This window comes from Scyliorhinus canicula, chromosome 6 (assembly GCF_902713615.1).
Source record: "Scyliorhinus canicula chromosome 6, sScyCan1.1, whole genome shotgun sequence".
NCBI lineage: Eukaryota > Metazoa > Chordata > Chondrichthyes > Carcharhiniformes > Scyliorhinidae > Scyliorhinus > Scyliorhinus canicula.
Window position 1 is genome coordinate 65,512,787 of NC_052151.1, and position 121,896 is coordinate 65,634,682.

General features: G+C 47.1%; 1 protein-coding gene across 8 annotated transcripts; it reads left to right on the forward strand.

Moving 5' to 3' along the window:
- Nucleotides 1–67,320: 67,320 nt before the first annotated feature.
- On the forward strand, nt 67,321–120,346 carry myb (v-myb avian myeloblastosis viral oncogene homolog). Of its 8 annotated transcripts, XM_038799403.1 has the most exons (17): nt 73,022–73,203; nt 77,438–77,555; nt 77,717–77,788; nt 78,620–78,712; nt 80,195–80,415; nt 90,062–90,293; nt 90,751–90,831; nt 91,162–91,266; nt 92,614–92,868; nt 93,659–94,021; nt 96,783–96,943; nt 98,855–98,969; nt 99,069–99,188; nt 101,065–101,172; nt 116,610–116,726; nt 118,607–118,686; nt 119,020–120,346. In XM_038799403.1, the coding sequence occupies exons 1-16, from the start codon at nt 73,181–73,183 to the stop codon at nt 118,652–118,654; spliced, it is 2,232 nt and encodes a 743-aa protein (XP_038655331.1). In that variant the 5' UTR covers nt 73,022–73,180; the 3' UTR covers nt 118,655–118,686; nt 119,020–120,346. The 8 variants fall into 8 exon arrangements, with proteins under 8 accessions (XP_038655329.1, XP_038655331.1, XP_038655328.1 ...); XM_038799401.1 differs by lacking the exons at nt 73,022–73,203; nt 118,607–118,686 and adding an exon at nt 67,321–67,409; XM_038799400.1 differs by lacking the exon at nt 118,607–118,686.
- The last annotated feature ends 1,550 nt before the right edge of the window (nt 120,347–121,896 follow it).

A 121,896-nucleotide genomic window follows, 5' to 3' on the forward strand; every position in this document is an offset into this window, starting at 1 on the left:
CTCGCATCCGATTTACACTGGACACCGGCGCATCTGCGAACCTCATCTCACAATCCGATCTTGACACCATCCAGACCCGACCAAGCATTCTTCCACTGGCCTGTCAGCTCCTTGACTGCAATGGAAATGCCATAGTTGCCAGTGGCTTGTGTCAACTAGGGGTATCCAACAAGGCGATCAAGGCAACATTACGGTTTGAAATCGCCAGGCCTGACAGGGCGCCCCTGCTCGGTGCTCGGGCCTGCAAGCTCCTGAACCTGGTTCAGCGAGTCCACACCATGTCATTGTCACCGGCGACAGCCTCGTCCAATGGAAATTTGCAAGCCGACATAGACGACATTATCACGCAGTACCACAGCGTATTCAATGGAATGGGCACGCTCCCGTGCCGATATAAAATCCTACTCAAGTCGAACGCCACCCCTGTAATTCATGCACCACGCCGGGTGTCGACACCCCTCAAGGATTGTCTGAAAAAGCAACTACAGGACCTCCAAGACCGGGGCATCATCTCGAAGGTCACAGAGCCAACAGACTGGGTCAGCTCCATGGTCTGCATAAAGCAGCCATCAGGGGAGCTCCACATTTGCATTGATCCTAAGGATCTAAACTGCAACATCATGCGGGAGCATTACCCGATACCAAAACATGAAGAGTTGACCAGTGAGATGGCTCATGCCAAATTCTTCACTAAGCTGGACGCCTCCCGGGCTTTTGGCAAACACAGCTGGACGCATCCAGTCGCAAGCTGTGCATGTTCAACACCCCATTCGGTCGCTACTGCTACAACCGGATGCCTTTCGGCATCATATCTGCCTCAGAAGTGTTTCACCGCATCATGGATCAGATGATGGAGGGCATCGAGGGGGTGCAAGTGTACGTTGACGATGTCATTATCTGGTCCACAACACCCCAGGGACACATCGCTCCCCTCAAGCAGGTCTTCCAGCGAATTCATGAACATGGTCTCCAGCTCAACAGGGCCAAGTGCTCATTTGGTCAATTGGATATTAAGTTTCTAGGTGACCACATCTCGCAGCAGGGTGTGCGGCCAGACGCCGACAAGGTCTTGGCGATCAACGCCATGAAGACCCCGGAGGACAAGAAGGTGGTCCCCCGCTTCCTCGGGATGGTCAACTTTCTCGGGAAATTCATTCCCAATATGGCATCCCACACCACGGCCCTCCACCATCTTGTCAAGAAGTCGACGGAATTCCAGTGGCTGCCCACACATGAAGAGAAATGGCGTGAGCTGAAGACAAAGCTCACCACAGCCCCAGTTCTAGCGTTCTTCGACCCAACCAAGGAAACCAAGATATCAACTGATGCAAGCCAGGACGGCATTGGGGCGGTGCTCCTCCAGCGAGATGACTCCTCGTCCAGGGCTCCAGTGGCATATGCCTCCAGGGCCATGACGCCCACTGAGCAATGGTATGCCCAGATCGAAAAGGAGTGTTTGGGTCTCCTGACAGGAATAGTCAAGTTTCATGACTACGTTTACGGCCTGCCGAAATTCACGGTGGAAACCGACCACAGGCCTCTAATCCACGTAATCCAGAAGGATTTAAATGACATGACACCTCGGTTACAGCGAATTCTTCTTCGACTCCGCCGCTATGACTTCGAACTTGTCTACATGCCAGGCAAAGAGCTGATCATTGCAGATGCCCTATCCAGGTCCATTACCACACCGTGTGAACAAAGTGACTTCATCTGCCACATAGAAGCGCAAGTGCAATTGTGTGCCACCAACCTCCCAGCCTCTGACGAATGGGTGGTCCAAATTCGTGAGGAAACGGCCAAGGATCCTCTTCTGCAGCGTGTGATGCAGCACCTTACCCATGGCTGGCAGAAGGGACAATGTCCCCAATTCTTTAACGTGAAAGACGAGCTGACGGTTGTGGAGGAAATCCTTCTGAAACTCGACAGGATCGTTATTCCTCAGAGCATGCAGGCTATGGTGCTGGGTCAACTCCATGAGGGTCACATTGGAGTCGAGAAATGCCGATGCAGAGCTCGGGAGGAGGTTTATTGGCCAGGCATTAACCAGGACATTGCCAACACGGTCCTCAACTGTCCCACCTGTCAGAAGTTTCAACCGGCTCAACCCAAGGAAACACTGCAACAGCACAAGAATGTGACTTTTCCGTGGTCCAAAGTCGGTGTCGACCTTTTCCACGCCAAGGGGCGTGACTACGTACTCCTGGTCGACTACTTCTCCAGTTACCCAGAAGTGGTGAAACTGTCTGACCTCACATCAAAAGCGGTCATCAAAGCCTGCAAAGAAACGTTCACCAGGCACGGGATACCGCTCACAATAATGAGGGACAACGGTCCTTGCTTTTACAGCCAAGAATGGTCTGATTTTGCACAGTCCTCCAACTTCCGTCACATTACCTACAGTCCCCACTAACCGCAATCAAACGGGAAGGCCGAGAAAGAGATCCATATTGTAATGCGGTTGCTGTGCAAAGCTGCAGACTCAGGCTCCAACTTCAACCTGGCAATGCTGGCATACAGGGCAACCCAGGGCCGGCTCAAGGCACCGGCAACTCGGGCAGTCGCCCGGGGCGCCATGTGCTCGGGGGCGCCAGAGACTCGGGTCCCGCGCATGCGCAGTTGGGCCGGTGCCAACCAGCGCATGCGCGGTGGCCGCCCGCCCCCAGGGCGGCCCCCCGGCTCGGTCCGCCCCCCCGCTCAGTCCCCCCCCCGCCCCCCCTCGGTCCGCTCCCCCGCCCCGCCCTCGGGTCCGCCCCCCCTTCGGGTCCGCCCCCCCCTCGGGTCCGCCCCCCCCCCTCGCCCCCCCCCCCCGCCCCCCCCCCCCTCGGCCCCGCCCCCCCCTCCCAAGGGCGCCGAAGTTCAGCTTGCCCGGGGCGCCAGCAACCCTAAAGCCGGCGCTGGGGCAACCCCACTGTCCACTGGGTTGTCTCCAGCACAGATGCTCATGAATCGCACTCTGAGGACCACAGTTCCAGCCATCCATGTTCCAGATCTTGGCCACCTCATAGTTTTACAAAAAATGCAGCAGTCAACACACTCCCGCTCTCCCTCGCGGGGAGAGTTCAGACGATCAAAATGAACGTACTGCCCAGGTTCCTCTTCCTGTTTAGATCCATTCCGATCTACATCCCCAAGGCCTTTTTCAAAGCGCTGGACAAACTCATAATGGCGTTCGTATGGGGGGGTAAAAATGCTAGGATCCCAAAGAAGGTCTTACAAAAAACAAAAACCAGGGGAGGGTTAGCCCTCCCGAATCTACAATTCTACCACTGGGCAGCAACAGCCGAGCGAGTAAGGGGATGGATCCAGGAGCCAGAAGCTGAGTGGGTGCGTGCGGAGGAGGCCTCCTGCATGGGAACCTCCCTTCGGGCCCTCGCCACGGCAGCACTCCCATCCCCACCCAAAAAACACTCCAGCAGCCCATGTGGTGACAGCCACCCTCCAATCCTGGAACCAACTGCGGCAGCAACTTGGCCTGACCAAAATGTCGAACAGGGCTCCCATCTGCAACAACCATAGGTTCAAACCAGCACTGACTGACGCCACCTTCAAAAGGTGGAGGCAGGACGGGGGGACACTGACAGTCAGGGACCTATACACGGACGACAGGATCGCAACACTGGACGAACTGACAGAGAAATTTCAGCTAGCTGGGGGGGAACGAGCTACGGTACCTGCAGCTCAAAAACTTCCTACGAAAGGAGACAAGGACGTACCCACAACCGCCACGACAGACACTACTGGAAGACCTACTGGACGCAAGTATCCTAGAGAAAGGGAACTGTAGTGACATGTATGACCGACTGGTAGATAGGGACGACACCGTACTGGACGCAACAAGGAGGAAATGGGAGGACGACCTGGGGATGGAGATCGGGTGGGGACTCTGGAGCGAAGCACTGCATAGGGTCAACTCCACCTCCACGTGCGCAAGGCTCAGCCTGACGCAACTAAAAGTGGTACATAGAGCCCACTTAACAAGAACCCGTATGAGTAGGTTCTTCCCGGAGGTGGAAGACAGATGTGAACGGTGCCAAAGAGGCCCGGCCAACCACGCCCACATGTTCTGGTCTTGCCCCAGACTCGTGGAGTACTGGACAGCCTTCTTCGAGGTTATGTCCAAAGTGGTGGGAGTGAGGGTGGAGCCATGCCCGATAGTGGCGGTCTTCGGGGTTTCAGAACAGCCAGATCTATTCCTGGGGAGGAGGGCAGACGCCCTTGCCTTTGCCTCCCTGATCGCCCGCCGTAGAATCCTGTTTGGCTGGCGGTCAGCAGCACCGCCCAGAGCTGCGGACTGGCTGTCCGACCTCTCGGAATCTCTCCAAATGGAGAAAATCAAATTTGCCATCCGAGGGTCGGACGACGGCTTCCACAGAACGTGGGAGCCATTCATGCAACTGTTCCGGGACCTATTTGTGGCCAATGTACAAGAGGAAGAATAGTCGGGGGAAGGTAGCGGGGGGGGGGGGGGGCTACAGGTTCGTTACGGGGGTTCGATGGCTAGCTAAGGCCCAAAACCAAACTAAATAAACATGTTGAGGGGGGGGGGGGGGGGGGGGGGCGCAGTTACTACTACGAAGATGCTTACCTGTAAATATGTATGTTAATTTATGCGAGTTTGTTTTTTTTCTTTTTTCTTTCTCCTAACAATTTGTAATTTGTTCAATATAAAATATGAAAACTGAATAAAAACATTTATTAAAAAAAAATGCAGCAGTCACGGGCCCAACAGAAGGCCACATATGATGCTCATGCCACGGATCTACCCGAGCTGGCTCCATCCGATCATGTTCGTGTCCAGTTGCCTGAGGGCGGCTGGTCAGCCACAGATGTTGTTGTCAAACAAGTTGCCCCAAGGTCTTTCCTTGTCCGCATGGCTGATGGCTCCCTGCTACGCCGCAACAGACGGGCATTGCGAAGAGTTCCACGCCCACCACCTGACTGCAGTGCTCTGCCGGCCATCATACTTCCTCCGGACATACCCTGCCACGAGGCCACCGATTTGCCAGCGATCCTGCCGGCCCCCCTGACCACCGCGATGGCAGCGATCCCATCTATCCACGTGCAGGCAGCTCCTGATCCACCTCTGCGGCGATCGACAAGAATTCATCACCCACCACAAAGACTGAATCTGTAGACTGAACTTTTGTAAATTTTGTGACTGAATTCATCGATTTAACCTTTGTAAATATTGCTTTGTTTGCCATGTATCTGCACTATCGACACCTTCCCATGTATATACGTTTGTTCAAGCATCGTTTGTATATAGTCAGGCATATGTATATATATATATATATATACGTATACATACCTCAGTATTTATTTAACTAAAGAAAACAAAGGGGGGAGATGTCATAATATCCACTCATGTATATAATGAGATGCAGACAGGCAGTGATTGACACATAGGATGACCAGTAAGAATACAACACAGTACAGCCAATCACCAGACAGGACACTACCACTATAAAGCCAGAGGGCACTAGGTTTCCCGCTCTCTCGAGACCCAGCTACTGAGACAGTCAGAGTCCACGAGCTAGCAAGTGCAAACACCATGCAGTAGCTAGTAAGTCTGGTCAGGCTACTACAAGGTCACCAGTCAGATCAGTATAGTGTCGACCCACAGCTGAATATGTATAGCAGTTCTGTAGTTGAATAACACAGTGTTGGATCTTCTCCAGTGTTAGACGTCTGTTTCTAACTTCCCTGCATCGAGTGCAGTCCACGTCGAACCAACCTGCCTAACACATCAAGGGCTTCAGCTCATTCTGGGTGAAAGCTGGGTGTGTTGCTCAGACTGTCACTGTGTCTACGAAATGAGGAATAAGTACAGCAGCAATTGGGAGGAGGGAAGGGAACTGCAATTGGTGACAGAAGGAGGCCGCCCACCTTGCAGGTCTTCCGCAATGGAATATCCTACCTCCAATAAAGTAAGAAGAATTAATCCTTGGCGTCTGCTTCACAATGGAGGTTGTTATAGAGCTAAGTCGCCTTTTGCATTATTCACATAACATGACTCAGTGTGCCTCAGTCTTTATGCCTCTGAGAATTCCAGGCAGCAACATGTGACATAAGCAACATCAGTCAATATGTTGCATGTGCACTGCCGTTTCGGTTTGGTCACGGATACCAACTTCAAAGCGTGCAACCAAATTATCACCTTTCCAATAGGTGCAACTAAACAACAGAAAACAGCTCTCCACTTTGCCAGACTTGTGAGCTTCCCATACCACAGCCATCATTGATTTTACGTACATTTCTGCAAATGTTTCGTCTGAAGCCCCAGAGTATTCATCAACAGAATGGGCCTCCATTCTACAGCAACCACATGAATGGATCATGCAGGCTGCATTCCCAGCAGTACCGAAGATGTGTTTCTCTTGTGCCAGTCATAATATCTCCTTCTCTTCCATTATGTCTCAGGGAGACAGACTGAGAACAAAAGTCACATCTCTGATAAAGCAACCAATTAGCCTTCTGAAGGATATACCTGGAGGTATCCTTCAGTACTGTCCAACAAGGGTGTGCAGATTTGTCACACAACATTTTCTAAAACTTCACCATGCAAAGGGAACATCGATTGGATCCACCACAAGAGGAAGAGATGGAGCGGCAAAGAGGATGAAGATGAAGCAAAAGATGGACAGGAAATGCAAGGAACAGCAATACAACTGACAGATCAATATGACAGCAAATCATCAATGAACATTACCATTGATTGCATACCCCACAAACACCCTATCAATTCATCAATAATCCCTGCCATTGCCACATCAACTCTGAACACCGAGCTGATGTATGCCTCTCTATTGTACACCAGTACCAATGCAAAATAAGAACTGATGAACAACAATGAACTGGCTAATAATAATTTATGTAAAATTGATTACAATCATCTTTGGTTCCTCATTGTCTTTTTCTATTCTTAACTATGTTATGATCTTGACCCAGTGAGGCTGGATGGGGGGGTTTCGGAGATGGCAGAGAGCAGGGATTGAGAGGCTGGGTGATCTATTTAGTGATGGTAGCTTTCCATGTTTAGAGGATTTGGGGGAGGAGTTCGAATTGCTGGGAGGGAATGGGTTTCGATATCTGCAGATAAGGGATTTTGTGCGAAGGCAGGTTGTGACCTTTCCGCTTCTACCGCCACAGGGGATACAGGATAAGGCAGTTTCTAAAATGGGGGTGGGGGAGGAGAAGATTTTGGATATCTATAAAGAACTCATGGAGTGGGAGCAAACTCAGATAGGTGAGCTAGAGCGTAAATGGGAAGATGAGCTGGGAGGAAAGATTGAGGCGGGAACTATGGAAGGAATCTCTGAGTAGAGTCAACATGTCCTCATCATGTGCCAGGCTCAGCCGGATACAATTCAAGGTGGTTCACCGGGCACACATGACGGTGGCCCGGATGAGCAAGTTTTTTGGGATAGAGGACAGGTGTGTGAGGTGTGCAGGAGGGCCAGCAAACCAGGTCCATACGTTTTGGGCATGTCCAAAGCTTAGGGGATACTGGCAGGGATTTGCGGATGTTATGTACACGGTACTAAAAACAATGGTGGCGCCAAGTCCAGAGGTGGCCATTTTCGGAGTGTCGGAAGATCTGGGAGTCCAGGGGGCGAGAGAGGCTGACGTTTTGGCCTTTGCCTCCTTGGTAGCCTGGAGACGGATCTTATTAGTGTGGAGGGATTCGAAGCCCCCGAAATCGGGGTATGGGTTAGTGACATGGCTAGGCTTCTCAGACTTGAGAAAATTAAGTTCACCCTGAGAGGGTCAACATTAGGGTTTGTCCGAAGGTGGCAGCCGTTTATCGACTTCTTCAAAGAAAACTAAACTGTCAGCAGATTTGATAAGGGGGGGGGGTTAGGGGGTAGGGGGGAGTTAGGCTAATTTGTGTTTAGAGTAGGCGGGAACAAAGGGAGATGGGGGGATGTGTTACGCACTGAACTACGTGTACATTTGTATTTGTATTGTTTATTGTTAGAAAATCATAACTGCCTTAATAAAATGTTTTGTTAAAAAAAACTATGTTATGATCAATATTTCCCAATTGTTCTCCTAATCTCACATCCATTTTTTACCCCAATTAATCTACCATAATTAAATAAAGCAATGCATCTTATTAGACCATAATCATGCTGATTGAGGAAGTTGGCTATTATGCATTCTAGAACACAGCCCCCATGTGTACAGGTGTAATCTTTAAAACAAGTTATTGTGGAATAGTAAAAATCACCATTTTTATTGTCCTTTGGTTCATATAGATCTTTCTGAACTGATCTCCTCCATCTCACTCCTATAGTTTCGTAGCCTATAAAGTCCAGCATGTAATGTACAATTTCCATTCATTGATCTGAACTGTATGCGTGTGGATTTGATCTTAACTCAACTCAATAGGAAATGTTTGCATTCTAGCACTGATAAACCCTTCTCTAATGCACACCCGTTTTCTTTAAGCTCTCCTGAAAATGCTACAGCTAAAAATATATCACAAACCTGTCCAAACTCAGCCCAAAATTAAACTTAATTTATGCAATAGTCCAAATGCGGCAAGAGATAAAGCTAATAAAGGGCAGCAGATCACACTTCCTATGTAATTAAATTACCTAATTCCTAAAGACCCAGGTTTGGGACCCAGGTTTGTTTCAGGCCTTGGGTAACTCTCTGTGTGGAGTTTGCACATTCTTCCCATGTCTGCATGGGTTTCTTCTGGATTCTCCGATTTCTTCCCACATTCCAAAGGTGTGCAGGTTAGGTGGATTGACCATGCTAAATTGCCCCTTAGGGCTCAAGGATGTACAGGTTAGCTGGATTGGCCATGATCAATGCGCAGGGTTACGGGGATAGGTCCGGGGAGTGGGCCCAGCTACAGTGCTCTTTCAGTGCAGACAAGATGGGCTGAATTGCCTCCTTCTGCACTGTTGAGATTTTATGGATTGTATGAATACCCATGTGTCAACCATGGCACCGATGTAGCACTCTCACCTCTGGAGGTTCTGGGTTCTATGTTCCACTCCAGGATATGAGCACAAAAATCAAGGCTGATTCTCAAGTACAGTACCGAGGGGGTGCTGCACAGTTGGAGATGTCATTCTTCAGATGAGACATTAAACTGAGGCCAATTTCTGTCCTCTCAGGCGGATATAAAGGTTCCACGGCACTAATTTAAAGAACAGCAGAAGAGTTACTCCTGGTGTCTTGATCAATATTTATCCCTCATCCAACATCAAAAAAACTGATTTGTAATTATTAGCATTGCTATTTGTAGGAGCTTGCTTTGCACAGATTAGTTGTTGTATTTCCTACATTACAAACAATGACTAAACTTCAGAAGTACTTAATTCAATGTAAACTGTTTTGATAGCCCAATGGTTGTAAAGGGTGCTATATCAATGCAAGGTGTTCCCTTCTTCCAAGCAAGCTCCTCGTAAATAATAATCTTTATTAGTGTCACAAGTAGGCTTACATTTACACTGCAATGAAGTTACTGTAAAAATCCCCTCGTCGCCACACTCCGGCGCCTGTTCGGGTACACTGAGGGAGAATTCAGAATGTCCAATTCACCTAACAAGCAGGTCTTTTGGGACTTGTGGGAGGAAACCGGAGCCCCCGGAGAAAACCCACGCAGACACAGGGAGAATGTGCAGACTCCGCACAGACAGTTACCCAAGCCGGGAATTAAACCTGGGACCCTAGCACTGTGAAGCAACAGTGCTAACCACTGTGCTTCCGTGAATGATTTTGTACGGTAGCCAAGGCGAAGTGAGGTAAATCTAAACAGATTTAAACTTAAAATACAGTGAAATATATAAATGATAATGTCAATACCTGAGGTAGAGATAATGGGCGTGATTCTATGGCCACGCTGTGCTCGAAAAGCAGCTCTCTGCGGCGCATCATGGCTGCTGAAAGCTGGGAGACTCCGCTCGCAACGCCTTGCGAAATTCAATGCAATCTCGCGCGATATTGCGATGTGAATCCTGCCTACAAGGCAGGGCCACTTTTTAGCAAATCTGCATATTGGAATGAGGCAGTTAGCCTCACTCTAATGTGCAGATTCCCGAGGTACATGAGGCTTTGGTATTCAACCACTGATGGAACCATCAATTCTACGGACACGTGCTTGTAGGATTAGAATAGCGGTTTTAATATACTTACAACAGAGCCAGCCTGTTAGCCGTTGAACTTTTGGTGAACTGGCTGGCTGACTCTGTGGCACGGATCTTAATACAGCAGCTCCAGGGGGAGGAGTTCTGGGCGGAGCCAAGGGGGGAGCCCAGTAGAAACTCTCGAGTACTCCCAGAGCTACTCCCCTGGTGGTCAGGTAGTGCAACTGCACTTACAATATCGGTACATATATATAATGGGAACAGAGTGACATTGGTAACTTATAACACCGTGTGAATCTCATTCACCGCATTCACCCCCTGTGAAAAAAATCAAGTCCGGCGGGGGTGGTGGCTCACAGAGTTAGTCTGTCCAGTGGACGAATTGTTCGTTGCGATCTGCGGAGCACCGGGGTTGCAGCCTCTTGTGGTGGCTGTGTGGGTGTTGAGAGCTGGGGTACGATGGCAGACTCCGGGGCGGGTCTCATCCAAACTTCATACACCTCTGGCTCAACCGGAGACTGGGGGCGCTGGGGGCGGGCTGGTGCTGGCGCGTGGAACCGGTGGGGCGCGAGGGGGCGGCAGCATAGGGAACGGGGTAAGGGGTTCCACAGTGGGAGTAGGGGGGGGCTGGATCCAGCGGGTGCCAGGTCCCGAAAGGATACTGTGTCCTGGCGACCGTCCGGGAACTCCACGAATGCGTACTGGGGGTTGGAATGGAGGAGGCGCACCTTTTCAACAAGGGGGTCAGTTTTGTGCGCCCTGACGTGCTTCCTCAGGAGAACCGGGCCTGGTGTCCTCAGCCACGCCGGAAGTGAGACCCCCGTGGTAGTGCCCCTAGAAAAAATGAAGAGCCGCTCGTGAGGGGTTTGATTTGTCGCTGTACAGAGGAGGGATCTAATTGCGTGGAGCGTGTCTGGGAGGACTTCTTGCCATTGGGAGACTTGGAGTTTTCTAGACCGTCGCGTTCTCCCTCTCCACCTGCCCGTTCCCCCTGGGGTTGTAGCTGGTAGTCCTGCTCGAGGCGATGCCCTTGTCGAGCAGGTACTGACGCAGCTCGTCGCTCATAAAGGACGAACCCGGTCGCTGTGCATGTAGCTGGGGAAACCGAACAGGGTGAAGACACTACGCAGGGCCCTAATGACTGTGTGGGAGGTCATGTCGGGGCACGGAATGGCAAAAGGGAATCGGGAGAACTCATCTATGATGTTGAGGAAATAAATGTTCTTGTTCGTGGAGGGGAGTGGCCCTTTGAAATCGATCGCAAGGCGTTCAAAGGGCCTAGAAGCCTTGACCAGGTGGGCCCTGTCTGGTCTATAGAAGTGCGGTTTGCACTCTGCACAGATCGGGCAGTCCCTGGTGACTGCTTTTACCTCCTCGTTGGAGAAAAGCAGGTTTCGGGCTCTGATGTAGTGGGCGAGCCGGGTGACCCCTGGATGGCAGAGGTCAACGTGGATGACTTTCAGACGGCTGATCTGTGCGCTGGCGCATGTCCCGCGGGATAGGGCATCAGAGGGCTTGTTGAGTTTCCCCGGTCGATATTTAATATCGTAACTATAGGTGGAGAGTTCGATCCTCCACCAAAGGATTTAATCGTTTTTTATTTTGCCCCTTTGCGAGTTGTCAAACATAAAGGCAACCGATTGTTGGTCGGTGATGAGGGTGAACTTCCTACCTGCGAGGTAGTGCCTCCAGTGACGAACAGCCTCCACGATGGCTTGTGCTTCCTTCTCGACTGAGGAGTGTCGGAGTTCTGAAGCGGAGAGGGTACGGGAGAAAAATGCAACGGGCCTCCCTGCCTGATTTAAAGTGTCTGCTAGAGCTACCTCTGAGGCGTCGCTCTCAACCTGAAAGGGAGTGGATTCATCCACTGCCCGCATGGCTGCTTTGGTGATGTCCTCCTTGATGCAGCTGAAGGCCTGGCGCGCCTCAGCTGACAGGGGAAATTGTGTGGCCTTAAAGAGTGGGCGGGCTTTGTCCGCATATTGAGGGACCCACTGGGCGTAGTAGGAGAAGAAGCCCAAGCACCGTTTGAGGGCCTTGGGGCAATGGGGGAGGGGGAGTTCTAAGAGGGGGCGCATGCGGTCCGGGTCTGGGCCCAGGACTCCGTTCTCCACGACATAGCCGAGGATGGCAAGTCTGTTTGTGCGGAAAACGCATTTCTCCTTGTTATAAGTGAGGTTTAATTTCTGTGCCGTCTGGAGAAAACGGTGGAGGTTGGCGTCATGGTCCTGCTGGTCATAGCTGCAGATGGTAACATTGTCCAGATACGGAAACGTGGCCCGCAGCCCGTACTGGTCTACCATTCGGTCCATTGCTCGTTGGAACACCAAAACCCAGTTAGTGACGCCGAAGGGAACCCGGAGGAAATGGAAGAGGCGGCCATCGGCCTCAAATGCCGTGTAGTGGCGGTCCTCCGGGCGGATTGGGAGCTGGTGGTATGCAGACTTCAGGTCCACCGTGGAAAATAGCCGATATTGGGAGATCTGGTTAACCACGTCTGCAATTCTGGGGAGGGTATACGCGTCTAGGAGCGTAAAGCAGTTTATGGTCTGACTATAGTCGACGACCATGCAAAATATTTCCCCGGTCTTGACGACCACCACCTGAGCTCTCCAGGGACTATTACTGGCCTCTATGATCCCCTCACTGAGCAGCCGTCAGACCTCCGATCGGATAAAGACCCTATCCTGCAGGCTGAATCGCCTGCTGCGAGTAGCTACTGGTTTGCAATCTGGAGTGAGATTGGCGAAGAGAGGAGGGGGGAGATGCGCAGCGTGGCTAGGCTGCAGATAGTGAGTGGGGGCAGGGGCCCGCCGAAGCTGAGGGTGAGGCTCTTGAGGTTGCACTGGAAATCGCGGATCGGGCTGGGCAGTGCTGCCGCGGGTGCTGGCTTTAGCCACAGAAATGGCAGGCTGGGGCAGCTGAGTAGCTGGCTGGAGCAGCTGAGTAGCTGGCTGGGGAAGCAGTGTAACTGGCTTTGGCAGCGCGGTAGCTGGGGGGCCGTGCGGCACAGGCCTGGGGGGGATTGTTCGTCGGGGGTCCACGATGAGGTTGCGGGGTCCGCGGGAAATGAGGTGAGGCTGCGGAAGGAGACTTCCATAGTGGTAGCAACCTCCACAGTAGTATCTAAGTCCTGGGCCCCCTTTTCTAGCAGTTTTTGGCGCACATAGTTCGATCTAAGGCCCGCTACGAAAACGTCCCGCACAGCAAGCTCCCTATGTACAGCCGCGGTAACGGCTTGATAATTACAGTCATTAGAGAGATTGTTCAGTTCCCGTACAAATTCGGCTAGCGTTTCTGTAGGCCACTGACGGCGAGTCGTAAACACGTGGCGTGCATAAACCTCGTTAATGGGCCTAACGTACATTTTGTCCAATATCGCCAGCGCTGCGGTGTAAGAACCGGCCGGATTCAGCTGTGTGGAGATTCTGTGGCTTACCCTCGCATGCAGTAGGCTGAGTTTTTGTTCCTCCGTTGTTCCAGCGGTGCTGGCTTCTGCCAGGTAGGCCTTAAAACATCTCAACCAGAGGGAAAAAATTTCTTTAGCCTCTGCATCCTGCGGGTCGAGTTCTAGGCGTCCGGGCTTGAGGGCTGCTTCCATGATTTACTTTGACTGTTTCGTAAGTATATTAAATTGATGGAACCATCAATTCTACGGACACGTGATTGTAGGATTAGAATAGTGGTTTTAATATACTTACAACAGAGCCAGCCTGTTAGCCGTTGAACATTTGGTGAACTGGCTGGCTGACTCTGTGGCACGGATCTTTATACAGCAGCTCCAGGGGGAGGAGTTCTGGGCGGAGCCAAGGAGGGAGCCCAGTACAAACTCTCAAGTACTCCCAGAGCTACTCCCCCTGGTGGTCAGGTAGTGAAACTGCACTTACAATATCGGTACATATATATACTGGGAACAGAGTGACATTGGTAACTTATAATACCGTGTGAATCTCATTCACCACAACCACTTTGCCTCAGAGACCTTATGCTGATCAGCACATGTCCCCACAAACAGGGACCAGATGGAATGGCAGTTCTAGGGGTCTCCTAGGCTATCGGAGGCCCAAGCTGCATGCCCTATGGGCAGGGTGCTGCCAGGCACTGCTGGTGCCACCTGGGTACCTTGGCAATGCCAGCCTGGTGCCTTGGCAGTGTGAACCTGGCAGTGACCAGGTGGCACTGTCAGTTGGCATAGGCACAGCCAGGGTTGTGTGATTGGGTTGGGGTTGCCTGGTGCGGGTTTTTGGAGGGGCAGGAACCCACCCACAGTGCATTCAAGCTGGGGAGGGAGGTCAGGGATTGTGTCAGGGGCCTCTGAGATCGTGACACCATTCACAAATGGCGTCCTGATCTCTCACTACAATGGGAGTTCTGGCAAGCGGAGCTCCCCACTGTCCAAAACAGGGCCTCAGCCGTGCATTTCCCATTCAGGCCCCTTATTCAACACGAATCGCGTTGAATAGCTATGTGTTTCTTGACACTGCGAGTGCAGGAAACACGCGGCTAAGTACCTCGCATGGGGTCTTTGTACCCTTTTGGGAGATTTGTGCCCAATATGTGCACCAATTTAGTTGTGGGACAGCCTGCACCTAAAATCCCACAGGGTTCCACTGCCAAATATGTTAGGTCCCTTAAATATGTAAACAGGCCTAATGCCTGTTGAGGAATCCATTCATAAATTTGTATCTGATGAGCAGGACAGGCTGTGGGCCGAGATGATTTTCAACTCCCTCCTGTACGGCTCATTCTCACTCATTCCTTCTATCGTGCTCACTGCCTCGATACTGTACTGGAGAATCAGCCTTGATTTTGTGCTCAAATCCTGGAGTGAAACTTGGAACCCAGAACCTCGCTCTGACTGAGGTTAAACTACCTTCTGTTAGCTCTTGTTGGAAACTTATTTGAAAATTAATTGTTATGATATGGGCGTCATTGACAAGGCTGACATTTATTGCCCTGATGAGATGGTGTTGGTTAGCCTGAGTCAGCTCCAGGAGATGGTACACTGGAGGATCTGGGAGTTCCCCCTCTATTTTTTCTCTTTCTTCTCCCCCTGTGGATCTTCACCTGGCACGTCCCTCAGAAATTCAGGCGTGTGAATTACCAGACCAGCTTGCTGTACTGTTGCTTGTAGGAGCTTCAATCTGATTAAATCTAGTTACGGCATGAATAATACACCATTTATAGATGTGCTTGGGGAATCCTGTGGTGAATCATACACTGTAATTTGTCAGGCCCAAGAGTTTTTAGAAGTGCAACAAAAACCTGCTGGAAACTCCAGTTAAGGTTTATCACATTGGTAAAAGCTCCCCATGTTGAAGTACCTGTGCTTAATTGAGCTGATTTAGACTTTTATTTAGCAGCTTGTACAAGTATTTTTAAGCTTCCAGTACTGGTGCTAGGGATTCTATAACACGCTCTGTGAAGTGTATCAAAACAAGCACGCCATTATCAATGCTGCTAATTCAAATTTATTAAATTTTTGATTAGCTTATATACTTTAGAGGGGACTGATTTTGCAACTGTCCACTCAGTATATTGATATTTCATTCCACCAAACTGACTCAAGCTTAACTAAAAAGCTCCCGGTGAAATTAATAATGCATTTGCAAATTACTCTACCTCTCTCTACTGCTCAGCTGCAAGCCACATAATGGGAAGCGAAATGCGACTAAAGCAGCTCTTTCACTCCTCCGCATATCAAAAGAGAGCGCACATCAACCATATAATCTAATTTTGGCTAACAAATTTCAAAATGCAGTTAGTGACTTGTAGTTAGGCAAAGGTTTGGGTTCAAAGACCCTCCGTTTAATCAATTAACTACCTGCAAGGCACAGTATTCCCAAAACGCACTACCTCGCCAAGCTTTTCTCCAAGCAGATATAAAGTGAATGCCTCAGTTCTGACATAATCAGAACACACACTATACCAAACATGTGAGCAAGAAATCTCTGGTACACCAGTTAAGTGTTAAAATTTGACACAGACTGCACCTGGAGCCAGAAAATGCCAAGAGAATGAGCTTTCTCCCTGTTTGACCACCTCTCCATCATTCCAAGCCTACATCCAAAGGGATGACCTCTGCTGACCCACAAAATGACAGACCCCCAATGGCATCCACACAAATCTCACACTCCCCAAGTTCCAGAGATGGCACCATATCAGATTCCTTGACACTTTCTGCCTTCCTCCCATAACTTGTGTTTGCTGGTGCAGGAACAACATCAGATTGGACAACCGTAACCCTGATCCAGAATGAAGAATTGCGTAATAGTGCACGGACCTCAGTTTATGCATCTGTAGATTCCGTGCTACTCACGCAGCAAGAATTCTGGTTCTCTGTGAACACATGGGGCTCAATTCTCTAGCCTTGCTGCACTCTTGCTCGAGCGAATCGAGGCCAGTGAATAGCGGGAGAGGCTAAAAAGAAGAACTATGCCAGGCGCCAAACAGTTTGCGAGACAACCGGCCCGCTCCCGTAAGCGAAATCAGGATCAAGCTGTGGTGTGGCAAAAAAACAATTATCACCACTTAAGTCCTATTTCCATACAAATAACGGGAGCCACCCCATATCTAGCACCCTACCGTCATTCACTGGCCAACCCAGCAAGTTATCACTCTGGCGCTGATTTGTATTAGATTTATTGTCACATGCATTAGTATACAGTGAAAAGTATTGTTTCTTGCATGCTGTACAAACAATGCATACCGTACATAGGGAAGGAAGGAGAGACTGTAGACTATAATGTTACAGTTATAACAAGTTTTAGAGAAAAGATCAATTTAATACGAGGTAGGTCCATTCAAAAGTCTGATGGCAGGAGGGAAGAAGCTGTTCTTGAGTCGGTTGGTACGTGACCTCAAACTTTGGTATCTTTTTCCTGACGGAAGAAGGTGGAAGAGAGTATGTCCGGAGTGCGTGGGGTCTTTAATTATGCTGGCTCCCTTTCTGAGGCAGCGGGAATTATAAATAGAGTCAATGGATGGGAGGCTGGTTTGCATGACGGACTGGGCTACATTCACGACCTTTTGTAGTTTCCTGCAGTCTTGGGAAGAGCAGGCTCCATACCAAGTTGTGATACAACCAGAAAGAATGCTTTCTATGGTGCATCTGTAGAAGTTGGTGAGAGTCGTAGGTGATATGCCAAATTTCCTTAGTTTTCTGAGAAAGTAGAGTCGTTGGCTTTCTTAACTATAGTGTCGGCATGGGGGGACCAGGACAGGTTGCTGGTGATCTGGACACCTAAAAACTTGAAGCTCCCGACCCTTTCTACTTCATTCCCATTGATGTAGACAAGGGCATGTTCTCCACTACGCTTCCTGAAGTCGATGACAATCACCTTTGTTTTGTTGACATTGAGGGAAAGATTATTGTCATCGCACCAGTTCACCAGATTCTCTATCTCATTCCTATACTCTGTCTCGTCATTGTTTGAAATCCGACCCACTACTGTGGTGTCATCAGCAAATTTGAAAATCGAGTTGGAGGGGAATTTGGCCACAGTCATAGGTGTATAAAAGCATAGTAGGGGGCTGAGGACACAACCTTGTTGGGCACCGGTGTGGAGGATGATCGTGGAGGAGGTTTTGTTGCCTATCCTTACTGATTGTGGCCTGTGGGTTAGAAAGTTCAGGATCCAGTCGCAGAGGGAGGAGACGAGGCCAAGGCCACGGAGTTTGAAGATGAGTTTTGTAGGAATGATGGTGTTGAAGGCTGAGCTGTAGTCGATAAATAGGAGTCTGAGATAGGTGTCTTTGTTATCTAGGTGTTCCAGGGTAGAGTGCAGGGCCATGGAGATGGCATCTGCTGTGGACCTGTTGCAGCGGTAGGCGAACTGTATTGGATCAAGGCAATCCAGGAGGCTGAAGTTAATTCGTGCCATGGTCAACCTTGCAAAGCACTTCATGATGATGGATGTCAGAGCCACTGGACGATAGTCATTAAGGAACGCTGCTTGGCTTTTTTTTGGTACAGGGATGATGGTCATCTTCTTGGAGCAGATAGGGGCCTCAGATTGTTGTAAAGAGAGGTTGAAGATGTCTGCGAATACCCCCGCCAGCTGATCCACGCAAGACCTGAGTGCCTATCCGGGTACCCCATCCCAGGGTTGACCCTCGAGAAGGCTGTTCTGACGTCTGCAATGGTGACCTCAGATACAAGTTCATCCAAGGCTTCTGGGTGGAGGGCTCGCTCTCGCTGACCTCTTGTTCAAAGCGTATTTGTGGCTGACTCTGCAGGACCATTGGGGGAACAGGACATCCCGCCTGGGCTCCACTGCATCTAGGAGCCTGGCCAGGTCAGCACCCCCGAATCTTGGGGCCGGTCTGCTGGGTGCCATTGTTGTGAGCTGGCTGGGGTTGGCTGCACAAGTGCAGTTTAAGTGCTGCTCGACCTTGTTAGCAGGGTGCTGGTGAGCGCGGTGCTGGCGGATTGGCTGGCGAACCTTCATTTGCGGCGCGAAGCCCATGATCCTCATTAAGTGGACCAATTAACATTGAATAGCGTTGCCGGCCTCGCTGGACTGAGCACCAGGAAGCTCGCAGCAGTTCCCACTCGCTACCACTCTGACAAATCTTTCTGCAGAATCCCATCCATGAGAAAATCTGCTAACATTTTTATGTTAATACTGAAAAGGACAACAACCTTTATCATTTGAGCTTTGTGAGATCATTTATTTACAGTGGCTTAGATTAATTAATACACTTCAAGCACATAAAACCCTACCCTACAGTATAAAGCATATACTTAATTTTTTCCAAACCTTCCAACGTCTGTTGGCAAACCTTAATTGGCAGTTCTGCAGAATGCCGAAGTTAGATTTAACAGACTGTTGGAAAAATACCATGAAACTGCCAGAGTTTTAACATGAGCTGCAGCATGCAAATGATCGTGTTTTCTAAATTCCCCCATGAATAGCAGCACATTCATTTCTGCACGATTAACGATGGAGCGAGGATGAGCAAATACTCAAAGAGACACTACTGAACGTGTTAAAGTTATTTGGCAAGTTTCCTCCTTAGAATATCTTCATGGGTTTCCAACACCACAAATCATGCATTGATAGGAATGACAGGCACATTACTTCATCACAAGTCACTTCAAATTCTACTTTCAGCTATCAGCTGGAGCTACATGGAGCAGACTAGGAGAGTTCTTTCTGGCTTTCCTTCTCTCCACGTTCTGGAGAAGGATCTGGCCTGCTTCACAACAGCATGACTAAAGGCAAAAATTGAATGTTAATTTTAAACCAATAGAACTTTGTTTTCAATTGATTATTCTAAATTTTTAATGAATATGAAACATAAAAAACAGAGCATTTAAACATAAAAAACAGTACAATCACCAGTAAATAAGATCATGGTGAATTCCGTCTCATAAGATGGTGGATTGCGCCGCAGTGATCAACTCTGCTAACCATCTCTCGATGTGGCTCAGTGCCCCACTCTGGCATGGCAGCCTCTCTCTGCCCCATTTCCTGCAGAGTAAGACAGAGATTCGCTGACATTCTTCTTGGCCAAAAGGTGTTGGTGTCAGAACACAACACTGTTTGACCTAACTGTGGATCTCAAAGGCCATGTCAGAGCTAACTGTAAAAACTTGGAAGGAGTTTTTACAGTTGATGCAGCAGAGGGCAGTAGAGCGGAGCTGCTGATTGGCTGTTGCGGGGAAAATTTGCATCATTGCATTGTGGTCACTGTATCTTGAAGGTGGTTTGTGGAGGAGCTGTTGTCAAGTGACAGTAAAACCCCAAACACTTCTTCAGTGTTTCCCTCCCTACCGCCTCCTCTAACCAAAAACAAACAATCACTGTAAGGATCTCAGCCGAGTAAAGATAAAGAGGGAGACTCGAGGGCAGGTAGAAGTAGAATTAAGTTGAACCGTGACGTCACAGCCTGCAGGTAAGTGATTGGCTGGTGCCTGGTAAGTAGTTTTTCTTTTCTCTGAGGTGTTATCGTGCGGAGCGCAGTGGTGGCTGAGTGAGTGCTTGCTGAGAAGAGGAGTAAAATTTTTTAAAACTTACTGTTGGGAGTTTCCAGCTGAATCCGGTTGGAGTGAGGACAGAGTGACAGCTGGGTAAGAGTAAAGATTTAAATTGTTTGCGTAGGCCCATAACAGCTGATTGCTGTTCTCATGTGGGGTGCAGTGGTTGTTGGTTAAGTGTTTTATTTTTACCTGTATTTAAGTTGGGCAGTTCCCAAACCCTAGACACTACACTTGCAGTGTCCCCCACCCTTCCACCTCATTTAACCTAAGGGGCAGAGTGAATAACAGGTAAGCTCTTTCTTTCTTTTTCTTTTTTTATCTAGAAGGGATGGCAGGGAAGGCAGTGCAATGTTCCTCCTGCAGAATGTTTGAGGTGAGGGACGCCGTCAGTGTCCCTGCTGATTTCACCTGTGGGAAGTGCACCCATCTCCAGCTCCTCAGAAACTGCATTAGGCAACTGGAGCTGGAGCTGGATGAACTTCAGATCATTCGGGAGACAGAGGTAGTCATAGATAGTAGCTTCAGGGATGTAGTTACTCCGAAGAATCAAGATAGATGGGTGACGGTGAGAGGGGCTGGGAGGAAGCAATCAGTGCAGGGATCCACTGTAGTTGTTCCCCTCAGTAACAAGTATACCGTTTTGGATACTGTTGAGGGGGACGACCTACCAGGGGTAAGCCACGGTCAACGGATCTCCAGCACTGAGTCCGTCCCTGTGGCTCAGAAGGGAAGGAGGAAGAGCAGGAGAGCAATAGTTATTGGGGACTCGATAGTTAGACGGTTCTGTGATAGCGAAAGAGACTCATGGATGGTATGTTGCCTCCCGGGTGCCAGGGTCCGTGACGTCTCGGACCGTGTTTTCAGAATCCTTAAGGGGGAGGGGGAACAGTCACAAGTCATGGTACATATTGGTACCAACGACATAGATAAGAGAAGGGACGGGGATTTAAAACAGGTATTTAGAGAGCTGGGGTGGAAGCTGAGAGCAAGGCCAAACCATGTTGTCATCTCTGGTTTGTTGCCGGTGCCACGTGCTAGTGAGGTGAGGAACAGGGAGAGAGTGCAGATAAACACGTGGCTGCAGGGATGGTGTAGGAGGGAAGGTTTCAGTTACGTGGATAATTGGAGCACATTCTGGGGCAGGTGGGACCTGTACAGACAGGACGGTTTGCACCTGAACCAGAGGGACACCAATATCTTGGGAGGGAAATTTGCTACAGCTCTTCGGGGGGGGGGTTAAACTAATTTGTCAGGGGGCTGGGAAAACGAGCTGTAGTCCAGAAGCCAGTGTTGAGAGTAGTGAGGTACTGAGGAGAGTATCAAGGTCACAGGAATGTACCGGCAGACAGAAAGGTGGGTTGAAGTGTGTCTACTTCAATGCAAGGAGCATCCAGAATAAGGTAGGTGAACTTGGAGCGTGGATTGGTACTTGGGACTACGATGTGGTGGCCATTGCAGAGACATGGATAGAACAGTGACAGGAATGGTTGTTGGAAGTTCCGGGGTATAGATGTTTCATTAAGAGGAGGGAAGGTGGTAAAAGAGATGGAGGAGTAGCATTGTTAATCAAGGATAGTTTAACGGCTGCAGAAAGGCAGTTCGAAGGGGATCTGCCTACTGAGGTAATATGGGCCGAAGGTAGAAATAGGAAAGGAGCGGTCACATTGTTAGGAGTTTTCTATAGGCCCCCAAATAGTAATAGAGATGTGGAGGAAGAAATTGCAAAACAGATTATGGATAGGTTTGGTGGTCTCAGGGTAGTTGTCATGGATGACTTTAACTTTCCAAATATTGATTGGAACCTCTATAGGTCGAACAGTTCGGATGGGGCAGTTTTTGTACAGTGTGTGCAGGAAGGTTTCCTGACACAATATGTGGATAGGCCGACAAGAGGGGGGGGGCCACATTGGATTTGGTACTGGGTAATGAACCGGGCCAAGTGTTAGATTTGTTTGTGGGAGAACACTTTGGAGATAGTGACCACAATTCGGTGTCTTTCACTATTGCAATGGAGAGGGATAGGGCCATACGGCAGGGCAAGGTTTATAATTGGGGAAGGGTAATTATGATGTGATTAGGCAAGAATTAGGGAGCATAAGATGGGAGCAGAAACTGTCAGGGAAAGGCACAAATGAAAAGTGGAGCTTGTTTAAGGAACAAATACTGCTCATCCTTGATAGGTATGTCCCTGTCAGACAGGGAGGAAATGGCCGTGTGAGGGAACCATGGTTCACAAAAGAGGTTGAATGTCTTGTCAAGAGGAAAAAGGATGAGTACGTAAGGATGAGAAAACAAGGTTCAGTTGGGTCGCTTGAGGGTTACAAGGTAGCAAGGAATTAGCTTTTTACTCTTATGTGAGAAATAAAAGAATGACCAGAGTGATGATAGGGCCGGTCAAGGACAGTAGTGGGAACTTGTGCACGGAGTCAGAAGAAATAGGAGAGGCATGGAATGAATACTTTTCTTCAGTGTTCACCAAGGAGAGGGGCCATGTTTTTGAGGATGAGAGTGTGATACAGGCGGGTAGGCTGGAGGAGGTAGATGTTCTGAGGAAGGATGTATTAGCAATTTTGAAAAACCTGAGGGTCGACAAGTCCCCTGGGCCAGATGGGATATATCCAAGGATTCTTTGGGAGGCAAGGGATGAGATTGCAGAGCCTTTGGCTTTGATATTTGGGTCCTCACTGTCCACGGGGATAGTGCCAGAGGACTGGAGAGTGGTGAATGTTGTTCCTCTGTTCAAGAAAGGGAATAGGAAAGACCCTGGTAATTATAGGCCAGTTAGTCTTACTTCGGTGGTTGGTAAGTTAATGGCAAAAGTCCTGAAGGATGGGATTTGTGACCATTTGGAAAGATGCAGCTTAATCCGGGATAGTCGTGAAGAGTAAGTCTTGCCTCACAAATTTGATTGAATTCTTTGAGGAGGTAACTAAGTGTGTAGATGAAGGTAGAGCAGTTGATGTCGTGTACATGGATTTTAGTAAGGCGTTTGATAAGGTTCCCCATGGTCGGCTCATGAAGAAAGTAAGGTGGTGTGGGATAGAGGGAAATTTGGCCAATTGGATAAGTAACTGGCTATCACATAGAAGACAGAGGGTGGTGGTGGATGCAAAATTCTCAGACTGGAGACCAGTTACCAGCGGTGTACCACAGGGATCAGTGCTGGGTTCTCTGCTATTTGTGATTTTTATCAATGACTTGGAGGAGGGGGCTGAAGGGCGGGTCAGTAAATTTGCTGATGACACTAAGATTGGTGGAATTGATGAGGTGGAGGGCTGTTGTAAGCTGCAAAGAGACATTGATAGGATGCAGAGCTGGGCCGAAAAATGGCAGATAGAGTTTAACCCTGATAAGAGCGAGGTGATTCATTTTGGTAGAAAAAATTTGAATGCGGATTACAGGGTCAATGGCAGGGTTCTGAGGAATGTGGAGGAACAGAGAGATCTTGGGGTTCATATCCACAGATCTCTGAAGGTTGTCACTCAAGTGGATAGAGCCGTGAAGAAGGCTTATAGTGTGTTAGCGTTTATTAACGGGGGGCTTGAGTTTAAGAGCCGCAGGGTTATGCTGCAACTATATATGACCCTGGTGAGACCACATTTGGAGTATTGTGTGCAGTTCTGGCCACTTCATTATAGGAAGGATGTGGAAGCATTGGAAAGGGTCCAAAGGAGATTTACCAGGATGCTGCCTGGTTTGCAGGATAGGTCTTATGAGGAAAGGTTGAGGGAGCTAGGGCTTTTCTCTTTGGAGCGGAAGAGGATGAGAGGTGACTTAATAGAGGTTTATAAGATGATGAGGGGGATAGATAGAGTGGATGTTCAGAGACTATTTCCTCAGGTGGATGTAGCTGTTACAAGGGGGCATAACTATAAGGTTCAGGGTGGGAGATATAGGAGGGATGTCCGAGGTAGGTTCTTTATTCAGAGAGTGGTTAGGGTGTCGAATGGACTGCCTGCTGTGATAGTGGAGTCGGACACTTTAGGAACCTTCAAGCGGTTATTGGATAGGCATATGGAGCACACCAGAATGACAGGGAGTAGGATAGCTTGATCTTGGTTTCGGACAATGCTCGGCACAACATCGAGAGCCGAAGGGCCTGTTCTGTATTGTACTGGTCTATGTTCTGTTGGAACCAACAATTCTACGGACACGTGCTTGTAGGATTAGAATAGCGGTTTTAATATACTCACAACAGAGCGAGCCTATTAGCCATTGAACTTTCGGTGAACTGGCCGGCTGACCATGTGGCACTGATCTTTATACAGCAGCTCCCGGGGAGGAGTCCTGGGCAGAGCCAAGGGAGAAGCCCCGTACAACTCGAGCATTCCCAGAGCTATTCACCCTGGTGGTCAGGTAGTGCAACTGCACTTACAATATAGACACATGTATATACAGATTATAATCCGGTGTGAATCACATTCACCACATGTTCTATGTATGAGTGTCGACCACCAAGCAGAGTAACTATAGAATTATTTATTCACAATATAAGAGAATGTTATTGATGCTACCGATGTCTTCAACTCCCTTTACTAGACTGAATTGGAAAATTTGCACTCAGCCAATGGGCAAACGGATCACATGACCCTCCACGAACCCACACCTTAAAGGTGCACATTACTACCCTGACCTCATCCATCATGTTGTCAGGGAAAGAGATCACACTGAGCAGCTTTGCTGGACAGCCAATGTTATCCAGGAGTTTAAATAGAACACTTCTGCTCACATGGGTAAATGCCTTGGTGAGATCGATGAAGGCAATAAATAGTGGCCTCCTTTGTCCACGGCATTTCTTTAGCAATTGCAGTACTGAGAAAATCATGACAGTTGTAGATCTTCCAGTTGTGAAACCACACTGCGATTCAGGATAAACGTGTTCAGCCAAGATCTGAAGGCAGGCAATGGAAACGTGGGCAGATACTTTCCCACAATGTTCAGGACAGCTTTGGGGACAATACGTCTACTGCTCCAGGTCACCGCGGCCCTTAGTATTTACACAATAATAATAATCTTTATTAGTGTCACAAGTAGGCTTACATTAACACTGAAAAGAAGTTACTGTGAAAAGTTCCTAGTGGCCACATTCCGGCTCCTGTTCTGGTACACAGAGGGAGAATTCAGAATGTCCAATTCACCTAACAAACACGTCTTTCGGGACTTGTGGGAGGAAACCGGAGCAGCCGGAGGAAACCCATGCAGACAACGTGCAGACAGTGACCCAAGCCAGGAATCGAACCCAGGTCCCTAGCGCTGTGAAGCAACAGTGCTAACCACTGATATACCATGCTGCCCCATAGGACTGTATCCAAATACCGCAATTGTCCAATTCTCTTAACAAAAAAGAGGAAGAGGAGACGAGTGGGATGTCAATGTTGTGACTGAGAAGCCAGAGACAGAGTACATCCTACAAAGCAGCATACAGCGCCGTGGTGCAGCAGGCCCTTGGGATTCTCTGTCTCGCCAGCTGGCTAATGGGCAGCCCCACCCCGTCGGGAAGTCCCCGGGCTGCCGGTGAAATGGAGAATGCCGGCAGTGGACAATACAGCCGTATATGTTTTTAAACTGTCAACAAGATCACAGGTTGGCTAATTAGCAACAATTTGAGCACAGGCACAAAGCTGGCCTACAATGAAAGCCATGCTGCCACCAGAAATATATTTGAGAAAATTGCCGGAATGCTCATGCAATATTTTTGCTGTCTGGACCATTTGGAAGGAATGCTACAATACACATCTGACCAGGTTTGCAGATTTTTTTGGTTGTGCACTGAATATCTTTGCTGCACTGGGAGACCAGTCCTCACCAGCACGTGGACACCCACAAGTGGGGGAAAGAGGAAGAACAGCACCTGGTTCATGTGCATACATTTTTGATGGTGACTGTACATATCGAGAGAACAGTCAGCAAAGCAAATGGGATCTTGGGCTTCATAAAAAGAGGCATTGAATACAAAAACAGCAAAGTAACATTGAACCTGTAGAAAGCTCTGATTAGGCCACAAACTAGAGTATTATTATGTTTGATCCTGATCACCATACTTTAGGAAGGATGTGAGAGTCTATGAGAGGGCGTGGAGGGGACTTTAGGGACAAGGGATTCCAGGGATGAGGGATTTTAGAGACAAGATTAGCTTGAAAAATGTGGGGTCGTTCTCCTTAGAGCAAAGGAGATTATAGTACTTTCGATAAGGTAAACAGAGAAGAGCTGTTGCAATTAGCAGATGATAAAAGGACTAAGGGGCATAGATTTAAGACAACAGATGCAGGGAGGATGTGAGGAAAATCTTTTTTACGGAGCAATTAGCAATCAACTAGATCTCGCTGCATAGGTAGAAGCAGAGACAATACATGATTTCAAAAGGAAATTGGATGGGAATATCAAAATAATCTTAGAAAGTTAAGGTGATAGAGTGGGGAAATGGGCCTGGATTGTTCTCGAGAGTTGACATGGACTTGGGCTGAGGGGGTGGGGGGAGGTGATGCCCCCTCCTATCTGGCGGGATATTATGGTCCCGCAGAAGTAAATGGCAATTTAAATGGCATCCCAAAAATCCTGGCACATGACCATAATAACGCAATTCATATTCTATAACAGTTAACTTGCTGAATCACACTTTTGAAAATTGTTCATGCCTTTTGTTGTGTTCCATGATCTTGTCTTGCAATGATTCTACAGAACTGCTGGTGGCTTAGCCAGAATGACGATTTGTTGATGTGTATGTGGTACGGTAATGATCAGAATGCTATACAGACCAAGTTGCCATTGAGTTACATTAGACTCTCCTCGAACTACCCTTACGTGCGACTGGCCTCGTGTACCCCTTACAACCTTCTGCTGGTAGCCAGATGTCACCTGACTGATGTCTGATGCCACCTGCTGGTGGGAGGTCACACTGCTGAGTACATGTAATACTATCGAAAGGCATATCACGACATCCTCCTTCCTTAGGAGATATTGATGTTTATGTACAAACATGATTAATATCTTTACTTTACACATTTGGTTTATGCAAAAACAATATAAGCAAATTTAACTAGTGTGTCCATAGACATGATATGCCTGCTTGGTGTATGTCCCTTGCACACAGCTCATTGTGTTTCCCTCACGAGACCGGCCCTCTAATCTTGGGCTGTTGCCAGTCTTATTGAAGACTGGTTTGTGTGCCGGTCTCTTGCTTTGTATCCTTTTGACGCAATGCTTTTTGAAGGCATGTATCCTTGTTGGCCACATGTACGACACCAGCTTTTTCTATTTTTGTTTCTTCCCACAATGCTGTTTGCTGCTTTGTTGTATGTTCTCTGTCTCTGGCTTGTCAGTCACAACATCGACATCTTCTCTTTTGTTCTCATCAGTGGGATGTGCTAGCTTTCCCACTCTTCTCCTCTTCCTCTGTTTTGTTTTCCTGATCATTTGGCGAGTGCTTTTCTTTTTGTGTTTGGGTTTGGCAAACCCCTGTCTTAATATTGATCAGCACCTGTGCATAGAAGTGTGTGGATCCTCAGGTGGGACCTCTGGCGCCAACATGCTTCCGAGAGATTGTGGAGCCACACCCAATTCTGTGCTCTCAATTGCAAGTTGGAGAATTTCGCTCTCTGATGGCTGGGTGGAAGTTACAACTATATCATCAGGTGCTGTCGCTTCTTGGCTTGTTGGAGCATCGATTAATAACTCCTCATCACTGGAAATTACGATACAAACGTTCGTTGGCCCTGACGATGCAGTCGATGGGTCATCCTGGTCTTGCGCTAGTATATATGTGTGAGCCGTCAAGTTACATAACGATATAGTCATCAGCTCCTCTAACCCATCTTTCGGTGGAGTACCTCGAGCATCAGGGAACTACCCTTATGTGCGACTGTCCTCGTGTACGCCTTACAACATTCTGCTGGTAGCCGGAGGTCACCGGACTGATATCTGATGCTACCTGCTGGTGAGAGGTCACAATGCTGAGTAGATGTAATACTATCTACAGGCATATCACCACACCTATCTTCTGGCCTCATGTAACTTTCATAGTGCCCCTATGAGGTGTTTCCTCAGTGGCTACAGCCCTGGAGATGGTTAGCTGCTCTGCTTCTCTTGAGGTCAATTCAGATGCCTGTGGTGGGTGACCATGAGCAGCTCCAATCCGGCACAGCCTGGCTACAGACTGGTTAGATCAAGCAGTGCTGCATTTTCAGGAAGGTAGCCTTCCCCTTTCTGAACCAGCACAGCACCTGAAATTAAAGAGAGACATGATTGACTGTCAATGTGTGCGTGTGTTTCCTCCGGGTGCTCCGGTTTCCTACCACAGTCCAAAGATGTGCAGGTTAGGTGGATTGGCCATGATGAATTGCCCTTCATGTCCAAAAGGTTTGGGTTGGGTTACTGGGTTACGAGGATAAAGGGGATATGGTGCTTAAGTAGGGTGCTCTTTCCAAAAGCTGGTGCAGACTCGATGGGCTGAAAGGCCTCCTTCTGCACTGTAAATTCTATGACATCTATGAGAGCAGACAGAGAGAAGTGGCTAATGGAAGCAGCTGTTTACGGGGCACGATCAAACTTTTAGAAGTAGGTGTCTGACGCATGAAGGTGCTGACTTCCCCGATATGAGCATAAAATTTTAACCAGGATTAAGTTGATGTGACCAGTAAATTTCCCAACGGAAGCTAGCACGTCACAGCAAAACTGGCTCCTTGCAGCGTGATGATCTAAATTCTGTGTTCATGTAGATCAGTATTTGTAATCTGAGAACCATTGTTTTCCCTTTCAGCCTCATTCCAGGCAAAATGTGGCAGAATCATGCTATGTAGTCTACTCAATTTCCCACTGAATTTTAGCTTGTTAAGAAAATCTATGTATGCCTGCCCATGGAGTTTTGAGGTCTATAAATTATTTCAGTTTAAAATCAAAAGAATATAAATTGTGTTACTTTGTGGTTGCATAACACCTGGAAAATGTCAACTTTCCTTTCAGCTTCAGGCAGTGAGTAGCCTGGGTGGGAGGAAGTGAAATTAGAGTGCGATTATCTTCAAATTTACAAAACAATTACAAGCATATATCTGAAAATGTCTGCTTTTATGCAAAAAGCATTCATTGATCTACAGCATTTCTAAGGTGAATGTTGGTCCCTTGGAAGATGAAACCAGAGAGTTAATAGTGGGGAACACAATAGCAGCAAAAATGCTAAATCAATACTTTGCCTCACTGTTCACGGTGGAGGACACGAGTACCATTCCTATAGGAACAGGCAATTCAACGGTAATAGAAAGGGTGGAATTTGGAACAATCAGTATCAATAGGGAAACAATGCTCAACAAATTCTTGGGATTGAGAGCAGACAGGTCCCCAGGGCCTGATGGCCTACCTCCTAGGGTGGTAAAGTAAGTGGCAGCAGAAATAGTGGATCCATTGGTTATAATGTTCCGAAATTCCCTGCACACGGGTAAAGTTCCATTGGATTAGAAAAATGTTAACGTAACGTCCTTATTCAAAAAGACAGGGAGGCAGAATTTGGGAAATTACAGACCGGTTAGTTTAACATGTGTTTTTGAAAAATTGTTCGAATCAATTATCAGGAAATAATATCAGGACATTTGGAAAGCCAAAGCGCTATCCATCAGAGTCAGCATGGTTTTATGAAGGGCAAATCATGTTTGAACTAATTTGCTAGAGTTCTTTGAAGGTGCAACAGGCAAAGTGGATAATGGGGATCCTGTAGATGTAGTATATCAGTACTTCCAGAAGGCATTTGATAAGGTGTCGCACCATATCAAACCTTAAGGTCAATTCACAAGGGGTGATCACGTAGGATTCGGGGTAATTTATTAGCTTGGATAGAAGATTGGCTGATGGACAGGAGACAGAGAGTCGGGATTGTGGTAGCCGGTATTAGAGGTATTACGGTACCTAGGTTGATGCTGTAAGATCATTGGTGTGGGAGGTACCTGAGACAGTAAGATCATTGGTGAAGCCTGCCTGCTGGTTCCACCCAGTAAGGCGGAGTATAAGAGTCTGTGTCTCCCTAGCTGCTGCATTCTATACCTGCGCTGCTGGGGGAAACATCTAGTCCAATAAAGCCTTCAATTGTACTCCAATCTCGCTTCGATCGTGCATCAATTTATTGGACTAGATTTTGAAGAATGGAGTTCCGCATCAAGCCGGAGTGTCTGCAACTTAGCCCCCATGCGGCAAACTCAGCAGCAACCTTTAAACACTGGCTGGCGTGCTTCAACGGGTACCTCAGGACGGCCACGACTACACCCATGGAAGACCAGAAACTGCAAGTTCTCCACTCGAGGGTGAGCCCAGAGATCTACACGCGTATCGAGGATGCGGACGATTTCGAGGCCGCGATGGCCCTGTTGAAAGGACACTACATTCACCCAGTAAACCAAGTCTACGCCCGATATCTGCCAGTGACAAATCCCGGGGGAATCGCTAGACGAATTCTACCGTGCACTTCTGGTACTAGGCAGGAACTGTGACTGTCCGCAAGTTTCAGCCAGCGACCACACAGAACTTTTAATCCGGGACGCATTCGTTGGAGGTATGCTGTCCTCCCAAATCCATCAGCGGCTGCTGGAGAAAGAGACACTAGGCCTCAAAGAGGCACGGGCCCTCGCTAGCTCCCTAGACGTGGCCTCCCGCAACGCCCGTGCGTATGTCCCCGACCGCACGGCAGCCCCATGGGCAGCGTGGAACCCACCCGCGGCTGACCCCGATGCATCCCCCATCGCCCCACAAGCTTGTGCCGCGCGGCTGCCAGGCAACCCCGGGCGGCCCACTGCTATTTTTGCGGGCAAGCCAAGCATCCCCAGCAACGCTGCCCGGCCCGCTCCTCCATTTGCAAAGACTGTGGCAAAAAGAGGCATTTTGTGGCGGTATGCCAGGCCCGGGCGGTTGCCGCTGTCTCCGGGGGCGAACCGGGCCGCTGCCACAACTCTCTCCACAGGCCACGTGCGGCCCGTGGTCGCCGCCATCTTCAATTTCCCGAGCCACTTGCGGGCCCCGGGCGCTGCCATCTCGTTCCCCAGGGACAACGTGCGATGCGTGGGATCAGCCATCTTGCCCACCCCCAGCCAAGTGCGACACGTGGGCGCCGCCATCTTGGCTGGAGTCTCAGGACCCCGATTCGGATGACCACACACCGCCCGAGGAAAATCTTCAGCTGCTACCACGGCTCACCTCAGTGACCCTGGACCAGTCTCGGCCTCGAACTCTCTCGACCGTGACGACGACCGTGCTCATCAACGGACACAAAACATCCTGCCTGATCAACTCCGGGAGCACAGAGAGCTTCATACACCCCACAGTAAGGCGCTGTTCTCTTCCCATACGCCCAGTTAATCAAAGAATCTCCCTGGTCTCCGGGTCTCACTCTGTAGAGATGAAGGGATTCTGCGTAGCTAACTTCACAGTCCAGGGAAGAGAATTTAAGGATTTCCGACTCTATGTCCTCCCTCACCTCTGCTCTGCCACGCTCCTGGGATTGGACTTCCAATGCAATCTCCAGAGCTTAACATTTAAATCAGGCGGCCCTATGCCCTCCCTCACGGTCTGCAGCCTTGTGACCCTCAAGGTCAACCCCCGTCCATTTTTGCAAACCTCACCCCGGATTGCAAACCCGTCGCCACCAGGAGCAGACGGTACAGTGCCCAGGACCGGACCTTCATTAGGTCAGAAGTCCAACGGTTACTGAAAGAAGGTATTATCGAGGCTAGCAACAGCCCCTGGAGAGCTCAAGTAGTGGTTGTAAAGACCGGGAAGAAGCACAGGATGGTCATCGATTATAGTCAGACCATCAACAGGTATACGCAGCTCGACGCGTACCCTCTCCTCCGCATATCTGATTTGGTCAATCAGATTGCACAATACAACGTCTTTTCCACAGTGGACCTCAAATCCGCCTACCACCAGTTCCCCATCCGCCCTGCCGACCGCAAGTACACTGCATTTGAAGCAGATGGGCGGCTCTACCACTTCCTCAGGGTTCCCTTTGGTGTCACAAATGGAGTCTCGCCTTCCAACGGGAGATGGACCGAATGGTTGACCGGTACAGTTTGCGGGTCACGTTTCCGTACCTCGACAATGTCACCATCTGCGGCCACGACTAGCAGGACCACGACACCAACCTCCAAAAATTCCTCCATATCGCAAAAATCCTTAACTTCACCGGCAACAAGAACAAATGCATGTTCAGAACCGACCGTCTAGCCATCCTCGGTTATGTAGTGCATGATGGAGTTATAGGCCCAGATCCCGAACGCATGCGCCTCCTTATGGAGTTTCCCCTCCCCCACTGATCCAAGGCCCTGAAATGCTGCCTGGGATTTTTTTCATATTACGCCCAGTGGGTCTCCAATTGTGCAGACAAGGCCCACCCACTAATCCACTCCACTGTTTTCCCCTGTCGGCAGAGGCCCGCCAGGCCTTCAGCCGCATAAAGGCGGACATCGCAAAGGCCACGATGCACGCAATCAATGAATCCCTTCCCTTCCAACTCGAGAACAACGTGTCCGACGTAGCTCTGGCAGCCACCCTCAACCAAGCGGCAGGCCCGTGGCCTTCTTCTCACGCACCCTCCATGCTTCAGAAATCCGTCATTCTTCCGTTGAAAAGGAGGCCCAGGCCATAGTAGAGGCTGTGCGGCACTGGAGGCATTACCTGGCCGGCAGGAGATTCACGCTCCTCACTGACCAACGGTCGGTAGATTTCATGGTTGATAATGCACAGCCAGCGCCGGCCCTAGGGTTGCTGGCGCCCCGGGCAAGCTGAACTTCGGCGCCCTTGGGGGGGGGGGGCCTGAGGGGGGGGGGGGGGCGAGGGGGGGGCGGGGCTGAGGGGGGGGCCGAGGGGGGCGGGGGGCCGAGGGGCGAGGGGGGGGCCGAGGCCGGGGGGGGCGGACCCGAGGGGGGAGCGGGGGGGGGCGGACCCGAGGGGGGAGCGGGGGCGGACCCGAGGGCGGGGCGGGGGGGTCGGACCCGATGGCGGGGCGGGGGCGGACCCGATGGCGGGGTGGGGGGGGCGGACCCGCGGGGGGGGCGGACCCGAGGGGGGGGGCAGGGGGGGACCAAGGGGGGTGGGCGGGGGGAGCGGACCGAGCGGGGGGACGGACCGGGGGGGCCGACCTGGGGGAGGGCGGCCACCGCGCATGCGCTGGTTGGCACCGGCCCAACTGCGCATGCGCGGGACCCGAGTCTTTGGCGCCCCCTAGCACATGGCGACTGCCCGAGTTGCCGGTGCCTTGAGCCGGCCCTGTGCACAGCGGGGCAAGATAAAGAATGATAAAATCTTACGGTGGAGGATCGAGCTCTCCACCTACAACTTCGAGATCTTGTATCGTCCTGGGAAGCTAAACAAGCCTCCTGATGCCCTATCCTCCTGATGCACATGTGCCAACGCACAAGTGGACTGACTCCGGGCCCTCCATGAGGACCTCTGCCACCCAGGGGTCACTCGATTGTTCCATTTTATCAAGACCCGCAACCTGCCCTACTCCATCGAGGAGGTCAGGACCGCCACCAGGAACTGCCAAATCTGTGCGGAGTGCAAGCCGCACTTCTACAAGCCAGAGAAAGCGCACCTGGTAAAGGCTTCCCGTCCCTTTGAATGCCTCAGTATGGACTTCAAAAGGCCCCTCCCCTTCACTGACCGCAACACCTACTTCCTGAACGTGATTGACGAGTACTCCCGGTTCCCATTCGCCATCCCCTGCCCCGACGTGACCGCAGCCACCATCATAAAAGCCCTCCACAGTATCTTTACCCTGTTCGGTTTCCCCGCCTGCATACACAGCGATAGGGGGTCCTCCTTCATGAGCGACGAACTGCGTCAATTCCTGCTCAGCAAGGGCATTGCCTCAAGCAGTTATAATCCCTGGGGAAACGGACAGGTAGAGAGGGAGAACGGAACGGTCTGGAAGACCGTTCTACTGGCCCTACGGTCTAGGAATCGCCCAGTCTCCCGCTGACAGGAGGTCCTTCCCGATGCACCCCACTCCATCCGATCTCTTCTGTGCACCACACCAACGAAACAGTCTCCTTGTCTTCCTTAGGAAGTCCTCCTCCGCGACCTCGCTCCCAACCTGGCTGGCAACTCCTGGACCCATTCTGCTCCGCAAACACGTGCGGGCGCACAAGTCGGACTCATTGGTTGAGAGGGTCCACCTCCTTCACGTTAACTCTCAGTATGCCTACGTGGCGTACCCCGGCGGCAGGCAGGATAGGGTCTCCCTACGGGATCTGGAGCTCACCCACAGCCCCCCCGCCCACCAACCCCAACCCTCCCTCCCACCAGCGCACCCCACGGCTGCCCCCTTCCCATGTGGATTGGTTCTTCCACTGGTCCCACCCAGGGGTGATGAAGCTACCGAAGAAGCCAAAGTCACGTTCCCGGAGTCACGGATGCCCGAGCCGGCACCTGCATCACAGCCGAAACTGCGACGATCACAGAGGACGACCAGGGCCCCCGATTGCCTAAAATTATCGCCTTCATTTTGATATGTGCATGTAAATGAATACTGTAAATAGTTGTGACATGTAATAAGGCAAAACACTGTACCACCGACAGGTTCCACCATAACCTCTACCACTGTATGACGTGAGACCACCACTCCCGACGGACTCTTTTTTTTAACAGGGGGTGAATGTGGTAGTTGGTATTAGAGGTATTAAGGTACCTCGGTTGATGCTGTAAGATCATTGGTGTGGGAGGTACCTGAGACAGTAAGAGCATTGGTGAAGCCTGCCTGCTGGTTCCGCCCAGTAAGGCGGAGTATAAGAGTCTGTGTCTCCCTAACTGCTGCATTCTGTACCTGCGCTGCTGGGGGAAACATTTAGTCCAATAAAGCCTTCAATTGTACTCCAATCTCGCTTCGAGAGTTATTGATCGTGCATCAGGGATAAATGGGTAATTTTCGGGACGGCATGATGTAACTATTCGGTCCTCAGGCCCCAGCTATTTACAATCTATATTAACGGCTTGGATACAGGGATAGAGGGTCTATAGCCAAATTTGCAGACACAAAATTAGGTGGGACAGTAAGTTGCAATGAGGAAATAAGAACCTTACAAATGGATATAAATAGGTTAAGAGAGTAGCCAAAATGTGGCAGATGGAGTTTAATGTGGATAAATGTGAGGTCATGCATTTTGGTAGATAAAATGGAAAGGCAACTTATCTAAATGGGGAGAGACTTTGGGGGGCTCCGGTGCAGAGGGATCTGGGTGTCCTTGTGCAGGAGTCACAGAAAACTAGGATGAAGGCATTTGATAAGGTGGCGCACAGAAGGTTAATTCACAAAGTGATATCACATGGGATTTGGGGTAACTTATTAGCTTGGATAGAAGACTGGCTGACGGACAGGAGACAGAGTCGGGATAAATGGTCTTTTTCTGGATGGCAAGATGTAACTAGTGCGGTGTACAGGGTTCGGTCCTTGGGCCCCAGCTATTTACAATCTATAATGACGACTTGGATACAGAGATAGAGGGTCCATAGCCAAATTTGCAGATGACACAAAATAGGTAGGACGGTAAGTTACAATGAGGAAATCAGAACCTTACAAATGGATATAAATAGGTTAGGAGAGTGGGTCAAAATGTGGCAGATGGAGTTTAATGTGGTTAAATGTGAGGTCATGCGTTTTGGTTGAAAAAATGGAAAGGCAACTTATCTAAATGGGGAGAGACTTTGGGGTTCTCGATCTGGGTGTCCTCGTGCATGAGTCACAGAAAACTAGCATGCAGGTGCAGCAGGTAATAAGGAAAGCTAATGGAATGTTGGCATTTATAGCAAAAGGAATTGAGTATAAAGGCAAGGTAGTGTTGTTGCAACTATACAAGGCATTGGTAAGACCGCACCTGGAGTATTGTGCACAGTTTTGGTCCCCTTATTTGAGGAAAGATGTAGTGGCATTGGAGGCAGTTCAGAGGGAGGTTCACTAGATTGATTCCAGAGATGAGGGGTTTGTCGAATGAAGAGAGATTGAACAGTTTAGGCCTATACTCTCTAGAGTTTCGAAGAATGAGGGGAGATCTAACTGAGGTATACAAAATGCTAAAAAGTGTGGATGAAGTATTTTATTTTCTAAATTTAGAGAACTAATTCATTTTTTTCCCCAAGTAGGTGCAATTTACTGTGGCATATCTACCTACTCTGCACATCTTTGGGTTTGTGCGGGTGAGGCCCACACAGACAGGGGGAGAATGTGCAAACTCCACACAGACAGTGACCCGGGGCCAGGATCGAACCTGGGTCCTCGGCGCCATGAGGTAGCAGTACTAACCACTGCACCACCCTGCCGCCCACAGGTATGAATAACGTAGACATGGAGCAGATGCTTCCTCTTGTGGTGCATTTTAAAACGAGAGGTCATAATTGTGGTGAAATGCATCACTGTAGATACACAAGGGGCAATGTAAGTACACGTAAACTAGCTAGACACTAGAGTGAGCACCAGAGACATGACACACAGACATTCAACCAATAGGCCAGTAAGATAGGACACGACCAATGGGCATTCAGGACACACACAGAGGTGACACTACCACAGGAGGGCATTACACGAACCCATATATAAGGACACAGCACACATGATCTTCCTCTTTACAGTGGAGACACTTAGTGAGTACACAGGGTTGACTGAACATCACACCCACCACGTGGATTGTAGCAGACTGGTTCGTCAGTCTGAGTAGCTATAGCAGGATTAACAGGGGAGTCGAATCCAAGTAGGAGAATCGTTAACAGTTTAATAAATGTGTTAACGGTATCTCCAAGTCTGAACCTTCCTTTGTCAGAGTGCACATCAAGGAAACAGCTTATCCCACGTCAAGAGCATAATAAAACAATAATCTTAGAATAAGAGGTAGAAAATTTAAAACAGATTTGAGGAGACTACCCCAGAGTGCGGTGGAGGCAGGAACAGTGAGTAAAGTTAAGGAGGAGTTAGACAGATTTTTAATTGGTAATGGGTTGAAGAGTTATGGAGAACGGGCAGGACAGTGAAGTTGATGCCATGATGGGATCAGCCATGATCACATTGAAAGCCTTTAGGCTCGGGAGGCTAAATTGCCTACTCCTGCTCCTAGATCATGGGCGGGATTCTCCGGAATCCGGCAGGTGGGCCATACCGGCGGCAAGGAGTGGCGTGGACCGCTCCGGTGTCAGGTTGCCTGGAAGGGCTGGAGCCTCCGCGCAGGTGTCATCAGCCATGACCTCAGCAAGTTAACTCTTGTCACCCAGGAGCCAACCCTTCACCTGTGGGAGCGCCTTGAATGTGCCAGGAACCTCAAAGTGCACCTGGATGTAGGTGCCATGCACATTGCCTGGGTACTGGGGGCAAACACCTTGACGGCCACTGGGAGCGGGTGTCCTCCTCCATACCCCTGTGGTGCCAGGTGTACTACCATCTGGCGCAGGTGGTACACGGTCTCCCTGGTTAACCAGAATTGGCGACGGCACGGGACAGAGAATGTTAGTTAGATGAGGGTTTCCTTTTTTTTTTTTTTTTTAATTTTTTTTATTGGAATTTTTTGCAGAAAATATAACAAAAAGTATAGCAAAAAGCAGTAATATGCAACTAACAGCCCCATAACACCCACAATTCCCCCCATACCGTAACATCACATGTATCACATTCCCCCACCCCCCCCCCCAAACAAGAGAACTTAACCATAAATTAAAATTAGATAAATCAAATTTAAATAAAATAAGCTAACATAATCAACGCCCCCCCCCCCCCCCCCCCCCCGGGTTGCTGCTGCTACTGTCCCAGTACCCTATCGTTGAGCCAGAAAGTCGAGGAAAGGTTGCCACCGTTTAAAGAACCCTTGCACCGATCCTCTCAGGGCGAATTTAACCTTCTCAAGCTTAATAAAGCCCGCCATGTCATTGATCCAGGTCTCCACGCTTGGGGGCCTCGCGTCCTTCCACTGTAGCAAAATCCTTCGCCGGGCTACTAGGGACGCAAAGGCCAGCACACCGGCCTCTTTCGCCTCCTGCACTCCCGGCTCTACCCCAACCCCAAAGATCGCGAGTCCCCATCCTGGCTTGACCCTGGATCCCACCACCCTTGACACCGTCCTCGCCACCCCCTTCCAGAACTCCTCCAATGCCGGGCATGCCCAGAACATATGGGCATGGTTCGCTGGACTCCCCGAGCACCTGGCACACCTATCTTCACCCCCAAAGAACCTATTCATCCTCGTCCCAGTCATGTGGGCCCTATGCAGCACCTTGAATTGGATGAGGCTAAGCCGCGCACACGAGGAGGAAGAATTTACCCTCTCCAGGGCATCAGCCCATGTCCCGTCTTCGATCTGTTCCCCCAGTTCCCCCTCCCACTTCGTTTTCAGCTCCTCTACTGACGCCTCTTCCTTCTCCTGCATAAGCTTGTAGATATCGGATATCTTCCCCTCCCCGACCCAGACCCCCGAGAGCACCCTGTCACTCACCCCCTTCGCGGGGAGCGCAGGGAATCCCTCCACCTGCCGTCTAGCAAATGCCTTTACCTGCAGATATCTAAACATGTTTCCCGGCGGGAGCCCAAATTTCTCTTCCAACTCCCCCAGGCTCGCAAACCTTCCGTCGATAAACAGGTCCTTCAGCTGTCTAATGCCCGCTCTATACCATCCCCGAAATCCCCCATCCATGTTCCCCGGGACGAACCTATGGTTCCCCCTTAACGGAGCCTCCATCGAGCCCCCCACTTCTCCCCTATGTCGCCTCCACTGCCCCCAAATCTTGAGGGTAGCCGCCACCACCGGACTCGTGGTATACCTCGTGGGAGGGAGCGGCCACGGCGCCGTTACCAGGGCCCCCAGGCTTGTATCCCCACAGGACGCTCTCTCCATCCGTTTCCATGCTGCCCCCTCCCCCTCCATCACCCACTTACGCACCATCGACACGTTGGCCGCCCAGTAATACCCCGAGAGGTTGGGCAACGCCAGCCCCCCCCCATCCCTACTCCGCTCCAAGAAGACCCTCTTCACCCTTGGGGTGCCATGCGCCCAAACAAATCCCATGATGCTGCTGGTCACTCTTTTAAAAAAGGCCCTAGGGATAAAGATGGGCAAGCACTGGAAGAGGAACAAGAACCTCGGGAGAACCGTCATTTTGACGGATTGCACTCTGCCCGCCAGCGATAGCGGCACCATGTCCCACCTTTTAAATTCCTCCTCCATCTGTTCCACTAGTCTGGTGAAGTTAAGCTTATGAAGAGCCCCCCAACTCCTGGCCACCTGCACCCCCAGGTACCTGAAACTCTTCACTGCCCGCCTGAAGGGGAGCCTCCCAATTCCCTCCTCCTGATCTCCCGGGTGCACTACAAATACCTCGCTCTTTCCTAAGTTCAGCTTATAGCCCGAGAAGCCCCCAAATTCCGCTAACAGTTCCATCACCCCCGGCATTCCCCCCTCTGGGTCCGCCACATATAACAGCAGGTCGTCTGCATACAGCGATACCCGGTGCTCCTCCCCCCCCCGCACCAGACCCCTCCACTTCCCTGACTCCCTCAACGCCATGGCCAGCGGTTCAATCGCCAGTGCAAAGAGCAGGGGGGACAGGGGACACCCCTGCCTGGTCCCACGATAAAGCCTAAAATACTCCGATCTCCTTCCATTTGTGACTACACTCGCCATCGGCGCCGCGTAAAGCAGCCTCACCCATTTGATGAATCCCTCCCCAAATCCAAACCTCTCCAGCACCTCCCATAGGTACCCCCATTCAACTCTATCAAACGCCTTCTCTGCATCCAGCGCCACCACTATCTCCGCCTCCCCCTCCACTGCCGGCATCATGATAACATTGAGCAGTCTCCGCACATTCGTGTTGAGCTGCCGCCCCTTGACAAACCCTGTCTGATCTTCATGAATTACCTCTGGCACACAATCCTCTATCCTGGTAGCCAGGATCTTCGCCAGCAACTTAGCGTCTACGTTAAGGAGTGAAATAGGCCTATATGATCCGCACTGCAAGGGGTCCTTATCCCGTTTTAGGATCAAAGAGATCAGTGCCCGCGACATCGTCGGGGGCAAAGCCCCCCCCTCCCACGCCTCATTGAAAGTTCGCACCAGCAGGGGACCCACCAGGTCCGCATATTTTTTGTAAAATTCTGCCGGGAACCCGTCCGGCCCCGGGGCCTTACCTGACTGCATTTGCCCGATCCCCCTGACTAGCTCCTCCAACTCTATCGGCGCCCCCAGCCCCTCAACCAGCCTCTCTTGAACCCTTGGGAAACATAGCCTGTTCATGAAGCTCTCCATCCCCTCTCTCCCCCTCGGAGGTTCCGACCGGTACAATCCCTCGTAAAAGTCCCTAAAGACCCCGTTTACTTCTGTCCCCTTCTGCACTACCTTTCCACCCCCATCCTTCACTCCCCCAATTTCCCTAGCCGCATCTCGCCTACGGAGCTGATGCGCCAACATCCTGCTCGCCTTCTCTCCATACTCATATACCGCACCCTGCGCCCTCCTCCACTGTGTCTCCGCCTTTCTGGTGGTCAGCAAGTCAAAATTGGCCTGCAACCTGCGCCGTTCTCCCAGCAACCCTTCCTCCGGTGCCTCCGCATATCTCCTGTCCACCTCCAGAAGCTCTCCCACCAGTCTCTCCCTCTCCTTCCTCTCCTTCCTTTCCCTGTGGGCCCGGATGGAGATCAGCTCCCCCCGGATCACTGCTTTCAGAGCCTCCCAGACCATCCCCACCTGGACCTCCCCCGTATCATTGGTAACCAGATACCCCTCAATGCTTCTCCGAACCCTCTTACACACCTCCTCCTCCGCCAGCATCCCCACATCCAGGCGCCAGAGCGGGCGCTGGTCCCGCGCCTCCCCCATCTCCAGATCAATCCAGTGCGGGGCATGGTCCGAAATCGCTATGGCCGAATACTCGGCATCCTGCACCCTCGGGATCAACCCCCTGCTCAGGACAAAAAAGTCTATCCGGGAATAAACCCTATGGACGTGAGAGAAAAAGGAATACTCCCGCGCTCTCGGTCTCCCAAACCTCCAGGGATCCACCCCTCCCATCTGGTCCATGTATCCCCTCAGCACTTTGGCCGCCGCCGGTCTCCTACCCGTCCTTGAACTGGACCGGTCCAGTGTGGGATCCAGCACTGTGTTAAAATCTCCCCCCATGATCAGGCCCCCTGCCTCCAGGTCCGGGACGCGGCCCAACAAGCGCCTCATGAAGCCAGCATCATCCCAATTCGGGGCATATACGTTCACCAGCACCACCTTCTCTCCCTGCAGCCTACCCCTCACCATGATATATCTACCCTCCTTGTCCGACACCACCTCAGCCGCCTCAAACGCCACCCTCTTCCCCACTAGAATCGCCACCCCCCGGTTCTTTGCGTCCAATCCTGAATGATAAACCTGCCCCACCCACCCCTTCCTCAGACGGACCTGGTCCGCCACCTTCAGGTGGGTCTCCTGGAGCATAGCCACGTCCGCCTTCAACCCCCTTAGATGGGAGACCACCCTGGTTCTCTTAACCGGCCCGTTCAGCCCCCTCACGTTCCAGGTAATCAGCCGGATCAGAGGGCAACCCGCCCCCCTCCCCTGCCGACTAGCCATAGCTTGGCAGATGTTCGCCCCAGGCCAGCATACCCCGCTCGACCCGTTCCCCATGGCGATAGCGCCTCTCCTCTTCCCCCCCGGCCCTCATCGGCTCCTTCCTAGTCGTTCCAGCAGCAACCCGGTATCCCCCCCCACCCCCCTCCCTCCCCCAGGCTAGGACCCCTCCTAGCCGCGATGCACCCTCCATGGTACTTCCGTGAGTCAGCTGACTTCTGCTGACCCCGGCAGCTCCCGCCAAAACCTATCCCCTCCCGGCTTGGGGTCATCCCCCTCTTGCCACACCTCCTTGGCATTATTGCAGCGCGGGAAAAAAGACCCGTAGAGGCCCTTCCCCCATCGCAAGCTCCACCCCCCTGCCCCGCAGCGCGGGAAACCAGAGGAAAGCCCGCGCTTTCACAATGCCACACCCCATCCTTCTGACGCAGTTCCCCAAAATCCAGTTTCCCCTCAATCCCCAGCCCCGTACAGAAGAGAACATATAGAACACAAACCCCCAACACTCCCCACCTACCCCACAACCATACCCAACAGACAAACCCACCCGTAAACAGAGCAAAAAGAAAACCAGCATACATAACACACATTTCGAAGTTGAAAAAGTTGAAACAGTTGGAACAAAACAGCCACAGCGGAAACAACGCCGGCCAAAGTATGTTCCCAGGCCCTAGTTCAAGTCCAGCTTCTCCGCCTGTACAAAGGCCCACGCCTCCTCCGGGAACTCGAAGTAATGGTGCCGGTCCTTGTATGTCACCCACAGGCGCGCAGGCTGCAGCATTCCAAACCTGACCTGCTTAGCATGAAGCACCGCCTTCGTCCGGTTGAACCTGGCCCGCCGCTTAGCCACTTCCGCACTCCAGTCCTGGTAGATCCTCACTACCGAATTCTCCCATTTACTGCTCCTCTCTTTCTTGGCCCAGCGCAGCACACACTCCCGGTCACTGAATCGGTGGAACCGCACCAGCACCGCCCTCGGGGGCTCATCTGCCTTGGGCCTCCTGGCCATCACTCTGTGCGCTCCCTCGAGCTCCAGGGGCAAATGGAAGGACCCTGCTCCCATCAACGAGCTCAACAACGTGGTCACATACGCCGGGAGATCCGACCCCTCCAGCCCCTCCGCCAGGCCCAGGATCCTCAGATTCTTTCGCCTCGTGCGAACGTCCAGCTCCTCCAAGCGGTCCTGCCACTTTTTATGAAGTGCCTCGTGCAACTCCACTTTCCCAACGAGGACCACGGCCTCCTCCTCTCTTTCAACGGCCTGCCGCTGCAACTCCCGAATAGACCCCTCCTGTGCCGCCTGGGTCCCAAGCAGCTTGGTCGCAGTTACATTCATGGAGTCCAGCAGCTCAGCCTTCAGCTCAGCAAAACAACGTAGGAGCGAGGCCTGTTGCTCCTGCGCCCACTTCCACCAGTCCTCGGGTGTTGCGCCGGCCGCCATTTTGTTTTTCTTCCCACGTTTTTTTTGGGGCGTTTCTGCAGCCTTTTTCACCATCTAGTGTGGGGCAAGTTCTTCCAGGCACCTTCCCCCACCGGGATATGTAGCAACAGCACTGTTTGGGGCCCTCAAAACGGCCCAAAAGCCCTTAAATAGCGGGAGCGCCGGCCGCCATTTTGTTTTTTTTCACCCGTTTTTTGGGGGGCGTTACTGCAGCCTTTTTCACCAGATAATGTGGGGCAAGTTCTTCCAGGCACCTTCCCCCACTAGGATGTGTAGAAACAGCGCCGTTTGGGGCCCTCAAAACGGCCCAAAAGTCCCTAAATAGCAGGAGTGCCGGCCGCCATTTTGTTTTTCTTCCCCCGTTTTTTTGGGGGAGTTACTGCAGCCTTTTTCTTCTTCCCACTCCAGGTGAGCACCATATAGTGTGGGGCAAGTTCTTCCAGGCACCTTCCCCCACCGGGATGCGTAGAAACAGCTCCGTTTGGGGCCCTCGAAACGGCCCAAAAGTCCCTAAATAGCAGGAGCTGCCGAATGTGTGGCTTAGCTCCGCATAGCCGCAACTGGAAGTCCGATGAGGGTTTCCTTGACTATCAAAAACTACCCTGAGTTGTACCGCTGCGCCACCCTCAACATATCCCCCCCCGCCACCTCTACCCCTTGATATGTTGCTGTCTGCACTGCACCACTGTCCCCATAGTGAGAGGGCCTGGCCTGTGATGTATGGATCCTCTATCCTCACCACCCGCCCCAGCCACCAGCAGTCGTGGTGGCTGCCGCTACCCATGTCAACGATAGGCAGTGACCCCTGTCCTGTTTCCCCCTGTGGAGTCTACTGTGGGTCTCCTCACTGGTGGGCCATGTGCTGTATCGCCAGCATGGTGGCAAATTGTGTTGCAGTGGAGCCAGTCAACCTATGATGCCAATCGCCTTGGGCCGAGAGGCTTGAGTATGGGCAGGTCCTACAGATGGGAGGGGGGGGGGGGGGGGGGAGTAAGGGAAGTGTGTGTCTGCTGGGGGCTGAACTGTAGGGTGATGAGGAGCCTGGGTTTAACACACAGGTTGTGAGAAAGAGCTGGCCATGATTCCTGGCCGGGGCTGGATGGATGGGAGCAGTGCATAGACAGGGCTTGGAGACAGTCATGGTCCTGATGGGTGGGATAGCTGATAGTGTCACTGAGAGGCTTACACTCTGAGAGGGGCTATGTTCCAGGGAGAGTGGCAAAGGCCACATTGCATTTGTCCTTTGTAGGGGCGAGTTCTGTTAATTCCCCTGCTTCCTGTGCTGTGGGACTGCACTGCTGATGAGTGCACTGAGGAGTGCCAGTACCTGGTAAGCCAGTGATTGAGCTTGGCCATCTTGTGGATGGGGTCTGAGGGTTTCCAGAGGGGTGGCTTGGATGGGCTTCCCAGATGATCAGAGTCTCACAGAGCATTTACAGGATATAGTGAGCAGTCAAGAGCCTAAGCAGCACCAAAGAGGGGCATTTAAATCACATACTGCAGCAATGGCCAGGCCACTGGATCCCGAGGGACACACACCGAATGCACGGATTGGCACCACGTCGTTCTCTGCTTCTCCCTGCGGCCCAGGCAGCCACCCCTCAGCAAGCCCGACAGCTTTTGAGAGTTTTTTACCTTCTTGTTCCCCCTCAAGAGCCATGGTGCCCAGGCCCCACATATAAACACTTGCAGCAATATGCGCCTGTGTGGCTCCTCCCTGAGGGGGGTGGAGCATCACAGAAGGGTGGAGCACGCAGTGTCCAACCTGCTAATGATATTCAAATCTATGCAAATGACAGATTTGCATGGGCCCACCGACACAGGGCGCGAACTTCACTAACGCAGCCAACGGGGGACCGAATCATTGCAACAGAATCAGGGCCGCCGCAAATCGTGATTTTTGCATTACCCACTATTCTCCGTCCAATCGCAATTCTAGCTGCCGACGTTGGGAGGAGGAGAATTCAGTCCACAATGTTCTAAAAATGGCACAACACGACCAATGGATGTTGAGCTAAAGAAAGATATTGGGCTGGCTGACTAAAGGTTTGGTCAACAATGTCAGTATTACGGAGAGTTTTAAAAGAACTGGAGAGTTTCAAAGGAGCTAGAGAAGTGGAGAGATATTGTGTGAAAGTTTTAGAGCTGGGATCTGGACAGCTGAAAGTACAGCCACCAATCATGGGATCCCGACTATTTGGAACAGCTATTCATCAATAAGCTAAGCTATTACAGGTAGGCATAACATCAGTGCAGAGTGTTTTACCACACAGACGTATCCTTTGAAACAAGAAGACGAGATGCTTTCAACATTGACAGGGAACAGAAAAAAAGCTGTGACAGGATGGACAAAATAAGAAGTCTCACAAAACCAAGTTAAAGTTCAACAGGTGTATTTGAAATCACAAGCTTTCGGAGCGCCACTTCCCCTGGCTCTAGTAGAAGCCCCTCAACCAGCGACACGACTGTCAACACAGTATAGCGCTGTTGGACATTTTCCTTATCTCCTCTCTCTCCCTCAGCAACCACAGCGCCTGTTTCCCGATTTTTAAAACCGCAAGTGAAACTCGCCGTCAGTAATTGCTCCTGGCGGAGGTGGAGCATTGTGGGAGCCCCAGAGAACACTGGGTCAGGTTCGCTAATGATATGCCAACGGCGTTTACTGTGCACGCGGAGTAGAATGCATTGACGCTGCTGTCGAACATGGCATTCGGTCAGGCTTCCCGTGCTGGCCACAATTTTCGCCTCACGTGCGATTCTCCACCCAATCATGTATCCCGATTCCGACGTCGGCCGATGGGGAATCCCGCCCAGAATTACTAAATTACTTCAGTTTTTAATCATTCAGATTTACAAAGGGTTTGGCGTACTTTTGTTCAAGTGTAAAGTACAAGTGAATAATATTGGAGTAGAATTAATACCTATGCATAATGCATGAGTTGCATTATAAAGACTTTTCATAATGTTAGATAAGTTCAGTAGCCTTCAAAAATTAGATATGCGCATTTGTTTTTGTCACATCATGCTGCATTGGCACAATAGCTACATATTTACAAAAAATATGGCTGTACTTTCCTTTTGTGTGGTAATGCAAGTGCCAATTTAGTTGTTACAGCAAAGGCTCATTTTTGTTTGATTAATCCCACAAATATAAATCACAGAAAATGCAGTGCAGAAGAGGCCCTTCAACCCATCAAGTCTGCACCAAAAGATGAGAGACACCTGACGAGACTTCCAGTGGTGGCCATGGAGGAGTAGGTCGCACATTTGACAGCTCCCGCCTGTGACAGCTGGACCTTTTTCCCCCGGTTTTTCCCGGATTTTATGGGATAAATCGATGAAGAGTGAGACAGTGAGGAGAAATCCCCCTCCGGTGTATGGAGAATTGGACCAGAAGTGGCCATGTGAGAAGACAAAGTCCTTTAAGGAAGACGCGAGCAGAGCTGGTAACGCGGGAAAGCATGGCGGAGAGCAAGGGCCGCGTGGAGACAGCACAGTGGTCGATAGAACAGCTGGTGAAGTTTTTTGAAGATTGCTTCACCAAGCTGAAGAAGGACACGCTGGACCCGAATAGGCCTTCAATTGATCAAGTTGTATAAAATCAAGACACCCACGGGAGAGCGATCCAGGTGGTGGAGAAAAAGGTGGCCGAGCACAAGGAATACATAACCGAGCTGGGACCAAGGTGGAGATGATGAAGGACCGCCAGAAAAGAATGCAGAAGAAGCTGGAGGACCTGGAGAACAGGTCCAGGAGGCAGAATCTGAGAATTGTCGGCCTCCCAGAAGGCAGTGAGGGATCGGATGTGAGGGCTTATGTGACGGACATGTTGAAGACGTTGATGGGGGCTGAGGCATTCCCTCGGGCCCCTGGAAGTGGATAGAGCGCACAGAACCCTCGCAAAGAAGCCCTGAGCGAACATGCCGCTGAAGACGATGGTGGTAAGCTTTCACCGTTTCCTGCACAAGGAACACATTCTGCGGTGGGCCAAGAAGGAACAGAGCAGCAAGTGGGAGAATTGTGAGCTGCGCATTTATCAGGCCTGGGCACGGATTTGGCCAAGAGGCGAGCTGGGTTTAATCGGGCAAAAACGGCCCTCTTTAAGAAGGGGATGAAGTTTGGGATGCTGTACGCAGCCCGTCTGTGGGTCACACTTTAGGAACGGGACTTCTACTTCGAAACACCAGACGAAGTATGGACTTTTATTAAAGAAAAGAGGCTGGAGGCAAACTAAAAGACACTGAAGCCTTGGGGAGTACTGTGCTGGCGATTTGTTGTGCTGGGCTGTATAAGTATAAGCAGTGCTATGTGTAATAAGGGGCTGTCTTGCAGGGAGCTGGTTAGAGGGGGGGCTGGTCTTTGGGGCTGGTTCTGTTTTTGGGTATTTTTGTTTCGAAAGTGACTGTTTCTTCACTGTTTTCTCTGATGTTTGTTTACTGGGGAATGTGATCCTTTTAATATGTTTGTCCAAGTGGGGGGAGAAGGGAGAGAACAATGGGAAGACAGATTGCTTGGTGCCATGGGCCGACGCTATCAAGTCGGCATGGGTCAGCTGACTCTCTGAATCACAATGGGGGGTGAGCAGGTATTTAGCTGGAGCTTGACCTGGGGGGTTGGGTTTCTAGTGTTCTGGGGGGGAGGGAGAGGGGGGAGCTGCTTTGCTGACAGCGGAGGAACTGTTACTAGGGGACAAATGGGAGGTTGGGAATGGCAAATGCCTGAGGCGGGGCTCGAGGAGGCGGAGGGCGCGAACTAGAGGCTGGCCTAAAAAGGGTGATGGCTAGTTGGCGGGGGGGGGGGGGGGGGGGGGGGGGGAAGCCCCCCGACCAGGCTGATTACATGGAACATCAGAGGGTTGAATGGGCCGGTCAAGAGGGCTCGCGTGTTTGCGCATTTGAGGGAACTGAAGGCAGACGTGGCAATGCTACAAGAGACACACCTAAAGGTTACAGACCAGACGACATTGAGAAAGGGGTGGGTTAGCCACTCAGGAATACTCAAAACCGGGGGGGGGGGGGGGGGTCGCTAAAACCTGGTCTGTAGCGATCTTGATCAACAAACGAGTGGCATTTGAGGCAGAGAGAGTCGTGTCAGACAAGGGGGGTAGGTACATAATGGTGATTGGGAAGCTGGAGGGGGTGCGGGTGGTACTCATGAACATATATGCTCCGAATTGGGATGATGTGGAATTTATGAGGCGGGTGTTAGGTAAGGTCCCAGAGTTAGAGTCGCATAACCTGATCATGGGAGGAGATTTTAACACAGTCGTTGATCCGGATTTGGACTGGTCAAAACCCAGGACAGGGAGGAGGCTGACTGCGGCAAAGGAATTGAAGGGTTTTATGGAACAGATGGGTGGAGTAGACCCACGGAGGTTTACACGGCCGAGGACGAAGGAATTTTCCTTTTTTCTCACATGTGCACAAGGTATATTCTCTCATCGACTTTTTTGTTCTGAGCAGGGCGCTAATACCGGAGATGGTGGATACTGAGTACTCGGCAATCGCAGTGTCGGACCTTGCCCCGCATTGGGTGGATCTACGGGTTAGTGTGGAGAGAGGGCAACGCCCGCTGTGGAGACTGGATGTGGGGTTGCTAGCGGATGAAGCAATCTGTGGGCGGGTTAACAAGTCCATCCAAAACTACCTGGAAACAAATGATACAGGGGGTCTCTGCAGCGACGGTCTGGGAAGCTTTGAAGGCAGGGGTCAGAGGGGAATTAATCTCGATACGAGCCCACAGAGAAAAGGCGGAACGGGCTGAGACAGACAGGTTAGTTGAGGGAATACTCTAGGTGGACAGGAGATACTCGGAGGCCCCGGACGCGGGGCTACTGAGGGAGCGGCGGAGGTTACAGGCGGAGTTTGGGCTGTTGACCACAGGGAAAGCGATGGAACAGTTGAGGAAGGCAAGGGGGGCGATCTATGAGTACGGGGAAAAGGCAAGCAGAATGTTGGCGTACCAGCTCAGGAAAAGCGAGGCGGCCAGGGAGATAGGTAAAGTAAAGAGTAGAGGCGGGAATACTGTCCTGGACCCAGCGGGGGTGGATGAGGTGTTTAAGGCCTTCTATAGTAACTTATATGAGTAGGAACACCTGGCTGGGGTGGAGGGAATGAGGCAGTTTTTGGATCAGTTGAGGTTTCCGAGGGTAGATGAGGATCTGTTGGAAGGGCTGGGAGGCCCAATTGAGATTGAGGAAATAATCAAGGGGCTGGAGGGCATGCAGTTGGGCAAGGCCCCGGAGCCTGATGGCTACCAGGTGGAATTCTATCAGACGTTTTCAGAGATATTGAGCCCACTGCTGGTGAGGACATTTAATGAAGCGAGAGAGAAGGGATTCCTCCCCCCAACAATGTCGCAGGCCTCAATTCCATTGATCCTGAAACGGGAGAAGGATCCGGAGCAATGCGGATCATACAGGCTAATTTCTCTACTGAATGTGGACGCCAAGCTGCTGGCTAAGATACTGGCCACAAGGATAGAGGACTGTGTCCCGGTGGTGATAGGGGAAGACCAGACGGGGTTTGTTAAGGGCAGGCAACTCAAGGCCAATGTTCGAAGGCTGCTCAATGGTATTATGATGCCTTCAGAAGGAGAGGAGGCGGAGGTGGTGGTGGCAATGAATGCAGAGAAGGCTTTTGATCGGGTGGAGTGGAATTACCTGTGGGAGGCGCTGGGAAGGTTTGGGTTTGGTGAGGGTTTTATTGACTGGGTGCGGTTGCTCTATCAGGCACCAGTAGCGAGTGTGTGTACGAATCGGCTGAGGTTGGGGTATTTTAAACTGCACCGAGGGATGAGACAAGGCTGCCCCCTCTCCCCACTACTGTTTGCTCATTTATAATAATTATCGGTTTGTACCGGGTAGGCTGGATGGTGGGTTCCGGAGATGGCAAAGGGCAGGAATTAGAAGGATGGGGGATCTATTTATAGACGGGAGCTTTCCCAGCTCGAAAGCCTTGGAGGATAAATTTGAATTGCCAGCAGTGAACAGGTTTAGGTATTTGCAGGTGCGAGACTCCCTGAGAAAGCAGGTTCCGGCCTTTCCGCTGCTGCCGCCACGGGGGATACAGGATAGAGTAGTCTCCAGTACCTGGGTGGGAGAGGGGAAGGTATTGGATATTTACCAGGAGCTTTCGGAGTCGGAGGAAACTCCGGTGGAGGAGCTTAAGGGCAAGTGGGAGGACGGGCTAGGAGGAGAGATAGAGGTGGGTCTATAGGCGGATGCCCTAAGCAGGGTTAATACTTCCTCATCATGTGCCAGGCTTAGCCTGATACAATTTAAGGTAGTCCACCGACTACAGGATGAGCAAGTTTTTCGGGGTAGAGGATAGGTGTGCGAGGTGCGCGGGAAGCCCAGCAAATCATGTCCACAGGTTTTGGGCATGCCCGAAGCTTGGAGGGTTTTGGCAGGATTTTTCAAAGGCAATGTCCACGGTGCTAAAAACACGGGTGGTGCTGAGTCCGGAGGTAGCGACCTTTGGAGTGTCGGAAGAGCCAGGAGTTCACGGGCCGAAAGAGGCTGACGTCTTGGGCTTTGCCTCCCTGGTAGCCCGGAGACAGGTCTTGTTAATGTGGAGGGACTCGAAGCTCCCGAGTGTAGAGACCTGGGTTAGTGACATGGCTGGCTTTCTCAGTCTCGAGAAGATAACGTTCGCCTTAAGAGGGTCAATGGTCGGGTTCACCCGGAGGTGGCAGCCGTTCATCGACTTTCTTGGGGAAAATTAAAATGTCAGCAGATGCAGTATTCCAAGGTGGGGGGGAGAGGGTCGGATTGTTGTTTTATGGTTGGGGTGTGTGAAGATTGGGATGCGGGTGGAAATGTTTATTATACCATGTTTATGTCATTGTTATTATTATTATAAAAATTTTCAAAAACCACAATAAAAATATTTCTAAGAAAAGTAAATATACTGATGATAATGTATTAATTTATTCCTTCAAAGGAAAGAGGATGTAGTGATATCATGGTTGTGTTGTAATTCACCGACTCACCACTAGGAGTCTCATTACTATATAAGTGAATGTTAGAGTCGGGGGGGGGTGAAATTTTCAAATGCCTTACTAAAAATATATATTTTTTAAATGAGAGACACCTGACCTACTAGCTAATCCCATTTGCCAGCAGATGGCGTGCCATGATGTGCCAAGTGCTCATCCAGGTATTTTTTTAAAGGATGTGAGGCCACCTGCCTCTACCACACTCCCAGTCAGCATTCCAGACAGGACCCACCCTCTGGGCAAATGCTTTTCCTCAAATCCCCCTGAATCTCCTGCCCCTCACCTTGAACTTATGTCCCCTCATAAATGACACTTCAACTCAGGGGAATAGCTGCTCCCTATCCACCCTCTCCGCGCCCCTCATAATCATGTCCACCTCGATCAGGTCGCCCCTCAGTCTTCTCTGCTCCAGTGAAAACAACGCAAACTTATTCAACCTCTTTTCATAACTTAAATGTTCCATCCCAGGCAACATCCTGATTAATTGCCTCTGCACCCACTCCAGTGCAATCACATCCTTCCTGTCATGTGGCAACCAGAATTGCACACCGAGCTGTGGCCTCACCAAAGTTCTATACAACTCCAACATGACCTCCCTGCTTTTGTAATCTGTGCCTCGATTGATAAAGGCCAGTGTCCCATATGCCTTTTTCACCACCTTACTAAGCTGCCCTTCTGCCTTCAGAGATCTATGACAAACACATCAAGGTCCCTTTGTTCCTTGGAACTTGCCAGCGTCAGGCCATTCATTGAATACTTCCTTGTCAAATTACTCCTTCCGAAGTGTAAACTTTTGCAATGTTAATCACTGAGAGAGTACATTGGCTGTTATGTTCTGAATCACCAACTAAATTAATTATTATAGTTTGAATTAATATGATTAAATTAAGCAAACAGCAGTTTGAACCCTTTTGTAGTAAATATGTATGAAACAAAACATATCTGAAGCGAAATATAACATGAGTGTTTAACTATAAATTTGCTTCCTAAAATGTTCTCAGGATGTTGACAATACTGACATAGCCATAGTTATTGCTGCTCAAGGGTATTGACAACAGAAGTTGACCATTCAGCCTCTTGAATCTGTTCCACCTTTCAGTTAAATCATGGCTGACGTGAATCTCAATTCCATTGACCTAGCTTTGCTTTAAATCACTTGATACTTTGAGTTCTGGATTTCCACTACCCTTTGGGGGCAGCACGGTAGCACATGTGGCTAGCACTGTGGCTTCACAGCGCCAGGGTCCCAGGTTTGATTCCCCGCTGGGTCACTGTCTGTGCGGAGTCTGCACGTTCTCCCCATGTCTGCGTTGATTTCCTCCGGGTGCCTGGGTTTCCTGCCACAGTCCAAAGACGTGCAGGTTAGGTGGATTGACCATGCTAAATTGCCTTTAGTGACCAAAAAAGGTTAGGAGGGGTTATGGGGATAGGGTGGAAATGAGGGCTTAAGTGGGTTGGTGCAGAGTCGATGGGCCGAATGGCCTCCTTCTGCACTGTATGTTCTATGTTCTATGTTTGTGTGAAATTAAAATAGAGGGTGCTGGTCCAGCAGCAGCTGTAGGGAAAGAAACCTTTTCAGGGCAGCACGGTTGTGCAGTGGTTAGCACTCCTGTCTCACCGCGCCGAGGTCCCAGGTTCGATCCCGGCTCTGGGTCACTGTCTGTGTGGAGTTTGCACATTCTCCCCATGATTGCGTGGGTTTCATCCTGCAACACAAAGGTGTGCAGGCTAGGTGGATTGGCCACGCTAAATTTCCCCACAATTGGAAAAAATGAATAGGATACTCTAAATTTATTTTTTTTTAAAGAAAGAAACCATTTTTCTTTCCAAGTCTGTAACAAGGTCTGGGATGGTGGCCGGAATTGTCCGGTCATTCCCGACGGCAGCCCACCCATGCCGTGGGGTTCCCGGTGCGTTGGGTGGTTACAATGGAGAAATCCCATTGTCAAGCGGCGAGAAGATAGAATCCCGCCACTAGTGAAAGGGGCGTCACCGAGAAACACACAACTGGGGAACTAGAGAATTCACCCGGTGTTATAACCTGCCTGCTTACCACTGGCTGGGGACTAATGGCAATCCCACAATCCTATGGGTGTATGAGCTTCCCCAATGAGGGGGGCGGAGAAATCATTAGCAGACTCCCTACATAAATAGAGCTGGCCGGTTTGGAACCAGCCAGAGAGAGGAGTGAGCAGCAAGGGAAGTTGCTGCTGCTGCTGTTGTTGTATATATATGTTATTGTAAATAAATGTTATTTCTTTGTATCCTTAAAACTCGTGCTGGATTCTTCGTGGCTCTCACAAAACTGGCGACGAGGATTAAAGTGAATAGCTGTCTACACTGCTGAAGCCACCTCCCTGGATTTATGTTGCATGCAGGTTGGAAGTTGTTTTCTATTACATCATGCCTCTGTATGGACGTTTGGATGTTTTTGATGCTGCGCTGGAAAGCTGGAACCAGTACGCATAATGGATGCGTTACTATTTCCGTGCAAACAACATCACCGAAAATGAGCGCCAGGTGTTCATATTGCTCACCGCCTGCGGCCCGCATACGTTTGGGGTGATCAGGAGCCTTACGTACCCAGCTGCGCCGGACACCAAAACGTTTGATGAACTTGTGAACTTAGTGGAGCAACATTTTAACCCAACCCCGTCCATGATAGTCCAGCGTTACCGGTTTAATACCGCTGAGAGGATCCCAGGAGAATCCCTTGCAGAGTTTCTATCCAGGCTATGCAAGATTACGGTGTACTGTGACTATGGTGAGACCTTGTCAGAAATGTTACGCGACCGTTTGGTTTGCGGTATTAACAATGCGGCCACCCAGAGAAAGTTGTTAGCCGAGCCAACATTGACTTTTCAACAGGCCATTCAAATAGTATTGTCCTGAGAGAGCGCAGAATGGGGAGTGCAGGAGCTACAGGGAATGGAGGTGCATGCCTTGGGGCAAAAGCGTCTCCCTGCACCCCTGCAGTACCTTGGGCAAGGCGACGTCCGGATCGACGCCAGTGGCCGTCGGACATTCCTCCCCGAAGGGATCCTTCTCCAGAACCAATAGATGAGGAGCCATGTCTGTGTCAGACTTGTGGGCACCGACCCCGTCGCGGACGCCGGTCCTGGGGATGTCAGAGTCAACGTCATTCCGACAGAAACTGGGGCCAGCCCAGGGGCCGTACCTTCCATTTGGATAAATCTGCGGCGACTACTCCCAATGACGTGGAGACGGAGGACGACTGCCTGCAGCTGCATTGTGTGGCAGCTCCCCGTGTGCCCCCCATTAAGGTGACAGTACAGGTCAATGGTCATCGCTTGAGATGGAGTTGGACACTGGCGCAGCGGTCTCCGTAATCGCCCAGAGGACATTGGACCACATCAAGCAGGGTATACAGACCCTTACATTAACCGACACGCAGGCCAGGTTGGCCACCTACATGGGGGAACCATGATTAGACATTGCAGGAACTACGATGACCCCTGTTGTTTATGGACGCCAGGAGGGGCGTTTCCCACTTATCGTGGTGCGCAGCCACAGGCGCAGCCTGTTGGGTCGGGACTGGTTGCGCCATTTGCGGCTGCAGTGGCAGCACATCCTCCAAACAGGTTCTGGAGGGTTGACTGAGGTGCTAGGATAATACCCAGATGTATTCCAGCCCGGTTTGGGGAAAATAAAAAGGGCCGTAGCCTGTATCCAAGTCGAACCAGGAGCCTTGCCGTGCTATTTCCGGCCGCGCCCCGTGCCTTGCGCCTTGCTCGAGAAGGTAGAAGGGGAGCTCACTCATTTGGAGACTTTGGGTATTATCAGGCCCATCCGTTTCGCTGACTGGGCAGCACCAATTGTACCTGTAATGAAGCCAGATGCCACAGTTTGCTTGTGCGGCAACTTAAACTTAACAGTGAATACGGCTTCCCAGCTCGACCGATATCCAATACCTCGCATAGAAGATCTCTACGTGAAGCTTGCAGGCGGACTCTCGTTCACAAAATTAGATATGAGTCACGTCTACCTACAGTTGGAGCTGGACCGTGCCTCCTGGCCATATGTAACGATTAATACACATCAGGGACTGTATGAATATACATGGTTGCTCTTTGGGGTATCCTCTGCCTGCGCTATTTTTCAATGCGTCATGGAGGGCATTTTGAGAGGTTTACCGCATGTCGCTGTCTGCTTAGACGATGTTTTGATTACAGAGGCATCGGAGCAGGAACATTTGGAAAATTTGGAGGCTGTCCTTAGACACTTTTCGGAGGCTGGAGTCCGTTTATGTCGCATAAAGTGCATCTTTCAGGCGAAGGAAGTAGTCTACCTGGGTTATAGGGTGGACCGCGAAGGTTTGCACCCCATCACTGAGACGGTGCGCACAATTCAACAGGTATCCCGCCCCAACTGACACTTCGCATCTTCATTCTTTTCTTAGCCTCGTAAACTATTACGGGAAGTTCCTCCCCAATCTGGCAACTATGCTGGCCCCATTGCACCTTCTGCGAAAGAAGAATCACACCTGGGTTTGGGGTCAGCCGCACAAAACCCCTTTCCGGTGGGTAAAACAACAATTGGCGTTGTCTGGGTTACTAACCCACTATGATCCTGGAAAGCCTTTGCTTATCACATGTGATGCATCCCAGTATGGCATTGGGGCCATCCTGTCCCACAAGGTGGAGAACGGGGCCGAGCGGCCGATAGCTTTCGCCTCCCGCACATTGACTGCAGCGGAAAAGAAATACGCGCAGATCGAGAAGGAGGGCCTGGCGGTGGTCTTTGTGGTGAAACGCTCCCACCAGTACGTGCATGGCCGCCGCTTCACTATCATGACTGATCATAAGCCTCTGCTGGGGCTTTTCAGAGAGGATAAGCCAATACCGTCCATTGCTTCCGCACGGATCTAGCGCTGCCTATGATTATTCTCTGGAGCACAAACCAGGAACCCAGATAGGGAATGCCGACGCACTGAGCCGATTGCCTTTATCGACCAGCCCCATGTCGACCCCCACAACCGGTGAGGTGGTTGCAACCATAGATTTTATGGACACCTTACCTGTCATGGCATCACAGATCCGAGAGTGGACCCAGACGGAACCAGTCCTGTCAAAGGTTCGGCACATAGTCCTGTATGGTGGGCAGCATAGACAGCTCCCAGGCGTGTTGCGGGCATTTTCCTCCAAGCTGTCAGAATTTTGTGTGGAAGGCGATATCCTCTCGTGGGGGGCGCGTGTGATTGTCCCGGAAAAAGGACAGGAGCTGATACTGAGAGACTTGCACAATGGGCATCCGGGTGTGAGCAAAATGAAAATGTTGGCCCGGAGTTATGTCTGGTGGCCAGGCCTCGACACCGACATTGAGAAAGTGGCCCAAAACTGCTCCATTTGCCAGGAGCATCAGAAGCTTCCGCTGACCTCGCCCCTACATCACTGGGAATGGCCAGGGCGGCCTTGGGCGTGCTTGCATGCTGATTTTGTCGGCCCTTTTCAAGGATCCATGTTCCTTCTATTAATCGATGCCCAGTCTAAATGGTTAGAGGTGCATAAGATGGTAGGCACAACGTCCTGCGCAACAATCGAGAAGATGCGTTTGTCTTTCAGTATACATGGCCTCCCCGAGGTGCTGGTTACGGACAGTGGTACTCCGTTCACAAGTGAGGAGTTTGCGAGGTTCATGAAGATGAACGGCATACCCGCACCGCCCCATTCCACCCGGCTTCAAATGCGTTGGCGGAGCGCGCAGTGCAGACATTCAAACAGGGCCTAAAAAAACAGTCTTCCGGGTCGATGGAACGAGACTGGCTCGTTTTTTGGTTTTCATATAGGACCATCCCACATGCGGTGACTGGGGTAGCTCCCGCAGAACTCCTAATGGGCCGAAGACTTCGCACCCGCCTTAACATGGTTTTCCCGGACATTGGCGCAAAAGTACATCGCACACAAGAACGGCAGGGACATGTTTTTTCTCGGCATCGGCCGATTCGGCAGTTTGCGCCCAGTGACCCAGTGTTCGTTCGGAATTTTGTTGGTGGTGCCTAGTGGGTCCCTGGCATAATCTTTCGCCAAACGGGTGCTATCACTTACCAGGTGCAAGCCCAGGGTTGTCTCCAGCGCAAGCATGTAGACCACGTTCGGTCCAGAAGACCATCCCTTCCAAAGATTCCCTGTCCCCGGAGCTCATTTCTATAGCCACAGGGACCAGACACAGTGGAAAGTATTCCTCACAATCTTCCTCTGGTGCCGCACTCAAAGCCTGCGCAGGTCGTTGCAGAACCGCGTGGAGATAGGGACGCCGAGATAATGGAGGCAGCGGACACCGACACCGAGATGGAGACACAGGACACCTCAGAGGGGGAGTCCTCAGGCCCAGGGGCCGTGGATGCACAACCGCTATGCTGTTTATCATGGAAGCGCCGTTCTCCGTCTCATTACATGCCGCCCAATCCAACGCCTCGGGCAAATGGTGTCCGCCCTGCAGCCCAAAACGAGTCCAATGCCCTCCTTCGCCAGGGTCTTCGGTGGATTCCTTGGACTTTGGGGGTGGGGGGAGGGATGTTATAACCTGCCTGCTTACCACTGGCTGGGGATTAATGGCAATCTCACAATCCTTTGGGAGTATGAGCTTCCCCAATGAGGAGGGTAGAGAAATCATTAGCAGATTCCCTGCATAAATAAAGCTGGCCAGTTTGGAACCAGCTAGAGCAGTGTGAGCAGCAAGGGAGTTATATATGTTATTGTAAATAAATGTTATTTCTTTCTATCCTTCAACTCGTGCTGGATTCTTCGTGGCCCTCACAAAACCGACCGATAATTTCCCGTCTTCTGCCTCCCTCGGTTCTTAAACAGTGGTTTTACATTAGACAATTCCAGTCCTCTGGGACCCTTCCTGCCTCCAGTGATTCCTGAAAGATACAGACAATTGGTGCAAGTATTTACAAGCAGGGCCCGAACGCCATGCCATGGCAGTTGAGGGGGAGGAAGAAGGTAAGCTATGCTCGCTATCTACTTGGCCGATGCTTTCATTTCAGATGCCAACTCGCCAGGGAGACCGTGCGCTATCTGTGACATATGGTGGCGCATATGGCACCACAAGGGTATGGAGGTGAACAGTCACCCAAACTCGAGAGGGGACATGTTTGATATTTTGCAAACATCCGCACACAGGTGCATCAGCACCATAGCAGGAGCCCTATGTGCCCGGGCATCAGACTGGATCACTTCAACCTGGACCAGACCCACCAGGATGCCCAGGCAGCAGGATTTGCCGCCATTGCTAGCTTGCCCAGATCCAATCGATGGCACGCATGTCGCCCTCCGATCACCGATTTGACAAGGGGTGCCATTCATCAATAAGAAGGACTTCCACTCCATGAATGTGTAGTTGGCATGACATCACCAGCTGCTCATCATGCACATCTGCGCCCAATATCCAGGCAGCGTGCACGACGCATACACCCTGGTGCACTCGCCAGTTCTTGGCACCTTTAATACCCTTACTCGTTTCCTGGGCATTAAGGCTTACCCAATAAGGTCATGGCTAATCATATCTATGCGGAGGCCCCAGATCGAGGTGGTATAACAGGGGTGGGCAAACTACGGCCCGCGGGCCGCATGCGGCCCGCCAAAGGTCTTTATGCGGCCCACCAAGATCAAGTCATTAAAAAAAAATTTTTTTTTTTTAATTATTATTTTTTTTTTTAATTTTAATATTTTTTTTATAAGGTTAATGGGGGGGGGGGGCTGTTGGGTTACTGGTATAGGGTGGATACGTTGACTTGAGTAGGGTGATCATTGCTCGGCACAACATCGAGGGCCGAAGGGCCTGTTCTGTGCTGTACTGTTCTAGGTTCTATATGAGGCGCCCAGAATCATAACCGGGTGAAGCGCCATTTTTGAAAAGTAGACAAAAAGAGGGCTAAAGGCAGGATGCCGCCGGGGGAAACGCTGAGGTATATGCCGCACGCTAATTGGTTACAACCGGGACTATTAATTAATATACTATGCGGCCCTTTAAAATTGTGAATTTCTGAATGTGGCCCTTGCACGGAAAAGTTTGCCCACCCCTGCTTTATAACGACGCTCAGTTAGGAACCAGGTGCGCCATCGAGCGGTGCATCGGCTTACTCAAGATGAACTTTTGATGCCTGGACTGCTCTTGAGGGGCACTCCAATATAGTTCACAAATGGTTTCAGGCATCGTGGTGGCCTGCTGTTTCCTTTAGAACATCACGTAGCAGAGGGACAACATGCTGGAGGAGGAAGAAGGGCAGACCTCATCTGACAAGGAGGGTGAGGATAGTATTCAGGAGGATCTGGGTGCTGAGGCTGAGGTGGCACGGCAGACCACCCAATGTGAACTCCAGGGATTCCACAACCTCACCGCCCGGCTTATCAACTCGGAGGCCTGCCACCAGCAGCTCCGCTACCCTATTCCTCCTGGTCCCATCCACCGTACATCATTCGCCCCACCATCCCTTCCCTTGAATCTCTCACCCCTTCCCTCTCCCTCAGTGCTTCAGTCCAACTTCCCCTTAACCTTTCACTCGTTCCCACTACCACAGCCCCCCCTCCCCCCTCCGAGGATCATACCAGTATCACCACAGGGTGTTGGCCCTGCATCGGCAATATCAGCAGATGTTTCCAGGAGATGGAGGATGATGATGACTCACTACTCCTCATTGTCTGGCAAAGTCTGACTCCTGTCTTTGGGATAACATACCACTGCTTACCCAGATGGTCCCTGCATGTGAACGGGCAAATCCTTCTCGTGGACCCATATTTCTTGGGAGGGGAGGTTGCGGCAGATGGTGAATGGTTAGGGCTCACTCACTGGGATTGCTGCCATACACGGCGGTATTCCACTGCCCACATGCCCTGCCACTTCTTGGTGAGTGTGTCACCATGTGGGACTTTCATGTGCCAAGAACACCCTGCACATGGCGTACTGAGACTGAGACATGTCCCTCAGCGAGTGTGACATGCCCTCATTGCCTCTGTCATGTCCCTCTGAACCTGTGACATGTCTTTCTGTGACTGGGCTCTCCTGTCCTGCATCAGTCATGGATGGCACAGGGCGCCCCAAGCCTTGGCTCTGACATCTTGCCCAGGCTTCCACTGCGGACGCCACCTTTTCAGCGTTGGCCTGGGTGCCACGTATTGTCAGCAGCATCTCCTGTGCCTGAAGGCAGTTGGACTCCTCCAGCTGTGCTTGCAGGCACTGCAAAGTTGCTGACACCCCACCCTGTAGATTCTAGCTTTGCTTCTGCATCTGTACCAGTGAAGAGATCATATTTTCCAGAAATGCAACATCTTTCTGGATGACAGCTGTTCCCTCGGATCGGCAGCCTTCCGACCGTCCGCTCCCTGGGGAGTCCCTGCCTTCATGTGCTGTGTTGCAGCATGTGGTTGTGCTCACCACCCAGGAGCCAGATCGCTAACATTATTCACCACGGTGATAGTCTCTGTGATGGTGCAGGTAACAGCAGTGTCAAAATGTTGGTGTCTTCCCTGGAGTGGTGTTCCGGGTGTGCTGAGGATCTGGCTTGGTGGGGTGACCCCGGATGGCCCAGCCTCGTCTGATGGTGAGCCAGAAAGAGAAAAGACATGGGGCGAGATCTTGAGAAAGACTGGCAGAAGGGTGACTCACTTGCTATAGGGACATCTGCATTAGCATAGAGTGTTAGCATACTGCATTTAGCCAATGTTTCATATAGTCACCTTCCTATAAACTATGTCAGATATCAAAATTATTTGCCCTTTTAAAAATTTATCCCAAGAGCAACAAAACCAGATTCTGGATAGCAGTAGATTATTCGTTTGTCTACTATGCATTGAGCTCTCAATTGTTTATCACATACAGACCTCCAGTGCAGCCACTGCCCTCTACTCAGCTTCCCCTGCGAGTTGCAAGGCCTCAAAGGGGGTGTGGACTCGAACGTGTCGGACCCCTCCCTCCTGACTTCCTGTCCTTCCGCCGATTATGGGTCACCTTATCCTTGGGGTACACAGAAGAGACTCAGTGGGATGCTGTGAGATGGGTTCTATGAAGGGTTTGGGAGCTGGTGGCATGTTTAAGCATGACTCCTGGCCAAAGAGGGCAATACGTGTGTTGGGCTTTGGTGGAGGGTGGGTTGTAAGAGAGATGCATTCAGGTGGGGTTTTGCTGGCCTCTAGGGATTGGTGGCAGATGTGAGGGACGGGAGTGATGCCAGGGGCACATAGGTGGTGACTCACCAAGCTGCCCTAAGGAGATCATTCATCTTCTTCCTGCATAATGTGCCTGGTGAGGTTACCAGCACTGACAGCCTCTGCCTCCACTTCCCAGGCGCTATTGAGAGTTTGGGCTTGAATCTCTGTCTCTAGGGCATCACTTCTCTCCTCAAGGCATCCAGTATACGGTCAATCTCGGAATGGGGGTGGGGGGAGTGCAGGTCTTCGTGCAGCCATCTTCTTGGCTGAAATGACAGTCTGTGGTGTGTGGAGTGCATATTAGAACTGCAGCTTGTACAGCTCTTTAGCGCGAATCCTGGCCCCAGGAAATCAGACACCAGTTGGGCCAGGAATTGCTTGGGGTTTACTTGGGAAGCGTGCTGACCCATTTGCATGACCTGAATTTTAACTGCATGCCACTCCAAGTCGGAGCATGAATTCCCTCAATTCAGTTCCAGCGGGGAAATATAGGGCAGAATTGTTCTCCCGCCGGAGTTGAATTTCTCCTGATTTGCGCTCCTGCTCAGACAGAAAATCAGGAAGCAATTCCCAATCATCAGCCATGCAAATTTATGTATGCCGAGAATTGCAAGCGATTCCAGAGGGAATCCCGCTATCAGGCCTGCATCTTGAGCAGGTGGCCGAATAGCGAGGTGATGTAGCTGGCCAACCCCCCCCCCCACACCCTCCGCATCGTGATTCAGGCCCTCCACCCGCAGTTATTCTGGGTCCCCACCCCAGTATGTGGTGACCCAACCACCTGCCTGCCCCAGAGACTCCTTGAATAGGGGGATCCTGCCCGAGAGCTCCTGAATGGCGCAGCTCCCCCGAGATTGCCTGATTAAAGGAACCCCCTTCAAAGAACCCCTAACTAAAGGAACCCCCCAAAGATTCCCCAGAAAAGAGGTCCTTGTCTGCAAGTTAGAGAGCAGTCCAGACAGGGGCAGTGAAAAACATTACTGTTGTAACACTCACCTGGGCATACACCTGCTGTCTCAGAGAGAGGAACCAACATGTGCCCAATTCTGGAAAGTGAAAAGCAGTGACCTGTGTTTAAACCTTTCAGATCCTTTAGCTGGAAGCCATTCATTAATTTATCTTAAGATTGACAGCTTCCATAAACACAGGTATGAGCCTTGCTTCATTCAGCTCCCTTCATGGATGAGTAACTCACTTCAAATAGAGTTAAGTACTGTCAGTTTCCGGGGCAGCATGGTGGCGCAGTGGGTTAGCCCTGCTGCCTCATGGTGCCGAAGTCCCAGGTTCGATCCCGGCTCTGGGGCACTGTCTGTGTAGAGTTTGCACAATCTCCCCGTGTTTGCATGGGGTTCGCCCCCACAACCCAAAGATGTGCAAGGTAGATGGATTGAACATGCTAAACTGCCCCTTAATTGGAAAAAAATTAATTGGGTATACTAAATTTATTTTTAAAAAGGGAAAAAAAAGTACTGTCAGTTTCCAGCTTAGCACTTCCAAATCATTTAAGAGTGAGGGGGGGGGGGGGGGGGATGCACTTAACTCTCTTTGAAGTGGTTGATGTTTGCAAACCTTGTGGGGGGAGGGTCGTTGGAGGGTCTAGTGGGGTTGGGCAGGCATGTCTGACATTGTGGGGGGAGGAAGGGAGGCTCTCGGGTGGACGTTGGGAGCAATCCCCTTGGCCCAAGGCAAGGTCCACGTCAGGACCATGCAGGGCAAGATTTTCACAGTAACTTCATTGCAGTGTTAATGTAAGCCTACCTGTGACAATAATAAAGATTATTGTTATTATTATTGTAATCCATGCCCACGTGATTCCTGGTCCAGAGCACCGGAGAATTGCAAGGACTCTGAGAATATGTTGCCCACTAAGTGGGCCATTAAGACCTGTTTGCATCCATTTACATGTTCCTGCTGGCATGCGGATGAGAACCCTGAATTATGCTGCCAGAGGGAGTTCAGAGCATTGGCACCAATCCCGTCTTTGCCCTGATGCCCGATTCTGCGCCACATCAGGAACCCTGCTGTCGGTGGCCACCAATGGAGAATCCAGCCCATCGTCTCCCAAATGGAGAATCCTGCCTCACATCTACATTATTGGTCTCCTAATGTAAGAAAGGATGTAAATGCACTTGAAGCAGCTCGGGAATACTTACTACACTAATACTTGGGTTGGGCGGATTGTCTTACAAGGAAAGGTTGAACCAACTATGCTAGAGTTTAAAAGAGTAAGAGAGGCAACTTGATTGAAACATAAGATCCGGGGGGGGGGGGGGGGGGGGGGGGGGGGGGAGGGGGTCAATGTGGAGAGGGTGTTTGCTCTTTTGGGAGAATCTAGTACTAGGGGTCACTCTACAGATAAAGGTTCGCCCATTGAGGAGAGATCAAGATAATGTTTTCCTCTCAGCGGATTGCGAATCCATGGAACTGAGGTTACAATCAATTCAGCCATGATCCTATTGAATGGCGGAGCATGCTCGAAGGTTGAGGGGCCTATTCTGCCTGCAATTCGTATGATTCTATATAGATTACGTAGAATTTACAGTGCAGAAGGAGGCCATTCGGCCCATTGAGTCTGCACCGGCTCCTGGAAAGAGCACCCTACCCAAGGTTAACACCTCCACCCTATCCCCATAACCCAGTAACCCTACCCAACACTAAGGGCAATTTTGGACACTAAGGGCAATTTATCATGGCCAATCCACCTAACCTGCACATCTTTGGACTTATTCTCCTTATTCTGGATACCTCCACCAGAGGAAATTATTTCTGTCATCTACAAATTCAACTTTTGCAACCTGTCCTCATAATTTAGACTGTTAAGGCAGGTATCGCTCAGATTAAATGTTAGCCTTTAATTTCCCCACCTCTTCAAATGGCAAAGCCTTCTTCTAAGTTACAGTTTCACTGTATCCAACCACCCACCTCCCATCCTGCCCAATCAAAATAGTTATTCGAAATTAAACTGTTGCTTTTACAGATAAATGGCTTGTTAGGTCACTTCAGAGAGGATTAAGAAATGTCCATCATGTGGAACTGAGTTACTTATAGACCACAGCAGGATCTTGTTGACAAATTCATACATGTGCTCATATATTTTTTAAAAAAGAACTGTCTGGTTTTATGCTTCCAAATTGAGTAACTATTTAGAGGCATTATATAATGTGTCGATACACTGGCCCATTGCATCACATTGTACTTTCAATATATTGTGCTGAAACTTTCACCATTTTTATCATTTAATTTGAATTTTTATTGTTTCCACAATACCTAACTTCTTGAAAGTAATTTATTAGCCATCTGTCAATGAACTATCTTTTATCTGCAGAAACATCCTTTCCAACAGAGGTAACTGCACGCATTTTATTTTCAGTTGTTAAAATCTTTGTCGGAAAGGATAAGAAATTAATCGAAATATAGAAAACAGCAGGATATTGTCTGAGGTATATGCTGAGTGAGTTGCCTGAAAGATCAGTGATAGAACTGTGCTAATTCAAATTTTCATTGCCTTTTATTCAGATGCTTAGTGCAAACCGGTCAAATATTCAGATAACACCAAACTAGAAGAGGCAACTGAATCTAATGAGACAGCTCATGAACTACAGAATTATTTTGAAGATATGTAACGGGACAGGACAGGTCAATTGGCAGATGACATTTCATATGGACAAATGTAAAGTCTGCACTTTGGAAAAAACAGGTACAAATATTCTATTAGTTTTGAAGTATTCAGGGTGAATTAGGTGTTCGTAGTCTTGATGATCTATGGTGAGAAATTCTATTCAACATGTCACATGAGCATCTAACATGCGAGTACTACTTTCCCAAGTACACTATTTTAAATTAGGATTAAAAGCTTAGTTTTAAACAGCCATACAATTGTATAGAACATACAGTGCAGAAGGAGGCCATTCGACCCATCGAGTCTACACCGACCCACTTAAGCCTACACTTCCACCCTATCCCCGTAACCCAATAACCCCTCCTAACCTTTTTCGGTCACTAAGGGCAATTTATCATGACTAATCCATCTAACCTGCACGTCTTTGGACTGTGGGAGGAAACTGGAGCACCCGGAGGAAACCCACGCATACACGGGGAGAACATGCAGCCTCCGCATAGACAGTGACCCAGCAGGGAATCGAACCTGGGATTCTGGCGCTCTGAAGCCACAGTGCTAAACACTTGTGCTACCGTGCTGCCCAAGAACCCAGAAAGAAAAATAGTATGAACATATTTGTGAAGTTCACCACTCAGAATGATAACCTACTGACAAACAGTAGTCTCGACAGAGTAATGGTGGAAAAAATAGCTGTATGCAATGGTGAGGAATTTTCTGGCTGGATAAGGGACGAGGTAAATGGCCTTCTTATGTGTTTCTATCCTTTGTTCACTTAGCTGCTGCAAATGTTAATAGTTTGAATTTTTCATTGAAATACTACACAAATGATATGGCCAGTTAGCCCAAACGGTCCACTCTGGTGTTTATGCTTCACGTAAGCCATGAAATGAAAATGAAATGAAAATCGCTTATTGTCACGAGTAGGCTTCAATGAAGTTACTGTGAAAAGCCCCTAGTCGCCACATTCCGGCGCCTGTCCGGGGAGGCTGGTACGGGAATCAAACCGTGCTGCTGGCCTGCTTGGTTTGCTTTAAAAGCCAGCGATTTAGCTCAGTGAGCTAAACCAGCCCCTGAATATCGTCTACAGACTACGTAAACTTTTTATTTAAAGAGAGAAAAGAATATAGAAACATTAAAAAAATTATTATTTGTGAACAAAAAAAGATTGTTTCGTGCTTGCTCTTGGCTGAAAATTATCAAAACAATTCTAATTTCAGTAATACATAGAAACAAATTCTATACGATCTTAAAGGAACATATCTATATTATTGATTTATAAAAGGGGCTAATTGCAATTACACTAATTTTTAGAGTGCAAATGTTTTCTATGGTAAAAGAGAAGAGATTCCCTGGACCAGCTACAAGTGTTTCAGATGTTCACAAATGAAAGCAGGTCTTGTAATTTATGGAATATAACAGGGTGTGGAAGTGAATTTCCAGAAAAAGCTATTGCTGCTGCTTTTCTTATCGAACTAACTTCTGACAAGAATGCCAAAGCTGGCAACACTGGTAGTGTTTCTAACCGCCCTCCCCACCCTCTACACAATGGATTATCTTTTTGGCAGGCGTTCATGACAGTGGTCGAGTAACGCTTCCAGGGCATAATGTTGGGCCAGAAGAGGTGTGGGGAAAGGGGAAGGAAAGACGGTCAAATGCAAAACAAGAAAGCGCCTTTGGCTGGCCCGACTGACAGTTAGGTTGCCTGGGGGGGCACAAAAGGGTGAACCTGCCAACAATGAAGGTGGGGGAATTGGCCGCACGCGCCCTCTGAACCCGAGGCTGCGCGTTCTCGCCCATTAACGGGCAGCCGTCAGACCACAACCCTCGCGCGTGCAAAACGCATCACCCCATCGACACACCCCATTCCCAACCAGGCTGCCTCCCCCACCCCACCTCACACACAAGCCGCGCGAGCGCGCGATTCATCACCCGCGATGCCCAACCCCCTTCTCCACTCCCACTCCGCACCCACTGCCCCCCTCCCCGCCACACACACACACACACAAGCCGCGCGTGCGAGATTGAGCACGCCCCCGAGATCCCTTCCCCACCCAGCCCGGCTGACCTCCCCCTATCCCACAACCCGCGCATGCGAGGTTCATTACTCCTACGAAGGCTCCCCCCTCCCCCAGCACGTGCGCTGGGCGGGCGCGAGGGCGTTCCCCGGGAGAGAACCCGCCGCAATTTGAATCGAGAGAGGATTCCAGATGTGGGGGCGGAATTTGTGAATAGGAGTGCAGGCAGTCAGAACAAGTACCAACAATAATAATCAACAAATTCTTGGGGAGTGGTGGGGGGGGGGGGGGGGGGGGTAAACATTGAGATCATTTTTTTAAAAAAGTGTCGTTATTTGGGATAAGAATCACATCCCTATCACCCCAACCCCCCCGGGCGCCGCCTGCTGCCTCCCCCCCCCCGTCCCCCCGGGCGCCGCCTGCTGCCTCCCCCCACCCCCCCGGGGGAGGGGGGTGGGTGTTTCGCTGAGGAAGGTAACGCGGACGGATCGACTGCCGCCCCATGGACACCTCCTTCGGGTACGTGTCAAAGCAAAGGGGGCATCACGTGGCCGCGGGGTGGGGGGGTTGTCGGGTCTCACCTCTTTCCCGGCTCAGTGATCGGGGTGGTGGGGCTGCCGGCCGGTTAGCAAAAAGCACCCACCCCGCAGTGTGTTAGAGACCTGACAGAGCGATGGGATGGAGGGGATTGACTGGGTGCTGCGCGTCTCACCTTCGGGCTACTTATTATTAGCCAGGGTGGAGACGGGAAGGGTGGATTTTGACGTGTATAGAGAATTATCTATGTTGTCTTGACTTATTTATCGTGTATACAGCTGCTTCGCGCCGTGTCAACAACTGGTTGAAGTTTGTGTGTTGTTGGCCAGCGAATTGTTGGCATGCCAGTTGTGTTGTGCTGACCTGGGCGTTCACCTACCGACCCTTGGCAAGGGCCGAGGTGCATGGGCGTCTGATCTGGACCCAGACAAAGAACCAAAATACTAAACACTGTTGGAAACCTGATTTTGTTTTGAAGGGGAGAAGGAAAATGTTGAAACACATTCAGCAGGCCATGCAGGTAGCGAGGGTGGGGGGTTATCTTCTCATCTCCAGGACTCCTTTATTTCACCAGGACCTGGGAGGAAGCGAGAGGTGCAACAGTTTTTTCATAGAATTTACAGTGCAGAAGGAAGCCATTCAGCCCATCGAGTCTGCACCGGCTCTTGGAAAGAGCACCCTACCCAATCCCACACATCCACCCTATCCCCGTAACCCAGTAACCACACCCAACATTAAGGGCAATTTTGGTCACTAAGAGCAATTTAGCATGGCCAATCCGCCTAACCTGCACATCTTTGGACTGTGGGAGGAAACCGGAACACCTAGAGGAAGCCCACGCACACACGGGGAGAATGTGCAGACTCCGCACAGACAGTGACCCATGCCGGGAATTGAACCTGGGACGCTGGAGCTGTGAAGCAATTGTGCTAACCACAATGCTACCGTGCCACCCATCTTGGCCATTGATGTACCATTTATTTATCCCATTAGCCTTGCCCGTCATTTTTATCTCAAACCTAATGTTATATCTCCACAAATGCTGTCAGCGTGTTGTCACCGTGACAGTGTTATTATGCATCTTCATATTTAAGTCCATTGCTAATATCATGAGTAAGTGCAATGACATAATTAGTTATTGGTTGTTACCTATGTATATTCGTAGAGAACTGCCGTTCTAATATTATTTAGTTACTCTTATTTCAATGTTTAGCTAGCTGCTGTCGTTTTTGAGTCCATACTGTATTTTAAATTTAGTTACTTTTATATATTAAAGAAGATTAATTGTATTAACAATGCATTTTGACTACATGTTTATCATCAAGTTACTACTTTGTTGGCGACCAGGATGAGGTAAAAGGAAATTTGAGTTTCAGCACACTCAACACAAGGTTTTCCTAAGTTTACTGGCAGGAGCGACACCATAGCTAGGTTTGTGTCTATCAGTGAGTTTGTGGAAGAGAGCGAGACCTAGACTGAACATGTGGAAAGGTTGGAACACTTTTTCTTTGCAAGTGGGTTTGCAGATGTGGCTAGAAAACGCTCAATTATTCTGAGTGTGTGTGGGGGGACGGAGACATGAAGACTTACAAGCTAGTGAGAAATTTAGCTACACCATGGAAACTAGGGGACATTTCATTTGCGGATTTAGTTACACATTCAAAATCATCACAATCCTAATCCCTCAGTAATTGCACAATGTTTCAAATTTTCAGAAGACATGGCAGGCTGTAGCTAACTTTGTTGCTGAATTGCGCCAGCTCTCTGAATATTGCCAGTTTGGGGCAGTTTTGGAAAATATGCTTTGGGACAGTCTAGTTTGTGGCATTAATGAGGACGGCATTCAGTGTTTGCTGGAAGAAGCCACACTTTAAAAAGGCACAAGAAATTTCTCAGCGCATATAATGCAAAGGATATTCAGAAGGCCAATGATGGTGTGCAGGTGGGTGCACTGCATCAAGTAAAGAAAGAAGCTGCAAGTGAAAAGGTGAAGACAGTGGAGTGTTTTAGATATGAAATATCACACTATGCGCATTATTGTAAGTTTACGGATGCGGTTTGTCACCAGTGCAACAAGCCCATCCTCCCAGTGTGTGCGTGGGTTTCCTCCGGGTGCTCCGGTTTCCTCCCACAGTCCAAAGATGTGCAGGTTAGGTGGATTGGCCATGATAAATTGCCCTTAGTGTCCAAAATTGCCCTAGTGTTGGGTGGGGTTACTGGGTTATGGGGATAGGTTGGAGGTGTTGACCTTGGGTAGGGTGCTCTTTCCAGGAGCCGGTGCAGACTCGATGGGCCGAATGGCCTCCTTCGGCACTGTAAATTCTATGATAAGAGTCATTTACGAAGAAGTGCCGGGGTGCTAAGGCTGAGCAAGGAACTTCAAAGACAAGGAAGCCTCAGTCGACAACACCTTGCTTGGAAAACTAGAACCAGGCGGAGGAGCACTCTTGCAACATATGTAATCTGAGTGGGACATGGAAAACCTATTTATACTACAGTGACGGTCGATGGACAGGAAATCAGATGGAGGTGGACACAGGAGCCTATGCATTGGTAATCATTGAGGAAACCTTCAGGAAGATTTGGCACTCTAAGCAGGCACTAGCCCATACTCAGGCAGGAATCAACCTTCAGATGTACACCAGCAACATTATACCATTGCTATGAGTTGGACATTGCATGTAACAGCCAAGAAGCAAGAGCACAACTCCTGGTGGTAAACGGGCATGGGCCTAGTCTACTCAGACATGACTGGCTCAGGAAAATCCAGTTGAACTGAATTGAAATAAAGCACAAAAGTGACAGGCTGTCATTCAGAAATATCCTGAGGTTTTCAAAGACGTATTGGGTATATTGCAGAGCACTACAGTTAAATTGTTTGTAGATCCTCAGGCTACTCGCTTTTTCGGACCGAGGACAGTGCTCTACTCTATGAAGGGCAAAGTGGAGGAGGGGTTGACGGAGTCACCAGTGCTACTGCGCAGATCACCGCATAGCCGCAAAGCTCCAGAAGATGGAAATATATTTAAAGTATTTGTTTCTTGCATTTCTGCCATTAAGGCGGGGGGGGGGTTAAGTGTTATACAGTGTTATTATTATGCATCATCTTATTTAAATCCACTGCTGATGTCATCAGTAAGTGCTGTGATGTCATTAATTGTTGTTGTTACCTGTGTATATTTGTATATAACTGCAGTTTGTTCTAATTCTATTCCGTTACTGTTGTTCCGATGTTTAGCTAGATGCTCCCATTTTTGAGTCCATACAGTATTTTAAACGTCATTGTTCTTATATATTAAAGAAGATTAACTTTATTAACAACGGGTTTCGACTACCTTTTTGTGGTCAAGTTAGCATTGTTACCCAACCCCTCTGCGGGATCCTCCGCCCCGCTGGTGGGATCCTCCACCCCGCTGGCCGCCCGCGCGTTTCCTGACTGCATGGGGTGGCCCACAATGGGAAACCCCATTAGTCAGCTGCGGGAACGGAGAACCCTGCTGCCGGCAGGTGCACCGCGCCGGAAAATAGAGTTGGCGGGACGGAGAATCCCACCCTGTCTTTGCAATTCTCTGCTGGGGACTAGAGAGGCAGGCAGTGTAACAGCACTTGGTTAAAGTGATGGATTTGATTTATTTTTAAAATATAAATACTGAATATATAAAGTATTTTTTAAAAGCCCCCTTTCCTGCATCAGAACTTGGGAAATCTAGACAGGGTGACTTACAGAAAAGGAGCATCAACTGATGGAAATACAAACTAACTGGGTTATTTCGCACAGGTAAAGGGAAGATGGAGAAAGAAATCGAGGGGGACATATTACCACTAAACAAAGGGATGGGGGGGGGGGGCAGTGGCGCTGAAAGAAAAGGTGAAGAGAAACACAAGGGGAAAGCGACGATAACGGAAATGAGGAAACTAATCTACAAAAAGAGGAAGAAAGATGACAAACTGAAGACAAGAAATATAGCAATAAAAGTTAAAAAAAGAATTGGCACGCCAAACAACAAAAAAGGGTGCAGGCAGGACAGTGCCGCCAGTCAAATATTAAAAATGTTAAAGTTGGTTGAAGGTTCCGAGTCAGTCCAAGCAGCAACCTGGTGTGAATTTATCTCCTTCTGACAAAATTGTTTAAAAAAGTAACAAAAAGAAGCTCTAAGCAAAAAAAAACAAGCGTTGCACGTTGCCATAAAATCTGGGATAGAAACCGAACACTGAAGATATTCTAAGTTTTCCCAGTCTCAACATGGATCCTTACTGAGATATCGACATTTTGCAGTGACAAAAATGTGAACGCGAAAAAGAAACCATTACTATAAATCTGGAGAAAATACTTTGTAATAGGGAGTTTCTGGGCGGAATTTTGCAGAAATAAATTATATCATTAGACCTAAATGACAAGTTAACAGGTATTATAGATTCGTGGCAATCAAGGTTAACCGAATTAAGTGGTTACAAATGTTGCAATATTTTATTTAAATGTTAAATATTAGTACAGCATTAATTAGATGGCGTTAAGTATATGGGCAAAACATTTGGGAATTGTATTTATGGGGGGGGGGGGGGCTTTGTCCTTTTGATTTGGAGTTTGCTTTGATCTGAAGTTTCTGCATTCTGACTCGGTACATGAGAAACATGACCCCAACACCTTGTGCTCATGCGACTCCAAGTGCTTCATAGGTTTATTGTCCCGTTGTATTACACACGTGCCAGGAGTGTGCAGGAAAGAGGAAGTCTATCAGTGATCCTAAATGACTGCTTTCACTAAACTTGTGAACCTATTGGTGCGGACAATACATGTAGGAAGTTTTTGTTGCTTTATAGGATCTAGAACATAAATGAAGATGTTAATTTGTAAATATAGCGAAACAATCTAGAATTTTAATCCATGGGTTTGAATATAATTTTTATTTATCACAAGAGTATAGCAAACGTTTTTATAATTAAGCATGGATTTCGGAAGATAATAGAGGAAAAATTCACATTTGCATTATTTTGTTTTTAATACGAATACGTTTACGAACAAAGGACCCTCGTTACTCCATATATAGGTTTCATTGCAAAACTGCAGGTTGCGCCATCTATGGAATATGTACTCGACTTTTCGTTCACTCTAAAAAAGTGTCATATAATCACTTTTAAATGTGTAGCTTGTCTTTCTTGTTGGTATAAATGTTCATAAAATCATATTTTCTAACAAACCATTTTCTATTCAGTTCCGGAAAACGGTAACATGGGCATAGCCTCCTCCACATATTTCCAAATTTGTTCCTCAAGCACCATTTCACTAATAATCACACTTATATGTATTGGGTTGTACACCATCTCTGCGTCTGACTTTCTCTCTGCGGGAGAAAGTAATTCTTTTAGAAGCAATATGGTAATTGTGTAGATTAACAACAGGGAACCCCGCGACTGGATGCTGTGAAAGAGCTGACAGATGAAGGACAAAAGCACATTATCTTTACTTGTTTACTTTCTAAAATTCATGGGGGGCGGGGGGACGGGGCGGTACCAGACTGAGCGGGGATTGCAGGAAAAAGGCGGGTTTTCCGGAGGACCGCCAAGGTCAGCAGTGCGCCTGCGTACTGCACTGACTGCTTTGGGCGCGAGATTTGGCGGGAGGGGAGGGTCCAGGGCTTTGTTTGTAGGAATCTGTGTTTACAGACCGTACACTTTAATCTCAATTTGCTTCCTCCTCGTGTGAGTTTGGGTGATCACTTGCAGCGACACTTCTTCCGCACTCTGAGAGACTCATGGCTCGGCGGCCACGGAATAGGTAACTGAATTATATGTTTTGGCTGCTGCCTAATGAACAAAAATGCTTATTGCAGAAAGAGGAAGAACTTTCACTTTAATTTTGTGATCTTTATACTAGTTGGAGAAGAGTTAAGCAGTGATCGAGAAACTCCGTCCTGTTCTCATACTTCACACAGCTAAATTATGAATGGATTACGATCCTTTTATGTTTGCCCAGCTGAGTTTCTGCAATAAACTTTCCAATCGTAATTTAAAAGCTGTGAATATGGAGATTAAATATCGGTGGCTCAATTTTGTATTCTAAATTATGTGGGCATGCTGTAGACAGAGGAGATGTAACATTTTCATTCATATGCGCAAGTTCTGAGTGGCAATAACAGTCAGTCTTAAATTGAGAAGGACATTGCAATATCTTGTACGAATCGCTGTACAGGCTGAAGAGTCAGACTTTACATTGTATGTCTCCAAAATATTCACGTAAATCAAGCTGCGACAATAATATTTCTGGTCCTCCATCATATTATTCATATAGGAAATAGTTGACGGTTCGTGTTTATGTGGTAGCATTGTAGATTCTCAGTTGCTATGTTCAGCATCCACTGAACTCCGCACGAGTGATACAAGTTCTAGTTCAGTATGTTATTGACGTAGCCGAACGCTTTCATGCATGAAAAGAAAATAAGTGTATCCAGTATTAATCAATGAACTAGATCACATATTTAGTGCGAGAACATGGGCTGGTGAAATGACACGTGGATTTTAAATTGTTGCAAGCTGTATAAAACTACTTAACACAAGATCCTCCTGATCCTAATTTTTCCTGGATGTGTCATGTTGAACTGAACTTGGCGAAGGCTGTGACCTTAGTTGTCAACGTTATACGGAGCAATGGCAGAAACTGCTAAGAGTTTTTTCTCGTATTTGGCTATTCGTGCGTGACTAATATTTGTGGTCTAAGAAAACTGAATATATCAGATGCATTTTCGTCATTAAAATGTGAATGAAATGGGGAACAATGACACTTGCCCGAGTGTGCAGTACGCTAGCAGAAGCCACGCAGGTCCTTTGTCGGCTGATCGTGTGGAAATTCCATACGGGCCGACCTAGTCTATCAAAAGAAACCAGTTTCCAATAGGATTCTTTCAAAATTTCAGGGCTACCGAAACACCCACAGAGTTATAGTATTACGGCAACTTTATGTTTATTTTTAATTTAGTGTGGCAAGCATCCTTTTTTTAGTCCATGCACGAAACTACAGATTGCTAATTTGACTAGTTAGATAGAGAAGAGGTCCCCAGTTGGCATATTTTAACTCATTAACTGCCGAGTTGGTAGTTTAATTTGCTCGCATTTATAGTTCACCAACAAAACTATCTAAAATCTCATAGTTGGATGCAGGGACATTATAAGTATGCCTTTTATTCTATTTTCACAACGGTTTTTTTTAACCATCACTGATACTTAGCAGAATGCAAGAGTTGGAATAAAATCATTTTCAGTTTATATTTAACCTATAAGTGCACTTGAATTTTAAATACATAGAACAAAGTTGAGCCGTGTGGATAATATACTCAGAAAATTAGAGTAATCTTATTGAAGTTCATAAATTTATAAATTATAAACTTTATGAAGTTTATGAGTAGGGCTGGTTTAGCACAGGGCTAAAGAGCTGACTTTTAAAGCAGACCAAGGCAGGCCAGCAGCACGGTTCAATTCCTGTACCAGCTTCCCCGAACAGGCACCGGAATGTGGTGACTAGGAGCTTTTCACAGTAACTTCATTTGAAGCCTACAATAAGCGATTTTCATTTCATTCAAATTGTTTTACTGTGTCCAAATGAATATTGTCACCTCTCAAGCACTCCTTAGTCAGCGATATACTAATTGGACTTCAGACGTGCACTCCTACTGCAACAATGTGAATTCCTCTGCTTCCCTCTCTGAGTGAAAATGTCAATTATTGCTCAATGATAGACAGTTTTGTGCTGTGAATACATATCTGCTAAAATCTGGATTGAGAGTGCCTTAGCACAGCCAGCAGGAAGAGAAATTCCTTCCTTTAATTTAGAATGAATTTGAGCCCAGGTGAGATAGTAGTAGGAAAATTAATTGCATATTTCAGTTCCTATCACCATTGCTTTTTTTTGCTGTGGACCCATGTTGAGTTTATATTGTCCAAATAACTTTCTAGAGCAAAGAAAGTACTCATGCAGCAATAAGGTGTGCTCCCAATTTAAAAATTGCAGATAAACATCTGTTCTATCAAGGGTTAAGGAAAATCAATGGCTAGGGTTGTGAACTTTGGTGTTATGAGTGAATTATTTGATTCACAACGCCAAAAATAATGGATTGACATTCCAGACCTGGCATCCAGACCCAGTGTTTCCAGTGGGGCAGTTTTGCCAGTTCTTGTCCATACCACTAGATGGAGTGATCTGTTGGGTGAGAAAAATGAACTTTTAAAAATCAGCCTGCTGGAACAGTGCCTCCTGTAGGCTGAACTTGGTACTGATTAAGAAGTTTAGTCCAACTGTAGTAGAAGCAATGGAAAATAGAGCTTAAGAAAAGTAATTGAACTCGCCCCTTTGTGGTACTCGTTTTAAAGTGCAATTATATATTTTTGAAGGGATTGGAATGACTGACTAAAATCGTGCTTTGTCCGTTAATAAGAATTCATGCTTAATCAGCTAAGGTTATTGGTGCTGGACCTTTCTAATATCCAGTTACATTGTGGTTAGACAAGTTAACTTTGGCAAAGAATTGAAACAAAATAATATATTTAAAGCTTTTATTTCACTTTTCAGGAATAAAAACTTGAGCTATTTTCCCCCTTTCTGTTGGCTTCCAGTGGCATGCAGAATACTTACAAACTGCTCTCATCTATTGCTGATCTGAAACTTGGTGCTGAGAGTGCACAAATGAGAGGTCTATGTTATTTTGCATCTCATTTTGAAGATACCCAAAACTAATCTTGCCGTTTAATATTGAATCCATAGGAATAGGCCATTCAGACCTTCAAGCCTGCTTTGTCATTCAATAAGATCATGTCTGATCTAATTGTGGTCTGAATTCCACTTTCTCATCTATCTCCCATAACCATTGTCTATTAAAAATCCGTCTAACTCTGCGTGAATAAACGCAATGACCCATCCACTGCTTTCTGGGGAAAACAATTCCACATGCTATCGACTCTCAGAAAAAAACCTCCGAATTTCTATCTGAAAAGGAGGGTCTCTTATTCTTAAACTATGTTCTCTACGTCTAGTCTCTCCCACAAGTGGAAACTTCCTGGTATCAATCCTAGGATAGGATATGGTTGCCTTATTGTTTTTCCCAAATGGCCAATTTTCATAAAAGTCTTTACAGTGAGCCCGATTGTGTCCTCTTCTGTCATCCATACATGCACACACTTACGGAAGTTATTAAAAGTCATGAATGGGAACTTCATCCAATTTAGATATTCTTCTCTCCACATAACTGGGTTATGCGGTCAATTTTAAGCTCCTTTCACTACCTCAGCCAAGGTCAGCTAATTCATACTGAGTATCAGAATGCTGACTTCTTTGTCTGTATGACTCAGCTGTGCATTAGATAAACCATTGGGGAAATGTACTAAGTTTTTTTAAATTGTAAGTATATATAGGCCATAAGTGTAATCAATTAATTTATGTATGTCTTACAAATGCAAGAATAAAAATTGTCACATATCTTTTACTTTAGGGCTGAAATTTTACATGGACAAACATTAACAAATCTGTAATAAAACTAGAACTATATGGTCAACATATTAGATACAATTGTAAAATATGCTAATAGCTTCTTGTGTGTGGAAATGCATATATGGTATCTGAAAGTTTTCACTGATCCATTAAGTGTCTTTTACAAATGTTAATTCTAAGCAATTCTTCTCTCATCAATACAATAATTTTTCTATTGAGTATGTTTTAAGTGATCTGGCTATTAAAATAGAATTACATGTATTTGAATAAATATATATTTAACTGTGAAGTAATTGGATTCTACTATTAACTATTTTGTGGCATTAAACTCATATTTTTCCAGGCAGTACCCAAAAAGTTGTTTGGAATATGTTTGTAAATGCTCTGCTGAACCTAAATGTCTGATATTTCCAGATTCTGTATTTTAAAATTCAGTAATTGTTTTCCTTCTTTGTTGAACCCTGCAATTGTCTTCGAAGAGAATGTGTGAAAAAAAATTATTGCTGCTTAATTTAAAAAATTATTTTGTTTGCAGTTTATACAGTAGTGATGAAGAAGAAGAAGAAATTGAAATGTTTGATCATGATTATGATGGTCCACAACCAAAGTCTTGTAAACGTCAATTAAGTAAAACCAGGTGGACACGTGAAGAGGTATGTCAAGATTAACTGAACAAGTTCTTTTTAAACACCTCCCAGCTGAAAGTGTAATCAAATTAAGCTAAAAATGGTTTGACATATTCAAATTATACCACGTTCATTTGATTTAGCATAATTGTATCCTGAGAGACAAACAAAAACATTTTTTTTTAAAGGATGAAAAGCTGAAGAAATTAGTTGAACAACATGGAACAGAAGACTGGAAAGTGATTGCTAATTTCCTTCCAGTAAGTGCTATTTTATGTGGTATTTATGTATACTTCAAGATGCTATTCTCATTTAAAGTAAATATATAACCGATTTTCTGAAAATTCATTGTTATCCTTGTTTTTGAAAACTAGTAAAACTAAATGTATAAATGCATTTATGGATAAAAGCATGAACAAAGTATAGTAATGTTTTAGAAATAATAAATCCAATTGTTTAACATCATCTCACCATGACTCAATGACCAAGTTTGAAATGAGGCCTGATGAAAGGATTTACATTACAATACCTGGTTGAATATGTTTTCTTACTGTAATGCTGTTACAATACTCTTCCAGAAATTTGAATGTTGAGTATTATACGAGTTTTGGGTCATTCAAACTGTAAGACATGTCGCACTTATTTGATAACCCTTAACTTGGTTGTTTAATTTATGGATCATTTAATTTCACTTTCAGTAATCAGAATTGAACAGTCTTACTGCCGAACACCTGGTAAACTATCCGACACCTGACTTACTGCAGCTGTCCATTAAGATTATTTGTAGTTTGATGATGTCAAGAACTCAAAACTATGCCATACCAGAAGACAAAATACTTTAGTTTAAATTTGTTTAATAGAATAATTTACTCACTATCGCACATTGATATATTAAATGCTTATTGATATATACAATTGTTGCATTCAATAAATTATTTCCCTTATGTTACACATTTGCTTGAAAAGTGAAATGCAGAAATGAAACTTGTCTGCTGAGTATTGCATTGAATTAAAGCCACAAAGTGTTGTACATTCTCTTGAAAACTCTTTATAACATTAGAATTAGTTCCTGTATTCCTTTACAAATCTAGAATCGGACCGATGTGCAGTGCCAACACCGATGGCAAAAAGTTCTAAATCCTGAACTTATTAAAGGCCCTTGGACAAAAGAAGAGGATCAAAGGGTACGTCATTTATTAAACAGTTGAGTAGTTAAGAGTGTGCTATTTTTTTGACCTGGCTTTTGATGCAAAGAACCCAACCGAGATCAGAAACTCACCACCTGCCCAAGAGAAATGTCAAATATTGTCAGACCATGCATATAGAGGAGGGAGGGGAAACTGCAGAGAGGAGTATCATCTTCTGGATACCTTCCAGAAGTGTGTGCACCTTATTAGTAGGGAATCTGATTGCTTATTCAGCTTGGATGTGATACAAATAGAATCTAAAAATGGAGAAAAATAGTTTGTGAACGGAATGAGAACCAGAGAAGTACCTTTCTTACCAAAAGATAAAATATGCAATTCATTTAATAGTATATTGGCCTTTACCGCAAGGGATTGGAGTACAAAAGTAAGGAAGTCTTGTTGAAATGTTATTGAGTTTTTGTGAAATCCACACCTGGAGTGTCATTTACAGTTTTGGCATCCTTACCTAAGGAAGGATATATTTGCCTTGGAGGGAACAAAGGTTCACTAGATTGATTCCTGGGATGAGAAGGTTATGAGGAGAGATTGAGCAGAATGGGCATATACTCTCTGGAGTTTAGAAGAATTAGAAGGTTTGATGGGGTAGCTGCTGATAGGCTGTTTCTCCTAGTTGAAGAGATTAGACCTAAGGTGCGTAGTCTCAGGGTAAAGGGTGAGCCATTTAGGACTGAAATAAGGAGAAGTGGCATCACTGAGGGTTTTGAATCATTGGAATTGCCTCCCCCAGAGGGCTGTGTTGGCTCATTCATTGAGTGTATTCAAGGCTGAGATCAATAGATGTTTGGATACTAAGAGAAATATGGACATGACGATTGGATGGGGATATTGAGTTGCGACTGAAGATCAGCCATGATTTTACTGAATGGCAGAGCAGTCTCATATGGCTTGTGGCCTATTCCTGCTCCTATTTCTTGTATTTTTAATTCTGCTTAATATGATGCAAGTAATATATGACATAATAAACAGTTTAATAGGCTTGGAATGCCATAATTGTCCAGAGAATTTTTCAAAAACGTCTGAGGTGCTAAATGACCTCTTCCACTGTTCCCAAGTTTCTAATGTATTAGGTACAATTCAGAACAATTGCAAGGAGAACAACCAATTGATAGAACATTATAACAACTATGGTCTCGATCAATTTTTTTTTCGTACTCAGGAATATATTTCTTTGGTGTTATGGGTACCGTATCCAATGGTTCTTATTTCTCTGTCTGTGCTTCATTCAAATAAAAACATATTACATACATTTTAATTTTAGACATGCAAGATCTGCTTTCCTTTGGTGAATAATAATAAAGTATTTTACGACAAAAATTATTAAAGAATGAACAATGTTTTTGTTTACTTAAAAATTCTGAATTTACTGCTTTACTATTAAGATAAATTTCTTAATTCAGAATAATGTTAAAGTTTATATAGTTTGCATATGGTATTTTTAAAACAAACATTTTGTTCTAGGTAATAGAACTTGTTCAGAAATATGGCCCAAAACGCTGGTCTGTTATCGCAAAACACTTAAAAGGAAGAATAGGAAAACAATGCCGGGAGAGGTGGCACAATCATCTGAATCCTGAAGTGAAAAAAACTTCTTGGACTGAAGAAGAAGACCGAATTATATATCAAGCACATAAAAGACTTGGAAATAGATGGGCAGAAATAGCAAAGCTACTTCCTGGAAGGTAAGCTGTGTTGAAGAAATAAACATTGAAGCCTAACCTGGATGGTGAAAAAGTAGTCCTGTAATAAATTACAGAATGGCAGCATCCATATTACAATACTATATAAAATTGGTGGTCTTTGGAACACCTTGTAACCTTGAGTGAAAGAAATTGAATAGGTAGGCCAACGTAATTATTGGAGGAATTGTGTGGGCAGGAGTATTGGTATGGGGATTTCAGAAACTATGCAAATTTGCAGATGATATTAAATTAAGGCACATAAGGAGGAAACTCAGAAATACAGTCGGCTGGTGAATGGCAAATAAAATTAAAAGGGGCTCTGTGTAAAATATTGCATGTAGAAATAAATGCACATACAATGACAAAGCTAAAGAAGAAGTAAAAGGCCTGGAAATCTTAATAAATCCAATGCTTGGTCTGTCAAACCAATGCAAAGCAGCACTTAAAACTAATGAAATATTATAATCCAAACAGAAGAATAAATACAGGTCAGGGGTGCTATGATCTAATTGTATAGTACTCTGGTCAGACCATACCTTGAATAGTCTTATGCTCACTGGAGCACAAAAGGTACAGATGGACACTGAAGCCTGGAAGAGAAAAGCTACAAAACTAAACCCCAACTTAACTATGAAAAATACTGAGTAATGGAGGCAAGAAATCATGTAAGAACCAACTGGATGCTGTGACAGAGGTAATTGAGGGTCTTTTTGGATGCATTAATCAAAGTGGATATTAAATTGTTATTAATCTTGGAATGCAAATATGAAAGTGCAGCAGCGTGCATGGATCCCCAGCAGTTTGGCCTTCTTGAGTCAGCGACAACTCTGTCTGGATGGTTGTATTCCCAAAGAAATGCTTCATGGTGAGCTCGCTATCCGCTCAAGACCAACAGATTGCCCACATCTGCAATACAACGACGTCTGCAAGCAAGACTTTGAGTTGACTGGAATTGGAGTCAATGCATGGCCATGCTGAATTTCCCCTTAGTGTTAAAAAGCTGTGTAGGTTAGATTAAGTGGCTATTGGGATGGGGCAGGGGAGCGGGTTTGGTTGGAGCGCTCTTTCAGAGGGTCGGTGCAGACTTGATGGGCTGAATGGCTTCCTTCTGCACTGTAGGGAGTATTTGATTTTATGTGATGGCCTTGCTACTGACTGACTTGCTACTTGTGCCTGGAGACAAGCAGTCAGGAAAGGCGTGATAAAAGTGGAGGACAAAAAAAAAATCCAGTTGGCAAAAAAAGAGATCCCAACAGAAGGAAGAAGGAAGAAACATCAGTTGACCTCTGGCCGACAGTCTTCATCAGTGCCAGCTGTGGAAGTAACTGACTCTCATGAGTCAGCCACTCAGCCACAATAGATGATGTTCAATCCAGAAGTGACATGCAGGTTGGGACAGTCCATCATCTGAGATGGACAATAGGGCAGCACGGTGGCCTAGTGGTTAGCACAACCGCCTCACGGCGCTGAGGTCCCAGGTTCGATCCCGGCTCTGGGTCACTGTCCGTGTGGAGTTTGCACATTCTCCCTGTGTCTGCGTGGGTTTCGCCCCCACAACCCAAAAATGTGCAGAGTAGGTGGATTGGCCACGCTAAATTGCCCCTTAATAGAAAAAATAATTGGGTAATCTAAATTAAAAAAAAAAAAAAAAATCTGAGATGGACAATGAGATTTATAGCAGAAGGAAGGCAAAGTTGGCCCAACCACATTTGCTTTCAACAGAAGCACAATTGAGATGGAGCATTTTGCACTGGGAGACAGATTGCTCATTTAAATATTGTAATAAGGCTGTAAGTGTTTCACATTTTTCCTGTATTTTTCATTTAACCCTGACGGACGCAGGTTTCCCATGGCTCGCAAATACACAGCAGGTAGATGGAGGTGAGAACTGCTACAGTATCTAGCAGTTATGTGCTTTTCTAGCACTGTATGTGACTTAGGTGGAGAAGGATTGCTTTTCCCTGATGCCTAAAGTTTAACTAAATCACTATTGTGATGGACCGACTGACGTCTAAACCCCCACCCATGTGTAGATAGGTGAACCCACATGTAACTCTTATGGTTCTTTTCTGAACCCGTCCAAGGTGGAGAAACTGGTCAATGCTCATAACTTGTTTTAGTTGATTATTGTAACACCGATAAAGTTCCCTTTTAAGTATCATACTTACAATGTTCTTGTGACTTCTCAGTTGCACTCGTGCTGTTAACCCTTGAAGTGCTGTTGCTCCGGTTCCTGCTGTTCCTTTAGCTTGGTTATCCCTTGTTAGTTTCTCCAATACCCTTATTAAACTTACTTTCTGAGAAGCTTTATACGGTGCAGGCATTGCTGTGCTGCTGCTTTTACTGTTGTCTGTTACTGCTATCTGCTACTGCACTACTCTTATTTTTAAACACATTGGGCTGGATTCTCCGCAGGCGTGTGCCAAAATCGCGTTTGCCGCAGGGGAGGAGAATCCACTTTTAGGACAGGTTCGGGCCCGGCGCTGCTCCCACGATTCTCCAGTCCCCGGAAAATCGCTCGCGCGCAATTTAGGCGGCACAGGTGGGGGGCCATTGTCAGAGGCCCTCCCAGCGATGCTCCGGTCCCGACAGGCCGATTTACCAATGGCATGGTTCTAACCACGCCTGCCAGTCGGGACTCTTGCGCGGTGGCTGCTGACTCAGTCTGCAGCTGCCCTGGTGGGGGGGGATCAAGTACCGGCCTTATGGGCAGCGAACGGGCGGGTTAGATCGAGCGGCACAGGGCAGATCATTGGGACTTTGTTGGTCCAGGTCTGCCGGCTGAGTCCGCCATCGCTTTCGGCGCGGCCGCTGCAGGCCACTGCCATGTGCATGCACAGACTCGCAACTGGAAGTGTTTGGTCCAGTATCCGCAGCTGAAGCTGCGAGAAGCACTCGGGGCCACGCCAGCCCCTTCAAGGTAGGTGAATAGCTGTAAAAAGAAATTAAGGGAAGTGGTGTGAAACGCCGGCGTACCATTTTTGGAGAATCCAGCCCATTGTTTCTTTGAACTACCAAAAAAAAATCACACCTGTGACAATGATTGCCACAAAACCCTCCACAAATCTGTGTCTCTTTACATATCGTAGCAATTTAATATCCTGTATCATGAATAGACCATTAACTACAAAGGTGGTTGTGATGGGGAAGATCTTGGTTACCATATAAAGTAGATTTTGCTCTAATCCAGAAGGTCTAACTTTTCCAAAGAATTGGGGCCACATTCGCAATGGTTCCATAAAGCTTGTTAGCCAGGAGCTATTTACAGTTCTATAGTTTTCACCACAGGCGTTTTATGGTCAATGCAAATTATTTAACTAGCTAGACCCATACCCATTGTGTGGCCTGATAGCTATGTTAGCTATATCTTGACCAATATGTTAAAAAAGTCACTCATTGTGTCTCAGATTTTCAAAGTCCTGTGGCATGTTGGGAGCCAGAGTTTGGCCAAAACAGCTTTGACAAAGGGTCATCTGGACTTGATACTTCATCTCTTTTCTCTCCCTACAGATACTGCCAGACCTGCTGAGATTTTCCAGCATTTTCTTTTGGTTTCAGATTCTAGCATCCGCAGTAATTTGCTTTTATCTGAAAAGTATCCATTACAAACAGCCTTTTTGCAGTACCTATCTTATTGGGATTTTAAATGTTGGCTTCTTTTAAGTTGAATGTCCTCTTGCTGAATGACTGGCTACACGTGATCTCCCCAGACCTTGCATTGTTGATCTCTCCTTCCTTCCCATGCACTCCCCAGCGATGACCTTCAATCTACTCCGAATCCACTGATCTCACCCTGCCTCTTTCAATTACCTTGACTGTTCCGATTTACCCCTGATATTTTGAATCTTACCCTAGCCCTTCCGATCTTGCTCCAACCATCAGTCCTTCTCTCCATTTCCTGGCTGTAGCCTGCTGCCGAACACTTACCATTTTGACAGGTTGTTGGCTGCAATCTGGCTGGCTGTGTTTGGGAAACAGGGACAAAATTATTATGAATTTGGCAGGACTTTTGCGGCAAACTCACTCTTGCAGATTCCCATAATGCAAAATGGTATCCAAACCTGCCCCATGCTCCCTTCTTGCCTTCCTGTAAATATCTGGGTCATTATCTTGTGTAACTTGTAGTTGCATATTGTTTCACAATGTACCATATATAATATACATGGTGTATAAATTAGGAATTGTACAATATACAGCAGGAGATGTTCGTATTAGGGTGTACTTTTGCAGTTTCTTGTTTCATCGATGTCTAGGCTTTCGTTTCCACTGCTTTGACTTTCTATATTTGATAGACTAACACATAACATCGTCTTTGCATTCTTACAGAGAATGGTGGCACTATGCTCTTTGGTGTGGGCTAGAAATAAGAAAAAAATTCAAATAGTTTCACAACATTTTTTTAAATAAACATTTTATTGAGGTATTTTTTGGTTTATAGCAACAACAAAATAAACAATATATATGAATGTATAAACATAGTGGTTTCATGACTTATTGAGTACATTACAGCAGTGATAACATTTTCATTGGCTGTAAAATGCTTTGGGACATCTTGAGGTTGTGAAAGGTTCCAAATAGCTGCAAAACATTTTTTCTCCCATGATTTTTGAAACAGGTAGTAATCTATAGGTCCCCAAACCTTAGTTCTACAGTGGGGTGCAGTATAAACCAGGAAATACTGGGGCTTGCAAAAAAGGTACGGCAATAATAATGGGTGATTTCAATATGCACATGGACTGAAGGAATCAAATTGGCAAGGGTACCCTGGAGACAGAGTTTATTGAATGCATTAGAGATTGTTTCCTGGAACAGTATGTTGGGGAACCAACCAGCGAGGAATCTACTCACGATTTGGTATTCTGTAATGAGGGATTAATTAATGACCTCATAGTTAAGGATCCATGAGGGAGTAGTGACCATAGTATGGTAGAATTCAAGATTCTGTTTGGGGGCGAGAAAGTGGAGTCCCACACTAGTGTTCTGGAATTAAACAAAGGAAATTACATAGGCTTGAGGTCATATTTGGCCCGTAGACTGGGCAGAAGGCTAAAAGGTGGGACTGATGATGAGCAGTGGCAGTTGTTTAAGGAGATACTCAATTCCTTAAAACTAAAATATATCCCAGTGAGGAAGAAGGATGAGAAGAAGGGTAAAAATATCCCTGGCGAAACAAGGTCAAGGACATTATAAAGACAAAAACTAAGTTGTATCATATTACAAAGGCAGACTGGAAGATTAGGAAATTTTCAAACATAAACAAAGGGATACTAAAAAAGTAATTAAAAAAACGAAGGTAAATTACGAAATAAAACTAGCACAGAATATCAAAAAGGATAGCAAAAGCTGGCGGCATGGTAGCACAGTGGTTAGCTTCACGGCGCCAGGGTCCCAGGTTCGATTCCCGGCTTGGGTCACTGTCTGTGCGGAGTCTGCACATTCTCCCTGTGTCTGTGTGGGTTTCCTCCGGGTGCTCCGGGTCCTCCCACAAGTCCCGAAAGACGTGCTATTAGGTAATTTGGACATTCTGAATTCTCCCTCTGTGTACCCGAACAGGTGCCGGAATGTGGTGACTACAGGCTTTTCACAGTAACCTCATTGCAGTGTTAATTTAAGCCTACTTGTGACAATAAAGATTATTATTATTATTATTAATAAGGGAAGAGAGTAGCTAAGGTGAATGTTGGCCTCTTGGAAGATGAAACTGGTGAGTTAATAGTGGGGAACACAGAAATGGCACAGATGCAAAATCAATACTTTGCCTCACTGTTCACGGTGGAGGATACCAGTACCATTCCTATAGGAACTGGCAATTCAAAGGTAATAGAAAGGGTGGAATTTGGAACAATCAGCATCAATAGGGAAACGGTACTCAACAAACTCTTACGATTAAGGGCAGACAAGTCCCCAGGGCCTGATGGCCTACCTCCTAGGGTGTTAAAGTAAGTGGTAGCAGAGATAGTGGATCCATTGGTTATAATATTCCAAAATTCCATGGACACGGAAAAGGTTCCAGTGGATTGGAAAAATGCTTAAGTTACGCCCTTATTCAAAAAGGGAGGGAGGCAGATAGTGGGAAATTACAGACTGGTTAGTTTAACATGTGTTTTTGAAAAATTGTTAGAATCAATTATCAGGAAATAATATCAGGACATTTGGAAAGCCAAAGCGCTATCCATCAGAGTCAGCATGGTTTTATGAAGGGCAAATCATGTTTGACTAATTTGCTTGAGTTCTTCGAAGATGCAACAGGCAAAGTGGATAATGGGGATCCTGTAGATGTAGTATATCAGTACTTCCAGAAGGCATTTGATAAGGTGCCGCACAGAAGGTTAATTCACAAAGTGATATCACATGGGATTTGGGGTAACTTATTAGCTTGGATAGAAGACTGGCTGACGGACAGGAGACAGAGTCGGGATAAATGGGTCTTTTTCTGGATGGCAAGATGTAACTAGTGCGGTGTACAGGGTTCGGTCCTTGGGCCCCAGCTATTTACAATCTATAATGACGACTTGGATACAGGGATAGAGGGTCTATAGCCAAATTTGCAGATGACACAAAATAGGTAGGACGGTAAGTTACAATGAGGAAATCAGAACCTTACAAATGGATATAAATAGGTTAGGAGAGTGGGTCAAAATATGGCAGATGGAGTTTAATGTGGTTAAATGTGAGGTCATGCGTTTTGGTTGAAAAAATGGAAAGGCAACTTATCTAAATGGGGAGCGACTTTGGGGTTCTCGATCTGGGTGTCCTCGTGCATGAGTCACAGAAAACTAGCATGCAGGTGCAGCAGGTAATAAGGAAAGCTAATGGAATGTTGGCATTTATAGCAAAAGGAATTGAGTATAAAGGCAAGGGAGTGTTGTTGCAACTGTACAAGGCATTGGTAAGACCACACCTGGAGTATTGTGCACAGTTTTGGTCCCCTTATTTGAGGAAAGATGTAGTGGGATTGGAGGCAGTTCAGAGGGAGGTTCACTAGATTGATTCCAGAGATATGGGGTTTGTCGTATGAAGAGAGATTGAACAGTTTAGGCCTATACTCTCTAGAGTTTAGAAGAATGAGGGGAAATCTAATTGAGGTATACAGGATGCTAAAAAGTATGGGTGAAGTAGACGTAGAGCTGATGCTTCCTCTTGTGGGGCATTCTAAAATGAAAGGTCATAATTTTAGAATAAGAGGTAGCAAATTTAAAACAGATTTGAGGATAAACTAGTTCTCCCAAAGGGTTGTGAATCTGGAATTCATTATCCCAGAGTATGGTGGATGCAGGGACACTTGAGTAAATTTTTAGGAGGAGTTAACAGATTTTGAATTGCTAATGGGTTGAAGGGAGAACAGGCAGGACGGTGGAGTTGATGCCAGGATGGGATCAGCCATGATCACATTGAGGGTGTTCTGCTTGGGAGGCTAAATTTTCCATTCTCGTTCCTAGGTCATGTGTTCTAGGGAGTAGATGCTCTGGCTGATTTTGTAATCCAGCTCTTGGTCTGCAGCATTGTAGGTAACAGATGAGGAATATATCAGTCATTTAAAAAAAATATATATTTTTATTCTCCTTTTTCACATTATCTCCTGAATTTACATTCACCAACAAGAAACAATAATCAACAACAAATATGTCAAACCAGAAACAATAACAACGATCCCATCCTCCCACCAACTCCCAAACATCAGCCCGCATGTTAACATAAACAAATGACAAAAATGAATCAGGGATTACCCATAGTCATCTTTAATATACACAGCCCCCGCCCTGCCCTCCCCCCCCCCCCCCCCCCCCCCCCCCCCCCCAACTAATGTTCGATGTTATCCAGTTCTTGAAAATGCATAATAAATAGTGCCCATGACTTGTAGAACCCCTCCGAGCTTCCCCTCAGTTCGAACTTAACCTTCACAAGGATCAAGTATTCCAACAGGTCCCCCCGCCACGCCAGGGCACAGGGTGGAGAGGCTGCTCTCCATCCCAGCAGGATCCGCCTTCGGGCGATCAACGAGGCGAAGGCAACCCTGGCTGGTCTGACACCCCAGATATGGCCTCCCGGGGACCCGGGTCTAGTTTCACACGCACCATCTTGGAAATTACCCTAAACACCTCCTTCCAGTACTCCCCTAGCTTTGGACAGGACCAAAACATATGAACGTGATTTAGCCCCCCCCTCGCCCCCCCCGGCAACGTTCACACACATCTTCCTTCAAAAAATCGGCTCATTCTCACCCTCGTGAGGTGCGCTCTATATACCACCTTCAGCTGTATCAGCCCCAACCTCGCACATGAGGTGGAGGCATTCACTCTCTGGAGCACCTCACACCAGACCCCCTCCTCTATAACCTATCCCAACTCTTCCTCCCACTTTGCTTTGATCCCTTCCAGTGTTGCCTTATCCTTTTCCAACATAGCTCCGTACACCGCTGACATTGCCCACTTCTCCAGTCCCCTTGCCGTCAGCACCTCCTCCAGCAATGTGGAAGCCGGTTCCTCCGGGAAGCTCTGTATCTCCTTCCTGGCAAAGTCCCGAACTTGCATATATCTAAACACTTCTCCCTGCTCCAGCCCATACTTAGGAACATATCAGTCATGACAGAGCATCTCAATTCCTGGGCTGGATTCTCCCCTACCCAGCGGGGCGGGGGGTTCCGGTGGGATGGAGTGGCGTGAACCACTCCGGCGTCAGGCCACCCCAAAGGTGCGGAATCCTCCGCACCTTTCGGGGCCAAGCCCTCACCTTTAGGGGCTAGGCACGCGCCGGAGTGGTTGGCGCGCCGGCGGGAAAGGCGTTTGGCGCCACGGCAGCCAGGGCCGAAGGGACTCCACCGGCCAGCGGAAGTCCGCACACGCGCGCGGGGGGGTAACCTCCATCGCGGAGGCTGATGCCTGACGTGGAAGGAAAAGCGTGCACCCACGGCACAGGCCCGCCCGCGGATCGGTGGGCCCCGATCGCGGGCCAGGCCACCGTGGGGGGGGGGGCCGGGGCCAGATCGCTCCACGCTCCCCCCCCAGGACCCCGGAGCCCGCCCGCGCCGCCTGGTCCCGCCAGTAAATACCTTGTTTAATTCACGCCGGCAGGGCCGGCATAACAGCAGCAGGACTTCGGCCCATTGCGGGCCGGAGAATCGGGGGGGGGGGGGACAGGCGCAGCGCGATTCCCGCCCCTGCCGAATATCCGCTGCCGGAGAATTCGGCGGGGGCGGGATTCACGCCGGCCCTCGGCGATTCTCCGACCCGGCGGGGGTTTGGAGAATCCAGCCCCCTATGCCTGATGTACAAGACTAGTCATTTCAGTAGGTTGTTGTTCGAAGAGCAATACCAACATGATTAGAATTTTGATTTAATAGAATCACATGGAGATTACAACATGGAAACAAGCTGTTCAGACCTCTAGTCCATATCAGTGTTTATCCCTAAATGAACATATTTGCAGTCATAAGTAACTTGAACAAAAAATATTTAAGTCTCTATGTGAGTACCATGGCTAGATAAGTAAAATGAACTGCTACCACTGCAAGTTAAAGGGGATGGCCAATTTGTACATAAATTGTTTGTCCAAGACCTGTATATCAACCAAACGTTTGTTTTCTCCAGTTTTATTATTTGTACATAAATTATTGATTTATATACATTTTTATATTTTCTCTGTGAAGGACTGATAACGCTATCAAGAACCATTGGAATTCCACAATGCGTCGTAAAGTAGAGCAAGAGGGCTATCTGCAAGAGTCTTCTAAAATTAGCCAACCAGCAGTGGCCACAAATTTTCAAAAGAATAATCACATGATGGGTTTTGCCCATGCTCCTCCATCTGCCCAGTTGCCAACTACCCAACCCCAAATAAATGGTGACTATGCATATTTTCACATTCCTGATCCACAAGAGGTAAGATGTTAGAACCTATTTTGTTATCTTTTTTATTCTCTTCTGGTAACTTTGTGGTTTTTGTATCCTAATGTGCTATAGTATGCATAGCGATCTATTCATTTTGAAAGGTTAATGGATTAGAAACTGCTCAGTAACTTTTTCTGGAATGCAGCTTTGTATTCAAGTAGTATTTCTACTTCGCATTGAAGTTACTTTTATGCATAAATTAAAACATAAATGCTATATATCCTTAATTCCACAGAAGATTAGTTTTATAGGTATTTGAGTGCAAAATGTTTCTAAATTAATTCATTATTACAAATTGAAGTAATTTTTCTTAAATTGTTGAAGATTGTAGCTGATTCAGAGTTAATAAATATTACTCTTTGTACTGCAATACATGTAAAAATAAAACAGATAAATACCAGTGGCTCTTGCAGTATTGATTTTAACCATGCTTTGTCATTTTTCTCAGATTTCTAATCAGATGCCCTACCCAGTAGCTCTACATATGAACATGGCCAATATTCCCCAACCAGGCACTGCACCTATTCAGGTAGGTTAAATTTATTTTTTTTCTGATCATTTTTATATGAGCTACAAAGACCACTGTTCTTCAAGGTTAGTTTTAAATTCAAAAAATGGATCTTTCAGAAAACATAGTACACAAACAAAATGTTGATTTTTGGAAGAAATGTATCCTCTCTATATGAGCAGCAAGTCATTACTATTTATCCACGAAAAAAAGTTCATTTAATAATTGGTTTTGACCTTCATGGTTGCCAGCTGTGGTAGCTGAAGTCTGGAAGTGTTAACCAGTGTAACATTATATTTAAAATCATACCCTTTGATCTTTTCTTTCTTTTCCCTCAACTCTTAATTTCAGAGGCACTATAATGATGAAGATCCTGAAAAAGAGAAAAGAATAAAGGAATTAGAGTTGCTACTAATGTCGACTGAAAATGAACTGAGAGGGCAGCAGGCATTACCAGTAAGAATGTCACTGTGTGGCTTGGATAAAGGGCTAGCAGCTTCACCCCAGTGCTCCTCTCTTTCATTTCCACCTTTTAAAGGCTCTATATTAATTTCAGATGAAACCAAAAATTTATTTTAAAATTGCTATCTACAAGGTAACTAGAGTAATAGTGGATGCATTTTCGCTTTAAATACATCTACTTCATTTCCAAAAAATTAAAAAGTCACAATTTCAATAAATTCATTTATTTAACACTGATTTACTGAACTACTCAAACAATATCATACCCAAAACAATTTAACTTGCTGAAAAAAATAATCTAGAGCCAAGTTCCAAATCTATCTTTTGCTTTCTATGGCTTTGCTCTATTTTGCACTGCATTTCATTGCTTGCCTACATTAATTTTTAAAGTGCATGATTTGACTGTTTACTTCAATGTTCTTTTTAAACTCTGCATTATTTTCCTGGCTGGTTACATTAACCCATTTTGTTTAAATTATCAGCAGATAGTGATGCATGACAAAAACTCTTGCTGGCTTTTCAATCAATTCCACGATGTATGAGCAGTATTTCAGTTATAAAAGCAACTGTACTGGTTTTGGTTTTACTGTATGTGGTAAAAGCCAGACAAACCCAATTGACAATAAATGGCCAGCAATCCTGGGGTTTTTGAGGGGGAATTGTTGGTACAGTGGGTTTGCATGAAAAATAACCTGCATGAGAATTTATGTAACCACACTAATAGTTTACATTTAGAAACTATGTAAGCCTGATTTTATTTTAAAAGTTTATCATCTCTTCAATCATCTGACTACATATTAAGCTTGTCTCTAATTTCTCCTCTATTTTCTGATAATTTTGATTTGCACACCTCTGTGTTGCGTTGGTGTGAGCTGCAGCATTAAAAAGGTTAGCTGCAGTAATTCACTGCTACAAAAGCAACTCTAACTCACCATTCTAAAATAGCCTGCAGTAGAATTTTAACTAGCACAGGATGAAAGCCACATAGAACACACAACTCCACAAACTAGTATGTTGTCCAAAATGTTTCCTTGATTAGACAGAAGCCATTGCCCATTATTCAGTTGTTTTATTGGCCAAAGAAGATATTTAAACCGTGGTTACTATATCATAGTATCTGAAATTTTTTGTTGAGGGAAGAAAAATGACAAGAGTATGTCTAGCAAATGTGAAGTAGACAGGAGGGCACTTTTTTGTAGTGCAGAAAAAGCTCTTTACATAGTGTTTCAAAAGTAATTTACAAGGATGGTGCAACTACTAAAATGTTTATGCTAATAACTGATTCAACCTTGTGCAATCTAATGGCTAACTTCCTTTACTTTCTCTCTTCCTTTTCTGCAGACTCAAGCAGCAGACTACTCTAGTTGGAACGGTACTGTAGTCATTGATAATGCAGGAGTTCATAACAGCAGTGTGGCCATTACTTGCCTGGGAGAACATAGGCAGCCAGCACATCCACGTCATATGGATCATGGTTGTTTACCAGAAGAAAGTGCATCACCAGCAAGATGCATGATTCATTCTAATGGAATACTCTCACCGTTGAGAAATGTTCCAAATTCTGAATACACAGAAACACTTCAACTCATAGATTCAGTGAGTGACTTTATCAGTTTTGGGGTCTTTGATTAAAGTCAGATGTGTATGACTCATGTTTTTACATAGGATTTGCATCTGAAGAGTGGGATTCAGAATTATTGGTAATAGATGAGTTAATTACAAGTTTAAAATAATGCGTAGTAGCATCACTAAAGTTAATTTCTTAATCTTTAAATGTTAACAATGGTACATAATGTGAAATTCAAGAAAACTAACAAAAAAGCAAAAATTTCTGTGCAGGTAAAATTTATCGTTTCAGCCGGGTTGTAAAATGGCTGTATTAAGACGGGCTGCCCTACATATACCTCAATGGAAAGGAAAATTGGGTGGGGTGTAGAACAGGCAGACTATCCAACATCACTCATTTTGCAACTCTGTAAATGTTGCATGTTCCATCCTATGAGTTTGTTTTTTTCAGTATCGTGAATCAAGTTACACTGTTAAACCTTAGAATAAGGTTGAGTTTGTGGGAAAAGCTACATTTTAGTGAATTTTAATACATTCAGAATCAACAGGTAAGATTGGCAGAAACTGTAAAGTGATGATTTGGACTCAGCAAGTTTATATACAATGCATTGCATTTAGGTAGCTTGTATAGATCTTACTATCTGAAAGTCTTGGAGGAAGTGAGAATTTTAATCATGTTTTTACTAACTGACTTAAGTACAAGTAGTTGAAAAAAGGGTATTCCCAGCAAACGTTACCATGTCTTTGAAAGCTATAGCATTTAGTTACACAGGTGGCACTGTTCGCCGTTTATAGATTCGTGCCTCCCAAATTGTTTCAGGATCCATCTACTTGGGGTGATCTCAGCAGTTTCGACTTCCTTGAAGGGGAAGACAACACACCTAGCAAAAATGTTACAACCAAAATCGCGCAGCTTCAGCACAAAGAGAGCAGCGTTTGCCAGTGTGAAGGACATACTAACACAAGCCTAAGCAAAAGCATGGTGTGCCAGGGCTCCCCTTCTTCGCTCAGCTCACCCTCTCCTTCAAAGTTCAGCACTCCACCAACTATCCTTCGCCGCAAAAAGAGAGGGCATCCTAATCACTCAACTAGTGCTGATAATAATTGCTCCACATTAGCTGACTTCAGCTGCTCTACCCATAAGCGTATCCATGTCAAAGGTCTGCCCTTCTCTCCCTCGCAGGTAGATGAACAGTAATCAACAGATATTACTAATACTGCAACAGACATGAAATGGTTAACAATTTAGAAACTAATTCTATGGAACAAATGACTAATCACTTTTTTGTACTCACTGATTTGACTATGTATTTTTAACCCACTCACTACTGTCCCTCTGACTACTCTTCTCAGATCAGCACAATGCTAATTAGTTATGTTTTCATTTTTCTGCAGTGAAATGCCAACATTTTTCATTTAATTTTCTGGAATATGATTGGCTTCTCTTTTACATTTTATATTCAGTTTAGTCAAAAGTTTTGTTTCCTGTAACCAAGACTTGGCCTCTTTCTCTGATTTCCCAGATGCAAAGGTTTCCTATGTTGCAATTTCAACACAATTTGTTTGCATCTTAATGCATTTAACTTGTGTCCTTTTGGCTGAATTGTTCTAAGACTGTATTTTAAAACATTATTTTTGAGTTTATTAAAAAGTAATGCACGGCAAAGCATGCTGAATCACTCGGCTTACCATCAAAATTAGGATAGGCTTTTGGAGGGAGATCTTCTAACTGCCCTAAATATGACCAACAGTGTAAAAGGATATGTTTACTTTGAGCTTATTGCATTCCTACTCTCTGGAACTTCTTTGGAACTCAGTGCTATGGGGTTGGTTTAGCACAGTGAATTGTAAAGCAGAACAAGGCCAGCAGCGCGGGTTCAATTCCCGTACCGGCCTCCTCGAACAGGCGCCGGAATGTGGCAACTAGCTTTTCACAGTAACTTCATTGAAGCCTACTCGTGACAAGTGATTATTATTATGTTTGGTAAAATATGTCTGGTGAGAGTAGGTGTATTGGCTGACCAATGGACAAATGTGGGAAGCGTCTAACGACAGAGGCTGAGATCATGGCTGCATCTATAAGATTTGGAAGCAATTCTTTTTCATTTCTAACTAGGCCTCCTTTACAAATTAGACAATTTATTAATGCCAAAGAAAAATTTTCACAGTCAGTAACAGAGGTTCCATTGATCAATGCAAACAAAAATGTAGGGCGACATTCTCCTATGTTCTCCTGCCGAGTTGAACTGCTACTGATTTGCCCTCCCAATCAGGAAGCGATTCCCAATTCTCAACCTTGCAAATTTATGCATGGCGTGGATTGTGAGAGATTCTTGAGGGAATCCTGCTATCGGGCTGCAATTTTAAGTGGACGGCCCGATAGCGAGGTGGATGGCTGACCCCGCCCCCTTCCAACAACACAAACCAGATCCGCACCCCCGGATTTTATGGGCCCCTCCCCTTCCCTAATGAACGGGGTGACCAGACCTGCCCACTCCCCAGAGACCCCTAAATAGGGGGACCCCCCCCCCCCCCCCCCTCCACACACACAGATACCCCCTAAATAAAGAAATCGGCCCCCATTAACCCCTAACTAAAGGGACCCCCTCCAGAGACCCCCTAACTAAAGGGACCCCCACAGAAAACAGACCCCTGAGGTGTAGGCGAATGTTACAACAGTAATTCTTTTCACTGCCCCTGTCTAGACTGTTCTCTAGCTTCCAGACAGGAGTCTCTTTTCTGGGGATTCATTTAGTTAGAGGGATCTCTGGGGGAGGTGTCCCTTTGGTTAGGGGGTCTCTTGGGAGGGGGGGGGGTACCTTTAGTTAGGGGGCCTCTTGGGGGATTCTCCATATTTAAGGGTTCCTGTGGTGGGGGTGGGCATATCTGGCATTTTGAGGGGGGTGGCTCTCAGGTGGACTTTGAGGCAACCCATTTAAGGGTTTACCCATTTGGTCTACAATGAGGCCCACCACGTCAGGTCCACATAGAACAGACAGTGCAGAAGGAGGCTATTCGGCCCATCAAGTCTGCACCGACCCACTTAAGCCCTCACTTCCACCCTATCCCCGTAACCGAATAACCCCTCCTGACCTTTTTGGACACTAAGGGCAATTTGGCATGGCCAATCTACCTAACCTGCATGTCATTAGACTATGGGAGGAAACCGGGCACCCGGAGAAAACCCATGCACGCATAGGGAGAACGTGCAGACGCCGCACAGACAGTCACCCAAGCCGAGAATCGAACCTGGGACCCTAGCGCTGTGAAGCCACAGTGCTATCCACTTGTGCTACCGTGCTGCCTATATGTGTTGTAATTCGCACCCATACGATTCCTGGACCGGAGAATCGTGAGGGCCTGGAGAATATGGTGCCCGTCCCACTAAGTGGATGCAAGTTGGTCATTAAGACCCATTTGCATGCACCAGCTGGCGCATGGGCAAGAACCCCAATTCCGCCACCAGCGGGGGGTCAGAGCATCACAAACACGCCAATCCCATTTTTACCCGTGATGTTCGATTCTCCACTGCATCAGGAACACCAATGCGGCGGCAGAGAATTTTGCCTGTAGCATTACTGGTCTGTAGATTTTCCGTGCCCATTTTTTCCACTCTGTTTTAATGAAAGGAGAACAGATGTTTAACAGTGAATTGCTTCCAAATTTAAATTCTGAAATTTTACAACATTTCAATAGTTTTCTTCCTGTTTCAAACTTTTATTAAAACTCCTGAAAGTCACATTATGAAGTTACTGGAAACAGAACTTTTTTCTCTTAGGTGTTATCTTGTGTTGCGTGATTGCATCTTCCAGTATTTTTAATACACAAATGAGAATAATTTCTATTTGAGGTTTACTTTTTTTTCTCTGGTCTGCGCAGATTGTACTTTACACTTCAGTTTTTGGTTGTATTCAGTTCAATCTCATGGCTCTTTTTTCTTTCAGTTTTTAAATACATCCACAAATGACCACCTAGAAATGGAATCTCCCGCATTAACTTCTACCCCAGTGTGCAATCAAAAGATCATTGTAACAACTCCACTACATCGTGACCAAACACCTAAGCCTCAAAAAGAAAATGATGCGTCAGTATGCTTCTGCTTCTTGTCAGTTTTTATTTGTTTTCCTATAACATTAATTAATAAAAAAAGTATTTAAGAATTTGCCTTTGTGATGGGTTTTTAAGCAACGTTTGGTGCAATATGACTGTCATTTGTTCAGGAAATTGTATTTTTGTCATAATTGAATCTGAATGTTTTGTCTACATATTTTGTTACTTGTTTGACAATATTTTCAGTTTTTAAAGTAAGCTGTCATTTTGTAGTTCATGGTAAAAATGTTTAATTACATATACAAAGCATTTTGAAAGAATATATGCAAATATCACTCTCGTCACATCGAGTGATATTGCTTTAACTTGCCTTCCCTAATATAATTATTGAGCCAGGCAGCTCGGACAATGGATTTATTTTATAATACACTACAACTGTGGCTTTCCACTAGACAAATTTATAGCCCTATTACATAGAACATACAGTGCAGAAAGGAGGCAATTTGGCCCATCGAGTCTGCACCGACCCACTTAAGCCCTCACTTCCACCCTATCCCCGTAACCCAATAACCCCTCCTACCCTTTTTGGACACTAAGGGCAATTTAGCATGGCCAGTCCACCTAAGCTGCATGTCTTTGGACTGTGGGAGGAAACCGGACCACCCGGAGGAAACCCACGCAGACACGGGGAGAACGTGCAGACTCCGCACACAGTGACCCAGCAGGGAATTGAACCTGGGACCCTGGCGCTGTGAAGCCGCAGTGTTATCCACTTGTGCTACCGTGCTGCCCTTACATTACATTTTTCTATATTTGTTCATGGGATGTGGGCGCTGCTGGCTAGGCCAGCGTTTCCTGCCCTTGAAAAGGTGGTGACGAGCTGCAGGCCATATGTTGCAGGGGCACCTATAGTGCTGTTAACGAGGGAGTTGCAGAATTTTTGACCCAGGGCTATATTGTACGAAGTGTGCCTTGGAGAGCAACTTCCAGGTGGCGGTGTTCCCATGCATCTGCTGCCCGTGCCCTTTCTGGTAGAGGTCATGGATTTGGAAGATGCTGTCAAATAAACCTTGGTGAGTTGCTGATTGCAAATCGTAGATGGTGAACATTGATGCCACTGTGAGTTAGTTGTGCAGGGTGTGAACATTTATTGTGACTGTGGTGTCAGTCAAGTGGGCTGGTTTGTCTTGGAGGATGACGAGCTTCTTGAGTGTAATTGTAGTTACACTCATTCAGGCAAATGGAATGTGGCGAGTATTCCATCACACTCTTGACTTATGCTTTGTAGATTCCAATTCTCATCCCGCATCTAGTGGTGCACTAAGGCAATTCCCATAGCTAGTATTTTCCGGAACAGGTTGCCAGAGGCTTATAGCTTGAGAAGTGCCATTCTGCGTAAAGCATGGATGACTAGGGGTCTCTCCCACTCATACACCCAGCCATTGGAAGGATTTTCAGGTGGATATTTTCTATCTGTTTGGCCACTTTATGAACACACCGTACGTGGCCATCAAGTCTTGAGATGAGACTCAAACCCAGAGCTTCTGGCTCAGAGGAAGGGATGCTAGATGGTGGACACGTTTTGAGGAGTCAGGCGGTATGTTACTCTCTGTAGAAATGCCAGATTCAGACCTGTTCTTGCTGCTAAAGTATTTATATGACTGGTTCAGTTCAGTTTCAGGTCAATGGTAACCCAGAATGTTGATCGTGGGGGATTCAGCAGTGATAATACTCTGTCACAGCCATGGGGTGTCAGGTAGACACTTATTCAGAGTTTGCATATAAAATATGTGTGTCACTTGATGCTGCTTTTATGCACTTTACAGGAATCATGTTAAAATTAGCAGTTGCGGAGTTCTTGTGTGTTCATTTTGACAATGGCATGTATGCAGGGAAGTTTAAAAGGGATGAATTAACATGTTGAATTTTTAAAAAAGCAGTAATTCAGTTGTTCTTATTTAACCAGTTTCAGAACCCCAAATATCAGACGATCGATATTAGAAGGCTCACCTAGAACACCCACACCTTTTAAAAATGCACTAGCTGCTCAAGAAATAAAATATGGACCCTTGAAGATGCTGGTAAGAATGTCCAGGTGATGGCTTAGCATTGCGTAAATATTAATTTGAAACTGATCGATAGAAAGATTTTGATAATGTCTCATTTCCTTACATTGTAAGACATCATCTCATCTTGCGGAAGAGACTCGAGACGTAATTAAACAAGAAGCCACTGAAACTACAATTATAAGTAGTATTCATGAAAATGGGCAACCCCTTTTAAAGAAAATTAAGCAAGAAGTAAGTTATTTCCTTTGTCTATAACTAGTCTCATCCACATACAGCAAATATATATTTTTTAATAAATTTAGAGTATCCAATTAATTTCTTTCTAATTAAGGGCAATTTAGCGTGGCCAATTCACCTGTTTATTTTAAATGGGTTAACAACTGTCAGGAGAGGAATTTAAAGCGTATTCAGCATTTGTACAATAATGGGCGGGATTTACCGACCACGTTTTTTTTTGGCAACGGAAGCGGCCCGCCAGCCGGATGTACCGACCCCGCCGTTGTCAACGGGATTTCCTGGCGAAGGGGATAGATCTCAACACATTGGTTACCTGAGGGAACTGCATATTAGATTAAGACTAGCTATCTCGTTCTACTATGCAGATTTACCAAAAAGTGATCCCACCCACAATGAACGGGCTTCACATTTCGATGTCTCACGCGATTGCGTTGGATCTTGTGAGGCATAGCGAGCCGGGTAGATCCCAGGAGCAGGGTCTCCAGACATTTACCGGCCATGTTGCGCCACGTCGCACTTTTTTTCAGGTGCAGCGTGCCCGGTAGGTCGCGTCCTTTTTTTAGGGTCATTTTTTAGGGCCTTGGAGAGTTTCTCCCCGGTCTAGCTCATACAGAAATTGTTTCAGCAGTGGGCAGCTGAACTCGCTGGTGAGACTGGCTCCTCTGAGATCAGGCCGCCATTTGAAAGGCTGCCCCAATCTCCAAGTGAGCTTGAGGGTCACATCCATGGGCAATGTCACCCCCCGCACACATGCACATTATCTCTTCCCCCCCCCCCCCCCCCCCCCCCCAGTGAGGACACCCCACTATGGGGTTGCTGAGGCCCCCCCCCACACTTTTGGACCTTTCCACCCCCCCTTTCAGGACCCCCACCCTTCATCCCACCTTTCATGGATTGTCACCCCTCAGGCCCCGGCCCTTGGCAGTGCTAACCTGGCTTTGGCAACCCAACAGTGGCCCTGCCAACCTGGCAGTGCCACCTGGACACCTTGGCAGTGCCCAGTTGCCAGAAGGAGAGCCAGGGTGCCCGTGTGCCCTGTCCCTAACCACCCAGGGGTCTCCAATGGCCTGGGAGATCAGAGTGCTGCTGTGTCTGTCCACGTTTGCGTGGATCAGTGCTAAATGACACCATGGCGAGGTCTCCCAGACGTGGGCGTTAGTTCCCGGGCAATGGGATAATCTGGCGCAGACATATTTAAATGAGTCTAATGGCTCATTTAAATATGTATATCTGGATCTCACCCAACGAGGACAAGATCCAGATCATGACGTCTTGCGAGATTCCGTTCGATCTCGCAAGGCATTCTGAGCGTCGCAGATATCACAAGAGGCTCTCGCAAGATTTAACAACCTTATCACATCCGCTCAATGACGTGATGAGGCCTTCCATCGTGCCCAAAATCCTGTAATTTGTTGCAGTCCTCATTATTGACTATTCCCCATGCCCACGGTCTGGTGTCAAGTGCTGATTTTGAAATTGATTTTTTAATTCCAAAGTCCAAATTGTTTATGTAAATTGTGAACAGCAATGGTCGCAGAACATATCCTTAAGGAATACCACTTTCTACCTTCTGCCACTCTGAATAACTTTCCTTTATTTTCACTGTCTGCTTTCTGTCTTGAGGCCAGCCAACAATCCATTCTGCCGCTTGTCTCCAGACTCCACATTCTCTAACCTTACTCATTAGTTCATTATGGGTCATAATAGTTCATTATCGAACGCCTTTTGAAAAGACCAAAAAATTATATCTACTGCATTACAAATTGACTACTGTCTGTTGTTATATCCTGATAATTATGTACTGTTTTTTGGTAATTCAAGATGTTTTTCCTGATAATCCAGCATAGTGTAATAACTATGTTAATTTCAGGTGGAGTCTCCTGATAAGAAAATGAGAAAATTCCTTACATTGGCACCATGGGAAAGGGAACGCTTGCATACTCAGCTTTTCTCACAGGGTCCTTTGGACGAAGTACCAGTATGTATGCTTAATCTTTTTACGCGTGTGTTCTCTTTCAACCATCTCAGTAATAAGATAGCAATTCATGTTCAAGCAGTTTTGGAGGTGATGGAGAGATGGTGGTGCAGTGGTAATGTTACTGAACTAGTAATCCAGAGCACACGGCTAATGCCCTGGGGACACAGATTCAAATTCCTTGACAGAAGTCCATGGAATTTGAATTCAATTGATGAATAAATTCAATTGATTAATTTAAAAACCTGGAATTGGAAGTTGGTTTCAGTCATGCTGACCATGAAACTGTCATTGATTTTCATAAAACCCATCTGGTTCATAATGTCCTTTCGGGAAGAAATTTGCCATCCTTACCCGATCTGGCCAAAATATGAATCCAGACTCACAGCAATGTGGTTGATTCTTAATCCACCGATTGAAATGGCCTAGCAAGTCCATCAGTTCAAAGGCAATTAGGGACAGGTAACAGATGCTGGTCTTGCTAGCAATGCCCATGTCCCACAAAAGAATAACTTCAAAAAATGAGGGAGGATGGACAGTATCTTCTTGTTGAAAATAATTCCAACGGTCCATGTATAAACTGTGAAGGCAGCATATTTGATTCCTCAGGAGGAAGAATGGGAATAATTCAGCTGTAGTTTATAGGGCAGCATGGTAGCACAGTGGTTATCTCTGTGGCTTCACAGCATCAGGGTCCCAGATTCGATTCCCGCTTGGGTCACTGTCTGTGCGGAGTCTGCACGTTCTCCCCGCGTCTGCGTGGGTTTCCTCCAGGTGCTCCAGTTTCCTCCCACTAGTCCAGAAAGACGTTCTGTTAGGTAATTTGGGCATTCTCCCTCAGTGTACCCGAACAGGCGCTGGAAAGTGGTGACTAGGGGCTTTTTGCAGTAACTTCATTGGAGTGCTAATGTAAACCTACTTGTAACATAAAAGATTATTAAAATTAAAATATGGAACCAATACTAACCCACTCTCATTATCAATCCTGTGGTATCCTATTTTCACTCATATTTCTTAATTGCCAATTTGAATTTTGTGGGTCTGCAGATTTTAAAGGGTAATTTTTAGCACTACAGCCTCCTTGGTGAACAAATTCTGAGTTCTGCAAAATGATTGTGTTCTGTTTCCTCACAAGGATACATCCTACTGTGAACACGTCCCCACCCAAACCTAAAACACTGGATTGTAGACCACAAACAAGTCCAAACCAAGTTAGTGAAAAAAAAACTTGGTTTATTGCAAAGCAATTATATTTACAATATACATCAGATCCAGCCGGGTTTCTCTGGTTCCAAACCTGACCGACTTTATACAGATCTTAATCATGAATGACCTAGGGCTCGCTTCAACTCTCCACCTCAGCGGAGGAGCTCTTATTTGGCGAGACTTATGGGGAGACTGAGTGGTCATCATTCCCCATCCCCCGCAAAGCCCGAAGACTGCGGAGTAAGAGGGCGCTGGACTCTCTATGCACTTGGCTGTACTTCCTGTACTCACGTTGCTCGATCTGGCAGCATATATCTGGACAGCGAACGCCACTTCCCATCAGAACATCGTGGCGGATGAAATGAAAAGAATGAAATGAAATGAAAATCGCTTATTGTCACAAGTAGGCTTCAAATGAAGTTACTGTGAAAAACCCCTAGTCGCCACATTCCGGCACCTGTTCGGGGAGGCTGTTATGGGAATTGAACCGTGCTGCTGGCCTGCCTTGGTCTGCTTTCAAAGCCAGCGATTTAGCCCTGTGCTAAACAGCCCCTGCACTGCATTATCCTGCACTGCACTGTCTGAGGCTGCTGCCCTGCTTGTTCCCCGTCGGAGACCTCCAACGTCTGTGTTTCCATATCAGAATCTATATCTATAATCTCTCATTTCAGCGTCTTGACCCGCTTGAGGTAATGCTCTAGCCTCTTCAAGGAGCGGATTTTGTTTGACTGTAACTTTCCTGTACTGAGGAATTTTGCATAAAACTAGTTGTCTGAATTGTATATGATTGAGATGTTTTTTCATGACCTTGTGCCTAAACTTGGGAAGATACCGGCCCTGTCTGATGGATGATTGTTCCGGAGATCCACTGAGCGCTGTCTGCAAAGTTTCAAACATAGACTGCATTACCTGGTACAAATAGTCTGGGTGGTTTTCGTAGAACAGGGTAATGCCCTTCGAGCTCCTGGCTGTGACATACTTTCCCGCCTATATCAGGGAAAGATGGGTTTGGAGCCTCCAGTCCATTAGCAATTCAGCCAGCACCACCCCGGTCGCGGCATGCGGAGTGGTCCTACAGCAGAACAAAAGCCTGGCCAGTCTTGTGTCCATCATCCCCAAAGTCTACTTTTTTAGTCCTCCGTTGAAAGTTTGTACCGCCTTTTCCGCATCCTATTTGAAAGCAGGCGATACAGGGCCAGATAGATGTTCATAAGATATAGGAGCAGAATTAGACCGTCTAGCCCATCGAGTCTACTCTGCCATTAGATCATGGCTGATCTTATCCTGGCCTTAACTCCACAGTCCTGCCCATTCTCCATAACCCTTCAACCCATTCCTGTACCAGCTTCCCCGAACAGGCGCCGGAATGTGGCAACTAGGGGCTTTTCACAGTAACTTCATTGAAGCTTATTTGTGACAATAAGCAATTTTCATTTTCATTTCATTTCATTACCAATTAAAAATCTGTCTAACTCCTTAAATTTACTTACTATCCCAGTGTCTACCACTCTCCGGGGTAACTAATTCCAAAGATTCACAATCCTTTGGGAGAAGTAGTCTCTCCTGAGCTCTTTTAAGTTTGCTACCTCTTATCCGAAGACTATGACCTCTCATTCCAGAATGTCCCACAAGAGGAAGCATCCACTCCACATCTATTTTATCCATACTGTTTATCATCTTGCATACCTAAATTTGATATCCCCTCATTCTTCTAAACTCTAGAGAGTATAGGCCTAAACTGTTCAATATCTCTTCATACGACAAAACCCTCATCTCTGGAATCAACCTACTGAACCTCCTCTGAACTGCCTCCATTGCTGCTACATCTTTCCTCAAATAAGGAGACCAAAACTGTACACAATACTCGGGGAGTGGTCTCACTTCCATACCTTTATACTCTATTCCTTCAGCTATAACTCCATTTGCCTTCTTTATTATCTGCTGTATCTAAATGCTGGTTGCCTTCAAGAATCCCGAGAACTCCTCACTTGTCAAAGACATTCCATTGTCGGTAACAAACACCGCTTGGTTACCGAAGGACAAGCGCAATTTTTCAATGGCCGCTCTAGAGGTGGTCGGCAACGTTCTATGGACTTCCAACTACTTAGAGTGGGCATCTATCAGGAGGAAGAACATCAAGCCTTGAAAAGGGCCGGTTGGCATGTAACCGTATCCACAGATGCCCCGGCCATTCCTATGGGTGAAGTTGTGCGGCTAGCAGGTCTGATGCTCCTGACATACAACGCACTGCTGGACTGCTCTCGCTATCTCAGCACCCAGGCCCAGCCACCAAACGTAGCTACGTGCTAGCATTTTCATTTTGGACAACCCCGGGTGCCTGTTGTGCAGATTCCCCGAGGATCAGGTCCTGGTCCTTGCTGTGACGAATTGATGCGTACCTCACAACAAGATGCCATCTTCCACGCTAAACTTGGAGATCTTCGTCAAGAATGCTGCAACCCGTCTGGTAGCCGCCTACGCTGACCCCATATAGGACTATATGTTGAACTTTCGAAAGGATTGGATTGGTCTGTGTCCAACAGATATGGGACTCTGTAATGGCAACAAAGCCATGAAGTTAAGCGTGGGAAATACCTCGTCCGTCTTGGGACGAGAAAGAGGACGCATCTGCAAAGGCAGTCAGCATAATGCATCCGCATTTGCGATCTGAGTACCAGGACGATGTTCAAACGAGTACTTGTAGGCGGCCAGCAGGAGAACCCAACCCTGGATCCTGGCGGAGGTGATGAGCAGAATTGCCTTGTCTTTTAAAAAAATCGAGCAGTGGCTTGAGGTCCGTGACGGTCATGAAACATCAACCATACACACATTGATGGAATTTCTTCATGGCAAACACAACTACCAAACCTTATTTCTCGATTTGCGCATAATTGCACTTGGCCATGCCAGTGTCTGGGTGGCGATCGGCCTATCACTGCCATCTTCCATGCGATATGATAAAATGGCGCCAATGCCATATGGTGACACATCACGTGACAATTAGCTGTTTGGCGGGATCATAATGCGTTAACAAGCCAGAGGAACTCAATTATTTTTTTACTTGCGTGAACACTGCTTCCTATCGTGTTTTTGGGATCCTTAAGGGGGAGGGGGAGCAACCCCAAGTCGTGGTCCACATAGGTACCAACGACATAGGTAGGAAGAGAGATGGGGATTTGAGACAGAAATTCAGGGAGCTAGGGTGGAAGCTGAGAGCTAGAACAAACAGTGTTGTTATCTCTCGGTTGTTACCCGTGCCACGTGCTAGCGAAGTGAGAAATAAGGAGAGAGAGGAGTTGAACACGTGGCTACAGGGATGGTGCAGGAGGGAGGGTTTTGGTTTCCTGGATAATTGGGGCTCATTCTGGGGTAGGTGGGACCTCTACAAACAGGATGGTCTTCACCTGAACCAGAGGGGTACCAATATCCTGGGGGAGGAGATTTGCTAGTGATCTTCGGGGGGGTTTAAACTAATTCAGCAGGGGGATGGGAACCTAAATTGTAGTCCCAGTGTACAGGATGTTGAGAGTAGTGAGGTCAGGGATAGGGTTAAAAGTTTGAAAGAGGGCACCGGCAAGCAAGACGCTGGTTTGAAGTGTGTCTACTTCAATGCCAGGAGCATCCGGAATAAGGTGGGTGAGCTTGCAGCATGGGTTGGTACCTGGGATCTCGATGTTGTGGTGATTTCGGAGACATGGGTAGAGCAGGGACAGGAATGGTTGTTGCAGGTTCCAGGATTTAGATGTTTCTGGAAGAACAGAGAAGATGGTAAAAGAGGGAGGGGGGTGTGGCATTGTTAATCAAGGAAAGTATTACGGCGGTAGAAAGGACGTTTGAGGACTCGTCTACTGAGGTAGTATGGGCCGAGGTTAGGAACAGGAGAGGAGAAGTCACCCTGTTGGGAGTTGTCTATAGACCTCCGAATAGTTCCAGAGATGTAGAGGAAAGGATTGCAAAGATGATTCTCGACAGGAGCGAGAGTAACAGGGTAGTTGTTATGGGGGACTTTAACTTTCCAAATATTGACTGGAAATACTATAGTTCGAGTACTATAGATGGGTCAGTTTTTGTACAGTGTGTGCAGGAGGGTTTTCTGACACAGTATGTAGACAGGCCAACAAGGGGCGAGGCTACATTGGATTTGGTACTGGGTAATGAACCCGGCCAGGTGTTAGATTTAGATGTAGGTGAGCACTTTGGTGATAGTGATCACAATTCGGTTATGTTTACTTTAGCAATGGGCAGGGATAGGTATATACCGCAAGGCAAGAATTATAGCTGGGGGAAAGGCAATTATGATGCTATTCGGCAAGATTTAGGATGTATAGGATGGGGAAGGAAACTGCAGGGGATGGGCACAATCGAAATGTGGAGCTTTTTCAAGGAACAGCTACTGCGTGTCCTTGATAAGTATGTACCTGTCAGGCAGGGAGGAAGTTGTCGAGCAAGGGAACTGTGGTTTACTAAGGAAGTTGAAGCACTTGTCAAGAGGAAGAAGAAGGCTTATGTTAGGATGAGACATGAAGGCTCAATTAGGGCACTTGAGAGTTACAAGTTAGCCAGGAAGGACCTGAAGGGAGAGTTAAGAAGAGCGAGGAGAGGACACGAAAAGTCGTTGGCGGATAGGATCAAGGAAAACCCTAAGGCTTTCTATAGGTATATCAGGAACAAAAGAATGACTAGAGTAAGATTAGGGCCAATCAAGGATAGTAGTGGAAAGTTGTGTGTGGAATCAGAGGAGATGGGGGAAGCATTAAATGGATATTTTTCATCAGTGTTTACACTGGAGAAAGACAATGTTGTCGAGGAGAATACAGGTTCAGTCGACTAGGCTATATGGAATTGAGGTTCACAAGGAGGATTTTGGAAAGTGTAAAAATAGATAAGTCCCCTGGGCCAGATGGGATTTATCCTAGGATTCTCTGGGAAGCCAGGGAGAAGATTACAGAGCCTTTGTCCTTGATCTTTATGTCGTCTTTGTCGACAGGAATAGTGCCGGAAGACTGGAGGATAGCAAATGTTGTCCCCTTGTTCAAGAAGGGGAGTAGAGACAACCCTGGTAATTATAGACCTGTGAGCCTGACTTCGGTTGTGGGTAAAATGTTGGAAAAGGTTATAAGAGATAGGGTTTATAATCATCTTGAAAAGAACAAGTTGATTAGCGATACTCAACACAGTTTTGTGAAGGGTAGGTCATGCCTCACAAACCTTATTGAGTTTTTTGAGAAGGTGACCAAACAGGAGGATGAGGGTAAAGCGGTTGATGTGGTGTATATGGATTTCAGTAAGGCGTTTGATAAGGTTCCACACGGTAGGCTATTGCAGAAAATAAGGAAGTTGGGATTGAAGATGATTTAGCGGTTTGGATCAGTAATTGGCTAGCTGAAAGAAGACAGAGGGTGGTGGTTGATGGCAAATGTTCATCCTGGAGTTCAGTTACTAGTGGTGTACCGCAAGGATCTGTTTTGGGGCCATTGCTGTTTGTCATTTTTATAAATGACCTGGAAGAGGGTGTAGAAGGATGGGTTAGTAAATTTGCAGATGACACGAAGGTCGGTGGAGTTGTGGATAGTGCTGAAGGATGTTATAGGATACAGAGGGACATAGATAAGCTGCAGAGCTGGGTTGAGAGGTGGCAGATGGAGTTTAATGGGGAAAAGTGTGAGGTGGTTCACTTTGGAAGGAGTAACAGGAATGCAGAGTACTGGGCTAATGGCAAGATTCTTGGTAGTGTAGATGAACAGAGAGATCTCGGCATCCGGGTACATAAATCCCTGAAAGTTGCCACCCAGGTTAATAGGGCTGTTAAGAAGGCATATGGTGTGCTAGCCTTTATCAGTAGGGGGATTGAGTTTCGGAGCCACAAGGTCATGCTGCAGCTGTACATAACTCTGGTGCGGCCGCTCCTGGAGTACTGCGTGCAGTTCTGGTCACCACATTATAGAAGGATGTGGAAGCTTTGGAAAGGGTTCAGAGGTGATTTACTAGGATGTTGCCTGGTATGGAGGGAAGGTCTTACGAGGAAAGGCTCAGGGACTTGAGGTTGTTTTCGTTAGAGAGGAGAAGGCTGAGAGGTGACTTAATAGAGACATATAAGATAGTCAGAGGGTTAGATAGGGTGGACAGTGAGAGTCTCTTTCCTCGGATGGTGATGACCAACACGAGGGGACATAGCTTTAAATTGAGGGGTGGTAGATATAGGACAGATGCCAGAGACAGTTTCTTTACTCAGAGAGTAGTAGGGGTGTGGAACGCCCTGCCTGCAACAGTAGTAGTCTTGCCAACTTTAAGGGCATTTAGACATATGGATGAAAATGGAATAGTGTAGGTCAGATAGGCTTCAGATGGTTTCACAAGTCAGCGCAACATCGAGGGCCGAAGGGCCCGTACTGCGCTGTAATGTTCTATGTTCTATCCATGCCCATTCCTGGTCTTTTCAAAGGAAAATGTAAGGGGGCTAACATGCTCGTGAGGCCGGCAATGAACTTGCTATAATAATCGCTTATTGTCACAAGAAGGCTTCAATGAAGTTACTGTGAAAAGCCCCTAGTCGCCACTTTCCGGCGCCTGTTCGGTGAGGCCGGTACAGGAATTGAACCCGCACTGCTGGCCTTGTTCTGCATTACAAGCCAGCTGTTTAGCCCCTTTACTATACCAGCCCCTGGTGAACTATAATAGTTCACCAGTCCCAAAAAAGACAACTCTGTACTGTTTTCAGATGTAGGAGTCTGCTGAATAGTCCGTACCTTCTCCTCGTCCGGGTATAACCCGTCATGGTCAACTTGGTAGCCCAGGTACACCACTTCCCTCACATTTTCTCTCTTCAGGTGAATGCCCGTCTCTGAGAAACGAAGGAGCACCTCGCCCAAGTTACTTAAATGTTTCCTGTTCGGTTGCCCTTGTGACCAACACATCATCCAGATATACTGGCACCCATGGAAAATCTTGCAGTATTTTTTCCATTATCCTCTGGAATATGGCACACACCGACGATGCTCCAAAAGGTAGTCTGGTGTATTTGTGCAGGCCTCAAATGGGTGTTCATAGTGACGTTTTTTCAGGAGGCAGAGTTCTAACTACAAATACTCATGGCTCATATCGAGCTTGGTAAATGAATGTCCACCGGCCAGTTTTGCATATAGGTCCTCAATGCAGGGCATCGGGTAACGATCCAACTGGGAGGCCCTGTTGACCGTTAACTTATAGTCCCATAAGTCCCCACACAAGCTGACTTATCGTATGAGGTTTGAGCACTGGGACCACTGGCACTGCCCAATCGGCAGAACTATCTGCCTAATGATCCCAACGCCTTTGAGCCAGCTGAATTCGGCCTCAACTTTTGCGAAAACGAGTAAGGGACCGGGCAAACTCTGAAATCCCTTGGTTGTGTGTCCGAGCCGACAAGATTTTTGCCATGGCCCCTTTTTTTCCCCCCAGTCCGCGTTGGAAAACCTCAAGGTATTTTCCTTACACTTCGTACATGGCCACCGGATCGCATTTGGAAAATTTGCTGCCAGCCCAGGTGCTTTAGCCAATTTCTGACCAGCAAGCTGGGGCTGTGTCCGTTGACTATGATCAATGGGAGACACACCAACTGCTGTCCATAAACTACCGTGTTTATATCCATTCCCGCAATGGCTAACGGTTCGCACCCGGTATATGTCGCTGATCTTGCCTCATGCCCTGCAGATCCCACTGCTGCACCCCTAACTTTGTCCTGTCAAACGTCCGCGTCCCAATAACAGAAACAGCAGCTTGCATATCTAGCTCAATGTCTAATGGATTGGATGCCCATTAACTTGCACAGTTATCCTGATGGGGGCCACTCAGTGTACCGCAACACAATTCAGATGCACACACTCTTCCTCTGTTTGGTCCAGGTGGAAAGTGTGAGTTCTTGCTGGGCGTCTGCTTTGAACGGGGCACCTGGATCTCTGACGCTCCCTTCGGCCCGTACATCCACATGCCCCAAAACATCCACATGCTCTCCCTCTATAGACTCCAGGGAGGAATTCTATCGTGACGACTCGGTCCTTGACCAACGGACCTGGCCCCAATGGTACTTGGTCCAGGGTGGGGTATCAATCCTGGGGCACGGGGTGGATAGGGATGGGGGCTCTAAAGTGTTTACCTCCATCCCCTCAAAATCTTTCACTCCCCTCTGGGTGCTTTCATGGGAAAGCAAAATTTGTACAGCCTGCTGAAGATCTAGGGATGGTTCAGCTCGCAACTTCTTTTGAGTAGCCATGGCTATTTATACCGCAGACCAAATGGCCACACACCATTTCAGAAAGGAAAGTTCCATATGCACAATATTTAGAACATAGAACATCACAACGCAGTACAGGCCCTTCGGACCTCAATGTTGCGCCGACCTGTGAAACCCCTCTAAATCCCATCTACGCTATTCCCTTATCTTCCATATGCCTATCCAATGACCATTTGAATGCGTTTAGTGTTGGCGAGTCCACTACTGTTGCAGGCAGGGCATTCCACGCTACTTACTACTCTCTGAGTAAAGAACCTACCTCTGACATCTGTCCTATATCTATCTCCCCTCAATTTAAAGCTATGTCCCCTCGTGCTAGACATCACCATCCGAGGAAAAAGGCTCTCACTGTCCACCCTATTTAATACTCTGATCATCTTGTATGCCTCAATTAAGTCACCTCTTAACCTTCTCTCTAATGAAAACAGCCACAAGTCCCTCAACCTTTCCTCATAAGATCTTCCCTCCATACCAGGCAACATCCTGGTAAATCTCCTCTGCACCCTTTCCAATGCTTCCACATCCTGCCTATAAAGCGGTGACTAGAACTGCACACAATACTCCAAATGCGGCCGCACCAGAGTTATGTACAACTGCAACATGACCTCATGGCTCCGAAACTCAATTCCTCTACCAATAAAAGCTAACACACCGTACGCCTTCTTAACAACCCTCTCACCCTCGTTGGCAACTTTCAGGGATCCATGTACATGGACACCGAGATCTCTCTGCTCATCCACACTACCAAGAATCTTACCATTAGCCCAGTACTCTGTCTTCCTGTTATTCCTTCAAAAATGAATCACCTCACACTTTTCTGCATTAAACTCCATTTGCCACCTGTCAGCCCAGCTCTGCAGCTTATCTATGTCCCTCTATAACTTGTAACATCCTTCTGCACTGTCCACAACTCCACCGACTTTAGTGTCATCTGCACATTTACTCACCCATCCTTCTACGCCCTCCTCCAGGTCATTTATAAAAATGACAAAAAGCAGTGGCCCCAATACAGATCCTTGTGGTACACCACTAGTAACTGGACACCAGTCTGAACATTCCCATTAACCACCACCCTCTGTCTTCCAGCTAGCCAATTTCTGATCCAAACTCCTAAATCACCCTGAATCCCATGCCTCCGTATTTTCTGCAATAGCCTACCGTGGGGAACCTTATCAAACGCTTTACTGAAATCCATATACACCACATCAACTGCTTTACCCTCATCCACCTGTTTGGTCACCTTCTCAAAGAACTCAATAAGGTTTGTGAGGCACGACCTACCCTTCACAAAACCATGTTGACTATCTCTAATCAAATTATTCCTTTCCAGATGATTATACATCCTATCTCTTATAAACCTTTCCAAGACTTTTCCCACAACAGAAGTAAGGCTCACTGGTCTATAGTTACCGGGGTTATCTCTACTCCCCTTCTTGAACAAGGGGACAACATTTGCTATCCTCCAGTCTTCTGGCACTAGTCCTGAAGACAAAGATGACTTAAAGATCAAAGCCAAAGGCTCAGCAATCTCCTCCCTAGCTTCCCAGAGAATCCTAGGATAAATCCCATCCGGCCCAGGGGACTTATCTATTTTAACACTTTCCAGAATCGCTAACACCTCCTCCTTATGTACCTCAAGCCCTTCTAGTCTAGTAGCATGTATCTCTATTCTCCTCGACAACATTGTCTTTTTCCTGTGTGAATACTGACGGAAAACACCTCTCCTATCTCCTCGGACTCCACGCACAACTTCCCACTACTGCCCTTGACTGGCCCTACTCTTACCCCAGTCATTCTTTTATTCCTGACATATCTATAGAAAGCTTTAGGGTTATCCTTGATCCTACCTGCCAAAGACTTCTCATGTCCCCTCCTGGCTCTTCTTAGCTCTCTCTTTAGATCCTTCCTAACTAACTTGTAACTCTCAAGCGTCCTAACTGAACCATCACGTCTTATCATTACATAAGCCTCCTTCTTCCTCTTGACAAGTGTTTCAACTGCTTTAGTAAACCATGGTTCCCTCGCTCGACCACTTCCTCCCTGCCTGACAGGTACATACTTATCAATATATTTGGCTAGTCCTCATAGCCTTGTCAATAACTCGGTTGCGGACTTTCCAGGGGTCCTCTCTGCCATATTAAAACAGTATCTACACCATAATGGATAGTTTAGTTTGCACCATTATGGTCACCAATTGCTCAAAAGTTTTAGTGTCTGGATATGTAAGGCCTTTTATCACTCCGTCAGTATATACTCCACAGGCAGTCAGCAATATTACTGTTTGCCGATCAAAGTAGCGCATGCGTTCTGTGTTCAATCCTCTAAGCCAGTGTTTATCAAACTTTTGCCCGGGACCCATTTTTACCAGCTGGCCATCCTTCGCCAAACGACCTTCGTGACCCACGCCGCCCGAACTTCACAATCCACCATTTTCGCATACCTTTAATGTAACAGGTGAGCCAGCCTGGTTGTCACAATCTCACTTGCTTTGTTACTCAATGTTACATTTCTGCCAAGGACTTCAGCTGATGATTTAAGTTCTCACTGCAACAGTTGAAAAAAATCAAGAGGTTTGTCCTCCAAATGCCGTTGAAGTTTTGAGGGTTTTAAACTTTCATTTGCCAGTACTTCCCTGCATACAACACACGTGGGCTTTGCATCCTGATTTACAGTGGCACAATTAATAAACCCATACCTCAAAAAATCATCTTGATACTGCTTTGTTCCTGATATCAGCTTTTTCTTAATGGGTTGTTCATTTGAGGCCCTGGAGCTCACACCAGCATTGCTGACTGCTACAAAATGGAGGAACCTCCCTCATGTCCAAAGCACGTGATGTCAGTATATGGGGCACATGACCTGCTCTCTGCTGTCACTTCTGGGGAGAAGACTCCATCAAATTTTTTAAAGAATCTGCTCCTGCGTCAGCCAGGAGTAGGTGGTCTGCCTCTCTGGGTTCTGGGCCTGTGCACTGCTGAGGGGCACGCATTTTTAAAAGCCAATCGCAGCTGTTGTGCACTTCTTTCCGCGATCGGGAATGCCATGCCCAATAGTCCCGAGATCCTCCCGACACCCACGCATGACCCACCGCGGGTCGCAACCTTGAGTTTGAAAATTACTGATCTGAGCTTGCATTGAACACGTCCAATCTTCAGAACCAAGGCACATTTGTTAAAAAAATTATCCTATCTTGGTCCAGCAGAATAAAGCAGGTGGTTCACCAGCTGTATCCTCGTCGCCAATTTGTACACCACAAATGAGTCCGAACCGAGTTAGTAAAAAGAAAACATGGTTTATTGCAAAGCAATTATATTTACAATATACATCAGATCCCAGCTATTCTCTCTGTAGGTTCCAAACCTTGCCGAATTTATACAGATCTTAATCATGAATGATCTAGGACTCCCCACCCCCTTAACAGGGGAGCTCGTATTCAGCGAGACGCAAGGGGAGACTGATTGTTCAAATCCCATAGGTTTTGTGGGGTTATGTTGACCTCTGGGCTGCCCAATATTACACTAGTAAGCTGTAACAGGGAACCAATTTGGCACCTGTAGCCCACTGGCCAAATGGTAATTAAGCTCAGCCTTCAAAATGGACTGGGCCACCCAGCAACATCCAGCCATTGGACATGCTTCACCTGATGGTGACTATCTATCTGAATGCTTCTTTCTGCTCTGATAATAGATTACCCTGAATACATGATACGAGGATATAAGGAGAATTTAAAAAAAAAAATTAATTCTGTGACTTCACACATTTGCTCTGTGGGGACCACAGTTCACCAGAGATGTACCAAAAACACTACTTTAACATACAGTTAGTATCCTACCAAGCACAGAACATCATAGGCGAGATTCTCCGACCCCACCGCTGGACCGGAGAATCGCCAGGGGCGGCGTGAATCCTGCTCCCGTCGGCTGCCGAATCCTCCGGCGCCGGGGTTTTGGCAAGGGCGGGAATCATGCCGCTGGCAGTAGCCGCCCCGGCGATTCTCTGGCCCGCGATGGGCCAAGCGGCCACCCATTTTAGGCCGGTCCCGCGGTGGCCTGGCCCGCGATCAAGGCCCACCGATCTGCGGGCGGGCCTGTACCGTTGGGGCACTCTTGCCCTCCGCACCAGCTGCTGTGGACCTCCGCCTTGGCCGGTGCGGAGACGAACCCCTCCTGCGCATGCGCTGGGATTACGGCAGCACATGCTGGTGCTCCCGTGCATGTGCCAACTCACGCCGGCTGGTGGAGGCCCTTTGGCGCCGGTTGGCGTGGCGCCAAGCCCTCTGACGCCAGCTGGCGCGGCGCCAACCCCGCCGGCGCCGGCCTAGCCCCTGAAGGTGCGGAGGATTCCGCACCTTCCGGGCGGCCCGACGCCGGAGTGATTCACACCACTCCTCGGCGCCGGGATCGCCCACCTCGCTGGGTCGGGGAGAATGTTGGTGAATGCTTGCTATCACGCTTTCCAGGTAGCTGTTCACACATTTTCAGACCACCACTATGAACTAGAGGCTCCTTGGTGATGAGGGTTACCCGATCTACAGATGACCCATGACTCCTGTCCCGTTCCCCGAACACAAATGGACAGCACATATATATAGTGAGAGTCATGCAGCTACCAGGGAGATTTTGTAGAAATTTATCACTGTCTTAAATAATTGTTCCGCTATTTGAACAACTCTGGAGCAGCTATACAATTCTTGCTAGAGTATGTCTTCAGATTTACAGTGACCTATTGCATGCTACATAATCTGACTCATGAGAATGCATACAGTTCTTGCCACCAAGCCTTCAAAGGCTACCACGCCTTGCGTGTGGTTAATGAGACTCCAGGGGCTGGATTCTCCGTCCCGCCACGCTACATTTCTGTTTCAGCACACCGGCAGATGCTCCGTTTGGCCGGTGGTCAATGAGGTTTCCCATTGTGGGGCAGGCCCCACGCCATCGGGAAACTCCGGCCTGCAGGCAAAACGGAGCATCCCGACGGCGGGGAATCCAGCCCGGTTTCCCCCAAATTATCCCCACACCACCAATACTCCACAATTCTCCACATATCCGAACCACAAGTTTGAGCTGGGGGAGATGGATGGGATGCATGGGAAATGGAGGGAAGTGGGGCTGGAGAGGGTTAAGGACTTGTACTCTGAAGGGAAGTTTCCGAGTCTGAATGAGTTGCGGGAGATGTTTGAGTTACCATGCGGCAGTGAGTTTAGATATATGCAGATTCGGGATTTTGCACGGAACAGGCCCTTCGGCCCTCCGCACTTAGTGCAGCATGCACTTATCCAAAATCCTGAAATAAAAGACACCCCCAAAAAAACTATTCAATAATAAAACATTAATAACAATAATCTTTATTTGTGTCACACGTAGGCTGACATTAACACTGCAATGGGGTTACTGTGAAAAGCCCCTAGTCGTCACACTTGTTTGGGTACACTGAGGGAGAATGTCCAATTCACCTAACAAGCACGTCTTTTGGGACTTAATATTGAACAATATTCCAATAGTACATACAAAGCTGCATCCTTGTACATTCTCTTAATGTCAGTCCTGTGGATCTCTCTCTCTTACTTACAACCAAGGGCAGCTTAAAGTCCAACTTTCTGACTTGGCTTAGAAAGTATTGAGGTGAAGAAAACTTTCAAGGGCAATGAAAAGATTGTTGTCCTCACAGCAGGATAAATTACCCTTCAAAGGAGTTGTTTTGTGATGTGATTTTTACTTTAAACAAACAGTAAGTTTCCAATTGAATATCAGACATTGTGTGACGGAATAAAGGAAGATTAAAGTTTCCCTGAATAGCTTCCATTAACATCCTATGCCCTTTGCGAGGAGAGGCTTGGGAGCAAGTTAGCTGGCAATAATCACATGAGTTGATAGAACACACTTAAGAAAGATTGGGGAAAAGGAAGAAAAATTACCTTTTAAAAATGTATAATGGAAATTGATTTTGATTATATGCTTCATTCTAGATGCAAAATATCCTGACTAGTTCTGTATTAATGATGCCTGTATCAGAGAAGACTGATGATTTTCTTAACAAAGCATTTGCAGTACAAATGAGCAAGCAAATGGGCAGTCCCTTACAGGTGTGTATAAAATGTTATGAACAAAGGTTAAGCTACATAACTTGAGATTTGCAAGTAATAGCATGTAATTTGTTACTATTCTGATTCATTGTGTAGTAATGGGTACAATGTAAAATTCAACTTTGTCAGAGGGAACAAACTGGTGTCTACCCATTATACACTTCACCAGACTTTCCATTGAATTCAATGGATGGGTGTATAACAGGCAGTCATATTGTTGGCCTGCAGAAGTTGAATTTCACCTCATCATCTTTTAATTGCAGTTTAATTGCATTTAATCAATGTGGAAGTAAGTAAACAATTATAATTTATCTATGAATGTCACGCTGTAAGCACAATATTGCATAAGTTTGCAAAGTTTAAATTCCCTTTAAAACTTTTTTAAAAATCAAATATGCATGTTGTGCATTTAAAATCAGCATCCAGAGTATAAAATTGTTGCATTTACATATCCTGCGGTATTTGTTCACAATGGTAGTTCTAGTTTCTTAGTCTTATAGCAACCAAAATGTTTGTTTTTAATTTTTGCCGTGTAAAGTCTTAAGATTTTATAAATAACTGGTTTTAAACCAGCAGGGTGGTATTAACTTTTTGACACTGTTATATTGAGGCATTATTTTCATTTGTTTAATTAATGTTTTTGGAAATGAATAAAAACAAAATTTAGAGTTACACGCGTAAGAATCCAAACTAAATTTAGCTTTTTTGTGCTGCTTATGTGATTATTAAAGTAAGCATTTGAACTATTGAGAAACATCAGGGGTGGGATTTTCCGACCCCCCCCGCCGGATTGGAGAATCGCCGGGGGGGGGCGTGAATCCCACGCCGGCTGCCAAATTCACCAGCGCTGGGGTTTTGTCGGGGGCGGGAACCGCACCACGCCAGTCAGCGGCCGCTGGCAGTGCCCCCCACCCCGCCCGGCTATTCTCCGACCCGCGATGGGCTGAGCGGCTGCCCATTTACGGCCGGTCCCACCGCCGTAAATCAAACCAGGTCCGTACCGGCGGGACCTGGCTCTACGGGCGGCCTGCAGAGTCCTTGGGGGGGGTGGGGAGGATCTGGCCCCGGGGGGGTGCCCTCACGGTGGCCTGGCCCACGATCGGGGCCCACCGATCCGTGGGTGGGCCTGTGCCATGGGGGCACATCCGTGCCGGCTGTTGTCAACATCTGCCATGGCCAGAGCGGAGAAGAACCCCCCTGCGCATGTGCTGGGATGACGCCAGCACACGCTGGCGCTCCCGCGCATGCGCCAACTCGCGATGGCTGGGTGAGGCCCTTCGGCGCCAGTTGGCGTGGCGCCAAGCCCTTCCGCGCTGGCTGGCATAGCGCCAACCCCGCAGGCGCCGGCCTAGCCCCTAAAGGTGCGGAGGATTCCGCATCTTCCGGGTGACCACTCCTCGACGCCGGTACGGCCCACACCGCCGGGTAGGGGAGAATCCCGCCCCAGCATTTTCCCTGCAGGTACTAATTAACAGCATCACATTCTTGCAGTTAAGGAATTACATGGTACAGCTTTCTGCTCCCTAAATGCTTAAAATACTCCCATCATTTCCATTGTTAAAATGCTAAAATGTGAGAACCTTGTGCTATTAATTTTCATTCATTGAAGCCTGAAATGAAATCTATATTTAACACAAATTGCATGTTGCCTGGACTGGATTCAAACCCAAGATCTAGAGATTTTTCATAAACATTTCCAACCCACTATATTATCCATTCCATCAAAACCTGTTTTCATCATTCAAGGAAATTAGTCCCTATAGAATTCCAAAATTTGATCTTTTCTGGATGGGGAAAGTTTGATGATGGTGTAATTATTGTGTACATTCTGTACTTGAATGTGAAATACTGGCAGCTGGACTCGTGTAATATATTTTCAGGTATCCCAGCTGGATTTGAGAAGTCCCTGGACCTGGAACCCTGGTTAGCTGAAACACTGTTCCAGCACTCCATAGAGCCAGTAAGAGATTCATAATAGGAACAATTAGATATTTAATTGTTCTTTTTATTTAAATACCTTGATATTTTTCCTTTTTTGTTAAATATGTATTGTCTTGGTGAAAAATGAAGTAAATACTTTGAGGTGGCATTATTTACCACAATATACCTTCTTACAGAATTAGAAAGATTAGTCACTTTAATGAAAAATGTAGGTAACTACAATGGGCTAAATTAAACTTTTCCCTGTATCTGCTAGTTGGCCATAGTGGAGTCTTTTGAACTCCAGGTTTTGGGCAGAGGATTTGATTGTTCATTTTTCAAACTGAAATGTAACTTCTATCCTTTCTTGCAGTTTGCTAATACTTGGGAGGCTGTGGCTTGTGGAAAAACAGAAGATCAACTAATTGTAACTGAACAAGCGCGTAAATACATGAACACATTTTCTACCAGAACATTAGTAATGTAATCTTTTCCATCTAAGCATTAAGAAGTTTTGAAACACATATTGTTGAGTCATGATCAGCATTTCTTCTTATGAAGTTTCCATTGATGGATGTAGAGCAATGTTGTATTACAATAATTCAAAATGGCACGAATTTCATTCTTCACTAAGCACATTTCTGTTGTTCGTCACCAGCCAAAAAGACAAGTATCACAATTACCTACATAATAAGATGCTTGAATTTACAACAATTACTCCTTGTATTTAAAAAAGGGTTGAATAAATATTTTCAGATGTGGGCAGCACACTGGATCATATCAGTATTTCATTTGTATTGGGTGGCAGAAAAGCAATTAGTCTTTGGAAGTACTTCAATACTGATGTAATTTAAGCATGTAAGTTAATAAATTAAATGAAATGCACTGTTGACAAAATAGAGGTATAGCATTACTACAAACCAAATTAGATGAGAAAAAAATCAAGCTTTCAAAGACATAAATTGACAGGGTTTGAAGTATTGTTTTTGTTTGGTTTTTTGGGGCCTTGTTTTGAGCCATATATGTTATATATACATATATATAATATGTATGTGCATGTGTGTTTTTGTGTGTAGCTTGGATAATACTGATACTGTATGTAAAAAAAAAAGTTTTATGTATGAAAAATGTATATTTTATCCAGTAAGTTAATTTTGTAAATGCCAAATGGATAATGTGTTGTGCTGCTAAAGACTTTAGCATGTAGACATGCTGCATGAAATGGGCAGTAGAGTTATCAGAGAAAATGGTGTTAGCTGATCAACAATGCACTGGTAGCTAGTATTTTTTTAAACCTAGCATTTACAAATACAAAACTTTGGGAAGTGAAATGTTTTGTCTTATTGTGACAAAATGAATATGATGCACCTTTTGTATTTTGGGAGAACACTGATATATTCACTAATTTTTTTACTTTTGTCCCATTCATTTCATATTTAATTCAAGACACTCTGGCCCAGATATATTTTCAGTTCATTGAACAATTCATGCAAGAAGTCTTGGTTTCATTCTATTGCTATATCAAAGGCCTCTGATATACATGTACTGAACACTTGATTTTAAAACAAAAATAGTTGATTTGCAAAATGTACTACCGTAGCATCAGTTTGGTGCAAATCACCTGCACCAACATTTTGATTGCTATGGTGTATCCACTGCCATGTACAGAAAATAAAAGTGTGTTTTTTTTTACTTAAAAAGTTTATGTTTCATTTTATTTTAGAAACAATTATGTTAATGTTCACAAACAATAACTTCTAAATTGAATTGCTATGTGCCCTAACTTGGATTAAGGACCTTTATTATTCTGCAGTCCCACCTTTATAAATTTTTGTGTATACCATTGGGAACAAGCTAGTGTTGGCATTTATTTTCCAATACTTATATTTTTTAAGGTTAAGTTTATGTAATTTTGGTATAATGTTGCAAAAAAAATCTGTAACATAATTACAAAATAATGACAGTGAAATGTTTAGATAGAGGGTTTTGAATTTGTCAGTGCTTCCCATACTGTTTAGCAATGTGACCTCATTTTAACACTTGAAATCTAACATAACAGGTGCTAACAAAATAAAATGGCAATATAATTGGCACGTTCGCCAACCATAAAAGCGGGCGTGCTACGTAAAATGACCACCAATTGCCTCCCTAAATTAGTTAATTGCCGGCGAGCACACCTCAGATTCCCGCGCTCACCTGGAAGCCGTAATGTTGCGCGTGAGCCCGATGACGTTGGGACGCACACGTCCCTTTACAAGATTCCATCCAGGTCGGTGCGCGCCTGCTCCATCAATGTTACATTCCGGTCCATGTTTGCCGGTGACTGAAGACTCATCTTCCTGACCCAGGATGGCCACGATGAATCCTGCTGCACACTACCCCATAAAAATGGTGGTTGTTAACCCTGGGAGAAACCCCACCACCGCTGTCCACTTAGTGCAAATGTGGCATTGCTGTCTTCTCATTCAAGGTTTGTGGCCGACGTGATGTTTATGAAGCCTCCCAGCCCACCTGCTGAGTCTATTGCTTCTCTCTGCCCCAGCTGGGAGAGAGAGGAAGAGATAGTGAAGGGCAGGATACCAATGGTAATAGTGCAGGGGGCAATCTTGAAAGGGGGAGCTCGTGGCTCCATTCGCTGTCTGTGACCTCAATGGGGTTGTGACCCAACTTTGGGAAGCTGACAGCTCATGTATTTCATGAGAGATTTTTCAGCCAATGAGTTCAACTAATTGACTGAGGCTGAGAAAATTGTTTGCTCTTAATCTCTGACTCAACACACCCTTGGTCCTCAGCTTTGCGGTGGATGTATTGATGACTTTAATGATGAAATAGTGTATATCTTAAGGTTACAGATAACACACAGTTAGGAGGCACAGTAAGTTGTTTGGATGGTCCAAAATGTGGACCAGGTGGAATAGCACCCAGGGGTCTCCTGGGCCATCGGAGGTCCTTGGGTGGTCAGGGATAGTGCAGGGTGGCTCCCTCTCCCTCCCCTGGAATGTGGACACCTTGGCACTGCCAAGCTAGTAGGAGCACTGCCCATATGCCAGGGTGGCAGTACAAGGGTGCCAGGGTGACACTCGAGGGTCAGGGACCGAGGGGGGCATGCCCATGAAGGGCGCATGGGTGGGGTTTGAAGGGTGGGACGGGTGCATGGCAGGTAAGGAGGGTCCTCTGGGAGGTTGAGGGGGTGACGGCTGGGGGTCCTGGAATAGGGGGGGCTGTAAGATGAGAGAAACTGAAGATCGGG

What these genes read in the sequence shown, in the direction of transcription:
- myb (XM_038799400.1), top strand. Translation starts at nt 73,181, where the DNA reads ATGGCTCGGCGGCCACGGAATAG. An exon ending in CCAGGTGGACACGTGAAGAG is followed by an intron (nt 77,556 to 77,716) that starts GTATGTCAAGAT and finishes TTTTTTTTAAAG; the next exon opens with GATGAAAAGCTGAAGAAATT. An exon ending in CAAAAGAAGAGGATCAAAGG is followed by an intron (nt 78,713 to 80,194) that starts GTACGTCATTTA and finishes ATTTTGTTCTAG; the next exon opens with GTAATAGAACTTGTTCAGAA.